This window comes from Populus alba, chromosome 11 (assembly GCF_005239225.2).
Source record: "Populus alba chromosome 11, ASM523922v2, whole genome shotgun sequence".
NCBI classification, from domain to species: Eukaryota; Viridiplantae; Streptophyta; class Magnoliopsida; order Malpighiales; family Salicaceae; genus Populus; species Populus alba.
In genome coordinates, this window is record NC_133294.1 from 20,577,026 (window position 1) to 20,681,748 (window position 104,723).

At 33.7% G+C, this 104,723-nt stretch overlaps 13 protein-coding genes, 2 non-coding genes and 1 pseudogene across 24 annotated transcripts; 8 read left to right on the top strand and 8 right to left on the bottom strand.

Moving 5' to 3' along the window:
• LOC118031496 (protein PHOSPHATE-INDUCED 1-like) overlaps positions 1-90 on the bottom strand; it is a 2,411-nt pseudogene extending 2,321 nt beyond the window's left edge.
• A 4,575-nt stretch (positions 91-4,665) lies between these two features.
• Positions 4,666-5,906, bottom strand: LOC118031614 (protein PHOSPHATE-INDUCED 1). The gene has a single exon (XM_035036091.2). The coding sequence runs from the start codon at positions 5,789-5,791 to the stop codon at positions 4,832-4,834; it is 960 nt and encodes a 319-aa protein (XP_034891982.1). The 5' UTR covers positions 5,792-5,906; the 3' UTR covers positions 4,666-4,831.
• Positions 5,907-18,388: 12,482 nt separating this feature from the next.
• On the top strand, positions 18,389-20,289 carry LOC118031615 (7-deoxyloganetin glucosyltransferase-like). The gene is made up of 2 exons (XM_035036092.2): positions 18,389-19,030; positions 19,201-20,289. The coding sequence occupies exons 1-2, from the start codon at positions 18,514-18,516 to the stop codon at positions 20,136-20,138; spliced, it is 1,455 nt and encodes a 484-aa protein (XP_034891983.1). The 5' UTR covers positions 18,389-18,513; the 3' UTR covers positions 20,139-20,289.
• A 2,317-nt stretch (positions 20,290-22,606) lies between these two features.
• On the bottom strand, positions 22,607-24,609 carry LOC118031617 (7-deoxyloganetin glucosyltransferase). Its single transcript, XM_035036093.2, has 2 exons — positions 23,933-24,609; positions 22,607-23,755 (listed from the first exon to the last, which is right to left on the bottom strand). Exons 1-2 carry the CDS (start codon positions 24,450-24,452, stop codon positions 22,755-22,757), a joined length of 1,521 nt encoding a protein of 506 aa, XP_034891984.1. The 5' UTR covers positions 24,453-24,609; the 3' UTR covers positions 22,607-22,754.
• Positions 24,610-29,134: 4,525 nt separating this feature from the next.
• Positions 29,135-30,112, bottom strand: LOC118031497 (protein TRANSPARENT TESTA 1). The gene is made up of 2 exons (XM_035035925.1): positions 29,714-30,112; positions 29,135-29,548 (listed from the first exon to the last, which is right to left on the bottom strand). Exons 1-2 carry the CDS (start codon positions 30,110-30,112, stop codon positions 29,135-29,137), a joined length of 813 nt encoding a protein of 270 aa, XP_034891816.1.
• A 1,475-nt stretch (positions 30,113-31,587) lies between these two features.
• LOC118031618 (uncharacterized) lies at positions 31,588-36,885 on the bottom strand. Its single transcript, XM_035036094.2, has 6 exons — positions 36,296-36,885; positions 36,067-36,190; positions 35,787-35,922; positions 33,889-33,925; positions 33,506-33,767; positions 31,588-32,122 (listed from the first exon to the last, which is right to left on the bottom strand). Exons 1-6 carry the CDS (start codon positions 36,476-36,478, stop codon positions 32,049-32,051), a joined length of 816 nt encoding a protein of 271 aa, XP_034891985.1. The 5' UTR covers positions 36,479-36,885; the 3' UTR covers positions 31,588-32,048.
• A 5,255-nt stretch (positions 36,886-42,140) lies between these two features.
• On the top strand, positions 42,141-42,225 carry TRNAM-CAU (transfer RNA methionine (anticodon CAU)). The gene is given in 2 exon segments: positions 42,141-42,178; positions 42,190-42,225. It is a non-coding gene; the product is annotated as a tRNA-Met (tRNA).
• Positions 42,226-54,179: 11,954 nt separating this feature from the next.
• LOC118031619 (probable pectin methyltransferase QUA2) lies at positions 54,180-60,739 on the top strand. 2 transcript variants are annotated; one of them, XM_035036095.2, is made up of 9 exons: positions 54,180-54,554; positions 55,280-55,994; positions 56,075-56,207; positions 56,882-57,122; positions 57,848-58,061; positions 58,279-58,454; positions 58,553-58,856; positions 59,743-59,881; positions 60,141-60,739. In XM_035036095.2, the coding sequence occupies exons 2-9, from the start codon at positions 55,288-55,290 to the stop codon at positions 60,303-60,305; spliced, it is 2,079 nt and encodes a 692-aa protein (XP_034891986.1). In that variant the 5' UTR covers positions 54,180-54,554; positions 55,280-55,287; the 3' UTR covers positions 60,306-60,739. The 2 variants fall into 2 exon arrangements, with proteins under 2 accessions (XP_034891986.1, XP_073268522.1); XM_073412421.1 differs by lacking the exon at positions 54,180-54,554 and adding an exon at positions 54,579-54,783.
• A 732-nt stretch (positions 60,740-61,471) lies between these two features.
• Positions 61,472-61,565, top strand: TRNAY-GUA (transfer RNA tyrosine (anticodon GUA)). The gene is made up of 2 exons: positions 61,472-61,508; positions 61,530-61,565. It is a non-coding gene; the product is annotated as a tRNA-Tyr (tRNA).
• LOC118031621 (protein WHAT'S THIS FACTOR 1 homolog, chloroplastic) lies at positions 61,490-63,158 on the top strand. The gene has a single exon (XM_035036099.2). The coding sequence runs from the start codon at positions 61,581-61,583 to the stop codon at positions 62,904-62,906; it is 1,326 nt and encodes a 441-aa protein (XP_034891990.1). The 5' UTR covers positions 61,490-61,580; the 3' UTR covers positions 62,907-63,158.
• Positions 63,159-63,858: 700 nt separating this feature from the next.
• On the bottom strand, positions 63,859-67,354 carry LOC118031620 (uncharacterized). 3 transcript variants are annotated; one of them, XM_035036097.2, is made up of 5 exons: positions 67,169-67,354; positions 66,270-66,702; positions 64,846-66,166; positions 64,612-64,758; positions 63,859-64,486 (listed from the first exon to the last, which is right to left on the bottom strand). In XM_035036097.2, the coding sequence occupies exons 2-5, from the start codon at positions 66,318-66,320 to the stop codon at positions 63,972-63,974; spliced, it is 2,034 nt and encodes a 677-aa protein (XP_034891988.1). In that variant the 5' UTR covers positions 66,321-66,702; positions 67,169-67,354; the 3' UTR covers positions 63,859-63,971. The 3 variants fall into 3 exon arrangements, with proteins under 3 accessions (XP_034891988.1, XP_034891989.1, XP_073268523.1); XM_035036098.2 differs by lacking the exon at positions 67,169-67,354 and adding an exon at positions 66,800-67,161; XM_073412422.1 differs by lacking the exon at positions 67,169-67,354 and having other exon boundaries at positions 66,270-67,161.
• A 3,789-nt stretch (positions 67,355-71,143) lies between these two features.
• LOC118031622 (uncharacterized) lies at positions 71,144-77,891 on the top strand. Of its 3 annotated transcripts, none has more exons than XM_035036102.2 (5): positions 71,144-72,285; positions 73,350-73,491; positions 73,566-75,878; positions 76,498-76,946; positions 77,408-77,891. In XM_035036102.2, exons 1-4 carry the CDS (start codon positions 71,279-71,281, stop codon positions 76,861-76,863), a joined length of 3,828 nt encoding a protein of 1,275 aa, XP_034891993.1. In that variant the 5' UTR covers positions 71,144-71,278; the 3' UTR covers positions 76,864-76,946; positions 77,408-77,891. The 3 variants fall into 3 exon arrangements, with proteins under 3 accessions (XP_034891993.1, XP_034891994.1, XP_034891991.1); XM_035036103.2 differs by having other exon boundaries at positions 77,462-77,891; XM_035036100.2 differs by having other exon boundaries at positions 77,597-77,891.
• A 1,816-nt stretch (positions 77,892-79,707) lies between these two features.
• On the top strand, positions 79,708-82,316 carry LOC118031623 (5'-adenylylsulfate reductase-like 4). The gene is made up of 4 exons (XM_035036104.2): positions 79,708-80,189; positions 80,778-80,965; positions 81,068-81,192; positions 81,501-82,316. The coding sequence occupies exons 1-4, from the start codon at positions 79,959-79,961 to the stop codon at positions 81,959-81,961; spliced, it is 1,005 nt and encodes a 334-aa protein (XP_034891995.1). The 5' UTR covers positions 79,708-79,958; the 3' UTR covers positions 81,962-82,316.
• Positions 82,317-84,545: 2,229 nt separating this feature from the next.
• LOC118031627 (14-3-3 protein 7) lies at positions 84,546-87,402 on the top strand. 3 transcript variants are annotated; one of them, XM_035036111.2, is made up of 7 exons: positions 84,547-84,813; positions 85,430-85,736; positions 86,160-86,247; positions 86,376-86,485; positions 86,653-86,801; positions 86,920-86,954; positions 87,146-87,402. In XM_035036111.2, the coding sequence occupies exons 1-7, from the start codon at positions 84,747-84,749 to the stop codon at positions 87,149-87,151; spliced, it is 762 nt and encodes a 253-aa protein (XP_034892002.1). In that variant the 5' UTR covers positions 84,547-84,746; the 3' UTR covers positions 87,152-87,402. The 3 variants fall into 3 exon arrangements, with proteins under 3 accessions (XP_073268524.1, XP_034892002.1, XP_034892000.1); XM_035036109.2 differs by having other exon boundaries at positions 84,554-84,813; positions 87,160-87,402; XM_073412423.1 differs by lacking the exon at positions 87,146-87,402 and having other exon boundaries at positions 84,546-84,813; positions 86,920-87,126.
• Positions 87,403-87,641: 239 nt separating this feature from the next.
• On the bottom strand, positions 87,642-89,679 carry LOC118031624 (uncharacterized). The gene is made up of 4 exons (XM_035036105.2): positions 88,645-89,679; positions 88,301-88,393; positions 88,146-88,213; positions 87,642-88,063 (listed from the first exon to the last, which is right to left on the bottom strand). Exons 1-4 carry the CDS (start codon positions 89,272-89,274, stop codon positions 87,898-87,900), a joined length of 957 nt encoding a protein of 318 aa, XP_034891996.1. The 5' UTR covers positions 89,275-89,679; the 3' UTR covers positions 87,642-87,897.
• A 6,080-nt stretch (positions 89,680-95,759) lies between these two features.
• LOC118031626 (probable protein phosphatase 2C 9) lies at positions 95,760-99,830 on the bottom strand. Of its 3 annotated transcripts, none has more exons than XM_035036106.2 (7): positions 99,688-99,830; positions 99,407-99,497; positions 99,141-99,295; positions 98,312-98,551; positions 97,931-98,207; positions 96,380-96,534; positions 95,760-96,244 (listed from the first exon to the last, which is right to left on the bottom strand). In XM_035036106.2, exons 3-7 carry the CDS (start codon positions 99,177-99,179, stop codon positions 96,104-96,106), a joined length of 852 nt encoding a protein of 283 aa, XP_034891997.1. In that variant the 5' UTR covers positions 99,180-99,295; positions 99,407-99,497; positions 99,688-99,830; the 3' UTR covers positions 95,760-96,103. The 3 variants fall into 3 exon arrangements, with proteins under 3 accessions (XP_034891997.1, XP_034891998.1, XP_034891999.1); XM_035036107.2 differs by having other exon boundaries at positions 99,694-99,740; XM_035036108.2 differs by having other exon boundaries at positions 99,708-99,726.
• Between the last annotated feature and the right edge of the window lie 4,893 nt (positions 99,831-104,723).

Consider the following 104,723-nt stretch of genomic DNA (forward strand, 5'->3'; position numbering starts at 1 on the left):
TTTGGTCTGACTCGGCAAGCTTCCTAGCTGCTGAGACCAAAAAAGCAGCTTGGAGGAGAAGAACAGGACGGAATGAAACAGAAGAACCATTTTTCAATTTGATAAATACAAATCGAATCTCTAAAATGTGTTTAAATTAATTCGACCTGTTTGAGAAGGCTTTTTAAAAGTGTTTTTAAAAAAATTTGAATTTTTTTTTTAAAATTAATTTTTTTTTATTTTTTTAAATTATTTTGATGTGCTGAATCTTAAAAATAATTTAAAAAAAAATAAAAAAAAAATATTATTAGCATGTTTTTATAAGTAAAAAACATTTTAAAAAGTAACACCAACCACACTCCTAAACACCTATAGTGCCAAGAGAACTGCGAGAAAGCGTTTTGAAAAAAGGCAATTGATGGCTAGTTGAGAGAATTGAAATATGCCAGAAGACAACTGAATATCAGTAGTTTGGCAGCCAGATGATAGGACAAAAGGTCAAGCCACCGGAGATCGAAAGGGATAAAATGTATTCCAGTTAATCGGGGAACAACTCTGCTGAAGAATAGTGCCTCCTCCAACGTGCATTTAGCTTTTTAGACTAGAAGACGGTCCGCGCTGCACTGTCACTTTTATTAATGTGAAAATTTTCAATTACTGTTAATATGTTTTATAGTAAAAAGATTAATTATGAATTCAAAGTATAATATATATTAGATGATTTAAAAAAATATTGATTTGATAATGTATTATATGATATTTAAAATAAATATTAAAAATAATAATATATTTAATCGATTCTTAAACTCTTAAATTTACAACTTTGGATTATGATGTTACAATAAATTTATAAAAAAATAAAATAAAATAAATCATGAAAATCAATTCTTGATTAATTCAATGTGGATAAAATAAAAAATATATATAAAGGGACAAACAAAACAACTTAAGTCATTCCGAGTTAACCTGCTAAACCTGCAACATGAGTCATGAGATCAGGACTTCTCATGAAAAAAAAACCAAAAAAAATTATGACGCTTAATTTCCTATCAATCTAGTGTTAAAAGATTAAATAAAAATAAATAAATAAACAAAATAAAATAAAAACAACTTAAGTCAACTTGTGTTATCCAGTTAAACCTACAACATGAGTCACGAGACCATGATAACTTCATACAAACAAAAAAAAAATACGAAACACCATTCTTAGATCCAATATTGGATGTTGAAATCAAGAAAAAAAAACTAATTCCACGAGACTAAGATAGCTCCATTAAAAGAAATTTGAAAAAAATTACAAATTTCAATTCTCAAATAACCTAATATTGAATGATTAAATTAAAAAAAATTAAATAAAAAAAGATTGGGTTGTTAGAGGGTGAAGTTGAAAAAAAATCAATAAAAAAATGATAAAAAGTCAACCATATTAACTTGCTAAACTCGCAATCCAAGTTATGAAATCATGATAATTATATATAAAATTAAAAAAAATTATGAAACTCAATTCTTAACCAACCTAATATTAAAAGATGAAATAAAAAAAAATTAATTAGACAAAGCATCACATAAAAATGACCTGAGAAAACTTGAGTTAACTTGTTAAACACGCGATTTGGATCATGATATTAGGATAAACTTATAGAAAGCAACAAAAAATAAAAATCATGAAGCCTCACTTTCAACATATCTAATGTTGTTGGTTGAAATCAAGGGGGGGAAAAAAACACACGAGGCCGGTGTATATTCCAAAAAAAAATGAAAAAAATCATGAATTACAATTTCAAAAACAATTTTAATATTGAATGGTAAAATAAAAAAACTAAACAAAAGAAGAATGAGATTGGATTGTTAAAAGGGTGATATTGAAAAAAAAACTAAAAAAACTCACAAAACAATATCCCAATGAGTAGTATTTTGTAAGTGTGGCTACACTAGCTAAATTAAAAAAAAAATCAATTAACAAAAACAAAAAAAACTCAGATTAACCTACAAAACTCGCAAGTTGGGTATGAGATCAAGATAAATTCATAGAAAGAAAATCTAAAAAATATATGATGTCCAGTTCTCAAGTAACTCAATGTTAAATGATAAAAAATCAATCCAAATCAATATAAGTTAACCTGTTAAACCCACGACTTACATCATGAAACATGGATAACTGCATAAAAAAAGATCATGAAACTTCATTTCCATCATTTTCAATGTGGAAGGTTAAAATCGAGAGAAATAGAAACTAAATTCACTAACTTCATAGAAAACAATTTGAGAAAAAAAAAAAAAGCTCAATTCCCAAACAACCTAATACTAAATGATAAAATTAGAAAATGACAAAAAAAAAAAAGTTGTTGGAGGGTGAAATTGAAAAAAAATTAAAAATAACTTGTCATTTTTCATTTATAACAAAAAAAAATAATCAGAATCAACCCAGATTAACCTGTCAAACCCGCAACCCGAGTCATTAGATCAAAGTAACTCTTTAGAATGCAAATTTAAAAAAAAATTACGAGGCTCAATTCTCAACCAATTCAAATTAAAGAATAAAATAAAAAAAATCAATTAGAAAAAAAAATAAAAAATTACTTAAGTCAATCTGGATAACTTATTAAACCATGATCCGAGTCACGATATTAAACTAAATTTATAAAAAAAATAAAAAATATTATAAAACCTCATTTATAATAGATGTAATATTGAATATTAAAATAAAAAAAATCAGAAAATTGATATATAAGCTTTTAAAAAAATTATCAACTATAATTCTCAAACAAAACATAATATGGAATAGTAAAATAAAGGGCATGTCTCAAAAAGTCATCCATGGACTTGTTGTTACGCGTCTACCTCTTCTGATATATCATCATCATGTTGGTAAATTATTAAACCAAAAGATGAATGAGAACAATGAGTGTCTTGTTAGTGGTGGTAGGTGCAAAACAGGACTAGATTATTTAAGTGGTTTTTTTTTTGTTTCATTTTCTCTTGGATTATATGCATCTATGTAATTGGATTATGATGGGAAGATGGCAGTGAGTTTATATAAGATAATTTTTGAATGGCGTCTAATCTAATTCCTAACTGATTAATTGTGCTAATTGGCTATATTAATGGTCAAGGAGAGATTATTTTTAGCATCTCCTATCTATTTCATGCATTACTTGTTGAAAAAAAAAAAAAACCAAACCATTTACTAATTGGTCTGATAGTAAAAAGTTGGGATTAATAAGTTTACTCTTTTATAATTTTAAATTTAAGTTATGTAGTTATTAATATAATAATTATTAAAAATTTATATAATTATTAATTTTAAAATATATAAAATTAATTAAAATATATAAAAACTAGTATGAATATCTATATTAATAATAAAAAAAAATCTGATGTCAGGGTTGTGTTTCATTTAAGATTGATTATAATGTAGATGTGATTGTGGATAGGAAAAGAGAGGGGAGTGGTTAAGAAAAACAAAAAAGAAGAAAGTCACCGTAGTGGAGATTGGTGGAAAAAAATGATTAGCACCGAGACCAACGGGCATGCGTCCAAAAGCCACAAATTAGGACAGCGCACTAATAAAATTAGAACAGCTGGGAGTGATGGTAGATAAACACGACGACATGTGGTTTAGTTTGCATATGGTTTGGTTCGTTAGATTCGATGAAGCGCTTGTCCAATTACTTTTTGCCCAGGAAAAGCAATAGCTCGCGTAAAGACGGACGGGTCATTTCAAACCCCACATCGTATCCTAATTGTTGTCCTCCATGCATTTTACATGTCCATTTCCGCTTGAACAATAGTTCCTTGAAACAACAGATATATATATTATTTTTCAGTTCGAGCGCTGAAAATTCACATTAATCCCAAAGGACAGTGAGGTGTCTAGGATTAAAAGAAACCGTGGGCGCAAAAATCTTTTTTCCCTGGGTTCAAATTAAAAACGTTTAAAGAAATTAAAAACCATGTGTGTCATTGTTTTAGGTTAAGAAATGAATAATAAATATTATATACGAGTCTCCATGTTTTCCGTGTTTTCTATTAATAAATGATTTAATCCGACTAGTTTTGGAAACCATAAATCGATAATATGATACATGCAAAACAAACTTGAAAGCAACGGATTGGATATGGGATTTTTGAACCGGACGAAATAAATTATTAGTTTCTCAAGGATACGTGTGTGCTAGATTACTATATACTCCCTTAAATTCACCATATCGATCCACTATTCTCTTTCTTTACCATCTAACCAGCTTTGGTTGCCTTAACTAGGTTGGCTGGCAAGCAGGAAATTGTTATGGGAATATATTGGCAGGCATCGCATCAATTCCTGCTTTAATAACATTTTTGTCTGGGAATATATTGGCATAAATATCGCTCTACATTCATTTAACAAGGGGTCATATGACCGTTTTTCATACAGCCCCAACTTCTCTACAAAGCCAGCCCGGAAGAATTGGAAAGCGGCAACCAAACTATCCCTTGTTTATAAGATGAGTTGTGTTTATTAATTTTCTCAGACCCAAATTGAAGAAGATGGGAGGGAGGGCAGATAATAATAAATATGCGTGATGATATCGAAATTTGGAACGCCACACAACGATGCTAAAAGAACACCCGCATTTACAAAATTTGGAGCGCGATCGTGAAATCTGAAAGCCCATAAACAAAGCAAGAGGTGGGTGACAAGGAATCTTTTCAAATGAAAACGCAAACCTAAGTGATTTGCTTTTCTATTATCGATCCGCACAAGCCAAAAAATTCAACAAATAAATGAATTACAAAGTCTCACACTATTTATAGCGTATGCATAATTTTCTACTGATCCCCTGGTGATCCTACTTTCACTGCCCTCGCATTTTCAGACCAAAGTAGAACAAGTTGATGTTGAAGGATCGTACAAAGCAGGGAGCAGGTATTTCCTTCCATTATTGCCATGTGCATTGTAGCTGGCACCAGTACTAGAATCGACCAGTAAGTTACCAGCATAGCCAGGATAAGCCCCCTTGCCATAAACGCCAGGGCAAGCTGATGCAGCCTCTAGTGGTGCCTCCTTTGGACCCTGGTAGTAACCATTTCCAAAGGGATTTGTTGCGGTGCCAGCCAAAAGGCTTGCCAAATTGATAACCATACCGTCTAGACCCACATCATTGCTGGGTGCAACCAATGGTGGGTTTTGTGGTCCATAGATTGGCTGGTGGAATGGCCAGGCACAGTAACCTGGACATTGAGTCTCTGAGTTACCAACCCAAATGTAAGCAAACCTGTAGTTCTTGCCCTTAATGTTGCCACTTTTGGATCCCAAGGCAGACCCATGAGTGCCACATCTATTTAAGCAAAACCCTTCAACTGTAACATCAGAAGACGTGAGTACAATGTTTACAGCATCTTTTTGGTCACCCTTCGAGGCCAACTCAACGATCTGTTTCTCTGTGAGTGACTTTCCAAGCGAGTATTTTGCATCGAGAATTTGTGTGCCTAGAGTTAGGGAAAGGGTGTTTTTCTTTGAAGTGAGATGGTAGTATTTTTCTGTGGTTTCCCACCACTTGGCTACCGAAGGTTGGCTGTCTTTGGGCGATGATGGTGAAACTGACAGTGAGGTGACAAAATCAGAGATAATAGCTCTTTGGGATGGCTTGAACTCGCCATACCAAATGAGATTGACTGAGATTTTACCATAAAGAAGAGCCCCATCGTGGTATCGCAAGAGTTGAGGTTGATCTTGCACTAGCTCATTAAGCTTCCTAGCAGCAAAAGAGACATGAAAAAGATAGACTAGAAGGAGCGATTTCAAAGCGAGCTGGAAGTTTAAAGAAGCCATGTCTTTTTTTTTATAAAAAAAATTAAATCTTTTTGGAGGAGACTACTAGATAAGGATTAGAAGAGCAAGCAAAGATATCCTTGTGTTTGATCTGTTTGGTGTGGGGATTGTGTTGGAGAAGGAGGGTGTTTATATAGGTCCAGGAAATGGGGTTCTTCCACTTGTGTTTAATTAAAGTTTAAAAAAAAAAAAAAAAAAAAAGCACACTAGTGCGCGTAAAGAGAAATTGCTCAGAAAGAGACAATAAAGTTGGAGATGGGTTTTGCCATTTTCGAGTTGCTTGCTGGCTACTGGCCAGTAAGCTAAGAGACTCAACGGTGCAATGAAGCGCGTTTCTTAATTCAAAACGAAGGAAGAAGACTCGCCATCCCCACCTTCATTTGACAAACCTTTGCCGTGCACGCTCCAATAGCATAAACCGGACTGTGGAGCGTGAGAGCCAAGCATGATGTAACTCGCGCAACTATTAAAACCACGACAAAAAAGAATACAGCTTAGGCACAGTTTTCATTTTTATTCACTGACCAAATTACCCCTCTCTACTTTTCTCCTAGGTAAGGATGGAAGGAAACGGTTGTGTGTTAAAGTGACAGGCTGGAAGCTCTGGAAAGGAGTATATAGTGTACCCTAATTTTCTTATTGGGAAGTGTGGAGGGATCAGCTGACTATATTCCAGCTGGCAATCAGCGAATGCCCGTCGGGTATCCTAGGCGAATGAGCACGTGAGTTGACGCGCTCTGGCTGTGGATATGAGTGCTTTGCTGCTATCAATTTTATGGTCTGTGGTCTCCAACGGTTCATAGCTCGTGAACAAGAGAGGGTGTGATTTTTTGTTAATAAAGAATCAGCATTCCAGCTGGATCAAGCTCATACATAGCTAGCAAAGTTTGCAATGCACGCCAACCTTCTTTTACTCCTCACAATATGAAAGTTAAAGTTAGTTTCCAGTAGTATATTTGTTTTTACTTTTTAAAATATTTTAATTTTTTTTTTATCTCTGTTTTAAATTAATTTTTTAATAATTTTAAATTATTTTAATATGTTAATATTAAAAATAAAAAAAATATTATTTTGATACAAAATAATATGATGTATGTGCATTATGCATATATAAAAAAGAAAATTATATGTATATAACAATCACAATAATATTTTTTTAAATACAATAGAAACTTGGATTATAAACTAGTAAAATTATAAGTAAAATTTTTAAACTAATTATATATTCACAATTCCTGACAGGTAATAAATAATATTATAATATAATTAATACAAAGTGAAATAAAGAATAGAAAAGTTCTTATAGCTTTGTTTGGGGAAGTGTTTTTACGGCTTTGCTGTAGGATAGTTATAGTTAATTTTGAGAAAAGGTCATATGAGGGTCTGGAAGAGCTATTGATAGAGCCACGACTGAGAATCTCTTTGAAGTGATCAATTCTAGGAAGGATGTATTAAGGAGGTTGATCTGGCGATGTGCGTATTTGAGGTATGTTGAGGCCAGGCCAAGTGACCGAACTCACAAACGTGGATGATATTTTGAAAGATGGATTTTTTTTTTTTTTTAGATTAACGTGGGTGTCTAGGTCAGCTTGCGCGCACCTCGACTAATCCCACGGGCCCTGAAGTTTACGATTATGTAAGACTCCAGTGGCCATTATATAAGCAACCTAGGGTTCGAACTTGAAACAATAAAGAAAACAAACCTTTTAATCTCAAGTTTTGACCACTAGACCATCATCTAGATGATTAAACAATAGCTCTTATCCCAACCTAGGGTTTGAAAGATGGATTTTGCTTAAACATAATTGAGACGCCACTTTGTCCATTGAAGGTTGCGACTAATTTGCAAGAGGCTATTTGGGATGTTGATATTGTGGTAAATGGCTTGCCTTCATGGAGACACACACCTTGAAGAGATCAATCGATATTGGAAGGAGAGAATCACAACACCTGTCTTCTTTTTGGCAAAGGGTACATGTCGATGTTGGATAATGAGAATTTATTTATTTATTTATTTTTATGATTTTTATTATGAAATGTTAAAAGTCAAAAAATAATATATATATATTTTTTCATTTTTAGTATATAAAAGTATTATAAATACCTATCATATTTTCATCAAATAATAATATTTTATAAAGAATATATATATATATATATATATATATATATATATATATATATATTCCTTGTTGATATGGTGTAAGAGATATTTATTTTTTATTAATATTATCTAAGATATATTTATCATTTATAAATATTATTAGAAAAAAAATAATATTTCAACCCCTCCATTTAAGCAACATGACAATGTTCAAGGGCTATATATATATTCTTCAAAACTATTTAAGTAAAAGGTTCATAATTTCTATTTTTTAAGTATTTATATTTTAATTATCAAAGCATTTATCATAAAAAAAGCGAACACTTATGTTATTAATTATAATTTAAAGTATATTCTCTTATTTATTGCAACCCATTACTAAAAATCATAAATTTTATCATTTAAGTGTTTTTAAACTCCCATAAAAATAACTGTTTTGTAGGTATGAATATATGCTATCCAAGAACTCAAAACAAACTTATTCATGACGATATTGAATTTTATAGCATCATCATCAGATAACATGTTTGATTTTTTATTCACACTAGACTTTCTAACAAAGTAATCTAGCGATATTTACCTTAGCTTGTAATATTTTTGTTACATGACAGACACAATCATAATGTGAATTTCTTAAAGTTAATGGGCAATCATTAAATATTCATTATTCATGATGTCACGAATTCGTAACACCTAGCCTTTTCCTTGTAAGAATGTATTCGATCAGTTTATGAAATTTACTATAGTAAACTGTACTGAACATAGTTTTTTTTTTTACTTGCTTAGGTGGGGGGGGGGGGGGTGAACCAAACAATGTTAACCTTGTTTCCAAACAACAGCATTAAAGATGACCCGTTTTGGGCTTAAAGAATGCGTGCATACATGGGGTACAGTGTACTGGAACTTAATTAACATTTACAACGCATATAAAAAAGCCATCGTCACCATATCTAAAACCTAAATTCACGAGCTTAGCTGCTTTGTGTATAAACTAACCATTATCTATAAGCTAGCATTCACGAGGCACTGATTTGTTAATTAATTGCAGAGATGCCTGCATCTCAATGCCACACATTCATTGATTAATGCTGACAAGTTTGTCAATGCGTCCAGTTACAATGCCCTACATTCCCGATTAACGCAATTCAGCGTGTTCGATGGCTACTTTCTTCACTGGCTGCATCGCATCTGCCTTGTTTCATACTAGCAGACATTATTAGCTAATAATTAAGTTAATTAGTGCTCCATGCTTCTTAATTTTATAGCTGCACGAGTGCGCAGTGACATCTTTGCTAACTTAAAGCTACAAGAATATCTGGAATCTAAACACATATCTTAATTAGCGTGGAGATAAGGCTAGTGTTCATCTGCAACATCTTTGACTTGATTTTCTAGCCATCCCCGATTCCTCTTGTCTCCTATAATTACATGGCTGTAGCTGTCCACATATTTGCTAAAGCAAATTTCGATTTCTTTTAATGAATGAGGAAAGCCCCTTTCTATTTCATCTTGCCATCAATATTGGTGACAGCTTATTGTTTTCCAAGTAAAATTATTTGCATGTATACTCTTTTGTTGAATAATCCAGCCAAACGTGATATGTTTTTTTTTTTTAATTAATATTAGTGCTCGGGCCTTGTATTTATTTTAATTAATTTTATAAATTTTTTAAAATTAACTATTATATAGTCTTCAATAATTCTTAAAAAAATCAAACTTATAATTATTAAAAAATAAATCTAAAACTTCATCTATTCTTGCTTCCGCCGGTTCCCTCCTTCCTTTGACTTCAAGCATTGAGTGCCATGCTAACATATTATTGGCTAGCAATTAGATAAGTTTTGGAAACAAAGAGTGGACTACGAATTGTTTAATTTGATTTAATGCATCTAGTAACTCAAATTATTAACAACCAGTAGTTGTGTGACATGCATACATATAACCTCACTTTAAAAAAGTTAATGCGTTAAATTATAACACGTGTCAGCAATCATTATTAACTTGAATTGATGGGTGACTAATCAAATCAAATAATTTGTTAATAACTGATGATAAAAAAAAAAAAAACAAAATTATCTAAGAACGACCAATAACTTAGAGGAGTTGATACTGTTTAGCATTATACAAATCTTTTACATGACAGACACCATATGTTTTTTCCTGAATTTGATTCCTACAGCCATGAACATCGAATTTTTCTCTTCTAGGATAGTTATTGAAAAAACATCTCAAGTTGATTATTATCATATATTGTTTCAACCATAATTTTTAGACTTGATTTAGTATAAAATTTAGATTTTGAGTTTTGATTAGGTTACTAGATCATCCAAATTAATATTATTTTATTAAAAAAATAAAAATCAATAGCTTGTAATCGAGTTTTTGATCGGGTCTGCTGGGTTATACTAAATTTTTTTTTTTTAACATGACTTGATTTCAATCCCTTGTTAACTTGACAGAATTGACCAAATTTCAAAATTATAGTATCAACATAGCTGCATTTGAGAATTATAAAACCATTTTTCCGAGTGTTCATATTGCCTGCCAATTCGTACTAAATTATACAAATTAGAGAATCACACACACGTCAAGCTATGGCATCCTTCTACACTTTCCAGAAAATATCAGTCCACTCTTTAATTTCTTCAAACCAAGACCCATGAGAGGTTCTAGAAGCAAATCAAGAATTAAATAATTTTTAATGAGAGATTCCATTGATGACTAACATTAAAGCGGATATAAATTCATCTATAGCCTAAAAATCCTTATGAAAAACCCCAAAACATCAAAAAAATTCAATTTTTTTCAACTAGAGCTATCATGGTTGAATCCAATTACTACCAAGATGCACCATGCCCAAACCTATGTTGTGATGGGTGCATGCCTATATGAGCGTGTTATCACGCTCAACATAGCATGATATGCCCAACATACAACGTGCTAAATGAACGCTAACAAGGGGTTGTTGGGCATGCATCCCAATATCTTTAGTCTTGGGTACACTTCTCAGTACAACATGCTCGAGCTGGAGTGTGCATTCAAATCTAATATATTTGGGTATAGATAATATGTTTAAATTAATTTTTTTTTTTAATGAGCTCGAGCAAACATTTTCTTGAAAATTTTTTCTAGAATTCCACGCGGATCTTTCAATATTTTATATCAATCTAATATGTATTATTTTGAGTAAAATATAATTTAAAATATCACAAAATAAATTTATAGTTTAACCCTAATTTTTCACAAAATAACAAGATTCGTGAATTATAAATACACTATAAATTCTTTAAATTTAAAGTTTATAATCTTTTCATTTTTAATACTTTCATTATATAAATTTTCAAAATTTATCTTTTAAAAATATTATTATACCTTTTTTTATATATAAAGTTATTGATTTAATTAACGAGAGTCTAATTATGAATTGGCTTATCAAAATATTTCAACACTACCGTAGACCATTACCCCGTAGAAATGTGAACAGAGCACGCTGTCGCTGATTTGTAAAATACCGTTCTGCCTAGCTTTCTTCCGGTTTCAACCTGGAAACTTTAATTGTAAATAACTTTGAAGTAGTTAATATACAAAAAAGAATCTAAAACGTTGCCCAAGCAGCTTTTCAGTCAAAGCTTTTAGGTGATTTTGAAATTCATATACTATTAAGTATACACATGCATGAAAAACAGAAAAAATGTTTATTAAGAACATCCACTAAGCTTTTTAATTTCTAGCTATTAGATTCTAGGGATAATATTATTGTATTCTGTTACCGTGCAGCTCCCTTGGTCGCCTTGGGATGATGCCCACATGAATCATAAAATGTTTTACGTTATGTGGTCTTTATCACCCTCGATCGCTTCAGCTCTAAACAAAGATGATTGGCACATCTCATGATTTTCTTGATGAATCTCTGATGGTCTTTAATTGTATACATTCACGATTTTCAGCTATCCAATTACCTTGAAGATCCAGTTCAGTGCTCTCCCGTATTTACCACAGCTACACTACTGTTTTTTACAGGACTCTTGCTGTTATTATATACAAAGAAACAATCTTTTATTTTTCCCTTGTTCCTTCCATTGAAACATAGCGACTTAAGATCTTGTCTCTACGCTTTTATTGGTTGCTGAGATTGTCTTTTTGAGGCTTTTATAAACTATCAACTATCATAATTTCCTGCAGCATCGCCCTGCAGATTATTTCATTCTCTGTTACCTTTCACATGTAAAAGACTTGTATGTTGATGATGCTTGTTGAAAAACTGATCAATCACTCTTTATTATTCAAAACAAAACAAATGTTTTTGTTTTTTAAACTTTTTAATTGTTTCAAATTTAATTTTTTAACAATGGTGTTCAATAGTAGGGAGGGAGACATCAAAAGTAACACCACCCAATAAAAAATGCCCATGCCTCACACCAGCACTAGTTGCCTTCTTTTCAAGACCGTAAGTCATTGCAGCAAAAGTGGGCTTACTAATAATGCACATGACATGAAACCAGTAATCTTGCTTGCATTAACAATGGCATGTCGTCAGGGTCATTGAACTGGACAACGATAGTTTTAGTTTTAAAAGGTTCAGCCCAGTCATGTAGACTAGGATTCTTAACCTTGGCCCAAAGCTCATACATAAAATCAAATCCAACGAAAGCAAGCCCAAGTCCACAATGGACTCAGGCTTTGGTCAAATAGAAAAGGGGACTGGGCTTAAGAAAAAAAAGAAAAAAAAGCGTACAATAGCAGTGAAATATGATGGAAAGAAAACTATACCTATCAAGGCAGTAACAGCCTGGAAGTCGTGGCTCCCAAAAGAAGAGACTTTATTTTCCGAAATTGATTACTTGGGAAAGCTTTGAGAAAATCATGATAACGAAATCAACAACCTCTAGTCCAATGGCGGTGAAGAACAGGTGGTTTCCCATGGCATTGTTGCTGCTGTTCCTCACGGTTAAAGATTAAGCTACTGTGGCTTTCGGCTGGAACAAGGAGATAGGGCTTCTCGGTTTCCGTGAGGATGAATTGAAACTTCTGCTCTCGGCTTCGACTGGGCTGTTTTCATTAGATAACAACTCATGCTTCTACTGTCTAGCATTGATGTTGCTCTTCTGCTGGAAGCCACCAACGCAGAGAATCTGTGTGCTGGTGCAAAGGAGAGCTAAAAGAATTTAAGGGATAAAAAATTAGGTTATAATAGTGATTGCGAGATGAAATAATGATCTAATTAAATTCATTTGTTAGGTGAAATAAGATATGTAATGAATCTGATTATTTTTTTAAAATGTAAGTGTCAATTTGTGTTGAGATGAGTTAAAGAGTGAATTGTAAATCAAGGAGTTTTTATGAGAACGACTTCAATTGTCAATACATAATATGATAAAATGAGAGTTCATCAAAAGTTGATGAGAAGTATGTATTATACGGAAAACATCTTAGTTTTATTTTGTTTATAAAAAGATTAGCAAAATAGTTTTTGTTATATGGTTGTTAATGTTAGTGAAAATGATGACATAAATATTGATTATAAATTTTAAGACTTTGTGTGTTTGACAAATATTTCTCTTAAAAGCTTGAGTTCTCCTAAGAAGTTATCAAGTTATCTATTTTTTTAATGTTGGATAGATTCTTGTATTTTTTTTTTGCTAAAGTTTATGAAATAATTTAAATGCTTGAAAGTTAAAAAGTGTTATAAAATCATCAATGTAAGAATATAAATTATATATTTTGATAATTATTAATGAACTTTGACGGAAGGAAGGTAAATTGAAGTTGTCCTTATGTTAAAAAAGAAATCCCCTATTTCATGGACACCACAACTAGAAAGAAAAAAATTCACACTAAAATTCTGGGGTGTTACATTGGTGGCCCGCGTTGTGCAACTATCCGAACCAAAATTAGTTTTTTAATGTAGAAATAGAATAATCATACGTTGCTAGAGTGTTTTCTAAAAGCAAAAAAAATCTGCAACTCAAGTGATAAACCTGACTGCATAAAATGAATTCATTTCATTAAAACAACATGCAACCGTGATGATATGATAACAAAAACATGCAACCGTTATAATATCAATTGAATTAAACAAGAGAAAATTGATTATAATCACATACATAAAAAATAAAAAATTGTTAATATTTTAAAAAGAATTCAATAATCTTATTTCATAACAAAGTAAAAATTAAATTAAATTTAATAAAATAATATTTGAAATATATTTTTTAATTAATCTAAGGATATACAAAATATTAAAGGTTGAAAATGAAAAAAAATTGATTCTTAAAAAAGACATAAAAAAATCTGAGTCAACCTGAATTAACTAGCTGGATATCTCTATAGAAAACAAATCAAAAAAAAATTTATAAAATTCAGTCTCCAAACAACCCAATGTTGAAGAGTAAAATTAAAAAAATAATAATTATAACAATAAAAATAAACTTGGCCCAAATAAACTTGAGTTGGCTTGTAAAACCCGTGACCTAGATTGAGATAACCCAAAAAAACACAAATAAAAAAGCTCAATTCCTAACCTCAAAATAGAGAAGATTGAAATTTAAAAAATAAATCAATCAACAAAAGAAAAAAAAAAACCACATTTGAGGTAAACTTGGGTGAACCCCTCGCTATATTTGTGACATAGATCATAAGATTAAGATAACATCATGAAAAGCAAACAAAAAAAATTATGAACCCCGATTGTCAAGCAAACCAGTATTGAATAATAAAATTAATAATAATAATAATAACAACAATCAAAATAATTATGATCAAATTTAACATCCAAAAAAATTGACAGCCAACTTTACTCTTTTGAAGAGATCTAAAAACAAAAATTAAGGAGGGGATGGAAGAAAGCGAAAAAAAAGAAAAGAAAAGAAAAGAAGAATTGTTCATCAAAACCAAACCAAAAGCCATCCATCAACTTGCATCATTTGTGAGAAAGCTTCTCTCATGATTGTAATAACTCAATTTTGGATTCTTCAAATTTTTCTTAAATGTTATTTTATTTCTATTTTTATTAATGAAAATCTAAAAAAAAAGAAAAATTTTAAAATTCAAAAATATATTTTTCTCAAGTCAACTGTCTTTCTCCATAAAAACCAAGTCTATTGGGTCAATAAGGGTCAAAACCGTTATTTTCGGTCAAAACCAAGTCTATTGGGTCAAACCATGTCGATCAAGATAAAAATGAATTTCAGGGTCAAAACCGAGTTCACCAGGTCAATACGGGTCGAACTGTGTCGATCAGGGTAGAAAATGAGTTTTAGGCTATTTTAAGTCAAAACTTGATCCATTGGATTAATATCGGTCAAAAAATATTTTTTAGTAATTAAAATTGATTTTTAGCGGTAGGTTTTTCGAATCCTATTTACATAATTCATAGTTTTGAAACCCAGTCTGGCCCGGCGGATCGACCCGGGACCCGTGGCTGGAACTGAACCGGGTTGAAAAAAAACAGCGAAAGAAAAAACCCGGTGTGATATGGTAACCCGGCAAAACTCGATCAAGATCTGATTTCAAACACGCTAACTTTTATTTTTTTAACTAAAAGGATGTTGTTTTGATTATTTTTTTTAAAAACTGAACCGGCTAATCATGTCAAAACCTAAAACCCGAATCTTGAACCTGACCGGGTCTTAAAACTATTAAGTAATTTGAGCTCTAAGTTTTTACAAGTTTTAATGGTAAAATAGTTAATTGTTTTTGAATTCATTACATGAACCATGAATAATGAAGACACGTTGCCAAGACTTTTCAATGTAAAACAAACATAAGAAACGGTTTAATTTAAATAAATGAAATATTGAACAAATATTTATTACTATTATTACTATTATTATTATTTAATTTAGACCAGTTTAAAAATATAAATCAATAAATAATAATGATGAAGCCGACCAAACAAAAATGACCAAGTCTAAGTCGGCCCCTTCCGAAGGAAAAATAGCCGTTGGCTTTTAAAAGCAAAATTGTCATGGCTAAACTTTGTTTTGTTCTCTCAATTCCGCTCATGAGAGGAAAGTGAATTTGATTGGTTGATTTAAAAACAGAAGATGTAATTGTTTTTTTAAAATATTTTTTATTTAAAAAATATATTAAAATAATATTTTTTAGTTTTTAAGAAGTATATTAAAATATTTGAAAATAATAAAAAATATTAATTTAAAGTAAATAAAAAAATAAAAAATAATTTAAATATTTTAAAAAATATTTTTAAAATATAAAACAAACAAGAATTTAATATCATATCCATGATTACAGGAGGCTGAGTTTGTCCTATTCGCCTCCAACACTGTCACTCTAACATCATGTATTTTTTATATATATATATATATTTTTAATTTATAGCTATGGTCTTTGAAGTTTAGCATCGTCATTTGACTGTTCTTTTCTGCTTCGCTTTGTACATTATGAGGGAACGACTTCTTTATGTCAGATCCATAAGCATTTAGGTTGAATACATAGCCGAGTCCTAAAGATGTTATGCCGGGCATGTTCCAACACCCCTATGCAATTGAGTATCGTGCACAGCTAAGCTTAATAGTGTTTGGTTTGATATCTTATTAAATTTATTTACACTTGAAATTAATGTATAACTAAACCTAGAAATATCAAGTCTGAAAAACAAGTTAAACTCATATAATATAAGCCTAGTATTTTATCAATCTTAGGTATTATATTGAGTTAATGTCTATATTGGATCCCTTTAATGATGGTTTCTCAAATAAACAAATCATGTCTAATTTTTTTTTTAATATAGGTGTTTGGGTCAGCTTGCGTATATTTTGACTAATCTCATAGGCTCTGAAATTAACAATCACGTAACTTTCAAGTAGTTTTGAGATTTGTGGGACTCAAACTAGTAATTTATAGAAAATAAACCTAAAATTTAAATAATTTAATTGTATCCCTCAAGATTAATCATGTCTAAAACTTAATAATCCTTAAGATGATATAGATTCAGCTAGTAAACCTTTCTTTTCTTTTCTTTTCATTTGTTTTTTATATATCCTCATCTGAATCAGTACACTTATAATCATCATGCTAAATCATTTGTTTGTATCATTTTATCACCGTCCTTGCTTCATGGACCTGGACCCATCAACATTAAGTTAAATGCCAACTAAATTAAAACAGTGACAAAGGGATAAAAATTATTCAGACGTTTATTTCAACGGGGTAGGTGAATTTTTTCTTCGAGACGGTTCAGTGTCTTTTGCCGTGTTCCCTTGTTACAAATGCCCATTGAAAAATTTGCAGAAAAGGGTGGGGAAAAAAAAGGAAGCGAAAAGAAGAAGTGAATATGAATACTAATACTTTTTTTTTTCCCTTCAAGCTAGTAAGTTATTGATTATTTTTAAAACAATTTTAAAAAAACCAAAAATATCCATTAAAACCCAAATCTATCTGACTTCGTAAGTGCTTCTAGGATAAAGATACAGTGTGTTTGTTTTCCAGATAACTTTATTTTTTAGATATTTTATGGTTGTGATTTAAAAAAACAGTTTAGAAAAATTATTTTAAGTTGTTATTAATATGATTTATATATATATGTTTGATAAACAATATATATAATAAAAAATATGTGTAAAGTGTTGGGATAAAATAATATAATATTTTTTTTTTCTTACAAATGGTAAGAAGGATGAATCTTTTGACAACTCAATTTTTTTAGGAGGCCAAAACTCAGTTTTTATGGTAAACCAATTGCAATTGTGGTTCACAGTTAACGTAAAAGACTGAAAAAACAATCACACTGTGGGATGATATTTAATATCAGCAAACTTTTTAAAGAAGAGTGGATGATATGTAATTGTTCCGTAAACATCTTAATAATAAATAAATAAATAAAACCTCCGTGGTAGGACTTTCATTCACTTCGGCAGGACCTGGCAAAGGTCGCAAGAGCTAGCGTCAGTCACAGGACAGCGAATATTAAAGACTTCGCAATATCCTAATATAAAATCCACTTTACAGATAAATGTCATGCGTTGAATGAAGGAATCCATTTCCAGAAAAATGTTTCGCATATGCGTGTTGAAGTGTCTTCTAATAGATCACGCGTAAGGGCGTCTACATGCGTGTCAAAGTACTCAATTGAAGTCTCCAATAAAATAATGTAATATATCATCCACTTGTTCAAGAGTCTTCTCTCTCTATACATATATAAGTAATTTTCAATTATTAATTTTGAAATTTAGTATTAATTTATTATCTTTTATCATACACTTCTCATTTTACATCCCAATTATAATATTATTTAATTTTACTTAATTCAATTATTGATTTGATTTGATTTTCTATTAATATCCATTCCAACTTTCGAAACGTTTTTAACATTCTATCTATTGATATTATTTAAATCTTACTTTAATATTTTATTTTAATTTTTTTTAACACTGTATCCAAAGACAGCCCAAAAGCTTGAATTGAATTACAGCTGGAAAAATGAGCTTAAATAATTATATAATTGTTTGCAGGAAGCATTTGACCTTCGTTTTTCCTCTTTAAAACTCCACTCACTTCTCTTGCCAAATTCATCCCAATCTATTTTCTGGGCTGTGAGAGGAGTTCAACACAGAGAGCAAGAGCCTGTCGTTGTTTCTGTGAGTTCTAAAAAGAGAGAATGGGCTCCACGGCTTTCCTTGAAAATCCCCATGCAGTATGCATTCCCTATCCAGCTCAAGGTCACATAAACCCCATGTTAAAACTAGCCAAACTCCTCCATCACAAAGGCTTCCATATCACTTTTGTCAACACAGAGTACAACCACGAACGCATCCTAAGATCTCGAGGCCCCAACTCTCTTGATGGCCTCCCTTCATTTCAATTCAAAGCTATCCCCGATGGACTCCCTCCAACAAGCAACGATGTCACACAAGACATACCATCACTATGTGAATCCACCACCAAAACATGCATTGTTCCTTTCAAAGACCTCATTACAAATCTTAACGACACGTCTTCATCCAATGTTCCTCCTGTAACTTGCATTGTTTCTGACGGAGTCATGAGCTTCACGCTTGAGGCAGCACAAGAGCTGGGTATACCTGAAGTTCTGTTTTGGACAACAAGTGCATGCGGATTTCTGGCTTATGCTCATTTTCGCCAGCTAATCGAGAAGGGTCTTACACCACTCAAAGGTTTGTTTTTAATGTCAAATGAACTATATACGCAGTTTATTTCACCTATTTCTTTTACTTTTTAGTGAATAAACAATTAGCATATACCGTTTTTTTAATATTACAGTTTATTAGCAATAATTAATTAAGTCCGTCTTGGTAATAATTTTTTGTTTCCTTTTGATTTGCAGATGAAAGTTACTTATCTAACGGTTACCTGGATTCCGTGATAGACTGGATACCGGGCATGAAAGGCATCCGTCTGAGGGATATCCCAAGTTTCGTTAGAACCACCGATCCTGAAGATTTCATGCTGAAATTTATAAAGGCGGAGACTGAAAGAGCTAAAAAGGCGTCTGCTATTGTTTTGAACACGTATGATGCCTTGGAGCATGAAGGCTTGGTTTCTCTTGCTTCAATGTTACCTCCTGTATACTCCATCGGTCCCCTTCACCTGCTCCTGAATCAGGTCACAGATAGTGATTTAAAGCTGATCGGATCAAACCTATGGGTAGAAGAATCCGGGTGTCTAGAGTGGCTTGACTCAAAGGAACCCGGTTCAGTTGTTTACGTAAATTTTGGAAGCATAACTGTCATGACAAGTGACCAATTAACAGAGTTTGCTTGGGGACTTGCAAATAGTGACCAGACATTTTTGTGGGTCATCAGGCCTGACCTTGTTGCCGGTGACTCCGCGATGTTACCACCAGAGTTTGTGTCGGCCACTAAAGAGAGAGGTCTTTTCGCAAGTTGGTGCTCTCAGGAACAAGTACTAAGCCACCCATCCATCGGAGGTTTCCTAACACATAACGGATGGAACTCCACAATTGAAAGTATTTGTGGAGGAGTGCCTATGATTTGTTGGCCTTTCTTTGCTGAACAGCAAACCAATTGTCGGTTTTGTTGCACCGAATGGGGCATAGGCATGGAAATAAACAGTGATGTTAAGAGAGGTGAAGTTGAGAGCCTTGTTAGAGAGTTGATGGGAGGAGAAAAAGGCAGTGAAATGAGAAAGAAAACCAGGGAGTGGAAGAAGATGGCAGAAGAGGCAATTAGTACTTCCACCGGTTCATCTTGCATGAATTTGGACGACATGATTAACAAGGTGCTGCTGTCTCCAAGAGATTAGTTAATTGATTAAGGTGTTAATTGGAGCGGAAATTCTTTACCTATTTAGAATAAATTCTTCTTTTTGAAATAGAAAATTTCGTTTAAAGTCTCCTTATAATTATTGTAATACCTTTACGCAACTCAAGTGAACGTTTGTTTTCTTTACATGAGACTTTTAGTAATTTATTTTACTTTCTTTCATTTTCATTATTGAAAATATAAGTCAGTAATGATGAAGCCGACCAAATAAGAACGACCACGTTTAAGCCGTCCCTTCCCAAGGATGAAGAGTTTGCCGTTGGTTTTTAAAAGCAAAATTAATTGTCATGGCCATCTTAGCAACTTTGTTTTGTTCTCTCAATTCCCCTCATGATCAGAGGTAAGTGAGTTTGATTTGTTAAGTTAAAGTCGTAGATACTATCACTCTATCGTCATGATTTTTTGATATTTTAATTTATAGCTATGGTCTTTGAAGTTTAGCATCCTCATGTTGACTGTTCTTTTCTGCTTCGCTTTGTACATTATGAGGGAACGACTTCTTTATGTCGACATTTCAGAGAGGTATGCCTTGACTATTCTACAAAAAAAAAAAAAGAAAAAAAAAGCGCATTGTAAACAATATATGATTTATAGAATGCATCGAAACCCCAAAATGAAATTAACTTGTTTAAGATTCAAATAACGAGTGTTCCAGAATACTAGGAGGATAACGTTAAAAGACAACACGCACATGTAACAATTGCACCATGTTAGATTTCAAGGCCATTCAAACTTTTGAAAAGAAGAAGAAAAATACAAGAAGAAGAAACGGAAAATACCGTATAACCACGGCTTTAGGCGTGGAGCAGGCTATGACGGCCTTCACTTTGGTCTTTTTCCCTGTATATGGGCGTAGGGCTCAGATATAGTTATGTTTACACTTTCAAGTTTCGACAACTGGCCTGACTTAAATCGATGATGAAAACACCTGGCTGAAACCCACAAGGCCCATGGGCAATATTGAAATCAAGCCCTCTGAACACTGTAGAACCGCTTCGATCAGTTGCATTGTCGCCTTTGCTAGCGTTTACCCTAGAAACAAGACTCAAACGGGTTGGGCTGGATTTGAGTAATCAGCCAGCAGTTTGAAGTGGGCGGGAAACAAAGCCCATTGAACCAAACAAAGACACTTCCACTCATCCTCCTCGTGACTCTAAGTGTGGTTGGAAGCTGTTACAAGTAATGTACCTAATAAGAATTAAGTTTATGATTTGCATATGGTATCAACCTATGAATTAAGGGCGGGCGTTAAATTTTAGCTTAAGCTATATATACATAACTTTGATGAGATTTTCCAGAAAAAAAAAAGTTAAAAAACAAATGGTTATTGAGATGTAGAATATAAAAGTAGAACTATTACTGGAAAATATGATGTATTGGACTCAACTAAGTGTAGTTATGAGTATATTTTTTTTAGCATTTTTGGAACTTGATCTTTTTCTTCCCTTTCACTTTCATATATTTTTCAGCATCTTTGATGTGATGTATCACCTATATATATACTTCACATTGTTTATTTGATTATGTAACTCAATTTTTAAAGATGTTTTTTTTTATTAGGATTGTGGGTTTATTGTGAGCAAGCAATTATTAGTTTGGGGATCATGACATACAAAACAAAAAATTAAGATCTTCAATGAAATCGCAAATGGAAAGGAAATTCCATTAGTGTTTCCGTCAAGATTTCCGTTGGCAATTTCATGTCAATTCTAGAACTTTTTGAAAAGCTTACAAAATATGTAGCAACTTACCAATAAAATAGTCAATGAAAAATTTTGTCTACAAAATAAACAGTAAAGGAATTGAATATGGAATAGAAAACCAACAAGATATTTTTCGACAGTAGTATTTCATCGCCTATTCCATCAGCATTCAATGATGACAAAAACTTCACTATATGTTGATGAAATATTCCGTCGATATTTTTTAATTTTCTGATAATGATTTTCTTTTTTCTTTCTTATGAGTAGATTTTCATTTTCTTCTACTCCAAGGCCACAAGTTTGAATTTATTGGGTTTGTGCTCTAGAGAATATATGTGTGTGATTCAGGGTTTTGTTTTCTTACAAAGGAAAAGATTGAATTTTCAATCTTGGAAGGAGGAACAACACCAATGCTCATCGTGAAACTATTTATTAGCAAAACCTATGTAGTTGCACAATAATGTCTGTTCCAGGAGCAATAATCATTCAATGCCGTTGGAGTATACGCGAGTTCTTTCATATCTAGACAGAATCGATTCATGATATTTTTTTCAGCGCCCATGAATGAGTAGAAGGAACATTATATCCAGAAGCCTGCTCTAACAAATGTTTTCTCCTGTCTACGAATATTGCTTCTATATGCAATAATAAGAAATTAGAAACGTGAAAAGTATAAACAAATTTGAATATAATCTTACCTTGCAGAGTCATTTTTTATCACAAGAAAGGCTTCCCCACACTCCAATTTTATGCGGAAATACAAGAATGGTACCCTTTTATTGATTTAGAAGGAGCCTGCCTTGAATACAGATCTTCTTCTTGCAACATAACAATAAAGGAAAGAAAAGAAAAGGAAATATTGCGCGCACACAAGTGGATCCATGTCTTGATCCTTAGCTCTCAGTACCATAGGTTCCGAGTCCAGTTGTTCCTGGGAGAATCACATCTCCATTAATTTTATCTCGCGGAGCAAGAAGCACTTTGTTTATCATTTTCTCCAAATTCAAGCATGATGACCCAGTGGGACTAGCAGTGGCCTCTTCTGCCTTTCTTTTCCACTCCTTGGCTTTATACTTCATCACCTGTCCTTGATCTCCCTCCATCAGTTCTCTAACAAGACTTTCAATTTCATTTCTTTTAACATCGCTGTCTATTTCCATCCCTATGCCTAACTTGCTACAACAGAACCAACAATTGGTCTGTTGCTCTGCAAAGAAAGGCCAACAAATCATGGGCACGCCACCGCACAAACTGTCTAGTGTAGAGTTCCATCCACTATGGGTCAAGAACCCTCCGATGGAAGGGTGCTGCAGGATTTGTTCTTGGGGACACCAACCAGCTAATAGACCCCTTTCTTTTGTTTCAGCCACAAATTCTGGAGGAACTATAGCTGAATCACCAACAACGAGATCAGGCCTAATGACCCACAAGAAATTGCACTTGCTGTTTGCAAGTCCCCAAGCAAATTCAATGAGTTGTTGCGGGGTCATGACTGTGACACTACCAAAGTTGACATAGACAACCGAGCCTGGTTCTTTAAAATCGAGCCATTCCATACAACCAGGATCTTCTTTCCACAAATTGGATGCTATAGAGTTCAAGGCATTTTCTTGGTCCTGATTTTCGAGTAACTGAAGAGGACCGATGGTGTAGAGATGAGGGAGGGTGGAAGTAAGAGGCTTTAAGACCTCTGACTCCAAGTCATCAAAGGTGTTGAAAATAACAGCGGAAGCATTTCGAGCACTCTCCACCTCTCCAATTGCAAAATTGAGCATTATATCTCCAGGATCTGTTGTTCTGAGAAAGCTTGGCAAATATTTCAAGGAGATACCTTCCATACCAGGAACCCAATCAATAACGGTGTCCAAATACCCATTTGTTAAATAACTTTCATCTGCATGTCACCCAAAAGGCTATATCAGGACCATGATTTTATCATATATGATATATATATGATAACTAACACAGGAGATCTACTTACAATGGTGAACATAAAATTAGTCATCATATATATGTATATAGTTAGTGGTAAAATCTAGCCAGGCTGGAAGCTTTAAAAATAAATTTTTACCTTTAAGAGGCACGAAGCCCTTTTCAATTAAAGGGCGATATTGCAAATAGGACATGAAGCCACAGACACTGGCTGTCCAGAAAAGAACGTTAGGAATACCTAGTTCCTGAGCAGCTTTGAGTGTAAAGCTCATGATGCTGTCAGAGACTATACAGGTGACTGGGGGAACTTTAGAAGAAGAGGTGTTATTGAGTCTGGATAGAAGGTCTCTGAAAGGAGCTAAGCAACTTTTCTTGGTGGAATCGCAGAGAGATGGCACATGCTGAGTGGAGTCAGCATCTGACGGTGGGAGTCCATCAGGAATTGTTTCAAACCGAAAAGTTGGGAGGCCATCGAGGGAGTCAAGGCCTCTAGATCTTAGGAGGCGTCGATGGTTGAATTCCGTGTTTACAAAAGTGACATGGAAGTCCTTTCGGTGAAGAATTTTCGCTAGTTTGAGCATTGGATTTATGTGGCCTTGGGCTGGGAATGGCAAGCACACCACATGAGGAGGAAATTCTTCAGTGGCTAAAGAAACCATTTTTCCCTTTCTGCTTGGCAAATTTGCTTGGAGTGTGCGTTAATTATATGTATAGAGAAAGGCAGCTCTTGACAATTTTCCTGTCCAGTATTTTGTGTTTCCAGGTGATGGAAAGGTTCCTTGGCTAGATGCCACCACCACATGGTTCAAAGATTAAAAAAAAGAAAAAAAAGAACAGGTGCCATGGAAAAAGTTGTAATTCTTTGGCTGTAGTTAAATATTCTATTGTTTGGAACTTTGGAATTCATTAGATTAATAATTTAATTTTCATGAGAGAGCATAATGAATTATGCGTGGGATAACTTTTTCTCGTTTCTCACAAGTTTCTATCTTGAGATCTTAAAATTTAAATTTAAATTCTATTTTCTTCGTTTGGTAATTTAAAGAAAACTAGTTTGTTGAACAGGTTCTTCTATAATATTATTAAATTAAACAAAGCTTATCATCTTTGGATTGAATTGAGTTTTAAATTAAATTGAAAGTTATTCAATGATAATTTAATGTTTTTTTTATAAAATAATTGGAATGATGACTTTTTAAATAGATCCAAGTAAAACTAGATTAAATTATTCAACTAATGACCTAGGCCATGATGCTGCCTCAGTTTAATAATCTTATATTTTAAAATTTATTTTTTATTTAATTACATGGTTATATAAAAAGATACTACAAAAGACAACAACTGAAATTATTGAGGTATATTTTTTCAATCTTAACTTTAATTATTTTTATTGATGCATCTCTTTGTTATTTTAATAAAAACATTTTTTTTATTGTAAACACTATTTTTAAAATAAAAACTTGTCATGATTTCAGAAGCAAGTTTAAATAAATATTAAAATAATCTTCATATTTTGTGTGTGATTGAAATAAAAAAAATTAATAAATATGATAAAATCAGGTCAAAAATCAATTAAAAACTTACACATTTTTTTTTATTGAATATAAATGAGTGAGTTTTTATTTCTTGTTTTTGCATATGATCAGGTACATAATAATTTTAAAAAACAATAGTTAATATTCCCATAAAAACCTAAAATAATATTTAAAATCAGGAAAAAATTAAATAATAATTGAAATATCATGTAAAGTATTTTTTTTTATAGTGCACTTCAATAAAAATAAAAAATATATTGATAAAAACCTTTTTAAAAAAGGATGCATCAGAGCTAAAAAGATGAGCTTGCTTGCCTGTCCTAATAGAAAACAAGCTCCAGTGCTTGGATTTAATTAAAGGTATTTATTTATTGTTCCGGACATTATAAAGTTTGATAGTATTGCATGTTAACAAATAAAACAATTTTTTCTATAATGAAAAAAATTGTAAGCTCATGACGTGTTTGATGTGTGAACACCCGTGGATTGCTCCCCGACCAAACCAGAAAAGTTTTGTCACTTGCGGTAATGACCAAACCAGAAAAGATTCGCAAACTTCAATAAGATATGCTCCAGTCCTTTCTGTTTAATGCATAGCCGGCTGGAGGACACTGGTCATCTGGATAATGATTTAATGCTTCCATTTAATAAAAAAATTAAAAATAAGTAAAATATATTTATGAAAAGTTGGTTATTATCTAGAGAGATCGCAGAGGCGTTTTTTGATAAATTTTAAGATTCATCAAGTGGTGGCACTTAGACGTGCCATGTTCACAAGGGGCATAGGTAATCGTGGATGAGTGTGGTAGGTTGACTAGAGAACGGAGGCCGTTTCGACGGAAGGATTGGTGCAACGCCTTGCCGATTAAAGAAATCTATATATATTGTTAAAAAAACCTATCATACATCTAATATTTTAAAAAAATCAAAAGAATATAAAAGCTTGATAATGAATTACTGACTAAAAATTTTAAAATTTTAAAATAAGTCACAAAAATCCTAAAACTCAAATCATTTAATTAATAGATCTAAAAAACAGACCACTGATCGCAAACTCCATCGTCACATCTACAATGATATCAAATCTAGTTGGTGAAGGAAAGTGAAGTAACAACAGAACTCAACGGCAACAACAGCAACGTAGCAGCACCACGTGACAATAATAGGAAACACATTTATGACAACAATAGAAACAAAAATCAACAACATGCAAACCGACTGTATTTAGGGCAATCATTTGTTAATTTAATGTAATTAATGATTTTATTGAGTACGATTGTAGTTGATAATTGATGAAATTATTATTAATTTAACACACTTAGTGTTCTTTGAATCCTAAATTGATTTGTCAAATCTGCATGAGAGTTTAGGATTTTTTATATTTAAATCTACTAACAAATAACAAAGTAACTGTTAGAGATGCCCGTTAAATCTTTTCATAATTTCAAAATATAAAAGGTGTTGAAGGGGACTGTAATGTATTTCTTGAGAGAAAACTTAGTATTAATCAAAGTAGAGTTTTTATTAGTGAAGGTATTGCGAAATTAATTAAGATTTATCAAAGCTAGATCGAATATTTATATTAATAATAATAAAAAAAGTAGAGTTTTATTAGGTGACATTTACTGTGGACGATTAATCTAGACATTAATTAGTTATTAATATGCCATTAACATGACACAAAACTCAAGACCGATGCATCGAATAGGTGAATGAGTTTTCTTGGGAATGGATACTCCATGTTAACTTTAGTGTTGCAATCTATAAAATTACAAAATATTTTTTTTAAAAAATATATATGAAGGGTCATGTCGACAAGATGCCGTGAGAATTGACAGATTCTCTGTATATAGAGTTGTAATTAATTAACAAAATAATTACTAGATGCCCAATAAATATTTTCATAGCCTTGAAATGTGAATAGTATGTTGAAGGGCTTGGTGGTGTATTTCTTAAGAGAATTCTTAGTATTAATCAAATTAAGATTCTATTAAGTATAATTTATTTTGAAAAATTCATTTAGTTATTGATTAATATGTTTAAGTGTTAATTATATTAAGAAATAAAAAAATATTTATCCCCTTGTAAAAAACAAACAATTATATTAAAATATTTTGCACATAAAATTTGATAAATTCTTAAAAAAATATATAATATTTATTAAAAAATGATCAAAATATAAAAAAATAATATAGAAAAGAAAAATACATGTAGGGATAAAGTTGGACAAACAATGAAATTCAAAAAGCAATGACTAAGCCTGAGCATGTACAAAATGGTCATGAATAATTTTTTTTGAAGGACAATTAGGGATATTATTAAAGAAGAATTAAATGGTTGAAATTGGCTAGAATTTGAAGAATTAAAAGATCAAGAATCAAAATGAAAGGGTTGAAAAAATTTAGGAGTCTTATTAAGTCAATTAAAGAGAAAAACATCCACCAGAGTCCTTTATTTCAAAAGTGAAGAACCAGTCACTAATATATTCATTAAGTACATTATATTGGGTCCTTTATGAAGGTCAGAAGATTACTTGATGTTTTTACTAAAAAAAAACTTTGTTTAAAAAAGAGTCTCTTATTATTAAACCAAGTGCTTAAAAACATTCATTTAAGAAATGAATTGTTAGATATTAGTTATAATCCTACAATAAATAGGTATCTTTGATATAAAAAAAAATTTATTTAGAATTTTTATTTAACTATTTAAATATTAGAATTTTTATTAGATTATATGATAGTTAAATGCTGTAATAATATAAATGTTAATGTATTCAGAATTTTAAGAGAGTTGAATGAATAAAAAAAATATTAAATATTTGAATGTTTAGTATTTTTAATAAATTTGAATTCCACTTTCGTGTCCTTAACACTTTTAGTTGAAGACTTCATATGATAATACCTTGATGCGTTAATCACTGCCAAATTCTCAAATGCAATCTATAGCTAGGAAATAGAAATGTCCATATACACTATAAAACAATTCGAATCTAAAGAATGAAACTTCGACTGTTTTTTGTCTAACGAGTAGTGTTGGTTGCAGATTCTTAACCCTTCGATTACTAATCACCCTGTCCCGATTCCTGAAAGGAAATAGTGATTGTTAGCAACTTAGGGTGTCAAACATTTTTTTTTTATTTTTTTATTTACGTGAGTGTTCGAGTCAGCTTGCATGCACCACGACTAATCCCATGACTTATTGAACATCTTGCAAACCCAGTAAGCATGTAAGGCATCACGGGGGTGACAGGCGTGCATGGTGAGGTTTGAATTCAAAATACAGAAAAAGAAAACAAGTTCCTTCAACCGCTGAGTCAGGACTCAAGTGATTTCAAACACATTTTTAAGCGTATGTGATATGGCTACCCATGTCATTCCAATTTTTTTTATTATTTTTTTGATAACTAGAGTGATGTATTAAAACGCCAAGAGATGGCGGGAAGGAGAAGTTACAAATCTGCAAAAAACAAACAGATTTTGCAGCAGAAACAGAAGGAAGAGGGAGAGGCCAAGAGAACCACATGAAACAGACAGAGAGACGGAGCATCAGCCTTAGCATGTAGCTTTGCCTCCACACAAAAACAGAGATGTCAAGCTAAATTGAAAGATCACCCTTCCCACCACATTGAGGCAACAAGGGCAAAAGGAAACTTGACTTAATTTTTTCTTAGACAGCAAAAACCAATATCATGAGAGGGTAAAAAAGGTTGCCATTGCCGAACAGATTTAGTTACTGGCCTATTTGAGGTACATTAGATTAATATAGTAAAGATGGACCCTTAATATATGCACCTAGCATGCAGTTCGTCACAAATATTTTAAATAGGAAGAGATGAAGCCATCAAAAGAAGTAGGAAAGGGACCGTGGCCTAAGCCAAATGATTTGATGTGATCTTTGAGTGATCTCTTATGCTTAAAGTCAGAGCCACACACACAAAGCCAACGCTTGCCACAGTTTTTCTCGTGGGTTCGCCAGTCGCCTTTCACAGCCAAGAATTTTCCACACTTGCGACACATGAACGGTTTAAGTCCATGCTTCCTCTTATAATGTGTTTGCAATGTTCGAAAATCTTTCAGGGGCTTTGCTCTTGGGTGTTCGATATTGTTCTTGCACCCTACGGCGCAGCAGTAGCATGGAATGCCTAACATAGCCCGTGGTTGTGTTCCCTTCAGTGATTCAGGTCCTCTACGATACTGTGATCCATGACCCCACAAGTGCATCTGCCACAGAAATCGTGCGATGCGGCAAGAATACGAGCAAAATGAAATGTTAAATTAAGAAACAAGAATGTTGCAATACTTCTTTTTTTAAATTTAAGAACAAAACCATCGAAACATGTACTGGATATACAAGATCTAATTAATTAGCATGCATGTGACTTGAACCTGAAGATTGTTGTAGCGGTTGAAGGTCTTGAAGCAGAGATGGCAAGAAAAATGAGTAAAGCCGATGAGTATTTGCTCAGGAGTTGGTATCCAGTATTGTTTAGCAGTTACATTGACATTTCCCTTGACATTTTGATTAATGGAGCTATAGCCGGAATAATCAGGAAGGCCAATCCGCAAGGCCATCGTAACATCTGCATCCATGTCTTCATCGCCAATTGCTTTGGGATTTTCACTGAATGGTGCCTCTGGAGAATTGATCAGGGAGTTCAGAAATGGGATAGGGCGGCGAGAACTATGACCAGTGCCTGGAAAGAGATCGAGTGGCTCGATATCATTGTGGTTAGTAGAGGAAGAAGCTATGAGACAAGAATTGATTGAAACATCTGAAGGCTCCATCCTAGAAGAGCAAAGCTAACTAACATGAATGGGTACATAATGTCTACTTGGTTTACTTAGGTTTTTATAATGAGGTCAATGCAAACATGCTTGACTGGTGATCATGAGCGTGAGAATAGAGGCGGGGTGGCTGGAGAATAATGTGGTTGAATGAAAACAACGTTTGCCAACGAGCTCATAAATCTATCCTGATTGTTTTGCTTATCTACATTTGGAATGGAAAGGAAATACCTTAATTTCTGTGGCCCATGCCAGCTTAATTTGGAAAGAGTTACGCTACAGCAGGTTAAAACTCTAAGGCAATGCGTTACAGAATCCGGTTAACTCTTAACGGTGGCTTTGACATTACTTAGAGAGAAATCGGAGAGAAATCTAAAGAGAGTTTGCAATATTGCAGGGTGGTGATCATTATTTTCTAATTTAGGAGGTGCATGTGGACCTATCGTATAATCATTCGATACAAAGTTTTGTTCTCTTTCACTATTTTGGCGGTACTATCAGCGAAAGCATGATAATTCCCACGAGCATGTAAACGATTTTTCTCCTACGTCGAAGGAGAAATATATAAATAGCTTGTATCAGCGGCGATGTCATAATATATACAAATGAGTTGTCATTACTCAGTCACTTCTATTTCTTAAAATGCTTTCCGTTAAATTCATTAAAAATGATAACTCGTTTGTATTAATTATAACAACATTTTTGTGATAAAAATTCAAATGGTGACTTAATTGGATAGTGTTGGAGGATCCAATTGGGAATTGTTTTTACTTAGAGATTTAGCTGGGGAATCACGTGATAGTTCGGGAATAATATATATATTCAGATTTTAAGTTCTGATGAGCTCAATCTAAGAATTTAGCAAGATGGAGAAGAGAAATCGGAATGGGTCTAGTGTACCGGTCAGTGTGAAAAAACCGGAATAAGGGTATTATGATTACCATTTAATTTGGAACACACATATGAATAAGGTTAGTGGCAGGACTCTAATCTCCTTTCTCTTCTTTTCTTGTTTTGCGGAAGAAACCTGAATCTCCTTAGTACATGGAAAAGGTATTTTATGAGACCAGCTAACTGCTAGCTCAAGATATATCATATGAATCAGAGTCAAATATTTTAGATAAATATTAACTAGTTATTTGCCTGTAGTGCACTGCAGGTTAAATAATATAATTTTTTTTTTGTTAATATTAATTGGTTCGTGATAAGTTGTACCAAGACAAATATGTATAAATCGCTAATGATGAGTCGGCTTACTAACAGTATAAGCTATAAATGCATGGATAAAACTTACATATATTTGTATTAAACCTTATTTTTTACTTTTTAAAAAAATATATTTTTTAAAAGATATTAATTAATTATTTTTTTAATATTTTTAATATACTGATATTAAAAATTAAAAAATATTCAGATATATTTTTAAAATAAAAAATAAAAAAATACCTTTAAAAAATATTTTGCTTTACAATAATTAACAAGCACTTAGATTCAGCTAATGATTCGGGATATAATAAATATAATCTCAGGTGTACTTGGACGCGGTTCTTGTACTGGGGTCACTTAGACAGAAATTATTATTGAGGGACTGCTCGCACTTCCTTGTATTTCTCATACACATCCTGTCAAATATGCTTAACTTTTTGTGCTTTGAGAATGATTAACTCAAATTAACATGGAACGGGAAAGAATTATAGAAGAACTTTTTTTTTGTTTTAAGAAAAAGAATAAAGTAAAAAGGATCCGCATAAGGTGGTCGATTAGTCCATCTTTTCCTTCCGTGATTGTGGTGAACACGAATCGTCTCTTTGAAGCAGCAGTATTGATCACCGGTGCTGCAGCATAAATTAATTTGGACTTCGAAGAGGGGAGAGGTAGATTGAGAGATGGAGAGCATGAAGTTATCAAGAATCGTGTATGTGTTAGAGATCTTCTCTTAGGTATCTGGACTTTCTGAAGGAACAGCACCCGCTTCTGATTCCGTGGTGGTATGCTGTGGAGTCGGTGAGTCTGAGGCCAAACATAGACAAACAAAGCTTGCAGTCAGTATATCTCTAAGATGATATTGTTTCGGACAAAAAAAATTAGATCAATCATGTTTCACCAGATTAATATCTATCATGATTTGCAAAAAAAAAAACACAACCAAACAAGGCTCTAATTAGTGGGTTATTGGGTCGATCCAACTAGCCAGGTCATCAAGTAGATTTATAGCACGTTGGTAGTTCAGGTGTTAGATGATGATGAGCTCAACGTAAAGTAAATTCTCAATATATGTCGTGATTGTTAAAGGTGGAGATTATAGAGCCATGTAAAATTAATCCTAAGTCTATTTTGAATCGATTAAAGGTCATTTATTAATTTATTTATTTTATATAAGTAAACAAGCACACAGCAAGGGGATAACCCGCAGGGAAGATGAACAGGCACGGCTCAAACGGAAACGGAACTAAAAAGGAAAAAAACAAAGAACAACAAAGCTAGATAATTCATCAGGGACCCATGAGGTCTGCTTCATAGAACATATGATAACCAAGCAATATTAGACCCATCATGGTCTCTCAACAGTTCAAATTTTTTCTGTGAAGTGGAATAAGCTCACAACACTACTGCCAGAAGCCACATTTCAAATATTTTCTAATGCATCTTCATTATGAACTTGGTGATGTACATTAGCTTTTCCTCGTGAAATCCCACGATTGTTTCTTTCTTGAGAAAGAAAATCCCATCATTAATTTACTATTTCGGTTACTGTAGTCATTTATTGGTTAAATAAAAGTTCGTGTGGTAGCTTTTAAACACCTAAAAGCAACGCATGGCAGTCTATAACATGCGTTGTGGGCCTCTCTACATACACTATCATTTGACTGCATCTCAGAATCAACTACCATCTTGATAGTTGATACTGAAACCACATGCAGTCACTATTTGTTTACACCTTGTGCTCCTCTGTCCTTACTTTACATTGACCCAGTACTTGGGTCATTCAGATAACCAGACAGCTCATCCACATGGCTGAGGATGCCCATGCGGCCCCCCGGTATCAGGCCAGCTAAGCAGCTAGCAACACAAGCCCTAATTTTTAACATTATCTACTCATGCATAATATATATATATGTGTGTGTGTGTGTGTGTGTGTGTGTGTGTGTGGAGATATAGAAAGAAGAACGAATGCCTAAGTCAAACCTAATGATCTATATATATTGAAGTCTTCAGATCCATCAAGTAACGACTGGGGTTTAACACTTTCGATCATCATTGTATATATTATGTATGTTTTTTACTTCTTATGATTAAGCATAAATATATATTATGCATCTCCAAATGTGTATGTTTTCTAGCTAATGGGAAGCGGAAGATCATTGAAGAGAAGGATAAAAAGCAAGCACGTACCAGCTGTACTAGAAGAGGGAAAGGGATGCCTTGCAGGTTGAATAGTTGGAGAAGGAAACGAAGAGAAGGACCCCTCCATAGACGTTGGGAAGTATAAATAAGACGGTCCAGGTATTCGTTGAGCCTGAGATCCAGAGAGCGCTGCCCTTGGAGCTTGCAAAGAGTAGCCATAATAGTACGGTGAGCCAATGGTGGATGATGATGTCCCGTACATTTGATGATAGTATTGAGCTGGCTGTTGAATTTGTGTATTATACATTGCCTGCATCCATGTCCATCCACCGTAGTATATATTAATTTACCGAACTATTGTCTGTAATTTTCTGATTTTATTTTCTTGAGCAAATGAAAAATCAATAACCAAGCAGAGAGGGGGTGTTAACCTGGTGGTACCCATAGTCAGGAGTGTAGGTTGGATACCTGCAGGAGTTGAATCAATGAATCTTAGTACGTATGAACGAGAAAAAAGCTACATGAAATCTAATTAGATTCTGTAAGTTGCTTCTCTAGCTGAGGAAACAGGTAGCATCTGGAATTTAATTGTTGTGCTGCGGTTGAGACACAGTACTGTGATAGCAACTGCTACCAATAACAATGTCTGCTTATGGTGGGCACTAAAATCAATTTCATCATATCTCCAATATGATAAATTCATACATATATATATATATAGAAGAAAATTATTTCTAATAGATGAATAAATATTGGTCGAATCTCCCTACCCATCTGGGCATGCATGGTAACATCCACTGCAGCCGTATAGCAGGGTAATATAAATCATATTTTGTAATCTTACCTAATAATTTAAGCTTTTGGGTTGAGATGGTTTTTTGACATAGTATTAAAACCTTAATGACCAAGCGGTCACGAGTTCGAATCTCACCATCCCTATTTATTTGATAAAAATTATACACAAGGTAATATGGACTTGTGCAAGTTTCAAGCCCAAAGAGCTTTTTTCTGCGAGGATGTATTAGAAAATAATATAAATCATATCTTGAAACCTCACCTAATAACTTAAAATTTTTAAATTAAGATAGTTGTTTGACACAAAGAAATATCAAAATGATGTCTTTGTCGTATTAATTGGTGATTTTATTTCTACTCGAACATAATTTCCACGGATATGTGGATCTTCCGATGGCTACATGGAAATAGTAGATAGCTAGCTTTTCATCATTAATAGAGATCAGTTCCATTAACCCATGTCCCTGTCATTTTCCTTGGAAGCTTCTCAATTTCCCTCTCCAGATAAATACATAACGTAATCCAAATAAGAGACAGCCTCACCCTCCATTATCCCGTTATCAATTAGATCATAGGGAAATCCCAGCAACAAATAGCCTTAATTTATCGTGACTGTAAATTTTCTTTTCAATAAAACTAAGGAGATCATTGATCTATTTTTCATAGGATGAGATCATTATCGATGCAATAACTTTACAAAGTTAAATACCGCCGACAAATAATTAATATCTATTTAAAATATCTGGGATATGCTAAAATTACCGATCCCACTTACAATAAATAAAAATATATAATAGAAATTTATAAATTTGAGAATGGACCATTTATCACAATCTACTAGGATATAACAGGTTCAATTATTTGATTTTTTTTTTTTTTAAGACACTCGTCTTATTAAATAGACCACTCTAAGTAATATATTATTTTGAGATTATTTGATAAAGATTGATACGCATCTAAGTGCGAGTGGTGTGCCCGCATTTTCGAGCCAACACCAGTATTAATATCTCCGAGTGCAGCATTTGGAGGGGGAATTAAAAAACGAATTATTTTTTAACATTGTATAACGATAACGCTGGGAATATTATTTGAAGGCCAAATTCTTAGATTCTATTATCTTCAATTTCTCTAGCACTAACCTTCTGTTCATAATATCTTTTCTTGATTAAATCAGGCCATGTAAATAAGTCTCATGCAGCAAGGCCAGGTGGGTCACATTGTTGCATAGGACGTAGCTGTCCTGAGGTAACATGTACGCTTATGAACTTCGGAGGGAGCAGTAATTAAAACCCCCTTCATTACAAAGTCTTTATTGGTTTGTCTATTTATTTTCTGTGATGTCGTATTGCCAGGTCAATTACTAGCTATAATTTCATATTAAAAAAAAAAAAAAAGTCAATAACCATAGCGTTTTAATTGTTCACAGGCTGATAACAACTATACCGAGAGGAAAAGGAGAGTGTGGTGGACCATTTCACCAACTAATGTAGCCAAATAATTAGCTTTAGAAAATTAGAAAGCAATAAGAACTAACCCGTAAGGTGTATAGAGGACAGGTGGTGGTGGAGGAGGAGGAGGAGCTAGAGGAGGGAATGGTGCTGCAACTCCGCTGTATGATGGCGCACCGGGTGGTGCACCTCGCTTGAAGGAATTGCTACCTTGCGGTCTTCCTGGATTAACAACAAACAAAATTTTAAAAAATAATCAACTATTAATTATTAGTGGTGAATAGTTGTAGAAACAAAATACAGTTGATACATTATATGATGGCTGATTAATAATATAATTCTAATCAATCAAAAACAATAATGAACCTCGAGGCGGTGAAGGTCTCGGCCGTCCAAGTGAAGCAATGTTACAATTCGCTCTTCTGCCGTCGATCACAGGGTTCGGTTCAGCGCAAGCCCTTCTTGCAGATTCCGGATCACGAAAAGTCACCTGTATATATATATATAAATATATATTGGTGATTAAAAAAGACCTAACGAATTTGAGTCATCTGAACATGGTCTGTGCAATTTAATAGAGATCTTATCAACTTACAAATCCGTATCCTTTAGATTTTCCAGTGTTTTTGTCTGTAATGATAACAGCTTCAAGAATCTCCCCAAACTGCTCAAAGTATCTACGCATTTCCTCAGTTGGTGTCTCCCAAGCGAGTCCCCCAACAAACACTTTTGTAAACGTTGTATCTCCAAACTGAGATCGATGATGTGGATAAGCCATGGCATGCAAATCATCAAAATGACAAGTACTGATTATCCTTTTTCATGCATGAACTCTTGATATATCACTCAGATAGCTGTGACAGCTCCTCCTCTCCATCTCCTCGTCGTCTCTGCTTTCTGCTCTATAAGCAAACGCCCCCCTATTTCCTTCATTCTGTTTCTTCACCACAAAGAATCATTGCAAGAATTTTGAGACAAAGAAAGTGATGGCTGGATGGAACTTATTTAGCTAGCATGCTAGTCTATGATGCTGTTGTTAATATTACTTGAGGGTTGTTTTGATAACAAATAGGTTAGGTTGGGGTTTGGCTGTTCAATTAACACCAAGGAGTGGCCGAGAGAGAGAGAGAGAGAGAGAGGGACCCGACAGCTGCAAACTCTTATTTGCTGTCCAGAAAAGAAGATGGCTAGCTAGGGGAGGGGTGGATTTGTAATATCTAATGACAGCTGCGTGACCATAGCACTTGAATCTGTCCTCTCTGTCATACGATTAATTAGTATACTCTCCCAACACTACAAGAAATGATACTTTTCCATCTCTTTTTTGTGTTCTTTCTCTTATGTTTTCTTATGAGTTTTTCCTGGTTTCAAACTTCATATTCTTAATTTCATAAGTGTCCTTTGTTTCTTTATTTTTAATAGTATGATAGTCTGTTTCGATATTATTTCTTTATTTATATGATATTTTAAAATATAATTTATATTATTTTTTTAAAAAAAATTAATTTAAACTTAAAACTTATATAAATTAATATTATTTTTTATTTAATTTTTATCAAATAAATAAAAATAGTAAAATTTAGATTTGTGATTACTTAATTATCAAAATTTTAATATTATATCAAAAAACTATTTTAATTTAAAATTTAAAATTATTAAATAAAATCTAAAATATAATTTATATTATTTTAATAAGTTGAGACAACATTTGTACCCATGGCGGGGTCTCTTGCTGTAGTGGCAATCAAAATGGACTTCCCATCCACCGCAGAAATTATTCATTCCACATCAATGTGATTGCTGACACTACTTTAGATAAACACAAGAGGCTTGGCGCCTTAGCATTGCAAATCTCTCTCTCTCTCTCTCTACACACACACACACACACACACACAGATATCGAATGAAGTGTTAGTTTTAAGGTTTAATACATGAATATTAACCCAAGAAATTGACAAATCATTAACAAATTCATTTATTTAATCATCCGTACGAATACAATGGTCCCAAAAAATAATAATATGGGATCGGGAAAACAACACATCTGGCTCAAAGCGCAACATTTTATCATGGTGGTTCTGTGCATAGTATAGCAATTAATTCTTTCAATATTTGGTTTTATTAATTTTAAGTCAGCCTATTTTGTTCTCATCACCCCAAGGAAAGAAAGAAGAAGAAAAAAAGTATTTCAACTTGGTTATTATCATTTTCTTGTAGGTATGAAAAAAAGTACTTCGTTATCACCGTATTAATTATGTCTAAACAGCAATATGCTCAAAGATCCTTGACATATACATCTGCTTGATTTTTCGACACGCCAAGCAAAACAGCCCTCCATCAACATGATCCTAACCCCTCCAACCACAAGCTAAATGTTAAGAAGACAACTCCCAAACGAATAAAACAGTTAGAATTACAAAACCAATCCATCATTAATATAATACATGTACACTAATTCCACCCATGATGAAGAGTACTATCATGTGCATCGAGTCAAGGGCGGCAAAAGGCCCAAGAAGAAAACAAAATTACAACTGTAAGATAATATCCATCACTCTCAGAACATTCCTGGTCAATAGTCACTCGGTGGCTATAGGCTGACGGCAAATTAAATAATATACTGAATTTGATTGTGTATTTTAGGCTATTATAAAATGAAACGGTTACATCATCAGCAAGTGTTTGGTCTTATATACAAAGATCATAAATCATGTGCGGTTCCGAGCACTATAAGCCCGTAATGAAAACATAGCTTGGACAACTGTGAGATTTTGTTTGATTTAGGATTAAAATATAGAGGTCAAGTAGTTAATTAAAGGTTTAGGGTATGAGGAAATGGATGAAAGAAAGTGTTGAAAATGTCTGGAATAATGTGTGTGAAACAAATTTATAATGATGGATTTAATAACTTTCAGATTTAAAGTAATTAAATATTGTATGATGGAGGGATCCAATTGTAGGGAATATTAAACACCTTTTTCTCATTTAGAGATTAACAGACGTCAATCCCTTTAACTCTCCCTCCTCTCAAAAAACAAATCAAGGAAGATATATAAATATTTAACAATAATTATACGGGAGATTAGTTTTGCATTCAAATCGGGGTATTTAACAAATATTTTGTTTCCGATCGAGGGCAGCCAGATACTCAGGTTCTCTTTCTAAAATACAAAGTGATCGGTGGTGATCAATTTAAAAGCCAGTCTAACGACGTTTTACCGTGGATGAAGAACAGTAATGCATCATGCAAAGTACTTACATGTGGGGGAAGGCGATGGTCATTATCAAGCTTGATGCCAGCGTTAGGGACGAGGAGACAGCTATGAGGACCTGTAATATTATGGGAACTGCAACTGGCATTGCAGGTCCTCTCCACGTGGGGTCGTATCCCTCTTTGAGAGCTATGAGCTGGATTTCATCTACTACCATCTTTCTTTTACACCTATGGTAGGACTCTCTCGTATTCTCAGATTGGGTGTCATGGCTGACCCACCCAAAGCTGTAGCTCCATCAAACCACCAATAAATGTTCTGTTTAAAGCTGCGCTCTTGTGCAGGCAAAGTTATCGTCCAATACTCGAGTTGCTGCCTAATTGGAGAAAATAAAGCATTTCTTATACATGTTCTTTCCTAAAGTCTGCAACTGATCTGATTAATATTGGGCGTCATGTTCCAATTCCCCCTCTTGTAAAGAAGGCATATCTTCATCTTCTTCTTTTTTAAAGAATGGAAGATACCTCTTTTTGAGCGTGAGAATCCTGTTCATGGCACGTACGTTCAAAATGCTCAGCGATTAATTTCGATGGCATTATCTTTATCCTTCAGTTCTCTTCTCTCGTGACGTGATACTGAATTATTTGCTCCCTCCTCGACTATTTCCAGTTCTCTTTTCTACTATCCAGTTCCAGCGGAAGAAATTCACATTTAGACTCGGTAAATTCATTGCATGAACTATCTGCGGGATCTTAATATCTACTCACTTGTTCGTTTTTTTTTTTTTTTAAATGGAATGTTGTCTCTCGTCCGATATATCCTGAAGATGTTTTCGAACAATATTATATTCATAAAAAAAGCACACAATATAGACGGATTATTGTGTGTTTTTGTAATTGTATCCCTTCATCAGTGTAAAAATAGGATCTGTTGTTGATTAATTATCATGCTAATAATGTATGTTGTTTAAGAGGTAAGAGCTTCTTTGTATCCATGTATTCTTAATTTTATACTAGTTCGCCCCGTCTGCTTTTATTTTGTAATTATGCCAACCCTCCACTTTTAAAATGATCTTTGTTTCATTTATATTTGATCAGAAATTATAGGTTTAAGATATGTGTCATGATATGGTTTCATGTAACTTGACAATTTCAAAGCAACCGAATCTTTTGACAAAAGGACTAGATAAAATTTCATTTGTATTTGATCGGGTTTTCTTGATAAATAGGTTTAGGATATGTGTTGTTATGATATGGTTTCGTGTACTTTGACAATTTAATGCAACTGGATTTTTCGACCAAATAAAAACTAGTGAAAATGAAGGGTTGACTTTAGTACAAATAAAAACTAGTGAAAATGATAGATGGGGCAAACTAGTAAAAAAACAAGAATAAAATAACTTGAAGAAGCTTAGAATTGTAATTTATGTTATATTATATAAGTGTTATATTTTAGTTCTTAATTTCTAAAAAGGTTAATTTCTGATCAACAATTCTTAAAAGTGTGACCTATTAGGTTTTCTAATAAAATGATTCAAATATAAATCATTATTCTAAATAAAATAATATTAAATTAAATAAATAAATAAATTTATTATCAATTTATCAATTGATTAATTTATATTTAAAAATCAAGTATAATGTCTAATAACCTCTCATGATTTTCTAAATATTAGAAAAGTCATAAGAGAATAAACTTTTACTAGGACAATGGCTTAGTTAGAGAGGGTCTACAAGATTTTTTTTAATGGGTACTCACCCTATCTTTATATCTTTCTATTCTATGATTGTCTAGTAAGATAGAAATGTCTAGGCATATTTTTTTTATCATTGATGAGACCTGGTTTCTTTGCTTGTGCAATGATTCTATTGTTATCATAATGCAGGGCTATTGGATCAAGAATGCTAGGAATCACACATAGTTTTGCGATAAGCTTCTTGATCTAAACAATATCTTTTGTCTACTTAAACGTGGAGGTGTACAACTTTAGTTGTAGATCTACCTTGATCTCTTATTTAGAACTCTTTCAATTTACAACACCATTATTAAAGTAAAATTTAACTAGACTGGTTTTTTTTATTTTCAATATATGATTAAAAACTAACATTCAAATAATAATGAATTACTAGTTTATCTCCTTTATAGATCATATAAACATTTTTTTATTATTCTATATTTATTAATTAATTAGTTGATGAATATTAAAGATATATAAAACCCTTATTAAAATTAAATATATTAATATAAACAAACTGAATATCACATACAATCAATCAATTATCTACATGTCATATTCACCAATAAACCCAAGTAGATAGAGCTCAAAATAGGATAAATGGAGTCAAGTGCTCCACCTACCTTTAACAACTACAAAGATATATATCATGCACTCACATTTCCAGGACATGTGAGACTCACTAAACGGATTTAAGGATTGTCTTTATAAATTGAACAATGTCCATAAATGATCTCAACATTTCACCTAACAGTGATCTCAAAAAAAAATTATTTAGGAGGCCTTTCAGCGTCTCAATCATCTTCTCAATCAAAGTGAACTTTTCATCAGCCTCAATGTGTACGCTTGTTTGTCTATATAAGAGATCTCAAACCTCGTCACTTGGTACATGAATAACCATGATAAGCTTGATTTTTCCTCTTTATTTGTCGCTGCCATGGAAGCTCATACATTTTTCCAAAATCCTTCGTTGTTATAATTTAATGAGTGTTAGAAATCTATTTTTAAAAGTTGGGTTATACTTTTTTTATTATTTTTTCAATAAACTAAACTTACCAAAATTTAAAAAGATGATTTGGATTGGTAACATAGCTTATGGTAAATATTATTTGAATTTAGCATATAAGATTTTCAAAGTGCTTTTTATTTAGAAATATATTAAAATAATATTTTTTATTTTAAAAAAACTATTGTTAATATTAAAAAATTTAAATAATTTAAAAACATGGAAAAAAAAATTAACAAAACTCTGATGGTCGCACTTTTAAAATAAGGCATAAAACAACCCTCTGGAAACTGTTTGGGCTATGTACTAGCTGAAAAGAGGCCTATCATATTGCCAATATGGAAAGGAGTGAAACACGATTCTGTGCTTCTTAATAATCGCTTTCCCTGAGCTCAAGCCCATTCCGATTCTCTTAGGAGTCGATAGCCCAGATCTACGTTTAAGTTTGAATCTATATTGCACATCTCAGTTCGAAAAGAGCCATCATGGGGTGGTGGCGCAGTTGGCTAGCGCGTAGGTCTCATAGCTTCTGAGTTATCCTGAGGTCGAGAGTTCGAGCCTCTCTCACCCCAAATGGGTTTTTTGTAGCTTCCTTTTCTAAGTTTTCTTTGTAGCATAACCCATGTTCGATGGCGCATGTCGTTTTCTTATCCATTGCCAACGTTGATTTGTCTGATTGTACAGTGCGCCTAAACCCCTAAACACGCAGGCAGTTTCGTTTTCCAAATTGTGCTTGTGATCCTCCTCTTATTTAAGAGAGAAGGAAAACTTATTTGTACTCAATCAAGGCCCATCCAAGGCTCAGATCGATAACAAGATGCGAGCCACGGCCTAGAGCCGTGATGTCTAGATTGGCAAGCTAAATCAACGTTTTCAATACTTTAGTGGTGGTAGTCGGTGCCTAAGCATGTGTTTCCATCACTTTTGGGGTCCATTTTCCCTCGTAGAAGTATTTTCATAGCATGGTCCTTATTTTTCAGCCATTAATTTCCACCTCGTTTCTTGCTCTTAGTCGATATATATTAGCTGTATGTGATTGTGGAAGTATTCAAGGGTTCCTTTACTGTCCCCGGTACATATATACCTGAAGAAAGTAGCAAATTTCACACGCCGTATACATATAGCAGATGGCTACGTAGAATCTGGAGTGATGAAGCATACTGGATACCACCGTATGGCCTCCCTTCTAGCACTGAAAATCCTGGGAAAGAGTGGTTAGCAATTTTACCTCAACCTTTTTAAGCATTTTGCAGATTTATTTTATTCGAGATGAGGACTGTGCATGTCGATGAAACTCTCGCAGGGTGAGGTGGAGGGGCCCAGGCGGACATACATAGACAGATGCTAATCACATCATAGATGAGCCAAGATCAGAAGGTGGGTTGGTTGAGTGGAGTTATCAATCGTGTTAACCAAGAAATCTTCTGTAACTAAACTCCTTGACTAAATTACTAGCACTAAGGATTTTACTCGTTTGCTTGCCTGGACGATATACTAATTCGTTGAGAGTTGATTTTCAGTGTTCTCTGGTCATGCACGCTGTGTGGGACCGAAAGTTGCATGCTTTAGCTGAAAATACAATTGTGATTGTATTTTTAAAGTAATTTTTATATTAAAATATATTAAAATGATATTTTATTTTATTTTTTAAAAACTATTAATAAGATGAACACATCAAAATAATTCAAAGCACATAAAATTTTAATTTTTAATAAAAATTTTAAATTTAAAAAATATATATTTTACATCACGCTTTCAAATAATATCAAAGATAGGGTAGGTGCATACTGGACACCTCATTTCGAGTCACGTGGGTTTCCATGCGTGGATGATGGGGTGTTTGGGGTTTTGAAAATAATTTTTTAAAACAATATGTATTAAAATAAATATTTTCTTATATTTTTTTTCTTTAACATCATGGTGTTAAAATTATAAAAATTAATTTACTGTTTTTTTTTTCAAGCTAAAAATATTTTTAAAGCGATGCCAAATATGAATCTGCACTCCAGGACTCACCGTGCCTTCCTGGCAATGCAACACCATGGGACTCTCGTATTCTTATGTACTACAGTGACTGCCAGTACAATTAATATTTTATATTTGCTTTTGTACGTTGAATTTGTCCTAAAAGTTTGTTTTAAAATTTTAAAAAATAAGTTTTTATTTTATTTTATTTTCCAAATTATTTTAATATGCTAGTATAAAAATTAAATTCTGAAAAATAAAAATATATATTATTTTTAAATTTATTTTAATATGCTAGTATAAAAATTAAATTCTAAAAAATAAAAATATAAATTATTTTAATATATTTTTAAATAAAAAAATATTTAAAAAACAATAATAATAACATTAGGAAATTCCTCTTATGCCTCTTTATCAACCAATGCCTCGTGATCATCAAACGAATGGACAATTTTTAATTAATTTAATATTAAATAAAAATAATAATATAAGTTAATTTATATTAATTATTAAATTCGTGATTTATATTATGAAGTGAAGTTAATCTTATACAAAATAAAATAAATTATAAAATATAATTTTTAATTAATAAAATATTAAATAATAAAATAAAATAAAAATTCAAATCAACTGGATTGAGGATATATGTTAAAATCACCATCTATTAATAATAATAATAATAATAATAATTTGTTACTACCGGGAAAGGATTGAAGAAGCATGGAACCATACTTACTGCTAATTAAGTGCCCAAAGATGGGTCAATAAGTATCCACACATAAAAGCACCACGTGTATTGTTGGATCTTGCGAGGCTCTTGATGGCTTGCGTGGGTGGGACTTGAGTTTGCTGTGCTGTGGCTTCAATCTGTGCTACTGCTATGATCAACGTGGGGTGACATGGCTTTGACGCGTCGGCAAATGGCAGCACGGTTTTCTTTCTTTTTGTTTTTTTTTTTAATGATTGAAAGTGAGTTCAAATTTATTTTTCATTAAAATTTAATTATTTATCTTTTAAAAAAATCATTATTTTTAAATGTTTTTAGATTATTTTGTCATGTTTTATTAAAAATAAATTTTAAAAAATAAAAAAATTATTTTTTTAAAAACAGTTATTAATATTGTGGTCATACTCGATTTGATGATGCGTAAACTGTTGTAAGGAAAAACCATCATCTTCTTGGGCATCAGCAATAATGATGACCGATTTTTTTAACCGACCAAATCTCATGTGGGATGAATACCTTTACCGTCCAATCATAGGGTGGTGTTGGGCCCATCAAGTGGGAATGAAAGTGCCATTGACAGCCGTTGTGGGTTGACATGATAAGTCTGTTCTCACCAGCAACATACAGTGACGTTTGATACATTTTTTAGAAATTTTGAAATTTTTTTATATTTTTATTTTTTAAAATTAATTTTTTTTATTTTCAAATTGATGTAGTAATATCAAAAATTAATTTAAAAATAAATAAATTAAAAAAATTCTTCCTGCTACTTTATTAAATAGATTCTTCATCATTACTCTTTAAAAAAAGGTGTAAAATATCGTTCTGCTCGAAAAGATAAAGGGAAAAGTTTTAGGAAATAAACCGGTTAGAAGTGAGGTTGACGATACATAAATGACATGCTCTCAAACTCTAAAAAATGATGGTTGTAGGAGATTATTTTATCTCTGCTTGCAAGAATATTGCTGGTGAGATCGAAGATATTGAATAAAGCTTATAGACTGAATGTAAAGAAAAAGAGTCAAACCAGGACAACTCAATGTATTTGATTTCTCTAACTTTGTTGTGTTTCTTAATCTATCTTGCAATACTCGAGTGTTTTGTCTCTCTTTAGGTTTTTTTTTTTTATTTACGTGGATGTTCGTGAAAGCATGTATATCCACCCCTCTTTGAAGCCTAATTATTAGCCCTACACTTTCAATAATTCATGAACCGATCCCTTTCACTTGCCTATTTTTTTTTTTAATCTTTTTTAGAATTTGTTGTTTGTTTTCTAAAACACTAGTTTATATGCTTGTTTTTTCTTTGATTATTTTTTTATTTTCTTTTTAAAATATAACCTTGGTAGATGGTAAAATATATTATCTTTTATAAAAAAAATAAAAAAAAAAAAAATAAACGATCATTTGATTTCTTTTTATGCAATGGTTATTTTGTTTGGTTCAACTCATAATTTTTTAAAATAGAAATTTTGACTGGGTTAGTTTTTTTTACCCGAACGAAAATGCTAATTCCTAAGAGAACTCGGTTAAAAAACAATCACATAGATCATAATAGGCGGAGGCAAGAAAGCCACGAGTGTATGGCAAATGGCAGCCTCTTGTTGGTTAGTCCTCTAACATATATTCGCCTTTCTTTTTATACTATAAATGATATCTTCCAATATTAATAGAAATTATTTTTTTTCCTGTAAAATCTTACTAATTAAATTTAGTATTTTTAAGGCTCTAAATTCTGATGATATTTTCTTTAAAGTTCAAGATAAAATGGTTAAAAAACAAACATCTTCTTTGTCGGCCACTTCTCACTTCCGCAGCATAGTAACCACTCCTCAACAATTTGATATGGTCCGTGTAAATTAAGAATCATCCCTGTTTCCTTTAAGATACGAATTGTTTTTCTTCAGTTATAGTCCCACCAGCTCGAAATATAAGTCTTCACTAATCTGCAAGGTGTACCTTTTTTTATGTTAAAAAAAATAGTGGTAATATGAGGATTTAAAAAAAAAAAATTGCTAATTCAAAAAAGAAATTAAAAAATAGTTAAATTTAGTAACAGATTGCACGTGTCACCGCCAGCTCTCTTTTGTTAAATAGTGCATAAATTACAATGAAAAAAGAAAGGAAAAAAAAGCGGAAGGTGAAACAAAAAAAAAAAGATTATGGAGACACGTGAAACTCTAATGATGATATCACTAGTATTGTCAAGAAGATCTCAATAAAACAAATCCAGTAATACCGAGAAAAACAATTGATGGTAACCGGAATGGGTCACACAAGCCGTCCAAAGGTAGAGAGTGACTCACTTATTTTTGGACGGCTTATAGGGTCCACTTTAATCACCATTTACGACATTTCCCTGTGTTGTTGGATTTTTCTAATCGAGATTTTTTTAATGAAACAAATGATATCATCGTTAAATTTTTGGTGTACTCACAGAGTTTTTTTTTTTTCCATCTCTTATCATTATAATATTGAAAATAGATGAGAGGAAAAAAAAATAAGCATTACAAAAAGAGACACTAAAAATACACTGAAGCTTTCAATGATAACTCCACTAGTATCATTAGAAAAATCTCAATGTAATGAATTAAGCGACACTAAATAATATCATTAACTGTGATCGGAGCAGGGCACACGGATATCATTTATGACTCATTAAATTATATTATTTTTATAAATATGTTTTAGAGTGATTTTTTAAAGTTTTTTTTATTATGTTAATGTAAAAAAAATGAGATAGAGTTTGGAAGTCTGATAACAATTGTTTTTGAGTATTTTTTATTTAAAATACATCAAAATAATATTTATATATATTTTTTTAAAAAAATATTTTTTTATATTAAAATATTTAATAATATAAGCTTTTTGGGAATGTAGTTACAAACCTGCTCGAATTAACACGATCACAGTAGAAGTAATCAGTGAAAGGACAGCAACTAAAAGTCAGCTTTTAAATGAAAAATAAAATATTATAAAGCAAGCCTTGTCTTATTATAAAAATAAAATAATCATCGAACTCTTTTTCATTTTTTAAATAAATATCCGATCTAGATTGAATTCTTTATACATTCGTAGATTTATTTACTTTGAATATCTAGATTTTTATTTTTTATGAATTAAATATTTATATTTGAGAGTTTGGTTTCTTTTATTAGGGATTTAATTCCCTACTTGTTAGGGTTTTTTTTTTTACCACCAAAAATAAGAATCCAGTAATGATTTATGATTGCTTAAAAGATTTTGACTCGGATTGACCGACATGGATCTTTTATTAATGGGAGTTGATAATATAGTATGTCCCCTCACTGATTCATGATAACTCCAGCTTATACGTGAGCATATTGTCACAATTTTATATATATATATATATATATATATAGTTGGGGATTTTAGAAAATTTAGCTGGTTATTCAAATAAATTAAACGATGAATTGCTGCACTTTTTACCATTGCTGTTCTCATTATCATTTTCAAATATCTATATTTAATTTTTATGTTTATTAAAAATAATAATAGTAATAGTAATGATGATGATATATAATAATAAAAAAGTAGTGATATATTTATGTTTTTTTATGGATAATAATATTTTTTAGTTTATGACATCTAGTTAAACACTAATGATATTTATGACTATCATGACATCTAGGTAATTAAACACTAATGATATTTATGACTATCATGACATCTACAATTAATACAGAAATCGAACATTTAAGCTAGCACTTAGTTTGGCTTAGTTACCTTACACCCAATAAGGACCTATTTCACAAACAATGCTAATTAACTCGAAGGGTCATGACTTGGGGCAGCAACACCTTAATGTAAGGCGGCACGATAAATTAGATCAGGCGGAGGACCACAATGGTTATGGTCGTACCTGATTATTTTGCCGACAATAATGGTGGCCGCTTTAGGCGATAATCAAGCAGCGCAATGTGGGTTAGGGTTAAATCTAGGGTTTTATTAGTCAATGATTGGTGTTTTAAATTCGAAGGTGGACACAGACCGAACTCACATGAGGTGTTTTTTGACTTTTGAATATAGATGGAAACGAAGACCACCCACAAGTCCACCAGCCCATGGGTGTTTTCTATATTAATCCCACTAGCTGTGTGACGGTGAAGTCAAATGAAGAATCGAAGTCCAACTAGGTTTGGTTGCCGTGGAATGTGAGCTTGATTTGATATAAATGTAGGCGCGCTATGTATTTACACTTGCTTTAAGACACTCGTGAACGCAACACGTCAAGTTCATTGGCGTGTTTTTCTCGGTTTTAGATTTATAATAAAAAATTTATCTTAGATGCAGCGACAATTCTCACTCAAACAAGTCCACCCAGAGATTATTAATAAAAAAACACCAAAAACAGAAAGGAAGTTCACTGCAACTCTAGTCATAAAACACTATTTATTTATTGAAATGATTTTTTCTTTTTTTTTATTTATTTCATTTATATTTTTTAATATTAAGTTTATTGGGAATTAAACTTTATATTTTTTTCAAATTATTTTTATATGATATTATTTTAATCTCAATGACTGAACCAATGATTTTACAAATTGACTTGGTTGACTCAAGTTTTCCCCCCTTTTTTATTATTGTTTTTCTTAAATTCACCTTTTAAAATTGGATTGATTGAGAATCAGAATTCATGATTTATCATTTTACTTTCTATGAAGTTATTTTAGTCTCATAACTCGTGTCATGGGTTTAACAAATTAATCGAGTTGACTCAAGTTGTTTTTTATATCATTTTTAATCGAATCTTTTTTCAATGTTATTTTTAACATTGAATTAATCTAGAATTGAGCTTTATAATTTGTTTTAATTTGCTCCTGTATTGAGTTATATCGGTCTCATAATCTAGGTCGTGGATTTTGCAGGTTAACTTGAGTTGATTCAAGTCATGTTTTATTATTTTTTTAATTGATTTATTTTAATTTTATTATTTAATAATTAGTTTGATAGAAATTGTGATTCATAATTTATTTTCATTTATTTCCATGAGGTTATTGTGGTATAATGACATAGCATGCAGATCAACAAGTTAACTCAAGTTTATCCAAATCGATTCAATATATTTTTACCTCAATATTTATATATTAAAAATCTCATCTTAAATGTTTATTCTAAGCTAAATTATATTTTTATAGATCATTCATGTTGTTTTTTGACCTATTAAGTCAAGATAGTCACATGATGTCAATCCCCACATGATTTAATTTCTTTTTTATTAGAAAAAACATTAGCCATACTATTCTCCTATATTACATATATAAAAATTAATCTAATATGCAGCATAGCAAGGAAAAAAAAAACAGAGAAAGCACCGGAAGTTCAATAACGTGGTTCTTAATAACGATTTGTTAAGGATGAAGAGAAGAAATGGAAGGGGAAGAAGATTAAAAATTGAAGAAAGAAGAAGAAATTAAGAAGCTTTGGTACCACAGAATCCAAAATTCTGATTCCGCATGGGCCTGGAAACAAGTTTCTGCACCGCGATTGCAGTTATTCAGCGAGAAATAACAACACGTGCCTAGCTAGCAAAACCATAATGGCCAGAAGAAAATGAATAAGAGGACAAAGAAAGACGATAAGCAACCCCACAACCGCAGCTTTCACAAGCAACGGCGAGACATGTTGTAGGGCAGATTTCTTGGTACTTAGGGGAGCGTTTGATTTCTGTCTCGTGGGCTGTTCATCTTGCCAATGCCTTGCAGTCTCTTGGATGTTAGCTTTAAATGCTTGCAGGCCGTTCTTCCTCATCGAACGTGCTCCTCAATCTTACTCGTGGTTAACTTTTCTATCTTGTATTTTTAAGCAAACCTCGAATAGCTATATTATTTTGATTTTTCAATTAGTAACTTCTGTTAAAATCACTTGACATACATAATGTTATTTTATATATATAAAAAAGAATTAAAATATAGATGAGAACATGAATGTAAAGCTTTTAAAAAGAGTAGTAAGGTCTTTAATTGAGATTTCTTAAAAAGATTGAAGGTAAATTTGAATCAAAATTCTTAAGCAAAACTGGGCATTTTTTAGGTTTTTCAATTATTTTATGACACTCATTCCCCTGCTACTTTAGCTGGCCTGGGCCCAGGTCAATTCCATGCTTGCTATCGGAAAAAAAAAATAATTTTTTTTTTTTTTGTCAGTGCCTGAAAAATTAGTCAGTTGAATTTCAGATTTCCTTTTCTATCATTCCAGCCCAGGAAAGGGTTAAACTTATAAATTTATTTATATAATTGACTTTGAATGGGGACATTATTATTTATTTAATAATCTGATTCTTAGGGGGGGGGGGTCTGATAGTGAGTTTTAACTCTCTGTTTTTTTTTTTGTTAAAATAATTTTTTTAAATTAATTTTTATAGTGTTTTTGAATATTTTAATATGTTTATGTTATATATATATATATATTTATTTAAATATTTTTCTAAATAAAAACTATAACGATCACTTTTACATTGACAAACAATCTCTTAAACATCATTGGACATCGTTGGACGATGGTCCTGGACACAAAACAAACAAACTAATCGATAAATAAAAATTACGTATGATTACGACCTTGACATAGAACCTTACTGTTTTGTTGTGATCGTCCTTGTCGTTGCAACTAGCGATTGAGGATAACATTCTCGCTTCGGTTGCCATCACCCCCGCCAAGCTTCAAGTTGATGGTCATGCCTGTCGCCTGACAGCAACTCCGAGTTTTGTCGGGTTCCAAAACCATTCTCATTCCAGGCTCTATGATAGGTGATTGCTTAATTATGAGATGCATCCATCCATCCATCTACAACCTCCCCCTTCTCATTTGATTAATGGATTCCACATGTTCCACTGTGGGTTCTCGCGCTTGCAGTTGTCCTTTCGCTGTGCCGGCATCCTTCCCTACCCCGAGAGAAAGCACAAAAGAACAAACTGAACATTGTTTTCAGATTTTAATTCTTCCGAGGGTTCTAGGATAAGAGCTACTTAACTGGAATCGCACCTCGTTTTACATGATTAGAATCTGAATGCTGCTGTTGCTATTTACCAGTTGCCTTTTAAGGGCTAGCTTTGACTAGATCTGTTTCCTGCGTTTCGCAGCGAGTTTAACTCAGATGTCTAGATTAAGCACAAGAAAGGTTCGTGCAGTAACCAGATGCTATGCGCAAAACATTAGAAGCAAAGCTCGTCTATTTCTAAGAACGAACATCAATCTTTAGGAATCCATAGCAGCCATCCTAGAGTCTCCTTCATCAAGCAATGTATAGATCCTGCTGTTATATGTGATGACCAAGAACATAAAAGATTAAAAATTCTAAAACTCGAAGGCAAAATGAAGTCCACATCTATAAATATGCGGACAATTATAATATAAAAGATCAAAGGCGAAGTGAATTGACAAGTTCAACTATCAAAACCAAGCCAAAGCATCATGTCATATGGGCAGGCTTTATCTGGTCTTATCTCATATTTGCAGCAGCTTCTTTAGTAGCCATTCATGTCTTCAACATGCGAAACTAAAAATCCTGGAATTTCTTTTCAATTATCATCCATCAGCCAACACCTTTGAAAACCAACCAGAATCACAATCAAAGCTAGTATTGAAAGGCCATGACAAATCGCAGAAAAAAGTGCAGGAACAGTTCCTAACCAGAATTTAAAATCCTGGAAGCAGATTTATTATTATTTAAAAATTAAAAAAAATACTGTTATTTTAATATTTTAAAAAATATCATCTATCGTTCGTGGAGGTAATAATTATTTTCTTAGTACAGAAAACAGTAGTTATCGGATAATATTTTGAATATAAAAGAAATTAACCCGACTTAGGAAACATCTCAGGTGGGGCTGTGTCACGTACTGTGAGTGGCCCCATGATGTGGTACTTTTTACTTGCATTATGATGCGTATTGCAGAAACCAGAGGAATAGCAAAATCCATTGCCATGTAAGTCCAAGGTGTACTACTGGTCCCCGTGATCAAATTTTTGTCCAGCTCAGACCAGACCAGAACAGCAGCCATCAAAATGGCAATCTCGTGAAAAAGGCTCTCCAGTTCCCAATTCCGCGTTTGATCCACCACCTCCGCAAACCAACAATTTTCAAAACACAAACCACTCACGAGACCTTCCTATCCTAAGCACTAATTACACCGAGGGATTAAGAAAAATTAAAAATAAAATCGAGGATTTTCTCGTCTGTAACGGACCTACCTGGAACCGCTCTATACGCAGCCAACACGTCATTGATTCGATGCACCGACAGAGAAACGCGGCAGAGAGGGGCCCACGCTTCCTCCTCAGAACGAAAATTTAACAAACTAAGCAATTCGAGGATGCAAAGATTGAGTCTCTTCTCCATGTGGCCCTTCTCTTTCTCGTTGATTAATTAATAAATAAGATTTAACATTTAATAAATCCGTGTCCGATCCTTCTCTATTACTATAATTTCTGGATCTTCCTCCTTCTATCGGTCCATAAATCGTATAATATATAATCATACGTCCTTCTATATAATACTATTTTCCTTTTTTAAGGAACATGGTCTCTAACGCAAATACATGTCTAATTGTCTATAGGCAGCCAACCACGTCGTCGTGCTGCTTGGTAAAAAAGCAAGGATAAAATAAAATGACCGTCTCACTTTTTAAGAGAGAGCGTGTGTGTAAATTTATCGGGATCTCTGACAGTGACACGGTGAATTAATTGAGCTAAATAATGTTAGTTTTTAATTCAACTACAAACCTAGTTAGCTTAAACTAATGTACTTGAAATGTACAAAAACATCAAAATGTGGTTTAAAAAAGAGTTTAAACACATTAGTATACGAGTTAAGAAAATCTCAAAACCCAAGAACTTGCTGTCACACGTAAACGTTATCAAAGTTATCTTAATATATATAAAGATTTTCATGAAATTCCGTTTATAACGCAATTCTCAACGTCTCCAAGTTCAAAACTGAGCTGTAGATAGTGAATCCACGTTGTTGCAAGAGCGCTGGAATATTTCTCCAATCGTGATTAGATTAACTGGCTTTTGAGCCAAAATTATCCTCTCCCAGCCCCTGGCTTAATCTCTAAATGCTATTTATTTTTATTTATTTAGGGTTATAAGTATGGTTGTGATTATTTTCTAAATTATTTTTTTATTTTAAAAAGTGTTAAAATAATATTTTTTAATTTTTTAAAAAATATTTCAACATTAGCATATTAAAATAATTTTAAAAATATATAAAAAATATTAATTTAAAATAAAAAAATTTAAATTTTTAAAAAATACTTTTAAACACAAAAACAAACTAATTTCCTTTTATCACTACTCGGTTTGTTATTTTATAGGTGTCTTTATGCAGATCCCTTGTGCACACTATAGCCACACCTTGGAATGATAACCTTCAGTAATTACGGGTTGAAAATCTGTCTTATAGGCCGTGATCTTTTGAGCCTAAAAGGCCATCTTTTCCTCAACATTATCATTGCAAAGATATACACCAAATAATAGCTACACAGAGAGCATGGATTCAAGCGTCAAGTTGTTGTTTGTTTATGAGCTCGCATATGATATAATCCTGAGTTGTCCGGCGATTATGGCGCATATCAACCCCGATCTAATAAATAACATGAGCAAAATAAACAAATTAAAAAAAAAAGGTTATTTGTTTCCGGGTCTATGGTCTCACTCTCCCTCTATATAAGATCTACACATATCCATAGTAAATTCCATTTGTTTTTTTAGCAAGTAAAATAAAATACCAAAAAAATACTAGCTTCTTCATGATTTACCATGATACGAAGATGATGTCATTGTAAAATAGAGAGAGAAAGTGAGCTTTAGTCACTAGTGAGCAAGTTGATTAGAAAAAGATTAAAATCTGGAGTTGTGAACTACCCCTAGTCGTCTTTAGCTACCTTGTCTCGAAGAAAGAAAGTACTATATAAAAGGGGGAGAGTTTTCAATTTTCACGATAGCTTCTCCGTCGTGACTGGATCCATACAAATCATCTCTCTATCTCTACTTCCTCTGTAAATAGTTGAAAGTGAGAGAGAGTCCAATTTGCAGTTTAAAGGTGTAGTCTTAAACGACAAAAGCTGTTTCCGGGGGCTTATGTTTAATTACTCCATTCAAGAGTTCTTACTGATTTCAGGGGTTATTTCTCGCGGTTTTCAACAAAGAAGAAAAATACTTGTATTTTCACTTGTGCCGATATAAGGTAGTGTTTTTCTCCCTTAGAAGTAATCGGCTTTCTCCCTTTTGCTAGATTTGATTGGGCTGTGAAATGATGATATTTCCTTCTTTTTTATTAGTTTACTGCATTGATCTATGTGGGTTATGGGTCCTTTTTTGGTGAGGTACTGAAATGAAGTGGATTCTTTTCCTAGGAATGAACTTGCACTTGTGCATATTCATATCCAAGGCTAAGAGGCTCAATGACATCAAAAGTGATTATATAAGGTTATCTTGTTTTGAAACATATGTGCTTTACTTGTCTTTGAATCCTTTTATGTGTTTAGTCTTAGAGTTGCCTATAAAGTTTCTTCCTCTAAATAGTTTCAGTTTCTTTTCATAGGCTCTATTTCTGTTTCCTGGGTTTTGGATCTAAACATTTGCTGTAATGACCATAAACTGAGATCCCAATATCTTCCTTTCTTTTAGCTCGTTGGAGTGAAATTAATTACTCTCTATCTGATGTTTTAGCTTTTGCCTTTTCCTTTGTCACCCCCCCTGAGGTTGGGGGTTGGAGGGGGGGGACTGATTCCTTTGAAATAAAGAATGGTTCTTTGCCTTCCTGGTCTCTTTTTTCTTTGTTTTTTTAACTCATTTGAGAAATTCTTCTCTGAATTTCTCTCTTTTCTCTATTGCAACTCCAGGTGAATAATCATTGTGTATAACTTTCTAATTTGTTTCCAAAGTTTAATATTATTGTTGGGTTTTCAGGTTATAGAATGTCGAAGCATCGAGGTGCAACAGGTATGCGGGTCTCTGGGAACAGCAATGACTTATGGGACTCCCAAATGAAAGATAAGACAGAAAAGGAAGATTTGGATAGGAATCGTTCTTCTGATCAAAGTTATTTAGCGCTGAGGTTTCCTTTCCGGGTACTTTTTCCTGATAACAATTCTCCTTCCAAATATGGTAGTGGTGAAAATGGCTTTGCATCTGATCCATTAATTGTTGGGAGTCCAAGAAGCCGGCACAAATTGGCATTGCTACTTTTGAAGCTGAGCTTAGCTGTGATTGTAATTCTTGCTCTGACGGGGTCTTTTTGGTGGACTATCTCAATAACAACAATGTCAAGAGGTCAAATATTACATAATTATAGGCGACTCCAGGAGCAGCTTGTTTCAGACCTGTGGGATATCGGAGAGCTATCTCTTGGTTCCTCGAGGTTGCAAGAATTGGAATTCTGTTCAGAAGAGTCTGAAAATTATGCTCCTTGCTTCAATGTTTCCGAGAATCTTGCCTTGGGATATTCTGATGGTAGTGAGAATACTCGTCTTTGTGGGCAGAGTTCAAGGCAAAGTTGCCTGGTGCTTCCACCTGTAAATTATAGGATCCCGCTTCGTTGGCCTACAGGAAGAGACATCATCTGGGTCGCAAATGTAAAGATTACTGCACAGGAGGTTCTTTCCTCTGGTAGCTTGACAAAGAGGTAAGTAGATGAACTTTACCGTATTACACTTCCATTTCCCAGCTATCCTCCATTGATTTCTCTTTTACCTTGGTTGCCAGGATGATGATGTTGGATGAAGAGCAGATTTCTTTTCGTTCAGTCTCTCCCATGTTTGACGGTGTTGAAGATTATTCACATCAAATAGCTGAAATGATTGGACTGAGAAATGAATCTAACTTTGTGCAAGCTGGGGTAAGCCCATGTAATTTATTTCCCTCTTGGGAGTTTGGTCCTGTCTCATGTACTCTCATAGTTTTAATAAATAGGGTAGCATTACTATGATCTGGTATTGGATGCAGAGTGGTTCGGTAAACTAATAAGGAAAAGCTTTTTAAATAGCCTTTCAGAGTAACTAGTTTTCATATTTACACCTTACCCTGAAACTAGATTCGAGCAATATGCAGTCTAAAGTCTATTAAACATATTAGCGCTCTTTGATTAGTTATCAAAAGGAAAAGAAAAAAATAAGGGAGAAGAGGACAGCATTTTAGTGCTCTATGACCGCATGATGAGCCCATTTGGTATTGTAGTAATGATTTTTTTTAAAGTGTTTTTTCGCTTAGAAATGCATTAAAATTATATATATATATATATATATATATTATTTTTTTTTTAAAAAAAAATCATTTTTAACATCAGTATATCAAAATCATCTCAAAACACAAAAAAATTAATTTAAAGTAAAGAAAAAAAATTATATTTTTTCAAAAAGTGCTTTTGAAACACAAAAACAAGTAGGCTCATGTCCTGTGCTGTCAAGAACGGAAGTTTTGCAGCTTACTTGTATTCTTCAGCCACTTGCTACTAGCTATGTTCTATGAGCAATATTTATATTAATTACCCATGTTTATTTCCTGATTTTTCAGATAAGAACCATTTTGGATATAGGATGTGGTTATGGTAGCTTTGGAGCACATCTCTTTTCTAAGCAGCTCATAACTATGTGCATCGCAAACTATGAGCCTTCAGGAAGTCAAGTTCAACTTACTCTTGAAAGAGGTCTTCCTGCAATGATTGGTTCTTTTAATTCGAATCAATTGCCATATCCTTCTCTTTCCTTCGATATGTTGCACTGTGCACGATGTGGCATTGATTGGGACCTGAAAGGTATTAGTTCTGATGTCCTAGCTAATGATCATTGTGGACATTATGTGGGCCGTGTATGAATATAAATGTGAACACATATCACATCATATGGGAAAATTAAAATGTCAGCTATGTGTTCTTTCTTGTGCTTAAAGTTCACTTACAATGCATACTTGGCAGGAAAAACTCTGTAAATTTATCCTTCGCTGTAGAATTTTAAATTTATTGGATTATCAAAAGCCTGTATAGCTAAGAGTTGGGATAAAGAGACTTACTAGTAAACAATGGTAACTGTGATTTACCATGCATTTCTCCAATTTCCATTCCCTTTTCCTCTTGAAAATCTGTCGCTGATCTATCTCAAAGGTATTCCTTGAAGTGCTACCTTGCCAACTTCATATTGTTTTTTAATTTCCATTCTGGAGGTCTAGAGGTTGAATAAGTGAAACAAATCATAGGCTACTAATGACTTTCCTCTGGGTTTCTTGGTTTTAAATCTGATTGCTGGAAAATGATGTCATACAGACTGGATGTCTTCTAAAAGTGTGCCTGCAACTGTTGACTTCAGAATCTTGTTTGCTAATTATTGTGTGAAATTTGGTCAATGCAAAGCACAAATCTTAGTTTTTTTCTGATCTCATAGAACTAGCTTATTGTTAGCTTATTGTTGCACCACATACCACATGTGAATTGTTAAAAGAAGATGGTCATATAAAACTACTAAATATTCACTTTACATGCTGCAGATGGTTATTTCTTGATAGAAGCTGACAGAGTTTTGAAGCCTGGTGGGTATTTTGTCTGGACTTCACCACTTACCAATGCTCGTAACAAAGAGAACCAGAAAAGGTGGAACTTTGTACGAGATTTTGCAGAAAATCTCTGCTGGGAGATGTTGTCACAACAAGATGAAACTGTTGTATGGAAAAAGACTAGTAAAAGAAGCTGCTATAGTTCCCGGTAAAGCCACCAGCAAGATATCCACTTGCATGCCGAGATTTGTATTGATGTTGATTGAATTTGAATACCAGTATGGTACTTAAAGAACATGCAAAATGCATCTAAGCATATATTCATAATTTTTTTAAAAAAAAATTCTCTGCATAAATATGATAATACATTACATGAGACCAAGGGGTGGTTCTGATTGATAGCTTATACTGCTCTGTTATTCTAGGAAGCCTGGTGCAGGCCCTTCTACCTGCAGTAAAGGTCATGACGTTGAATCTCCTTATTATCGGCCACTCCAAGGGTGCATAGCTGGGACGCAGAGTCGTAGATGGATTCCTATCCAAGAGAAGACAACCTGGCCTTCTAGGTCTCACTTGAACAAGACCGAGCTTGCAATATATGGTATTTGATACTCTTTTTACATGATTTTGGAACAGCATCTTTGTGGACTTTAGCAAAGATCCCTTTGCCTTATGTTCTTGTTGTCTATATTTTATCAGGTCTGCATACAGAAGACTTCAGTGAAGATGCAGAGAATTGGAAAACAACAGTCACTAATTACTGGTCTGTTTTGTCACCAATAATATTCTCTGATCATCCAAAGAGACCTGGTGAAGAGGATCCTTCTCCACCTTATAACATGGTCCGAAATGTACTAGACATGAATGCTCATCTTGGCGGTTTCAATTCTGCACTATTGGAAGCTGGGAAGTCTGTATGGGTAATGAATGTGGTCCCAACAAGTGGACCAAACTACCTTCCCTTGATACTGGACAGAGGCTTTGTTGGTGTACTGCATGATTGGTAATTCTGCCATCTACTTCTCTCTCTCTCTCTCTCTCTCTCTCTTTTATTTTTTATTTATTTTTCCAGTTTATCCATTGAAACATACTTGTATCTGTTTTCATTTTCTTGTCTGTCCGGAATTGGCTACTCAACTATCAGATGCAATTTCAGATATTTTGTTTGGATGATGAATTGGCAGGGTTTTAGTACATTCTGTACTAGATTGGAAACACTCTATTCTGATCTTTCATCCGTGCTTGGTTATCTACTTTTCCTCTTCCCATTCCTCATTTGTTTGCCCCACCTCTCCTTTCACATTCTCTGTTTGATTGCCCGTTTATGCCTTTCTTGTTGAGTTAACCTGATTGAATAAGAGGAATAATATTCCTTTGAAACTAGTTAAGCCTTCACCTGCTGATTTCAATGATTCACTAGGCTGGCATTACAGTCTCTTAACTGTGGAATAGCAGATAGGGAAACTGAAATTATGCAATTTCAAATATATTTTTCTTCAGAGATCAACTACATTTGTTCTCTTTGGGCTTGGTTACAATGGTTAATGATAAGTAATTGGAGGACTTTATGAACCAATTTGGTGAAGACAATGCATGCTGGATGATATGTTATCATACTGGATATTTTTTGGGTTTCAGTTGCTCATTTAAGAATCTTGATATGTTTATGGTGGACTTTGTAACAAAGTACTTCAAACTTAATTTTGGGTTTCGCATCAGTCGCTGAAGAGGTTAAGTTTGGTCCTTGACTAGAGTCAGGATACAAGAAAGAGTATAGTTATTTTATGTCTTTAACTGTAGATTCCATGTGCTCTTCTGCTTGTTCTAACTATTATGGTTTTATTATTGCTTGTTTCTTCCACTGATTTGATGGATTATTTCCATGGAAGGTGCGAGCCATTTCCGACTTACCCTAGAAGTTATGATTTAGTGCATGCGAAAGGGCTCTTAACCCTACAAACCCATCAGCAGCGCAGGTGCACCATGCTGGATCTATTCACTGAGATAGATCGGTTACTTCGTCCAGAGGTACCTAATTCCAACTTTCCTCGCTTAAGTTTTGTAGCTTGTTTAGTTGTTGTGGCTAAGGTGGAGAATACTTTTAATATCCAAGACAGGACAAATAAACGGTATCCGTTGTTGTTTGTGTCGAGATCGGAAGCAACGACGCACACATTGGGTTCCGTCATTTTAACTTCATTTTCTTATATCTTTGCACAGTTAGATTTTATGATGTTGTTTGTGTATCAGAAGAATTTAGAAGGACTGATGTTGGTGATTGGTGCAGGGTTGGGTAATAATCCGCGACACAGCTCCCCTTGTTGAATCAGCAAGAATGCTAACTGCACGGCTGAAGTGGGATGCACGAGTTATAGAAATCGAAAGTAACAGTGACGATAGACTACTTATCTGCCAGAAACCTTTCTTTAAGAGACAAGGAGTCTCATCATGAGTTTTTCCGAAGGAAACTCGAGAAAGTTAGATCATACTATTCATATTCATTTTGTCATATGTTAATTAATTATCATGAAGCTTCACATATAAAGGGAGGATAAAGAATTTTGAACAGAAAGAAGAAAGCAGAGGAGAGGAAACAAATGGATGATGGTGGTGGAACCAACCACAACTCCTACGAGGCAGCAAGGCTTCCGTAGGACCATGTAATTACTCAAGTTGAGGTGCTGGGCAAATGAGAAGTATAGAATAGGATTTAATTTAAATTTATTGTCCATTTTTCATGTGATGTCGAATCTAACACTATACAACCACATGATTAGATTGTGAAGATGATTACAGAATAAGCAAGGTCCTACTTTACTTGATGTGTAGTGTACAAAAATGCTTGTCAGTTCATTCATTCATGTGAAGCAATATTTATTTTCTTCATCCTTTTCTTGTCACTTTCGTTTATGCTCTTTTTGTGGTGCTGCAGCACTTTGGAAACTCCATTGCTAAAATACGCTTCAAGCTCGATCCGCAGCTCGGTTTTCCCCCTCCTCAGTCTTTTTTTCATTATCTGGACCCGAAATAAATTGTTTTTTTCTAAAGAGTTTTTTCCTTCCCTGCAAGTTCAAGTGTTTTATTTTAAAAAGTTATTTTTTTATAGTTTTTTTTATTTTAAATTATTTTTAAATAATTTTAATGTATTGATATCAAAAATAAAATTTTTAAAAATAAAAAAATATTATTTTAATATATTTACAAACAAAAAATACTTTAAAAAACTAACATTATCACAAAAATTAAAATATTAAACAAAGATATTTTCTTCTTTCTTAAGTCAAAACCATTTCAGAAATTTATTCTAAAAAAAATAAAAATAGATTTGAAATCCTTCCATGTGTTTTGGAATTTAAATCATCAAATTTAAAGTAAATGAGCATGATTTAATTGTTTATTAAAAATAATGACACCTTAATTATTATTTTATTTCTATTATTTAATCTAAATTATCCAATTCAAATTTAATGATAAAATTTATAACATGATCGGTTTTGTTACATTACGAAAATCAGAGAAAAGATCGTATATTGGAGTTTTTGGCATCGAGGTAAAAACAAGAAAGAGCTTCCGGTTGATTAATACAATATTTAGAGACATTCCCAGAGTATTCGATATCCGACCTTAGCTCAGTTGGTAGAGCGGAGGACTGTAGTGGGTAAATATCCTAGTAGCCATCCTTAGGTCGCTGGTTCGAATCCGGCAGGTCGGAGTTTTTTGGATCTCCATGAAGTTTTTCACTTCCATCAAGCGGCCAAAATCACCTAATCGAAAACCAATCACAGCCATAAGATCTAAACTAACTATTTTGCCGATCCACCTCCAAAAATCATTTTCCATGGCTTGGCGCCTCTTCCTCTGCAAATCCACCTCCTCCAAAACCCTAACGTCTCATCTCCTCCAAAACCCTACCCCTAACCCCTTTTTATCTCTCTTCTCCTCCCATTTCTCCACATCCTTTCTTGTCACCAAAACCCCAAAAAAACACAAGAAAAAACGCGAAAAACCAGAATCCCCACGCACCAGGCTCGTCCAGCACCCCTCCACCCGGATTCCTCAATTTGAGTCTCTCCTCGAACGCGACTCTTACTTTCGTTTCCTCACTAAATCCAAACAATTCCTCTCTCAACAACCAGAACGCATTCTCCGCCTTGACGACGCTGGAAAGCTCCATCAAGAACTTGGTTTCCCTCGCGGCCGCAAAATCCACCGCTTCCTCCAACGCCACCCTCTCATTTTCCAAACTTATCGCCACACCGATAACAAATTGTGGGTGGGCTTTACAGATTTTATGGAGGAATTGCTGGAAGAAGAGAAGGAAATTATGGATTCAATGGAGAGTGATCGCGTTAATAAGGTGCGTAAACTGTTGATGATGTCGAAGAATAAAAGGATTCCTTTGAGTAAAATTCATCATTGTCGGTTATTGCTTGGAATTCCTGATGATTTTAGAGATAGAATCGCTAAATATCCTGATTACTTTAGAATTGTTGTTGAGAGTGATGGGAAGAGGATTTTAGAATTAGTGAATTGGGATCCGAGTTTGGCGGTGAGTAAATTGGAAAAAGAGTTTATGGTTAACGAGGAGAAGGCGAAAAGGGCGTTTAAGTTTCCTGTAAAGCATGGGAAGGATTTGGATTTGGAGGTGGAGGATACGAGGAGGTTGAATTTATTGAATACATTGCCATTGGTTTCGCCGTATAGTGATGGAGAAAGATTGGAGTTATGGAGCTTAGAGGCGGAGAAGTATAGGGTAGGGATTTTGCATGAGTTTTTGAGCTTGACTTTGGAGAAGAGGGCTTCGATCCATCATATTGTGGAATTCAAGGAGGAGTTGTGCTTGACTAAACATACGTATGATATGCTTAAGAAGCAGCCCCGTACATTTTATCTTGCGGGGACAGAGATGAATTGGGTTGTGTTTTTGAAAGATGCTTATGATGAGAATGGGGGTTTGATTGACAAGGATTCACAGGTGATTTTCAATGAGAAACTGTACAAGTATGCTCAAATGAAGGAAGGGGAATTGGATTCAAGTGTACGGAAGAGTTGACTTCATTGGTGAATCCCAACTTGTTCTTGATGTCATGGAGAGGAGAGGGTTTTTGCTGGCAGAATAGAAATCGTGACTCTTCTTGAGTACTGATATGGATCAAAACCGCAGTGACATTTTTTGCACATACGTGAAGAAATATGACATCTTCCTGTCGATCCGTGATGAATGTGTCTTCTGTATGTGTTATCCTTTTGATAACCCTGTATTCTGCAATCCATATAGAATGAAACTCTTTGCGTTTTTCTGGAATCCTGACTTTATTCGGTTCATTTTATTACATTATAAGCAGCAATCTGAGGATTTTAATTTGAAAGCAGTTGCCCCATTGCTGATGAACCCAACCCGCTTTTCCCTAAAAGATCATTGATGATTGATGTCCTAATCATATTCAGTTATGATCCTCTTGACTCCATAATCTCATTGAATCTTTTCGTGCAAGGCTTGAGTCGACAGTAGTAGAAAGTTATGGTGGCATGATTTTATATTGCAGACTTCCGCCATTTGAGTTTTCACTTATTTATTGTCAATGGCCCGGCAAATACGGTGCCGTTTCTCTTTTCCTAGAATGGTTCGCCGGGAATGATTTTAAGGTCCTGGGTTCTGAAAATTACAAACATTCATTATCAGGGTCAATTTTTGTGCCTCGCAACGGCAGTTTCTATTACCTATATTATTCTCCTTTTCAACATCTCATTCTCACCATAAATAAATAAATAAAAAGGGTTCAACTGCCCAAACCACTACCACCACCACAAAACAGATACAAATGAACAAAACAAGAAATTTCCCATTGAACGCGGAAAGTAGTGTCCCTCTTGAAAGCAGTCTTCGGGGGAAAAAAAAAAACGCCCTTCGTTTACTATAAGTGTTTTAAGGAAGTGTGACCATGCCACACCAACCCTCAGCCAAAAAGCCGTGGAGAGAGAGAGAGAGAGAGAGAGTTCACAGAGAGATCAAGGATAAGTAATTCGACTCATTCCTATCCAGCGAAGTTAAAAGCAGTTTCGAAAACTGATGACAAATTATTAAAAAAAAAAAAAACTTCTCAGAATGGGATCGCGATTAACGGGATGAAGAGGCATGTGCAGAGGACATTGTCTTTAGGTGATGTGTCCGGCTCTTTGACCTGTCCCTGCTTTTTTGCGCACCCCCAACGCTGCCTCTTTGCATACTGGAGATTGAACTGCTAGAGGTCACTCTCTTCACTGCTTTTCTCCGATAGCTCCTGCTGCTGCTGTTTCCAAGGGCGGCTCTGGCAACGCTATCTGCGATAACTTCTCGTGCTCTCTGAGGTTTAATGGGTTGCTTGTTCAGATACACTAGCTTAGGGAGGAGGCCACAAATTGCCTTACGAAGCTGGTCATCACTGATGTTGCTCTGAATTGGATTGCCCAACAGATTCAGAGCTTGCAGTGAGTTGTAGTTCGCAACAAGCTGGCCCAGAGCTTTTGTTGTTGTTATCTTGTTAAAGCTCAAGTCCAAGACTGTAAGCTTCAGGAGCCTGTGCAGCCCCTCAGCATCACTAGTCTTGTTCCCAGCAAGATAGAGTTCCTTGATTATTGTACAGTTCGACAACCCTGATATAATGCAAATCCAGAATCAACACATAGAACCATATAACTGAGGAAATATTATTTCCCAGGAAAAACACTGCATGATTTAAAATGACTCTGCTAGCATGAGATTCATTAGAAATAATTACCTTGTCCAATTCGAGAAATGCGATTGTAACTGAGATCGAGTACCCGCAGTCGGGTAAGTTCTCTAAGTCCTTCAATGCTGTTGATCTTGTTTCTCGATAGGTTGAGTGTGTGTAGGCCCTTTGGCAATGATCCTGGGGTAATTTGGACTGCAAAAGGGGGAAGAACAAACGAAGCTTAGTTGTCACCAATATGTTCCTTTAACAATTGACAGTTTTCTTCTGCTAAAAGCATACCTATGAAGTTGTTTGACAAGTTAACAGATCGAAGACTGGAGAAACGTGATGTGGTGGGAATAGCTTTTAAGCCATTGCCTGAGATGTGGGCAACAGTTGAGGAAGAATTAAGCGATTGGATCACACTATTGGCATGCAAAATCTCCACTGAGAGATTAAAATCTGGGCGTGTCATGGCTCTTCTTGGTGATCTACCGGTATCGGGAGAGGGTGGGAAGACAATGTCGTCGTCACCCCTAACATCATTGTTATTATCATAAGCATCAAGAGGAGAGGGATGGGTCTCAAGATCCTTGACCCATTCATCCACTCTTGAAAATGGGGATGATTCTACTGAGAAAGCAACCCACTGATTCTGGGGCCACAGACCAGAAATCCCAGCATGAAAGCTATTCCAGCTGTGTCTGTCCTCTTCATTGTTGTTATGGCCCTTGTCCATTGACTTTACTGTGAATGACCCAGGTGATTGCATTTTACTCATGGCTCTGTTGGGTTCAAGTGTATCTGATGAATAACCGCCTTGCTGACTCACAAGTTTACTTACAGCCGGTTGCAGTGATTTTACAAACAAAGGTTTGTGAAGGTTTCTGTGGCTCCAGAGGAACAATTTCCACCACAGCCTTCTACTCCTAGAGGGTAGAACTTGGCTGGAAGAGTGCTTCTTTAACATCACTCTGTCAGCACTGCGACGGCTTATTACAGATGTCGGGCTGCTGGGATCTCTTACTTTCTCAGCCAGTCCCTGCAATTCTTCAGAATACTGAGACGTTAAAGGGAACTGAGCAACAATTTTCCTTAGTACTTTGCTTGTTTCCAGATTAGAACAGGACCGTTTAAGCTTAGGCGGACCCCAGAACTCATCCTTCCCGATCCCAGGATCACTAACATGTCCACTTTGTATCAAATCAATACCCTTTTCATCAACTTTTTTCTCAGCTTTCTCTGCATGTTGTTCATTGCCCGTGGTGTCAAGCGGATGAGAGGAATCCAGTTTCATATTTCTTGGAAAAGACACTTCACCGGAAATGGCCGCATGGGATTGGAGATCAAAGTTAGATAAGTCCCTCTTCAATGAAACATTGTCTTCTTGCTCATCTTCTCCTTCATAAGCTACTTCTGCTGCTTCATCCACAACAGGGCTCTCATGGCTCAGCACCTGGACATTGATTGAATCCTTCTGAACATCGAAAGGTACTGACACGCTAAAAGATGTGGTTTTCAATTCATCGCTTTCAAAAGTTTCCACCGGATGTTCAAGCTTGATTTTCAGGGTTTTAAGCGCCGTGTCAAAGTCGGCTGTTCTTGACGATTGCTTATCAATCTAAAATCCAACAAAAATAAAGTTAAAGGGAGCAGATCAGAAGCTCCAAAAAAAAAAGTCAGACAGCAAAATTTACACAATCCTCATTCCAATCAATTATCACCTTCTCTTTCTTCTTCATCCCCATCAGAACAGAACAGCAGTTGAATTTCATCTTTTTGGAAAAAAATGGCCAAACTCTAATTTCCTCAATAGAAGCCCAAACTTATGCACTCCTGATTTATCTTTTTCTCCTTGTTATTCTATTCTGCTGCTTCTTCTTCTATCCCGTTGATGTTTACATCTCTAACTAATGCAGAGTAGACCAGATACAAGCTGATTGAGTCATCAAATGTTAACCGTAATCAACGGGTAGTCGCCAAACCGATGACCAGGCGTAATAGCATATTAATAATGACGAGAATGATGTTCGAGGACACGGAGACAAAGGTTGAACACTCGCTCCGGTTTGAGGAAATATCACTCGATAGTCGGCCAGAGTTTTATAAGCAGTAGCTTCTCTAGAAGCTTCTCAAAATCTTTCTTGAAAACTTACCCTGCAATATGTATGTTGCGAAAAATCCAGTTAAACAAAACAAGACACGAAAGAAAACTCCAGACACCCCATTACACTATGATCAAGTTCCAAAATACCTTTGACAGGGAATTTCTGAAAAAAACCCATCAGCCTTTGTAAGAATAAGGGAATTGTTATACACTGTATATTTCATTTTGCAGTTACAGTATTATGTATTACATGAGGAAGCAAAACATGATCCTATATCTCAGCTAACAATTGCTGAATATCTGTTAATGATTCCAAAGATCAAGCTGAAATATATATGCTAATAACTGTACAATAATCTATAGATGGAAGGTGAATATATGCTGCTAATAGCCTTTCTCATTCATCCATCAATTAAAGATGATTCAAAACGAGCACTTGTATGCACAGTTAGATAATTCTTTCTTCTATATATAAAGCAAATTGTGCAACGAAGAAAGAAAGAGTAGAAATGATACCTGTTGAAGCTGAACAGGAAGCTGGGAGGAATATACAGTTTCGGTTTAGAACCTTGAGAGAATATACCAAGAATATCAAGCTAGTTTACTTTTAACCAAGAAACACAAAACTAATGGAGAATTGTATCAAAGTGCGTTGCTCGTGTGGCAGTGGGTGCTGGGGGCAACTGGCAGGAAGGAGGGGGCCCCGAAATATCACCACAAGCTATTTTTCGTATTTGGTGCCGTGCAGAAGAGCACAAGACAAGTACACGCAAGTTGCACGGCTTTCGTGTAAACAAACCTACGACTCTCATTCTCTTGTAAGAAATAAATATTCGAAATTAAAGGACATTATACCCATAAAAGAATTTTTCCATCTCATTTCTTACCAGCGACACCACGACCTCTGGTATATAAAAATAAAATAAAAATATTTTATTTTTATATCATTATTAATTTTAAAATTTATGAAATTAATTAAGAAACAATCAAACAGATAACTGTCACCCCCGATTAGAAAAAAAAAATTATTTACCTACCATTTAGACATGTCATAAGAAAACAAAACGCACTATTCATTGCGTTTTTTTATATTCAATGATCGGATTTTATTGAGGCCATCAAGAATCAAGATTGCGTTTTTTTTTAATATAAATAAATAAACAGATCTATATGAGGTTAGTTGTTAGTTTTTGAAGAAAAAATCTCTTAAGACGAAATGTAAATAATTATATTGATGTATTTGTAAAGATCTTTCGAAAGGGGAAAAAAAAAAAAAAAAAGAGTTTTACATGTTATGGCTGTCAAATAGATTCAGACATTCCAAATTCTACTTGATTGTCGTGATTCTTGACTTTTAATGCTTTAAGCCTGCGGTTGAAGATTATCTGCACATCCTTATTTTGCGACAGGCTGAAATAGGGTTGCGGGTCTCACATCACAGAACAAAACCCACGACCTGTTCAGCATGTCGGCCCTACTCTTGTACATGTGCCTTCTCTGGATTTTTAAGAATTATATATTTTCATATTTGATAAATTAAATAATAAACACACGTAACTACATGGCATGTAAAAGCACTCTCTTCTATTCAATCCTTTACAGATGGAGTTTTGATGAATTTTTATATACTTAGTTTATATGTATTGTTCAATTGTGTCTTAATTTTTTTTATTAATGTTTAATAAATTATTTTATTTCTAATAAAGAAACAAATTCAAATATCCATTGATTTTGATTAAATGTTGGTATTCAAAATTTCAATTAATTTGGCATAAAACTTGATAATTATTAATTAAAATATTTGATTTTTTCTATTTATGGATTATATAAACAATTATAAATTCACTACGGCCAAAACTAAGAAGATATATCTCTGCTTGTAATTCAATATATAATAATTAATGTTTGTATTTATATTTGATGAGGTTTGAACTTACTCAATTGGCTTAAAAGCCAAGTTGACATCTTAGTTAATAAATTAATCTCGGTTGTGTTGATTTGAATCGTTTTTCTTTGTTAAGGTGGCTGGTGAATAATATCTGATATCTGTAAAAAAAATTCTCTTTTTGTAAATTTGAAGACTCTCTAATGTCTGGATAAGTATCATTTAAAAGAAAAATACAATTATCTTTTATAGAAAAATAAATATACAATAAGGAGGGGGGAAAACCTCTTATTTTATAGATATTTTAATCCCTTTTATAGTCTATAAGGCTTATCTCTTATTCTTTTTCAAGAGAAAGATGTTAAAGTGTAACTCATATATCTCTGACTTATCATTATAAAATATTTATGACTTGTTATGGAAGTAAAATATATATGACTTATCAAACTAAAATATCTCTGACTTGTTAAAATAATTATGAAGTCCAAGATTCTTTAAAGTTAAAAAAAAAAGATTATAGACTCGGCGTTTAGCTAAGCCTGGTTATGTTGAGTATGGTAGATCACTAACTCACATATATCTAGGCTTAGCACTTGATTGAACCTAGCGATAATGAGTTATTATCTTATTTTTTGTTACTCTTTTAGAAAAGAGGATACACATAATATATATATATATATATATATATATATATATATATATATCATCAGTAGCCCCCCAAATCTTGGGTGTTATTGTTTTCTTGTTTTTTGTTGGGTTTTTTTATGGGCTAATTCTTTAAATTTATACTTTTTTCTCGATCTCTTCCTTCAATAATTGAAATGTTTTTTTAGCAATTTATAAGATTATAGTTGCTTTTTTATTTCATTTCTTTAATTTTTTTTTCCTTTTGAATATGGTTCTCAATCTTTTTATTGTTATTTGTGTTATTTGAGATAAATTATTGAATTTATTTGTATTTTTTTCTCTAGGATTTTCTACTAATTTTTTTAGAATGACTCAAATTTTCTCGGGTCTCTTGAATTTGTTGTTCTTTGCTAAATTTACTTTACGGGTAATCAATATTGAATTGGTTAGAAATTAAACTTTTTGATTTGACCCAAATGTAAAATTTAATGGGTTGCGAATTTCAGATATTTGCCAAGGTTTATAAGGTTCACTTGAGTTTTCTTGTTTTTTTTTTCCTTTTTAAAAGTTGATGTTTTTTTAGTTTTATTATTCAACATTTTATATCATCAATGATTAGGCTTTGTTTTTTTCTCTATCTACTTTTTATAAGATTTTTCTAACCGTGCTTTTTTAATGGTTTCCAATATTTTTTTTGTTTGTTTGTCCATATGTTAGTATTTTTTTTTTGGTTGAGTCTAAGCCCTGAATCATGTTTTTTATTTAAAAAAAAAATTAAAACACGTGTGTGTCATAAATTTACAAATGTTCTTCAATTTCACCTTTTTTTTTTCATTTTCTTATTTTTCAAATTCAGTCCCTATTTTTTTTGCTATTTTTTATTTGGGATCATTTTTCATCATCCATGGATGTTTTTTTTCAAATCTGATCCTCATTATTTTTATTTTTATTTTTTTCAAATTTCTAATTTTTTTTTTATGATTTTATCTTTCAAAGTTATATTGGTTGAAAATTAACATTTTTTTATTCAATCCAGGATTAAATTTCATGATTTGCGAGTTTTAGAGATTAGACTAAGTTTATGAGGCTTGCTTGTTTTTTTTTTCTTTTTTTTAAGTTGTTTTTTTTTTTTTAGAGTTTTACTTTGTTAATCCTTTTGTTTTATTTTTATGAGGTTAATTTCAAGTTCATGACTAGAGTTATATTTTTTATATGTATATTGACTTTTTTTTTTTATCATTTTTATTTTTTGTATTTCATCATTCGATATTTAATGTATTGAAAATTAATCTTTATGCTTTTTTTCTTTTTTATTTCAAATGGTTTTTTATATGAGGTTATTCTAATTTTATTTTAATTGTCACTTAGTTTTTGAGTTAACTTCATTTAACTAAGGATTTTTTTTTTTTTTTTTTGCATCCTTCAACATTATGTTCTTTAATACTCCAAGGGCTCATACTAGGTTTTTTTTTTAATATTTTTTTGCTACTATTTTATTTATATTATTTAAATAATCAGTCTAAAGTAGACTTGAGTCTCGTTTTTCTTTCCCTTAATATTTTCTTTCATGTAGATAAAGAATTTGACTGGCCCGCGAGGGATAATGGGCCACAAATCTAGTTACCACTGTAGATTTCATTTCATGCGAGTGAGATGGAACTGACCCGACCCGACATGGCGATTCCTAGAACTCTATGGCTGTAGAGTTGCCACGCATTAACAATCACACATTTGATATTCCCGAATCCCGATCTTACCTGTATCCAAATTCAATTAGGCCCATTGAGATTAAGCATTGGATGTTCTCTTCGAATCATCGACGGTTAGACGGAAGGTACCTCAATAGCACACACTAGGCCTACCCCCAATAACCTAGCCCAGATACAAACCCCCAGCCCTAACTTTGCTCCAATATCAAAAGTAAATATACACGCGTCACAATTCCACATGATGTTCATGTAAGAATCACTTCGACCAGGTCACGCAAACAAAAACCCCTCCCCTCCCCTCCCCTCCCCTCCATCTAGAGTCTTGAACTCCACGGCCTTTTCGATTGTCTCTCCTCCTCATCAACAGTTACATCATCTCGTCTCTCTTTCTCTTTAATCGATGTCATGGCCACTGGCACCGTGTACTCATCCATCTGCGACCTCCAGAATCATCTACACACCGAATCTCTCCCTCTAATCGACCTCCGCCATCTTTCCCAATCCGAACTCCTCTCCCTCTCCTTCTGTTCCTCCTCTCCCCACCGTCTCCGAACCGACACAGCTGACGTATCCACTCCTAAAATCGACCGTTCCGTATTCAATGAATCTGCTGGAAGCCGCAAACAAACTTTCTCCCGCCTCCGCCTCGCCTCTCGCAACAACAATGCATCCCCTTCTTCGAATTCAACTCCTGTTGTTCCCTTCCAAAATACAGAACGGCAGCCTCTCGATGAAGAGAATTCACAGATAATTACACTTCTGAAGTCGCTGTTTGGCTCTGATTCTAACTCAATTGAAAACAAGAATGAGCATTATCACAAACTAGTCTCCGTTCCTGTTATCTACAATGATTATATGCGTCTGCCTTCAACAAATAAAGCGGAATCGCAAAATGTTTCAATCGACATTTGGGATTCTAGTCAAGGAGGAGTGAAAAGATTAGAGGTAAATCATTCGATTTCGATGCGAACTGCTGAATCTAGTTCAAAGAAGAGGAAGCGAGGCAGGCCACGGAAGAATGAGAATGTCAATTTCGATAATAACGATAATAGTGAGTTAGTCGAGAATAAGACTATTGCTGTTGTGTGTGACAATGTGGAAGTGGAGAGTAAGAAGAAAGAGGAGATGGTGATGGTAAATAAGAATGGAGTGGTGGTGGACTTTGTGGCCTTGGGGAATATGGAGGATCCATACGGGGAGGAGTTGCGGAGGAGGACTGAGGGAATGCAATTGAAGGCAGAGTTTTTAGGATTTTTGGAAGGGTTCGAGGGTGAATGGGGTAGTATGAGAAAGAAGAGGAGGATTGTGGATGCTAGCCTGTTTGGGGATGTGTTGCCGATTGGGTGGAAGCTCTCTATTTGCATCAAGAAACAAGCCGGTCGTGTTTGGCTGGCTTGTACAAGATACATAAGGTTTCTCATTTATTTTATTTTTTATAGATTTTTTTAATCGTGGTTTTTGTTGATTGAACTGTGTAAATATGCAGGGGACTTGATTTGTGTTTTTTTTTTTTTTCCTGTCCTGCTATTGCACGGCCAAATGAAGTTGAGTACTGCTTAAAATATGCACAGCAACTTGGAATAGAACTAGATAAAATCAAAATGATAGAGAACATGTCTTGCAGAAGTCAGATGAAGTGATTTAAATTGGAGTTATGAGTTGTTTATGGAATTGCTGCATCTAAAACTTTTTTTTTCTTTCAAATTTTAACGAGGATGATTTGCTAGTTCTGAATTTAAGAAATTTGACCAACATTTTAACATTTAAGTAAGCAATGAACTTGTGACTGTAAACATGTTAAGTGGAGTTCAGTCTGCACAATCAGTTGCATCAAAAGTATTTATTGCACGCCTTATTCACCTTGGTTATCATGCACTTAGTTCCCATAAATCGTAGTTTATTCATTGATGCATTCCTTTTTTCTTTCTGTTTCTCTTAAATTTCCATCCATCTAACCTGGCATTGTCATCTTGGTACTCTCAATATATATAGGTTGCTTGATTTTTCTCAATTTCTTACAATAAGATGTATACCTTCTCTAAATGATGCTATTGAAAAAAAATCTCTTCAAATTCAAGACATGAAGTTCTGATTCTTGCATTTGTTCCATTGGCATTGTCTTTTTCAGTCATCTTCTTATTGTAGAGGATGTATATTTTTACTCTATTCTCAACATGTTTAGTTATACAACTGTTATTGTGTCATTATTCATGACAACAATGAAATCCTAAATTGCTACATGCATTTATAACTATTGATTGATCTTACACATTGTGTTTCGTAGGATAAATGATAGAAGCTATACCAGGACTCCTATGGGGGCCTTGATTGTCTCTGATATAGTTCTTATTACAGTTTCTAAGTTGCACAGAATATAGAAGATATTACCCTAGGAAGTTTATGTGTCATAATTAATTTTGCATATTTCATTGGTTGTATAATTCTTACCTACATTTCTTAATTCGATACTATCCAGCCCTAATGGGCAGCAGTTTGTGTCCTGCAAGGAAGTTTCATCATATTTGCTCTCCTTTTCTGGACTGCATGATGTAAGCCGGTTGAATTTTGGTCACATGGATGGCAGGATTAAGTTGACTGGCAAGATAACTCCTTCCATTGTAAGTTGATACTTGTAGTGTTTGTGTATGCATTCTAACTTTCCATATAGTTTTTATTTACTTGTGTGCTGCAGCCTGCAGATCATACACGTAAAGATGGCAAGAATGAGAATGATTTTATTAGCTATATGGCATTGCCTGATACCTGTAGATCTATTGAGACAGGGGGGTGTCCTGTGGAGGTTCAAATGGGGAATAAGTATAAATGCCACAAGTGCACCGTGGCTTTTGATAAGCAGGATGACTTGCTTCAACACCTGCTATCTCATCAGCAGGCTCCAAAACGGCTTAGATTTGGGACATCCACAAATGAAGAGGTGATCATAAAAAATGGAAAGTACGAATGTCAATTTTGTCACAAACTTTTTGAAGAAAGGCATCGTTTCAATGGTCACCTTGGGAACCACATAAAAGAATATCTTAAGAGACTTGATGCTTCCAATGGAAAAACCACTGGAAAGAGCGATGAACCTGCATTGGTCAAAATTCCTCCTGGAGCTGGAAAGATCCAAACATTGATTGAATTTGACAGGGATACTGATGCAATAACTGTTAACACTAAAATCAGTGATGAAATAAATTACACCATTCCATATTGTGAATTAAAGGCTATTACTTCTGTAGAAACCCATTGTGGTAAGCAGGACAGAGTTTTTATTAACAGCAATGATGGAGCGGGGAAGATGAATGAAGATACTGATGCTGTGGCAGCTGAAAATAGAGTTTCTTCTGAACCAGCCTTGTTGAATAATGATGTTCATAGATCTTCTGATGAAACAGATGTTCCCAAGTGCCCCACCAATGGCCCCGGTGATCTTGGGAGGAATGATAAAAGCTTTAAAAACTGTTCAGTTGCTGGAGGAGCAAGGGACGTGACTTGTATTGGTCACAACAATTCAAATCATGTATCCCCTTGCTTAATTGAGGAACTCAATCAGGAGAGAGATTCTAATAGTGGTTTGCTTGCATCAAATGCTAAGGAGAACACATCTAATGATGACATTATTGAGGATAGACATTGTTCTAGTCCAATTGATAACATGGTAATTGATGGTTGGGATATAGATGGAAAAGGTGAGCCAATAACTGGCTGTTGCAACAGTTATGCTGCAATGGGGGGGAATGCTGCTGTTAACTTGAGGGAGCAAACAATTTCTGAAGGCTGTTATGTCACAGATAGTGAGACAGGTCTTTTAACTTTCAATGCAGTGGAAACCATGCTGGAAAAAGGTTCTAAAGGGGGTTTAACAGGTATTGAGAGCAACATGAACAGTGTTTGTACTGGCATGTCAAATGAGAGCAGATTTGATGATGTGGTGAAGTCTGGGACTAATGAGATAACAATTGTTTGTTGTGGCGATAACACTGTACTGGCTGATGATAATGTGACTAGCAATGAACAGGGGGGAAATCATGGGGCCGGCTCAGTTATTCCATTTTTGAATCAGCATACACATCTTGTTGAAAATACTATCACAGGGGCTCCTAAATGCATACTAAGAGAACCCTGTCAAGGAAAGGAATCCGAAGATTGCCCGATTACTATATCTGGTAATGAGCAATTATTCGACTTTGAAAGTAATGTAATTAAGGTTTCTAATGGCACAGTAGATGTGGCCAATCACGATCAGGTTGGCAGTGAGATTGATCTAGTCCCACAAACCTTAACTAGTTTTAAGCAGGAAGAAATTTCTAAAACCTTTACATTTGCTCCATTTACAAATGGATTTGCTTCAAAAGACTATGGCATCTCCAATAGCGTACTGGAGAAGCTTGAGCAGGGTAGAAATTCTGGACTCGGATCATCTGACAGTGAGCAATCCCATGATGTAAAGGATATTGTGAATGGTTTATCATTCACCACAGCAGATGAAGACAATCAACGGGAAGTTAAAATCTCTTGCAATGGTGAGCTACATATTGCTTCAGATGACAATTGCACTGAACAGGATGCAGATGTTGGGACAGACACTGTGCAGAAATGTTCTCTTCTTGCTGGGAATCAGCCCACATTCACTGCTAAAGATAATCCCACTGGTCCCTACAGTGGCGCTGTGGATGAGCTGAAGCAGAAAATGGATTCTGTAGAGAGTGCTGTTTGTCCATCTGGCAGCAAGCCAGTGTGGAGTGTTGAAAAGAATTTGCAGACTGCTTTTACAGGTTCGGTTCAGGAGGAGCCTAGTGTAGAGAACTCCGAAAATCCTAGGAAGGATGATTCAGGGATTGGTTTTAGCAGCCACCCTGGACCAGATGAAAGTGATGTCATATCTGAGTTTATGTGGAGAAACGATGAAGAAAGTAACCTGCTAAGTGATTTTGCTGATACTTCATGTCAACCAGTACAAACATCAAGCTTTTTTCCTCCATATGATGCAGTGTCAGATAAGGTATGGCGTGACCATTTTCTTTATGTTGGTGAGAAACCAATGCCTGTTTATGCTAATGGATTAGGTGGTAGCTCCATTTGTTTCTTCAGAAATTTACGTAGTGCATCTTTTTTATTGTCTCTGAGATCACCTAAGGATAATCAGTGGCAAATCTACATGCAAGGGAAGGGGGGCTATTGCCCCTCTTAATTTTTCACACTTCCCACTTTAGGCCTTGTAGTTTTCAGCTTTTCACGATATTTCCAAGTAAAATACATTGCCCCCACCCCCCCCAAAAAAAAAAAAAAATCTTATGTCTTACCTAGGAAAGAAATTGCCTTGATGAATATTTCTCACTTTGCCACTGGTAGCTTCTAATTATAGGGTTACCTTCTCCTCTTACATTTGTGTTTATTTTGTCTTCTATGGTTTCCTTGGTCAGTATAAGGGCATGCATTTCATTCAAGTTATTCAATGTTATATTTTAGAAAAACTGAAATATTTACTTGGACATAAATTATTTTCCAGTGAGGAGTTGATGAAATGACTGTTATTTTAGCTTTAAAACATGAAGTGAAAAGCTTCTGCTTGTTATATGGTCAGTGAAATTCTTGATTTATCATTTTTTATTAATGAACAGGGTGAAAGTGAACTCTTTGCAGAGAAATCTGGTGCTACATCAGGTTTTGAAGGGCTGAAATTGGGTGGCATGGATAAGATGGAATGTAATCTTCCGACTTCTCAAGTAAGCTCACATTCAGACGAGTCCAAGGTTGGTACATATGATGCTGTTATACCTAAAGGGATTGATTCATCTATTTGGCTTGCAAAGGAAGATTTGCCTTTTTTGCCAAAAGATTCAAGCAGGCACCATGTTCCTGCTGTGTGTGTCTGGTGTGGGAGAGAGATTTGTCAGGAGGCTCTTGAATCTGAAGGACAAACAAGCACCATGGGTTTTATGTGTGCAGAGTGCACTGCCAAGTTGTCCAGGCAATTCAACGGATAGTAAAATGGGTTGCCTATTAATCTTCCAGGCTCCCATGAGAAATGCTCTCATATATGCAAATTCTCATAAGGAGAACACCTCAGGTAGTTTCTACTTTTTTCATTTTCATTCAGAAAGTATTTCTTTGGGCTAGAAATGATTCCACGTTTTACGTTTTCAATAATCCATCTGTTTGTTACCCTGTAGCCTTCTAAATGTCGAGCTAGGTGACAAATTAACAATTATCTTGGTAGGTTCAAGTTTTTGAACTGTGGGATATGTTTTGGGGCATGTGAATAATTATTAGTGGACCATATTTCAATTTGTACAGACTCTGGAAAAACCCAACTGGTCAATTTAGTCTCAAATTCTTCTCTATCATGCAGCAAAAGTTGTTTACGAAGCTATTTTAATGTGCTTTCACTTTAAATTTCTATTACATGTATTTGACTATTATGTATCAACTATATCCAACCTTCCATGTTTGTTACGTGCTTGGGTTTGTCGTATATTTTTCCTTAAATAGCTTAGCATGTAAATATATATGATTTTTTCTTTCTGGCAGCCTGTATGTGTCTCACTCTGCTTCATATGGTACCTCAATGTTTGCTTCCTCTAGGATTACCCCCTATGATCAAGTTCAATGGAGAAGACCAGTGTTCTTGTACCCAGTATAAAAGACAACCTTGTGCCTATAGCTCTCATGCTCTATAACAAGAATAAGATTCAATCTGACTCATCCTTTATTTTCCAGACGATGTAGTGAAAGCTTGCACAAAAGCGGTCACTGGCTTATCGGGGCTATATTATACGAGAGGCTGAATTTTGAAGGTGCTTTGACTTTTGCAAAGGGGTTAGTATTGTTTCATCTATGTTTGGATGACTTAGTTTTGCAATTGCTTTATCTTTTGAAGTCGCTAGTTTTCCATAACAAGAAAGAATCAAAAAGCTAATTGTGACCATTGGTTTAGGGGCTGAATTGGGCCTCCACTGAAATGCATCCTTTTCTTCTATTTTCAGTTTATGAAACTAACTAGTTATTGAGATGACTGTATATGTCTAGAGATTTTTCTGTGGTGATGAATCTCCTAGATGTTATCGTTTCCATACTTTATTTGTTTTTATCTCAAAAGTGATGAAGATAAATTTTTTCCCCCACATAACTTAGGGTTATAAAAATACACCGAGAAGATGAAATACCCCGGTACAAGAATATGAAAATGTGTTTCTCTGTTGGCTTTGCTTTGCTTTGTTTCATATAGAGAGATGGGATGTTCTAAAAACTTGCATTGCTTGCCTATCGTTATCCAAAAATTTTTTGGGAGGAGCAGGGGTGTGAAACTCTGAATATCATCATTTAATGAAACTGATCTGTTTCTTAGTTTTGTTAGACATTTTTTAGCCTGCACTATATAGGATCATTGCGTTGTAAACTAGGCAAAGTTTTTCAATAGTAACGCCAATTTGCTGACATGGGCGTTGGCACGTGGTAAAGTTAGATAGTCGAAGAGTGTGTGAGCGTGTGTGTGTGTTTCCCGAACAACAAATGGTTGGGTGCTCAGGTCGTTTTTTGCAGTTATCCATCTTCAACGAAACGTATTTATTTATCATCTTGACTGCAATCTTTGAAACACTTTCACTTCCGGTCATCCACTCCCCATTCTCTTTCCTTGAATGCTTGTCAGTGTCCTACAAGTTGGACGAGACTGATAAGGAACTTAACAAAGCAGGTCCATCGGAACCTGCTTGCCATTCAAAAGTTAGTTGTACTATCCATGGCTTTTTCTCACAATAATTTTATCTGGGCCCTGCGGCGATCGGTTTGACAGCCGACTCACGCTTCAATGCCCGACAAGGTACATTCATGTGAGGACACTAGCCTCGGAACTTGAAATTCACTTTTAATTCGGAACTAAATAAATTAAATTTATATGTTTAGAAGATGAAATTTAATTCATTTTGATTTCTATATTATCCTTTTTTTTTTGTTATTTTCATTTAACTTTTTCAAATATATTTTTTTAAATGAATAGATGAGTATTTTTTTTTTAAAAAAAATGTTTTAAAATTAATTTTTATCTATTTGAAATTGTAAATCAAGAGGTTGTAAATATAAAATTTCATTAAAAACTCTGAAAAGCGTTCCAAGCATGCTGATATTAAAATTATCCTAGCTAGCTCACCTCCAAATTGCTAATGTGAAGTCAGAGAGATTCGTTGATTTTCTTTTATAGCGCCATTTTCTTAAGCCCTTCTGTCAAGTTTATTTTGAGAGAGAGAACCATTTAAAGAAGAAATCCGCCTAGTAGCTCAATAGGAGGGCTGGATGCTTCGAAGGACAAAAGGTTTGGTTGCCAACTTGCAAACCACTCTGTTAAGCACTTAAACATAATGTGGCATCTTATGTGTTTGCTTTCAGGGTCGGCACAGGGAACATACACGATCAATGAACAGCCAAACCCCGAAGCTAAAAAAAAAAACTTCCATTTTAAAAAAAATTAGAATAAAGTTAAAACCGTCCAAAGTAGCGGTATAAAGCCGAGGGAAATAGTACAAGATGCGTTTATCAGGATGAGATGTCAAAAGCGAAGGGGAAAAAAAAAGAAAAGAAGGAAGTCAAACGAGCGTGTAGCAAAAAATATTTTTTTCCTGGGACCGCAGAAAGAGAAGGAAGGCATTACACATAGCAAAGCGAAACCCGCTGGCTTGGCACCCCTTCTCCTTTCCAACTAAAATGCGCACCTTCTTTATCTTTCACCTTCGTAATATCTGTCTCCTTCCTCTCAAAACCACCCTTTCATTATCTTATAAATAATAATAATATAAAAAAACAACCCCCCAACTTTTATCCATTGAAATTTGATACCTCCCTCCCTCCCTCCCATCTCCTAATGTCGTGCAGAAACGCATCTCTAGATACTCCTACGATCCATCAAATTTTCTATTAACACTTCAATCACTCACCAAAAATATACATTATTTTGTTGTCTCTTTTTCGATCTTCTACCGACCGACCGACCCTCCAACGCTAAAATGCGCTATCTTCTATTTCCCTCCTCTCCTTTGATCTTGTCTTGTTTCTCTAACAGCAAACAGCACTGATTTTAGCGGGTTATATGTTTTTCTTTCTTTTGCGGTTTTCGATGATGCAGACTAGGGTTTGGCGACCTCGGATCTTGTTATCGATGATGATTTATGGGAGTCTTATGTGCGCAACCGCCGCCGAGTCTCATACTGTTTCGATTTGTCCAATAGAGTCTGTCACAGATTGGATCTTTGGGTTTCGAGATCAAAACTGCGTCGTTTCTGGTGCTAATGAATCTCCCTGTTTCGCTGGTGTCACCGAGGTACGCCGACACTTTTATTTCTTCCTTGGCTTCAAAAGAAAAAATATCTTTCTTGGAATTGAAAACTCTATTCTGACAATCCTGTGCTTTTTATCTTTTTCAAGAAAAAGAAAAAGAGTGTGAGCTTTATTGAAACTTGATACTGTGAATGCAATTAAATGAATTGGAATTGTAAAAATTATTCGATTGGGATTGACCCCTTTTTGTTAAGTTGTTTAATCAGAGCTGCAAGATGACACTGGAGAAAAATTATTTCAGATAAAAAAATTCTATACTGTTGTCAATTTCGTGATTCTTGTGTTTGGGTTTTCATCCATGTTAGCATTTCCGGGTAGCTCATTTGGCGTTCTTTTTTCTTTTTCTTTTTAAAAAAAGGTTCAGGATTTGGCAATTTATTGCCTCTTTTAAGATAGTCTTGGGGAAAATTAGTTTTATCTGCGGAAAGGCATTCTGTCTGTGGAAAGCAAAAGGCATGTCTGCTAAAATATGAAAGTGATACACCTGGTTGAACAGATTTGGAAATTTGCTTTCTTGTGAATGAAAATGGTTGTGTAATTCTTAACGACATTTATGTTTGTTGTTGTGAAGGGAGACGAGATTTCGTTACAAAAGGCACTTAGTTTAGTTCAGAAGAATAGTCATGAATATGTAGCTCTGCTTTTCTATGCATCATGGTGCCCCTTCTCTGGTACTTTTAGACCAAGCTTCTCCGTCCTTTCCTCTTTGTACCCTGTGATTCCCCATTTTGCCATTGAAGAATCATCCATCAGGCCAAGGTTTGTAAACTAAAAATATAAAATGCCATCTTTGTAGATTCTTACCTGTTGTTGTGGCATCTTGTAGCCTTGGAGTAATTAACATTATTGATTTTTCTGCAGCATACTATCCAAGTATGGAGTTCATGGATTTCCTACTCTTTTCCTATTGAATTCTACGATGCGTGTGCGCTATCATGGCTCACGTACTCTTGGCTCTCTTGTCGCTTTCTACAGTGATGTTACTGGTAAGGGCTTCCTTTCCTTAATGTATTTTCAACTGAAAGCTTCCACTTCTAGTTTTTTTTGATTTTGGTTTACTCCCTTCATCTGTTTATGTACAGATGTGTAAGGATGACTTTATACTAGATTATTCAAAGCATGGAATTCCCTTCTCCTAATTGTTGATTGAGTATTTCGAATGACTATTAGTATGTAAACCATAGAAAATGGCAACACATGCTCTTCTTTCTTAAAGAACATTCTTCATTTATGCCTGTATTATATCGAGTTGTATTTCTACTGCGGGATTTTATGAGCTTATTGCTTGGTTTAGGTATCAAGACTGCATTCCTGGACGAAGGATCAGTGGACAAAATTGGACGAGCATCACACCTTGAAAAATATGACACACCTGAGCAAGAAAGCTGCCCGTTCTCATGGGCAAGATCTCCGGAGAATTTGTTAAGGGAGGAGACATATTTGGCCCTGGCGACAACATTTGTGCTTCTGAGGTTGTTTTACTTTACTTTCCCAACCATGCTTGCATTTGCACAATTTACTTGGAGGAGACACGTGCAGAACATGAGACTGGGGAGCTTGTTAGAGCATCCTCGGGCTTATCTGAATCTTAATCGAGCAATACAGCTATTTAATTCCCTGAAGGAGCCATGCAAGAAGAGTAATCTGCAGGAAGGGGCAATGAATGCCAGGGCTTGGGCTTCCAAGTCCCTTGCTACTGTTTCAATAGGGGATGCAAGCACCAGTAGGGGTGCACCTGTGAGTGAAGGTCGTTGAGCTTTTCTCTGGCGGAGGAATGGATATTCCACTTGTCAAAAAAAGGTGGGAGGGGCTGATTACGGATGTTCAAACAGAAAATTTGTTCGGACATTCTGTTTATGCCGAGCGGGCGTTAGTTCAAGATCATCTCGGCATTCCTGATGTTAGTGTCAGCATTTGTGACGACGAAGCATGTTGACGATGTAGTAATACGTCTTCCATTTGTTTATAATTTAGAATACAATTTATTTAGCGTTCATGAAGAAATAATTGGAACTCAATTTGTGAATAGATTGTACATGAGACTCAGATGTCTTGTCGCCTTTTCTTTTCCAAATATAAGCAAGCATTTCACCCTGCGTTTCATACGATATTTTGAAAATTTTGACACTACGAAGACATTGCCCTCGCAAATTTGTAACTTTTTCGGAGAATGTAGCAATCTTTTTTCAATGTATAATGTTTTTTGTGGATTCCATATTTCTATTAATTTTGTTAGATTATGCGACACTTGTTGAAAATTTGTGCATTAACTCATAAAATAGGATGATTGTTTGAAAAATAAAAAAAATATAAAAAATAAACAAAACAAGGAAATTTGAATTAAAAATCCCAAACAAACGAAAACTAAAAAAAAAAAATTAGTTACAGATACTCTTTTGTTAGAAGTTTATATTTTCTTGTAAATATTTAATAAGAGGGTATTTGTGACTAAAATTTTTTATGTTTTTAATTTTATGTTAAATTCCCTCTAGTTTGGTGATTTTTTTTTTTGTGTTTATTTTTATATCTTTTAATATTGTGTTAATTGAGAATTGTTAACAATTTTGTTTTAACAAGTTAAACCAGGTTAATTGAGATCTTTTTTTTTAATTTTATCCTTTAACATTGAATTTATTATAAATTAAATTTCATAATTTATTTTTTATGAGATTACATGATCTCATCTTAGCTTGGTATGCAGATTAACACGTTAATTCGGGTTGATATAAAATCAATTCAATATATTATTATCTTAATGTTTATTAAAAAAATCTCATCTTAAATTATTTATTTTGAGTCAAAGAATGTTCTTATCAGCTATCCAAGTTGTCTTTAAATCTATCAAGATGACTGAATCATATTGGATCAAATGTTATATAATTTAAATTTTTTCTACTTAAAAAACCTCTAGAGCATTTTTGTACATTAAAAAAATATTCCAACCCCAACATAGCATGTACAATTATCTAGTAATTACTTTATCAACAATGATTCTAATGATTTATTTCAAGTAGAAAAACATATATAAAAAATAAAAAATCAAACAAAATCAGTGTTGATAAGAATATTTTCAATTAATCTTTAAATATATATTTCTTCAACTATCTCTCCTCATGATTTATCTCTCTTCAATAAAGTAATTATTTTTAGCTATTTCTAGAATATTTTAAAATTTCCTGAAAATGTGTACATCAACTTTCATTTGTCGGTTAAAACTTTTTTCAAATAAAATCTTAGATATAACTCGTTCTATCACTATAAGCTGAACGTTAAAAAAAAGGAATGTAAAAAAAAAAATCTAAATACTAAAAACCTCTGTAACATTGTAATCATTTCTTGATTAATTTAGATTTTAAATTAAAACATCTCTAAATTATTTTGATATAAACTTTATTAACTGCACAAATCTAAAAAATAAAAATGTTTTATTAATCCCTCAAACCTATAATCTGATTATGAATTTCACTTAATCGAGTTATTTTTTTATTATATAATAAAATACAAAAAATAATTTAACATTAATTAAAAAACAAAATTAAATAAAATTTTATATCAAATAAAAAAATAAAAAAAAACCCATTACAATAAAACTTGGGCCAATTGTTTTTCTTTTTATAAGGTCAGTCTTCCACTTTTTGGCTGAGATAAAATTTTGAACCAGTAGGAATCAAATCTACGACCTCAACCATCGATATGAATGCTTCAACCAGTTGAGTTATTGATAAATTTGTTAACAAATGCTTAAAATAATATTTTAATTTGATTTATTTTTTATTTAAACAGTTAAACCATCATTAACTATTTTAATTGTTTTAATAATATCATTTTATTATTATTGTTGTTGTTATTATTTAAATAATGACCCTTTTTTCACTTAAAATGAAAATTTAAATCCAAAATAACAATAAAAATAGGAGACAGGACTAAGTCTCCGTGGAGGATGGGATTATGATCAACACCTTGACTGTATTTTGTAAGAATAATTTTAAAGTTCCTATACTTCATGTAATTGTGTTTCAGTTTTTAATATTAGAAGGTAAAATATAATATTTGATAAAACACAAAGGCAAAAAAAAAATTATCCGTGGTTGATTCACATCGCTGCGTTTCTTTTATTTCTTCAATATATTTATCAAATTTGATGTTTTTTTTTTTAATTTTGGAGAAAAATAAATTAAATTTGAGAAAAACAATAAAGAAAATAAAAATCAGACAAAAATCTAGAAGTAAGGGGGACCTTGTTGATCATCTATCTATCTAACCCGTTAGACAAACCTTCAGCAGGCTTTCCAGTCCACATCACTGCCACCATGCGCGCACCAAAATTCCCATCCAACGGCCAGGTTTCCCCGAAACCCTAACACACACGGCTAAGATATCAACAAAATATCTCATAAACCGCATACAGTGCAACCCTACTCCAACGGCCCATTAGCGAAGTACCAAAATATCTCATAACAGTTATCCATACCCAAAACCGCAATAGCGACAAAAATCACACATTAGAGGAGCGAGAGAGAGCACAGAAAGCAAATCAAGAATGGAGAAGGAAAGAGAGCAGCAGGTTTACTCGGCGAGACTTGCAGAGCAAGCTGAGAGATACGATGGTACGACTACGTGTTCTATTTCATCGATCTTACAGTCTGCTCCCCTTTTTTATATGTATTTCCGCTGATGTAGTGGATTATTAAAAGGGTGGATTTGTGTTTTATTACGTTGATCTAGTAGCTGTATTGACTGTTAATAGCCCTTTAGTACATTATCATATTTGTTTAGAAATCAGAATTATCAAGAAGGAATTTCTGGCCTTCTAATTGAGCTAAATCTGTCCAAAAAAAATTAGCATTTCGATTTGGTAGCGGTGTCTCTCCTTTTTGGTTTGTGGATGGGTTAAAAAGAGAGGCAGATAACGATCCTTATATATGTGTGTGTGTGTGTGTGTGTGGATTTGAATAATGCATTTTTTTCTTAAGCACCCAATGATGAAAGAGTATGCACACTTCTTAAAGCGACAAGTGAGGAGACTAATCATTGAAGATGTGTGATTTATGTAGAAGGTTTCTAATTTAGATTCTATTAGTTTTATTTCTGTTCCACTTGGCCTCATGTAATCGGTTGAATTGCTATCTTTACTTTCCTTTTTTTGAGAGAAATAAAATAAAATAAAATATAGGTAAATTATGTTGAATAAGAAAACATAAAATGAAAGACTACTTGTTGCAGAGATGGTAGAAGCAATGAACAAAGTTGCAAGGTTGGATGTGGAGTTGACAGTGGAGGAGAGGAATCTGGTGTCTGTGGGTTACAAGAATGTCATTGGCGCAAGAAGAGCATCATGGAGAATACTATCTTCCATTGAACAGAAGGAGGAGGCTAAGGGGAATGAACAGAATGTGAAGAGGATAAAGCAGTACAGGCAGAGGGTTGAAGATGAACTTGCAAAGATCTGCAATGATATATTATCAGTCATTGATCAGCATCTCATCCCATCCTCCTCAACTGGGGAATCAACTGTCTTTTACTATAAGATGTAAGATTTATTGCAGTACCCCGTTAAGCTATTTCATGTAGAGAAAATAATCCCAAGATGGATAACAAAATATGGTTTTCGAAGCCCTGTAAACTCCCTAACAATGGACGAAAAGCTATACAGATTAGGTTGGCTATTTTTTTTTATGGATTCGTGCAACCAAATTCTTAGATGTACAGTAAGGGTAGGAAAACAGCAAGAATTCTGTAAATTAACTCCTTTTGGTAGTACTTAATTAATGAATGAAGGAGATTTTAGGCTAATTACCTTGTTTGGTTTTTCTTATCCCGTCCTTCTTTTGTTCATGACTTTATACGTGTTGAATTCATCTTATTCATTCCACAGGTTTTGTAATCTTACTTTACCTCTATTTGAATCTATTTCTTATGTGGATCTTTTCTTGAATTCTTTTTTTCAAGGCAGGAAGGGAGACTATTATCGTTATTTAGCTGAATTTAGAAGTGCTGATGAACGTAAAGAAGCTGCAGATCAGTCCCTTAAGGCTTATGAGGTATTTGTGAACCTTCTTTTGTGCCAGAGTTTCTCTTCTTCTTTCTTCTGTCGCTTTAAACCATTTTACTTATGAAGCTGACAGATCATTTAATCAGAGCACCACTCATGTTCTTCTTTGTGCTGCAGGCAGCAACCTCTACTGCTATCTCAGATCTGCCTCCTACTCATCCAATTAGACTTGGCCTGGCACTGAACTTTTCCGTTTTCTACTATGAGATTTTGAACTCCCCTGAAAGGTGAACATGCATCTCTTTCTTGCCTAGCATACCGAAACATGACAAATTGTTTGCAAATACCGCATGCACACACATCCAGTTTGTTGAACTTGTGGAGCACTGTTAGTTCTTTTGCTGTCAGCTCTGAATAATGTATCAGATTTTTAAACTACATCTGTATCATGCAGGGCCTGCCACCTGGCTAAACAAGCATTTGACGATGCTATAGCAGAACTTGATAGTCTCAATGAGGAATCTTACAAGGACAGTACCCTTATCATGCAACTACTCAGGGACAATCTCACTTTATGGACCTCGGATCTGTCAGAGGAAGGAGGTGATATTCGAAGTGATAACTTGTTAATAGAATAAATATGAGTTTGACTGGAGTGTCGAGTCAAGACTTCCATTGTATATGGACATTGAACTGATGAAAATGCTATTTAATTTGGCAGGTGAGCACTCTACAGCTGCTGAACCCAGGGCAGAGGTAAAGCAAAACTGAGGTTTTATAACCTCTCTCTCTCTCTCTCTGTGTTTGTGTTGTTCAGAATCTAAACATGCATGCCTGCACATTGATCCAGGCACACCTGCATACCTTAGAAATATACTCATAGCATGTAAAGTGTATTCCTGGGGCCTTATTTATGCTTCTTATTTTCTCCATTTACTGCTCATCAGAATTAATTTTGCAGAATTAGTCAGGATCGTGGAGATCAAATCTTTTAAAATGCCAGAATGACTCGATCAGTGGTAGTACAGGGAATGGTGGATCGTTGGCTTGTATCTATTTGCTGAACAGATGTTTTAAGACTGTGTTGTGCCTTCTTTTCTCTTAGAACACTGGCAACTGGAATGATTGTGGTTTGCTTTTAAATTCACAGCTTTTAACAAATTTACACTTTCTGTTTATAGGACCTGGCATATTTTCTGTTGTAGATCTCTTGCCCTTTATATTTTCCTGCTTGCTCAGTGGAAGATTCAGAGAACTCATCAATTCTACTTTAGATCGCCATAACCAGTTTATTTCCTTGTTCCTGTTGTCTGCAATTTATTCCACGCCTGAATAAAACTGATTGATGATATAGGGGATTGCCATGGTCTGTGAATAATGGTTCTGTTTAAGGAACATGTTTTCCTTGAATGCCTGAAATGATCCTTCGAGCACGTGGATGGATACTGTGAAGGGAAAGTGGCAAATGAAGAGAAATTCTGAAAGTACATGAAAATGCATGATGGGAAAATTAAGTAGGTAGAAATCAAGACTAAAGATATTTAAGCTCATAAAAGTGGGTGGTTGATAGCACGGCAACCATTGCGGCACACAGGCGATGAAGAATGTTAAAGAGCTCCAAAAAAATATTGTATCCCGCCATTCTACCATTTAATGGCGCTGTTAGCCCTCAAATCGCTTTGGTGTTTTGAATCTCCAGTCAAGTATACTGTAATTTTGACTGGATGGAAACTGGGTTGCCTGGAGGCGGCTGCAAATCGACCAGGAACGACTTCAAGAGCTTGATGAACTCCTTCGGCCTCTCTACATTTAAGGCATGCCCTGTGTTCTTGACGACCGTCAGATGAGCATTGTCCCCCAAATGCCTGTCACAGCACCGCATTATTTAGAAAAAAGTCACAAGCAAAATGGATGTTCATTCAATTCAGTCGATGCTAAGAGACCAACCTTTTCAATCTGTGTCCTAATTCCAAAGGAAAAACCCGATCATGCTCTCCCCAGATTATCAAAGTTGGCTGCATTGCAATTCAACGGCCTTCGCTATCATCATCGAGTGGTTAATTCAATCTGAACGAAGCACATATAGTAAAGGATGACCAAACCTGTGTAAGCTTGGGAATGTCTGAGAGCCTTCGGTCTTTCGGAACAGCTCGAATCAAATCTCTCTTTTCTTCCACGTATTCTCCACACATTGCCTGGCCACAAATGACCAAATTTTAAGTTTTACTCCCAACCGTCTACATTACTAGCCATACCATCCGAACACCAAAAACTAACTTAATGCAAATATAGTCTGGTCGATAGTCACACCCCTCTTCCAAACAAGATTATATTAATTTCAGACCACAAAACTACCAAAGCACCAAAAGTTCATAGCTCTTAAATGTGTTAAATCGTAACTGTTGAATAAACTTAAACGTAGCGAAGAAGGAATTAGAGCACTCACATCAATGAAATCAGCCAAGAAACAAGATGGTATCAACCGCACAGGAGGTGGCCTGAAAAACGTGTAACCCACCAACTCTCTAAGCTTGTCAGGACTCTGTGGCACCAAAATTCTTCCAGCCTCCTCCAAATCAGATACCGCAAAAACCCCTTCAATCAAGTCCTTCTCTTCCATACAAATCCCCGAGCAACATATCACCACTCTCTCCACGGCCTCCGCAAACTGGGCTGCCATACTATACCCGACAAACCCTCCATAACTAAGCCCAACTAGACTAAACTTCTGCACCGAGTGGGCCTCCATGACACGCATCAGACACTGGGCCTGGAAAGACTCGGTTCTCTCGGGCCGGGTTGTGTATGAATCCCCGAAAAACACAAGGTCCGGCACGTAGACGTTGAAATAAGGAACAAAATGTTGGATGACGTCACCCCATTGCCATAATGCGTTGGCTCCAAGGCCGTGGATTAGGAGGAGATCGGGTTTGGAGTCTTTTCGGGTCTTTGGCACCCAGCAATGCATTACAGTACCATCTTTGAGGTCCGTGATTTCGGATCGGAGCCCCGATCTTGTAAAAGTGGACCTGAAGCACCAGTTTTTGGTCCCTGTGAAACTGAAACACCTTGACATGCTCTGATTTGCAACACTGGCAAGAACTAACCAAGAAAGAAAAGAAAAGGTCGCCTATGTTAATAATCTCATTAACTAAGAGATTTTATCAGGATGTTTAATTGATTTCTTTTCTTTTCCGGATCCTTAGTTTTGAAGTGCAGGTGAGACAGACAGAAGAAGCAAAAGACAAGTTATTTGCAAGTGGTGGTGCTGTCGAGTTAGCAGAAGAGGGTTAAGTGCAGTGCAGGCATGGCCATCAGTTTTTAAAATTTGAGGGGCCCTAGCACCATAAAGGAAGATCAGACAAAATAAATAAGCGAAGGTAATAAAGATAATGAAGGATCATGTCATTTGGATCACATGTCTTAATTCATTAAGATGATGGAATGGCTACCAAATTAATTAAAAGAGGTTTTTCTATTTCTTTTTTTTTTCCTGAAGAAAAAAGAAACAATACTATTGAATCTGTGTAACGTGTTCATCGATCGATGTTGAGCATCCGGTAAGAAAAAAGAAAAGGAGATGGATGGAGTGAATAGTGCTGCAATTTACTTTTTAGATGTTTTTGAATTATCATAATGTTAGAATAAAAAAATATATTAAAACAAAAATTTAAAAAACAATTTTTAGGTGATAAACAGCTAGGCTGCGGCCGTGGTTGACAGTTTGGTAAGTGAACAACAATAAATGACATTTGGAGCGAGGACTGGTAGAAGCTACAGAATCAGGTCTAAACTGATAGATATTTACCAACAATGGCATCCATTCATTTGGACCACAAGTCCCTAATTTTTAGTCTCTATCCACCACGATGGATGGGCAGGTCTGTGTGGATTGAAACTATTTCATTAGCTGGTGCATTGCTGGCCAGCTCTCCATTCCAGTAATATTATTACTTGTTGGGCTACTGCCATGGATCTACAGCTTGGTCAAATTGAAGATTCTATGGTCTTCAATCTTCATGTTCAAGAAATGGATTAAATCACATATTTAGAAGATGCATGCACCTGATTCTAGCAGTTAAAAACATGATTATGAAGCAATCTCTTATTCGTCTTGATGGCTTCTCTATGAACTGGTGGCACGTGTACTCGAAGGATCTTTTTACTACTTATTTATTTATTTATACGTTATTTATTTTTCTATCATCTTTGATTTTTGTGCCATGTTTTTTTATTCTTTATTCTTCTTATTACTACTTTTATTTTAAATAATTTATAAAATTATTATTTTTTTTAATTTCATTTTCATCAATTTTCTCATTTGTAAAATTCATTCTCCATTTTTTCATTGCTATTTATTGAATTTAAGATAACTTTTAGAATTATTGTTTTTTACAATTTCATCTTCTTTTTTATTTATTTTTCCTATAAGATTTTATCATTATTTTTGTATTGCAATTTTTTTCTTTAAAAAATTATTTTTTTGAAGTTCGCTCGAGTTTGCTTGTTTTTATTTTTTTATTTTTTAGGATATATTTTTTTTAATCCCATCATTCAACATTTATTTAATTAAAGATTAAGATTTATTTTTTTATCTACTTTCCACGTCCTTGTTTTATTCCTTTTTTATTAGGTTATCTCGAATCTTTTTGTTTTGTTTTTTGTCAAATTTATTTTTTCAAATAAAAATTTACTCTTAAACTAAATTGAGTTAATTAATTAAATATAGGCATGAGATGTTTACATCAAAATGTTTTGTTTTGTGTGCTTTTTGGAATGTTGTTCTTATAGCCCGTGTGGTTTTTTTTGGTGTCATCATGCAATTTTTTGCAATAAAATTTAAACTTTCTCAATAAGCTTTTTTAGTGATGGGTGATATCTATGGTGGATTGATTATAAATTTCTAACATACCTTTTTATCTTCTTCTGCTATGTATGATAACACTCATTTTTTATAATTAATTATTATCATTTTTTTTTTATTTGTCTGTTATTATTGCAGCCTTTTTTTTAATTAAATTATTCGTTACTCAATTTTTTTTAGATATAATCAAGTTAATGATTTGATACGAAAAAAACACTGAGATTTTTCGATTAGCCTATCCTTTTAAATCAAAGTATTATGTTTATCTTGCTACTTTAAAAATATTATCATGAGTATTTTTTTTCACGTCAAGAAAATTTATAGCTGTCCACGATGCAGCTCGCGCCACCTATATAATTTAAACTAGAAGTAAAAGATGAAGTGTGAAGCATTTCCTTTACTAGGAGGGCAGGGCCAGGAAAATCACGTTTGCATACGAATGAATTTCCTCCATTAGATCACCTAGAATAGATCCAACGGGTCATAATGCCTTCGGAAAAGGAGAAGGAACAATTTTAATCTCACTAGCTGATCTGTCCACCCTCGTTTACCACAGAATTAGTTTTACACACAGCAAAACCAGAGGGACTCCTTCTATAGCTGGCAGACGGTTTACGGTCCATCTATCTGGGCCTGAAAAATTTTAGAGGACGTTCAACAGTTTTTGTAGCGGTCCATCAATGAGCCTGCGGGCCTATTATTAATTATTTTCGACGATGTTCTGGGTTTGGCTTTCTGGAAGCACTGGCTTGCCCTAGACTATTGGCTCTTTTTGGATTGGTTATGCCACCATCCCTTTTATTTATGCTATATGATATTCTATGCAAGAAAAGGGGATAGAAAGTGACAATGATTTATAGGACTAAAACAAAATTACCGCAAATGAAATAGAGTACATTAAAAAAAAAAGAATATACTGAGACGTTTTTGAAAATTGGAAATAAGAATCGAGAAAGAGGGAAAAAAAATCCCAAGCTGTACTACAGTTCTTTTTTTACCTTGATGCTGTGTTATTTAGTCTTGTTGGAATTAAAATAAATATTTGTGAAAAAATAATAATTTAAATTATATATATTTTTTATTGAGTGAATTTTTTTTTCATTGATGTATTTTTTGTTTTAAAAAACAATTTTTTTTATTGGAAACATATTTTTTAATAATAAATATATCTCTTCAATTAAAATTTCATTTACTTGTTCATTTATTTGTATTTTGTTTTGACAAATAAAAACTCGTGCTATTTAAACAGAAACTTATCATGATTAGATAAGCGTCTAAAAAACAAAAAAATAATCATGAATTCAGATACACACACTTCATTAAAGTATAATATTAAAAGAATAATTATTTTGAAAAAATTATGTAAAAAAATTACAATAAAAATAACAAAATAAACATTTTATTCTTGATGGATATTCACAACCATATATTTTATATATAAAATTTGAATATTAGGTTAATATATAATAGTTCACAAAATAAATTTCAATATTAGTATAAAAACATATAACCTTATTTGAAAATTAAATATTATTTTAATTGTTTTATTGATAATAAAAAAAATAAAGAGATAATAAAAAAAGAGGTAGACATTGTACCTAAGAGTATTGGACAACATACCTAGCATAAATAAGGAGTCTAGGTGCGCGTGGGCTTCAAAATGAGACCTCATATAGCTCACAACTAGACTCAACAGATTGAATCTCTTGAATTTCTAAGTGCAAGAAGCTAGAGAAACTTTTTTTCAGACCTCATGATAAAGCTCACAGCTAGACTCAATAATGACAGTTTTTCTTGAATTTCTGAGTACAAGAAGCTAAAGAAACTTTTTTTCAAACCTCATGATAAAGCTCACAGCTAGACTCAACAATGACAGTTTGAATCTCTTGAATTTCTTAGTGAAAGAAGCTAAAGAAACTTTTTTTCAGACCTCATGATAAAGCTCACATCTAGACTCAACAATGACAGTTTGAATCTCTTGATTTTCTTCGTGAAAGAAGCTAAAGAAACTTTGGTTGCGGCCTCCTTGTTGACGAGAAAAGGGTCGTAACCGAAGAGTCCGGCTTGATGGGTTTAGAGAATGGGTTACGAGTGGTGGTTGCATAGCCATGGTTTTTGCAGGTATGTGAAAAACAACTGTTTGGGTTGTTTTTTTCAAGATTTCTAGTTTTTAACTGTCAATGAGAAGGATGAAACGCAGTTTGCAACCTGGAAGAGAAGCTACAATATTTGTATCATTTTGTTATCTGTGGTTGTTCTGTGGTTGAGGGGCAAAACACACAGTTACTTTCTGTAACGAAACAGACTAAAAATGCTAAACAAGATTTTCCAAAGACAGGGGAGCCAGAAAAAACATAGCGAATGATAATAATCTGAGAAACCCCAAAAACTTTGGATCAAAAAGTTAATATATGCCTCCAGAACAAAGCCGTCAAGAAATTGATCCAAAATATATCTCAGTTGTTGCAGCCGAAAGAAGAGGCAAAGATCTTAAAAACAAACAAATAATACCAACTACTTTACCACTGTCACAAAAACAACAACAACAACGAAACACTATAATAAATCAAGAGAGGAAGAGTACAGAGGCGTAAATTGAAGCTACGGTTGATTAGCGGCTTCTTTCAACAATGATGGGGTTTATATATATATATTCAAGGCTGGAAGAATGTATGAACCCTAATATCGCCTCTACTTGCCACTTAGGCCTAGAGTAACCTGTAGGGTTTCTCTCTTATCGATGCTGGGGTTTGGCCCGTCCACTGATAAGATTCCCAGTACTTATTTATTTTGAACCATTTCTTCTTCTTCTTCTTCTTTTCTTTTTTTTAATCTTACCCTTCAAATTATCATTATAAAAAAAGCTTGAGAGGACTCACTAATGTACTAGGAGACCCACTGTTCATTTGAACCGTTGATATCTTTTTTCAGTCCTTGGGATTTTTTACGTTATAGTCCCTCAATTTCTTTCTTCTTATTTGGTCATTTGATATTACTTTCGTCTGCAATTGGTTTTGGTGATTTGTTTTTCATGCATGCATTAAAGGAGTATCGAGATGTAAAGGAAATAATATGTTGCTTCATTAATTTTCAGTTTTGCCAAACAAAGTTCAATGTAATTAATTTAAAATATGTTTTTTTAATTTTCTCCCTAGACATTTTATTTTTTTATTACTATTTATTTGATCATTTTTAATTAATTTTTTTTTCAATTTAATTCCTCATCATTTTGTTGATTGGAGATTTGATTTTGTGGTTTTTTTTTATTAGGTTTGTCTATTGTAGAATTGGTCCCGGCCTTATAAACTAGGTCATGAATTTTGAAGATTAGTCTAGATTGACTTCGATGCTCAAATTGATTTTGATCTTTTATTTAGATCTTTTTTAATTATTATTTTTTCAATTTCATCCTTCAATATTAGTTTAGTTGGGAATTGAGCTTTGTGTTCTTTCTCATAATATTTTATATGAAGTTATTGTAATCTCATGTATCAAGTCATGATTTTAATGAGCGAGCTTATATTTTTGTTGTTTTTTTATATTTAATTTTTTTTTAGTTTTGTTATTCAACATCGTGTTATCTAAGATTAAAACTTTTTTATTTTATTCAATTTGATTTCTACAAAGTTATTCTGATCTCATTATTAGGTTGGATATTTGGCAGGGTTTTTTTTTTTTTTTTCATATTTGTCTTCTATGGGATTGACCCTAACCTTATAACCTGGGTCATTGTTTTTAAAGATTAGGCTTAGTTGACTTCAATACCTAAGTTGACTTTGGTTTTTTAAGGTTTTTTTACTTATAATTTTAAAATTTTATCATTTAATATTGGGTTAGTTGAGTATTAGGTTTTAAGATTTTTTTTTTTTACTTTTTTTTTATAGAATTATCTTAATATTATATCTCTAAATGAGTATTTAGAAGATTAACCTATTTTTTTTTTCTTATATTGTATTTTTTTTTTAATTTTACTATTTAACATTGTGTTGTCTGAGATTGGAGTTTCATTATTTTATTTAATTTGATTTATATAACATTATTTTGGTTTCATTATCAAGTTACATATTTAATAGACTAACTTGGATAAACTCGAGTCTGTTTTTGTATTTTTATTTATTTATTTATTTTTAATTTTATCGTTTAAAACTTGAGTTTTAATTTCTTTTTCATTTAACTTTTTATAGTTTATCATATCCTCATACATCTTTAGTGACACTAAATTACCAATGAAAATCTTATAACAAATTATGTGCCTTATAATCATTTCAATTAAAATAACAAAACAATAAATTTCACAACTTATGAACATAATTTATTAATAACCATACAATTACAACGGTCCAAGCATATACTTCGGTACAATGCAACATGGCGAGGGCCTAGCAAACACCACTTTCTTTATTTTTGCAATTTATTTAATTTGTATGCGCTTTCAATGAAACCAGCACCATCAAATCACCTACACAAATCAAACTTCCTAAATAACACCTGACATCAAAATAAGCTGTACAATTTTAATCAACTTCAAATTAAGAAGCCTGGTTGAGAGCCAAGACAGCTCCAAAAGGTGCAGAACTTGGGATAGTAGATCTGCCATGATAAATTCAAAAACTCCTGAACGACTTGGAGACAGACCATATTCTTCATAGCTATAGAGATGCTCTTCGTAGTAAACGTTCAGTGAAAATCCTCCAATCGCAATCAAGACCATATTCTTCATCAGAACAAAGATACATGCATGGTTTTCTGGGCAGAGAATAGAAGACAATATACACCAGATGTTCTAAACCACTTCCACAAGGAAATCAAACAATATCAAACACCAGAACCTAATCAATAAAATAATTTTACAATGGGGGGTCCTTTCTAATCTTCTCTTTCCTTCAGCAAATTCCAAACCACTGGAGACCCTGAGGAGCATCCCAGCCAAGTATGTATTATCCATTTGTCTGATCCACAAACTGGTAACTGGTGTAAAGAAACTCTTCTTATAATAGGTATTTTCTGGCACCTGGATAACAATGATTTGTTTCAAAGATTTCTACCCCCTAAATCTAACAACAACACAAGATATGTCATCTTTACTTTCTCTTTTCAATGCCTCTGCTGTTAACTGCTTAGCTGCTTTCAGAGGGTCTTTGATCCTTTTTGCAATATCAACAGCCTCTTGATTTGACATAACCTGTATATTCACATGGGAAATAGGAGAGATTTTATGGATTTCTTTCTCATACAAGCACATTGCAAATTCTTTAGCCAATCCAGGTGGTTAGCACTGACTCAACATGGAAAATGAAGTTAATATGAAATGACTCACCTTCCAAAGACCATCGCTTGCAAGTACAAGAACTTCAGTATTGTTATCTATGTCTGTTTCTTGTATGTCAGGATCAGATCGCAGATGAGATTTAAGGCTCTTGTCTCCAAAAGCACGAGAAACTGCCAGCTGTCCGTTAACTCTAGGAACATCTCCTGGAAAGAAGTTCAAAATGGAAGCTAGATCAACAATGCTGTAACTTGCAAGTATTACCCCCAAACCCATGATCATCCTTGTTCAGTTAAAGCAACAGTAAAACTGAGCAACCATGATTTGAGAAATAGAATAAGCAGTCAATATTTGAAAGATAACATGAAAACCACCAAGCCACTTCCAGCTCATACACATAAGCAGCTACGAGGTGGTCTGGCATCACAGTTGGTTACATGCAGAACTACAGGGGAAGAATGCAAATTGCATCTCATAGTTAGATCATTTTCATACGCAGACTCAAATTAACCAAAGGATCATGAATGTCTCATATTTGGAGGGGGAAAAAATAAATCTCTTCATCAAATTGAGTTAAGAAAATTGGGAGTAAACATAACTTTTTGTACTTGCACCGTTTTTCTAATTGAATAAAACGTTTATTTTCATCTCAAAAGCAACTACATCCCTTTTCACATCTTTAACTGAATTTGAAGCTTGAATATGTCTGTTGGATGCAGATGGTCACTGTATCTGTTATTGGTATAGAATGGACTGTTTGGTTGCTGAGAAAACATTAAGAAAGCGAGGGAAATAACTTATGTTCTGTAGGTGTTAGTTATTCTCAATAGAAACAGAAATCATTAATCAGTCGCTTAATGTCCGAGGTATCAAAGTGCCTTAAAAGACTTGGTCATGTAAGCCTAAAGATAGTAGGAAATTACAGAAAATAGGATAATAGAAGGAAGCATTCGGTGCTCTTAAATGTAGAAAGGATTTGAACACCCAAAAGCAAAACAATTTGAACAATATCCATCTTCAACACCACCTCACCTGCAGAACACTGCATAATAAGTAAAACTAAAATTCTTATGGAAAGGTTTTTTGAATGATGGAAAAATATGTGCGTGAATACTCATCCAAGATGAATCCCCAGGCAATCAGGGGGGGTGCCGCAGCTCCTCTCTTCTTGAGCATGCCTATTTTTATTTTCAAAGATTGCTTTCATGCAGATCAAAGTTAAGTGGCAGCCAGTGAACTCTAAATTGTCTATTGCAGTCTGAATGGTGCATTAATTCAACCTAATTAGATAATCGATCATCCTGAAGTCTTGTTTGGGTTTGGATGATGCTGGTTCAATTGCTTGAGAATTTCAAAATGGTGAAAAATGAGTATTTAAAAAAAAAAAAAAAAAATTTGCCTTATTCTTTGAAATTATAGATTAACATGCAAAAATCATAAACAGCAAAACTATAAAGCCATTAAAATATTAGAAGGCGCTACCCACTGAAAATATTAGAAGATACTGACTAGCCAAAAAAGAATACCATTAGTGTCTATTAAATTCAGAAGAGCAGTAATTCAAACAGAGAGATCACTAATAATGGCTTCTGTGGAAAAGACCTGGCATGTTTGAGACAAAGCCACCTTTGTTCTCTATGCTGCCTCGTTCAGTGTTGGGTTCATGATCTGTGGTCATTTGTCTTGCTTGCCCCCCTCTTGAAAGAACTGCTCTTGAATCTCCAACATTAGCTACCCATAGTCTTTTACCATTTATCAAGATTGCAGTCACAGCTGTAGAACCTCCTCGCCCCAAGTCAGAACTATTAGAGAGAATTGTCTGGTCAGTCCTCTCATAGGCTTTTGAGATAGATCTGTTGGGGTCAACCCAAAACTCTTCCTAGAGTGATCAAATAAAGAATTGTTAGAAAGCATTGCAACGTTATTTGTAAAGCAGACCAAAACGCTAGGCCACAGATAAAATGTTTTGAAGCAAAGCCAAACCTCCTTTAGAATATTGGAAAACAAATGCTTCTGTAGGTATGCAGGCACACTGTCTCCCAAATGACCATCATAAATAGCAAAAAGCCCTAATTCATGTCCTTGAATCTGCACAAACTTGGCAACATGATAATCCTCCATTGGATGATTAGCCTTCCCTTTTACTAGGCTGAAACCATACTTGATCAAACCCTCATGATTTTTTCCCTTACCAGAGCTAGATGACGATCGCCCACCTACAAGCTACAGGTAACAACAATCTCAGTCTAAATCACACAAGGTTAGAAGCCAGAGAGAAATATGAAAGCAAGCAAAAATGAGTTCTAGTTCACTAAAGAACTCAGGTAAGATAGCAGTCAGGAACGGCACTAAATGAAACAATACGTGTAAAATGCAATTGAACTGTTGAAAGATGCTAGATAATATTAATGAGAAACAATGGCAAAACTTGGAACTGCGTTTTCTTTTGGGATTGCATAGAAGACCTTGATACTGCAAACCCGTTAGTAAAACTACTTTTTTGGAACAGTTTTAGTGTGTATTCTACACCTACAGAGTAAATTCTAGATCCTCAAAGAGCTCATGAAACAAGTAGGTAAACATTGACAGAACGAAAACACAAAGTATCAGTTCTATGAGACCATCAAATGTTCAGCCATGAGTTATTTCATGTATATTCAAAATTAAATCCCAAAATTACACGAAAAATGCTTATCACACGTTTGGCCCCATGTTCCACTTCCATTCTTACAGCCTAATTATGAATTAAGGTTAAAAATCACATACACATACAGAAAATAATAAAAACCAAGAAAGAAATAATAGTTTTTACCTGAGAGTAGGAAGGACTAAAACAGCAAAACATATCCATAGAAACAGGACTATGCACACCGCCTCCAACTTGTTCAATTAAATTACCACCATCCGCTTTCAATATTCAAGATTCCACCTCCCCAAATCCAGTATCCGAACCATCGAATTCCAAACCTGATCATAAAAATAGAACAAACACTTAAAAACCTCATAAAAAAAAACAAAAAAAAATAAAACCCCTTCAAAAAAACAAGTCAAAACAAGGACTGGGTATGAAAGAATTACCTCTGAACTATCCAATTAAAAGCTCAAAATGGGTTTTGCTTCCTTGTGGTTATTGTTTCGTGAGGAAAGGCTGGTTTCTTGTTTGTATTACCTATTAGTTTGCACAAGCAATTGAATAAAAAACAACAACGATGCTAAAGAACGAAAGAAAAAGGAAAAAAGGCAAGCTGAGAGAACAATCGCAATATCTTTTTCTAGAGAAACAAAAAAAGGAATTTATTTGTATAATTAACCAAAAAAAAAAGATTGTGGGAGAAAGGGAAAGAATCGAAGAAGGATGCCTATACGATGATTTTCTGACCGCTTGAGGGGAGTCTTTTTGCAATGCAAGAGAGAGAAAATAAGAGTACAATAAAGAAAAGAAAAGGGCTTGGTATATAGCACTATAGCAGAGACTTCTTTCTTGTTGACTTTGCGCTGTTTCGACTGCTTTGTTTTTGTTTCCTTCTCGGTTTTGTAGTTGTAGTTGTACGTGTACACCACGACCCCCTGCACAAAATTACTCGTCGACCAAAAAATTTATTCTCCCCTTTCTTTGTCTTGGGATCGAAATTATTACCAGCAGGGGATAAGTTAATTAAACTCGTCTGCCAGAACCTGATTCTATGTTCAGGTTACATGACATGTTAGAAAGTTAATTCAAATTTATTCCATCAATTAAAACCTAATTCTCTTCTTTTTTTAAAAAAAAAAAAATCAAATTAAATTTTGTTTATATCAACTTGTTAAATTGTTCAATTTTAATCCGGTCAACTTCAATTTTATTTTTTTTAATCCAACACATATCAGGTTCTAATTCCACAAGCTTGAGAGGGGCCAAAATGGCTATTCACCATAGCTAGCTTCTCAGTTTAATTTAAATGATATTTAAAAGTGTGATAACAAATAAATTTTTAAAAAATCAAAATAATTTATATTTGGTTAAGATTAAACCAGTGTTTTTTCAAAAGCCGTACGCATCAAAAATTAAAGTTGACTTTAAGCTACTTTTGAGATGGGGATATAAATCATATTTTATAAAAATTTATTTTTTTAGTTTAAATTTAATATTTTATGTTTTTAAATTATTTTAATAGGTTGATATTAAAAATAATTTTTAAAAATTAAAAAAATATATTATTTTAATGTATTTTTAAACAAAAATAATTTAAAAAAACAATCATTATTACATTTACTAAAACCCTCTTCAAAAAACATCTCGAGCAGCTTTTAGGGTGTTGTTAACTTCATATTTTTTTTCTCTCCATCAACAACACGTACTATCAGAAGAGAGAGAAATAACTATTGCAAAAAAAACTTTCCAAAATAACCCTTATTTTTATATCATACCACCCTTTACCTTGCAGTAGTTTTTGACTGGGCATTTGCAAATCCATCTTATCTCTAGTAATCATTTGTCGCTTGTTTTCTTCAATCCTCTCCTCTCTTCTCAAAATTAATCTTCTTGTTTTTTTTTCTCTTTTAAAAAATTATTACCTATCCAAAATTAAACTTGCTCGATTCTTTTCTCTAAGGTAATGATCTATGAGATCTATTTGAGCGTGAAAAAAAGTGTTTTGAATCAGTAATTTTTGTAACTCTTATACTAAGACCATTTTTTCCCTTCTGTCTTCAAAATTAAAACCTAGATTTGGCACCTCCTTGTTCTGTCATTGCAAAATAAAATAAAAATTAAATAGAAGCGTGCTTGTTTATGATATTTGCATGCATATTGTTGTAAAAGCTATTTGCAGATTTGTGTTGTTTGTGGAGGCTCAATAACAAGAATGACCCGAAAACTACAAATAACAAACAAAGAAGGTGTTGTGAAGTAGGTAATGTAGTTGCTTCTTTACAAATCGTTAACTGAATATCTATTTTAATTACACAAAATCGAAAATTAGGGAATTGTTGATTGAGTTATTTACATTATATTTTATGCTAAATCTTTAACATATCAATCATTGCAACAAGCTAATGTTCAAACTTGTTTCATTTATAGAATTGAATTTTTCATCCAATAAAAAACCAGAATTTTATTTCATTTTCTCCATGCTAAGATTCAAGGTAAGAACATTGATTAGTGATAGGGGTTGCATGCAACATACTCTATTTCCATACTCGTTGTAGACCTCTAGTTTTAATGTTCGGTGTCCTGGACCTACCCCGTGAGTGTGTAGGACAACAAATGGGCTTAACATGAGCTCATTGTCCCACATTTCAAATGGATTGTGAACTTTTTTAGTCCCTGCCCCTCATTGCATGTTGTGGTTAGTCAACTTATGTTTCATTACTTGTAATTAATGGCTAAGAGACTAGGTATGAAATAAACAAATTTGATATTTAAATTGCTTACATGTTTGTCATACAAGGAAAACTAAAGCAAGAACAAGAAGGGATCGGTTTGAATATACTTGTGCATTATTGGATATCATCTGCTTTTGAAACACATATTTATGAGTGTTAGCCCACAACAAAATATGATTATAACTAAGGTAATTCAGGCTTACAATTCATTAAACTTTGTTGCAGCTACTAGGGATGATTGCTCCTTTAATTTTGGTGGTCTTTATTGACTCGTGACTTGTGAGGAGCCAAACATGTCATAGTCATGGATTAATAAAACTAAAAAATCATCAACTCACAAGGGGCTTTTCGAATTAGTCATTGCTCATTAATGAAACTATAGAATTTTATAGTCAGTGGTGTATCTTATACAGCTTTTGCATGTTGTTTTATTGTTGTTTTGCTCTTTTTGAGAAGGAAAGGGCTCGGTTCCATAACAAAGGAATACTTTATGGCCTGCAGTTCTTACTTAGTTAATGTCATTATTTGTTGTTAGTGTTTAATCTTACAGCTAATGCTTAAATTATTGTCTGTACAAAATGACATTGGTTGTTTGCTTTCAAATATGTTATTGAACTAGGAATAAAAGGTCATTATACTATGGATAAAGTTACTTGGACTCAGGAAATGTTGCATATTTGTTGTGATATTTACATCAAGGCCATCGACATGGGAATGAGACCAAATACTAATTTCAATAAAGCTGGTAGGAAATCTCTATTGACATCCCTCAAAGAACAAATTAGTCATGCATTCACCAAGGCACAACTGAAAAACAAATGAGATGGCTACAAAAAGGATCGAAGGATGTGGACATAGCTGATTTCTAAAACTAGTGTTGGTTGGAGCATCAAGTTAGCAACTATCTCTATAAGTGATGAGTGGTGTAAAACAAAAATTCAGGTTATTTGCCATGATCCTTAATCTTTAATTTCTTTTTATATTATTTTAGTAATTCCTAAATTATTTAAATTCACATTAATTAATTGTATTTGTTTTATGTAGGAAATAAGAGTAGAAAAAAAGTTTGGGCATGTTGATATCGAACCATCTTTATGGTTTAAGTTTTCAAAAACATTGTTGCTACTAGACAATATACGTAGGCACCATCTTCCAAAGTCTTGTGTGATGATGATGCTGATGATGATAGCAATCACAATGCAAATGTTGATGAGCCTAATTTGGAAGAAGATGATGGTAATTATGAGGAGGATGGCATTTTAAATTTTATGGATGATATTTGTAACATAGTTGGTAGTAACACACATATCTGTGGCAAGAGAAAATGAAAAAAGAATATTTTGAGGTTTAACATGGGAAAAAAGTCTTATAAAATCGAATTATAGTTGTTGTCATGTTGGGACCAACTAGTTGACAGCATGTTCACCAAGAGTGATTCAACATCTTTTAGCATGGATAGGAAATGGTGTGATATTCTTGAAGTTATGGCAAAGCTTCACTTCATTGAAGAAGTTACCATAGGAGATGAATTTCATGGCTTTGCTACTGAGTATTTGAGTTTAAAAAGGAAGAGAGAAATGTGGGCAAGTATATGAGATCTTGAAAAGAAGCTTAAATGGATACAAAGAATTAATGAGCAAATAAACCTGTTTAGATTGAGAGGTATATCATGTTTTTTATACATGATATTATTTATTTTTTTAAATAATGTAGTTAATATGAATGTCATATGTTATTTAACAAGTTTTTTTATTATTATTTATTGTCATATAATTACATTTACAGATTAATATGGTGGCTATGTTGACTTTCCAAAAATGTTAACACGAAATAAATGTTAGAGTGAGAACATTTAAATTTCTTAAAGGTGTTTTTTCTATGAGGTTTTTTTTTTTCAAACTAAAGATTAAAAAATAAAAAAAAATTAAACCAAAATAAAAATTCTAAATTTTTTAATATTAGCTATGTATTTTCTTCTTATTTTATGTTGTGATCCTCCTGCTTTAAATTATGTCTTCCCATGCCATTAAGCCACAGAGATTAAATTAAAAAGAACAAAGTATTCACAACGAAATTTAAAAAAAAAAAATAGGATGAAAAAAAAGGGAGATGGAGTTATTTCACTATGAAAGTGAATTAGCAGGAAAAAAAATCCTACTTTTTTTTTTAGTACATTTGTTTATACATAATGTGTGTTTTTGTTGACCATGACCCGGCAAACTTTCATTGACTTTAGGATGCCTGGTTTATAGATGGCAATCAATGCCTTGAAAAGCTTTCAAATTTGCAACCCAGGACACTGACAATCTTTATTTTACATTCTGTCTACTTTCTATTGGACTATTAGTTCATTAAATTGTCTTTTTCTCCCCATCCCCGGCTTGCAAGATACTCCGTCCATTAAAGGAAAATGCTTTTCTAAAAAAAACAGAAAAAGAAAAGGAAAGAAGAGAAAACCTTGCAATTAAATTTTTATTATAACGAAAAAGAAAAATAGTAGGATAAAAACGGTTGACTGACTAATTTAATAGGTCTCTTCATCGTGATTGGTTAGTTCAGTGGGACTTACAAAAATGCTAAACAAAAGAGTTTGACCGTTTCCTATAGATATCTGTTCATGCTAAGTATAATTATCTTTTTATCTTCTTCTTTTTAATAACAAATTGTCTTCGGGATAATTGGATGTTTTCGCAAGACTCATTAGTTTTTATTAGATTAAGCAGGATAATATTTTTTTTTCTTTTTAAAACACAATAGAATGTTTAGATTATCCTTATAGATAAGAATTTTAAAACTGAAATCTAGAAGTTTTTTGAATTTTTAAAATTTTAAAATATAATAAAATAACTAAATTTCTTTTAAATGCAAAATTTCTTTAGCATGCACAAAAGAGCCTTATGTATCTTTCATCCTAGTTTTTCTTGTAACAATCATGTTGAATAGTGTCAATTTGATTTTCTAATAAATATAAAATATTATTTAAATGAAAAATTGATTTACACTTGCAACCCTTTGTGCTACTTGGGCAATG

What these genes read in the sequence shown, in the direction of transcription:
- LOC118031614 (XM_035036091.2), bottom strand. Translation starts at nt 5,791, where the DNA reads ATGGCTTCTTTAAACTTCCAGCTCGCTTTGAAATCGCTCCTTCTAGTC.
- LOC118031615 (XM_035036092.2), top strand. Translation starts at nt 18,514, where the DNA reads ATGGGCTCCACGGCTTTCCTTGAAAATCCCCATGCAGTATGCATTCCC. An exon ending in GGGTCTTACACCACTCAAAG is followed by an intron (nt 19,031 to 19,200) that starts GTTTGTTTTTAA and finishes TTTGATTTGCAG; the next exon opens with ATGAAAGTTACTTATCTAAC.
- LOC118031617 (XM_035036093.2), bottom strand. Translation starts at nt 24,452, where the DNA reads ATGGTTTCTTTAGCCACTGAAGAATTTCCTCCTCATGTGGTGTGCTTG. An exon ending in GGGCTTCGTGCCTCTTAAAG is followed by an intron (nt 23,756 to 23,932) that starts GTAAAAATTTAT and finishes GGTGACATGCAG; the next exon opens with ATGAAAGTTATTTAACAAAT.
- LOC118031497 (XM_035035925.1), bottom strand. Translation starts at nt 30,112, where the DNA reads ATGGAGCCTTCAGATGTTTCAATCAATTCTTGTCTCATAGCTTCTTCC. An exon ending in ACCGCTACAACAATCTTCAG is followed by an intron (nt 29,549 to 29,713) that starts GTTCAAGTCACA and finishes TTTCTGTGGCAG; the next exon opens with ATGCACTTGTGGGGTCATGG.
- LOC118031618 (XM_035036094.2), bottom strand. Translation starts at nt 36,478, where the DNA reads ATGGCTTATCCACATCATCGATCTCAGTTTGGAGATACAACGTTTACA. An exon ending in GAGACCTTCACCGCCTCGAG is followed by an intron (nt 35,923 to 36,066) that starts GTTCATTATTGT and finishes TTGTTAATCCAG; the next exon opens with GAAGACCGCAAGGTAGCAAT. An exon ending in TCCCTCTTCTAGTACAGCTG is followed by an intron (nt 32,123 to 33,505) that starts GTACGTGCTTGC and finishes GTTTGGCCTCAG; the next exon opens with ACTCACCGACTCCACAGCAT.
- LOC118031619 (XM_073412421.1), top strand. Translation starts at nt 54,702, where the DNA reads ATGAAGTGGATTCTTTTCCTAGGAATGAACTTGCACTTGTGCATATTC. An exon ending in CTAACTTTGTGCAAGCTGGG is followed by an intron (nt 56,208 to 56,881) that starts GTAAGCCCATGT and finishes CTGATTTTTCAG; the next exon opens with ATAAGAACCATTTTGGATAT. An exon ending in AGAAGCTGCTATAGTTCCCG is followed by an intron (nt 58,062 to 58,278) that starts GTAAAGCCACCA and finishes CTGTTATTCTAG; the next exon opens with GAAGCCTGGTGCAGGCCCTT.
- LOC118031621 (XM_035036099.2), top strand. Translation starts at nt 61,581, where the DNA reads ATGAAGTTTTTCACTTCCATCAAGCGGCCAAAATCACCTAATCGAAAA.
- LOC118031620 (XM_035036097.2), bottom strand. Translation starts at nt 66,320, where the DNA reads ATGAAATTCAACTGCTGTTCTGTTCTGATGGGGATGAAGAAGAAAGAG. An exon ending in CTTGTCAAACAACTTCATAG is followed by an intron (nt 64,759 to 64,845) that starts GTATGCTTTTAG and finishes CCCCTTTTGCAG; the next exon opens with TCCAAATTACCCCAGGATCA. An exon ending in CATTTCTCGAATTGGACAAG is followed by an intron (nt 64,487 to 64,611) that starts GTAATTATTTCT and finishes GCATTATATCAG; the next exon opens with GGTTGTCGAACTGTACAATA.
- LOC118031622 (XM_035036102.2), top strand. Translation starts at nt 71,279, where the DNA reads ATGGCCACTGGCACCGTGTACTCATCCATCTGCGACCTCCAGAATCAT. An exon ending in GCAAGATAACTCCTTCCATT is followed by an intron (nt 73,492 to 73,565) that starts GTAAGTTGATAC and finishes TGTGTGCTGCAG; the next exon opens with CCTGCAGATCATACACGTAA. An exon ending in ATGATGCAGTGTCAGATAAG is followed by an intron (nt 75,879 to 76,497) that starts GTATGGCGTGAC and finishes ATTAATGAACAG; the next exon opens with GGTGAAAGTGAACTCTTTGC.
- LOC118031623 (XM_035036104.2), top strand. Translation starts at nt 79,959, where the DNA reads ATGTTTTTCTTTCTTTTGCGGTTTTCGATGATGCAGACTAGGGTTTGG. An exon ending in GAATCATCCATCAGGCCAAG is followed by an intron (nt 80,966 to 81,067) that starts GTTTGTAAACTA and finishes ATTTTTCTGCAG; the next exon opens with CATACTATCCAAGTATGGAG. An exon ending in TTTCTACAGTGATGTTACTG is followed by an intron (nt 81,193 to 81,500) that starts GTAAGGGCTTCC and finishes TGCTTGGTTTAG; the next exon opens with GTATCAAGACTGCATTCCTG.
- LOC118031627 (XM_073412423.1), top strand. Translation starts at nt 84,747, where the DNA reads ATGGAGAAGGAAAGAGAGCAGCAGGTTTACTCGGCGAGACTTGCAGAG. An exon ending in ATTTTGAACTCCCCTGAAAG is followed by an intron (nt 86,486 to 86,652) that starts GTGAACATGCAT and finishes TGTATCATGCAG; the next exon opens with GGCCTGCCACCTGGCTAAAC. An exon ending in GGATCTGTCAGAGGAAGGAG is followed by an intron (nt 86,802 to 86,919) that starts GTGATATTCGAA and finishes TTAATTTGGCAG; the next exon opens with GTGAGCACTCTACAGCTGCT.
- LOC118031624 (XM_035036105.2), bottom strand. Translation starts at nt 89,274, where the DNA reads ATGTCAAGGTGTTTCAGTTTCACAGGGACCAAAAACTGGTGCTTCAGG. An exon ending in TCTTGGCTGATTTCATTGAT is followed by an intron (nt 88,394 to 88,644) that starts GTGAGTGCTCTA and finishes ATTTGTGGCCAG; the next exon opens with GCAATGTGTGGAGAATACGT. An exon ending in ACATTCCCAAGCTTACACAG is followed by an intron (nt 88,214 to 88,300) that starts GTTTGGTCATCC and finishes ATTGCAATGCAG; the next exon opens with CCAACTTTGATAATCTGGGG.
- LOC118031626 (XM_035036106.2), bottom strand. Translation starts at nt 99,179, where the DNA reads ATGGATATGTTTTGCTGTTTTAGTCCTTCCTACTCTCAG. An exon ending in TTAGTCCTTCCTACTCTCAG is followed by an intron (nt 98,552 to 99,140) that starts GTAAAAACTATT and finishes TGTTACCTGTAG; the next exon opens with CTTGTAGGTGGGCGATCGTC. An exon ending in CAAGCGATGGTCTTTGGAAG is followed by an intron (nt 96,245 to 96,379) that starts GTGAGTCATTTC and finishes GTGAATATACAG; the next exon opens with GTTATGTCAAATCAAGAGGC.